This window comes from Lactuca serriola, chromosome 4 (genome assembly GCF_051521515.1).
Source record: "Lactuca serriola cultivar US96UC23 chromosome 4, Lser_US96UC23_V15, whole genome shotgun sequence".
Classification (NCBI taxonomy): Eukaryota; Viridiplantae; Streptophyta; class Magnoliopsida; order Asterales; family Asteraceae; genus Lactuca; species Lactuca serriola.
In genome coordinates this window covers 67765612-67909790 of record NC_136411.1, presented here as the reverse complement: position 1 = coordinate 67909790, position 144179 = coordinate 67765612, and the positions used below count along the sequence as shown (strand labels likewise).

At 36.0% G+C, this 144179-nt stretch overlaps 4 protein-coding genes and 5 long non-coding RNA genes across 33 annotated transcripts; 6 read left to right on the top strand and 3 right to left on the bottom strand.

The window, feature by feature from the left end:
- The first annotated feature begins 26443 nt into the window (after positions 1 to 26443).
- Positions 26444 to 31933, top strand: LOC145101808 (uncharacterized). Of its 10 annotated transcripts, none has more exons than XR_013705859.1 (6): positions 26444 to 26603; positions 27459 to 29457; positions 29648 to 29758; positions 29845 to 30529; positions 30613 to 30684; positions 31701 to 31933. It is a non-coding gene; the product is annotated as an uncharacterized LOC145101808 (long non-coding RNA). The 10 variants fall into 10 exon arrangements; XR_013705857.1 differs by lacking the exon at positions 31701 to 31933 and adding an exon at positions 30770 to 31080; XR_013705854.1 differs by lacking the exon at positions 31701 to 31933 and adding an exon at positions 30760 to 31080.
- A 972-nt stretch (positions 31934 to 32905) lies between these two features.
- Positions 32906 to 34841, top strand: LOC145101807 (uncharacterized). 2 transcript variants are annotated; one of them, XM_079039070.1, is made up of 2 exons: positions 32906 to 33089; positions 33607 to 34841. In XM_079039070.1, exon 2 carries the CDS (start codon positions 33609 to 33611, stop codon positions 34680 to 34682), a length of 1074 nt encoding a protein of 357 aa, XP_078895196.1. In that variant the 5' UTR covers positions 32906 to 33089; positions 33607 to 33608; the 3' UTR covers positions 34683 to 34841. The 2 variants fall into 2 exon arrangements, with proteins under 2 accessions (XP_078895196.1, XP_078895197.1); XM_079039071.1 differs by lacking the exon at positions 32906 to 33089 and adding an exon at positions 33120 to 33393.
- Positions 34842 to 35032: 191 nt separating this feature from the next.
- On the bottom strand, positions 35033 to 35960 carry LOC145098479 (uncharacterized). The gene is made up of 2 exons (XM_079036113.1): positions 35686 to 35960; positions 35033 to 35342 (listed from the first exon to the last, which is right to left on the bottom strand). Exons 1-2 carry the CDS (start codon positions 35958 to 35960, stop codon positions 35033 to 35035), a joined length of 585 nt encoding a protein of 194 aa, XP_078892239.1.
- A 21924-nt stretch (positions 35961 to 57884) lies between these two features.
- Positions 57885 to 73198, top strand: LOC145101805 (uncharacterized). Of its 5 annotated transcripts, none has more exons than XR_013705842.1 (7): positions 57885 to 58029; positions 58171 to 58272; positions 59106 to 59196; positions 70468 to 71405; positions 71496 to 71731; positions 71825 to 72557; positions 72902 to 73198. It is a non-coding gene; the product is annotated as an uncharacterized LOC145101805 (long non-coding RNA). The 5 variants fall into 5 exon arrangements; XR_013705844.1 differs by having other exon boundaries at positions 71496 to 72149; positions 72366 to 72557; XR_013705843.1 differs by having other exon boundaries at positions 71496 to 72149; positions 72211 to 72557.
- LOC145101806 (uncharacterized) lies at positions 59773 to 62580 on the bottom strand. 3 transcript variants are annotated; one of them, XR_013705848.1, is made up of 5 exons: positions 61832 to 62580; positions 61506 to 61741; positions 61088 to 61412; positions 60681 to 61026; positions 59773 to 60039 (listed from the first exon to the last, which is right to left on the bottom strand). It is a non-coding gene; the product is annotated as an uncharacterized LOC145101806 (long non-coding RNA). The 3 variants fall into 3 exon arrangements; XR_013705847.1 differs by having other exon boundaries at positions 59776 to 60039; positions 60681 to 60872; positions 60943 to 61026; positions 61088 to 61741; XR_013705846.1 differs by having other exon boundaries at positions 59774 to 60039; positions 61088 to 61741.
- Positions 73199 to 92146: 18948 nt separating the features above from the next.
- On the top strand, positions 92147 to 94367 carry LOC145100179 (uncharacterized). The gene is made up of 2 exons (XM_079037550.1): positions 92147 to 92426; positions 93191 to 94367. The coding sequence occupies exon 2, from the start codon at positions 93197 to 93199 to the stop codon at positions 94271 to 94273; it is 1077 nt and encodes a 358-aa protein (XP_078893676.1). The 5' UTR covers positions 92147 to 92426; positions 93191 to 93196; the 3' UTR covers positions 94274 to 94367.
- A 1653-nt stretch (positions 94368 to 96020) lies between these two features.
- On the top strand, positions 96021 to 98072 carry LOC145101804 (strychnine-10-hydroxylase-like). The gene is made up of 2 exons (XM_079039069.1): positions 96021 to 97046; positions 97146 to 98072. Exons 1-2 carry the CDS (start codon positions 96027 to 96029, stop codon positions 97764 to 97766), a joined length of 1641 nt encoding a protein of 546 aa, XP_078895195.1. The 5' UTR covers positions 96021 to 96026; the 3' UTR covers positions 97767 to 98072.
- Positions 98073 to 116701: 18629 nt separating this feature from the next.
- Positions 116702 to 120606, bottom strand: LOC145101803 (uncharacterized). 8 transcript variants are annotated; one of them, XR_013705834.1, is made up of 8 exons: positions 120071 to 120606; positions 119860 to 119951; positions 119671 to 119713; positions 119424 to 119549; positions 118794 to 119329; positions 118343 to 118412; positions 117967 to 118024; positions 116702 to 117876 (listed from the first exon to the last, which is right to left on the bottom strand). It is a non-coding gene; the product is annotated as an uncharacterized LOC145101803 (long non-coding RNA). The 8 variants fall into 8 exon arrangements; XR_013705832.1 differs by having other exon boundaries at positions 117967 to 118412; positions 118794 to 119154; positions 119267 to 119329; XR_013705837.1 differs by having other exon boundaries at positions 117967 to 118412; positions 118794 to 118989; positions 119267 to 119329.
- Positions 120607 to 136262: 15656 nt separating this feature from the next.
- Positions 136263 to 138220, top strand: LOC145101802 (uncharacterized). 2 transcript variants are annotated; one of them, XR_013705830.1, is made up of 2 exons: positions 136263 to 136512; positions 137904 to 138220. It is a non-coding gene; the product is annotated as an uncharacterized LOC145101802 (long non-coding RNA). The 2 variants fall into 2 exon arrangements; XR_013705829.1 differs by lacking the exon at positions 137904 to 138220 and adding an exon at positions 136943 to 137864.
- The last annotated feature ends 5959 nt before the right edge of the window (positions 138221 to 144179 follow it).

The following is a 144179-nucleotide window of genomic DNA, read 5'->3' as shown; positions in this document are numbered from 1 at the left end:
GGTTCGAGCTTATCATGAGTCTCGCGTCTCACGAAAGCCTCGCAACCCCAAATCTTGACGTGGTCTAGTTTGGGTACTTTACCAGTCCACATCTCGTGAGGAGTTTTGGCAACTTTCTTTGTAGGGACTAGATTAAGGATATGGGCGGTAGTCTCTAAGGCATACCCCCAGAATGAGATTGGTAGCGAAGCTCGACTCATCATGGAACGAACCATATCCAACAAGGTTCGATTACGCCTCTCAGCCACACCATTCAACTGTGGTGTCCTGGGAGGTGTCAATTGTGAGACAATCCCACATTCCCTAAGATAGTCGAGGAACTCTGAACTAAGATACTCACCACCTCGATCGGATCGAAGCATCTTAATGTTCCTGCCCAATTGATTCTCGACTTCCTGTTTAAATTCCTTAAACCTTTCGAAAGTCTTAGACTTATGCTTGATTAAGTAGACATATCCATATCTACTGTAATCATCAGTAAAAGTCAAATAATAACGATTAGCATCCCTTGTGGCATGTTTGAATGGTCCACACACATCCGTGTGTACAAGGTCCAACAAACCTTCACCCCTCTCACACGAGCCTGTGAAGGGTGACTTTGTTATTTTTCCAAGCAAGCATGATTCGCAACTATCATCTGACTTTAGGTCAAACGACTCCAAGACTCCATCCTTTTGGAGTTGGCCTATGCGTTTCTTGCTTATATGTCCAAGACGACAATGCCATAATGATGCTTTATCCAAGTTATTATTATTAAGTGAATCAATACACAAAACATTATTTCCTAGGTTATCTACAACAGATACAGCTTCATACACACCATCACAAGGTAATGCTTTAAAATAAAGAACATTATTAAAGAAAGCATCAATAGAACCAACTTCATTATTAAATGAAAAGGTAAACCCTTGTTTGTACAATGCATGAAAGGAAATAATATTTCTTGCCATTTCTGGCGAATAAAAACATTTATTCAAATCTAAATTTAACCCACTACTTAGCGACAAAGTATAAACTCCAATCTTGGTGACAGGTGTAACTTTCCTATTCCCCATGATTAAGTTTATTCTTCCTTGCTCCACATTCTCACTTTTTCTTAGTGTCACACCCCAAAACCGATAACGGCGGAATACGTTTCGGGGTGGAGGACGTCATGTACAGTATCATCACAATTGTATAATAGTAAACAAGAAACATACAACCGTTGCATTTACATAGTGAATTTTAATTACAAGCGTGTTTTATATTGTTCAACAAACACCAAAAGTAAATCAAAAATAAGAGATGGGTCTTGTATGCTCCACCTTCTCCAAAAATACTGCATCCGTACCTGTCTATCTTTGACCTGAGGATACAAGTCATTTTGAAAACGAATATCAGCATAAAGCTGGTGAGTTCATAAGAGTTTAGTGTGAGTTTTTGTATAGAAAGCATTAGAACTGATAGTGTGAAAAGCTGCAAATTACAGTCATATGTAGTAGTAAAACCTAGAAAATCCTATATTTTCCAGAAATGGGTTGTCAGTGAAAATCTTTAAGAAACATGTCATTCTCATCTTTGAAAATCATTTATCGTAAGAGTATAATAGTGACTCTCAACTGAGTAAATGCAATACAGTATGTTATGCCTGAGGTCAATAATAGTGGTACCAGCTTCCTTTAGTGTTAGATTCTTGGTTACTTCGGGATATTAACTTAACAATTGATTTGGCATTATAGTGTGATTATAGTGTATTTCTTGTATGTTACCAATAGCGTGAGTAATAGCGGACCCCATGACCTTCCCGGTCATGCACAGTATAGTGAAGTAGTGGCATCCCTGGGCCTGTACGGCGCGGACTGAAATTAACAGTCGGGATGAAATAGCGTCTGCCCCGTATAGATCTATACATGTAGTGTCGTCTTCCTGTCGGAAAACTCCGGGAGTAGTGGGTAGTGAATAGAGTATCTCGTAGTGGATTAGTGTGTTGCCGTCTGTTTAGTGCTTTCTCTTTTGTTATAGTGTAGTAGTCATTTAGTATAGTTCGTAGTGTATTCCCTTTACTAGTGTATTGTCTGGTAATAGTGTTAATTATAGTGTAGAGAGTAGTGACTATAATGAGTAGTGGTAGTAGTGGCATTAACTATACCTATTATAGTTAACTTAGTGTGCATGGTTCTTGTCATGTTAGTGATTTAGGTATCTAATGAAATGAGAAATATTCGTAACCCATAATAATATACAAGATGTATAACTAAGAAATCAACGACAGTCGGACGGATAACCACTACCCTAAGCCCACAATCAAACAAGAACAGGAAATAAGGCGAGCTATCGGTCCTAAGTCCTTCAAGTCTTACTTATATAAATATATCAGTGTGGTTACAATTTATAAGAAGATTTATTTAATAAAAGCATTGCTCAAAAGAAACATTTAAAAACTTGGTTGTTTATCCGAAACAGTTTTGAAAACGTAAAATCCATTTAATAGGCATAGTGATGAATCACATGTGATTTGAACTGCGGATAGTGAATCACATGTGATTAATCTCCGTAACATGAGTAATTATCTTGTATAACTTTCCATAAACATGTATAATGAACTTGTATCCCCCCCTAAAACATATAAAACATTTGAAAGGTTCATTAAAGGGGTATGAACTCACCTGAAATCGCGTAAATCGGGTAAATCGGGTAAAAGTGTCGGTTGAGCGTTTGGTACCAGATAACGACTTGAGCACCTTTCTAGGACCTTAATGTCATATGAAATATGCATTTCACAAGGAATAAGTCATTCTATGCTTTTCATTAAAGTATTTAGGCATTTTAGCGTCAATTCGGGGTTATAGGGCCTAGAAGGGGTTCTCGGGAGTGGTACAAGGCCAAGAGAGGTTTACGGGGGAGACCATGAGATCACTCCCTTGGAGTTTACGGCCCAAAGGCCACTCCTTGGGAGTTTACGGCCGTAAGCCCCCTAGGCTTGGCCGTAAACTCATGTGGTCCTCCCAAATCGCAAAATAAGGCCTTTAATCATTCCCCTAAATTACTAGCAAGTGTTGTGAACCAATTTGGAGGGTTTAAACCCTCATTTAGGGACATTTTGGGGAGTTTACGGCCAAGGCTTGTGCTTAGGCCGTAAACTCCATTTTGTTCCTCAAAATGTATGTTTAAATGGTACAACACACTTCCCTTCCCCTTAGATAAATACTAGAAGGCCTTAGATGGAGTTTTGGGGCATTTTGGCATAAAAATTGGGGAGTTTACGGCCCAAGTATAGTCTTGGCCGTAAACTCTTCTTTTGGCTTCAAAATGAGATGATTAATGGTACAACACACTTCCCTTCACCTTAGATAAACACTAGATGGCATTAGGTGAAGTTTTAGGGGCATTTTGGCATATTTATTGGGTGTTTACGGCCTAAGCATAAGCTTGGCCGTAAACTCCTCTTTTTGCCTCTAAATGGTGTTGTTTAATGTACTAAAACATGTCTAAAGGTCATAGCAAATTTACCCCATGCCCTAGGTGAGTTTTTGGGACTTAAATCCAATGTTTTTGGGTGTTTACGGCCTAAGCATAAGCTTGGGCCGTAAACTCCTTTTTAGGCATCAATTTCTTATGTTTTAATGTCCAAACTCCCCTAGGTAAGTCCCTTAATTAGTATATGAGCTTAAAGGAAGGAAAAATGAGGGTTTTGGCAAGATTTTAGGTGTTTACGGCCTAAGGGGCTTCCTAGGCAATAAACTCCACTTAATCCTCTAAATTCTATGATTTTTGGCCTCTAAATGCTATGGACTATGATTAGAACGAGATAGGGAAGAAATCCTTACGTTTGGAAACCGGAATGTGCGGTTTTGGAGTCGGGTTCGGGTCTAGAGAGAGAAAGTAGTGAGAGAGAGAGTGAATGTGTGGTAAAAGAGCTTAAATGTAGTGTCCATTTGTTTATATATGTCTCGGGTATTGCACCCGATACACGGCTACCCGATGCTAAAGTTTAACGGGGTTAAAACTTTTTACCCGGGTGAAGTGGTTGAAAAAGTAATATAACTCTATTTGGTTAAACGGGTTTAACACATACAGGTTATAATTACTTATGATAATATCGAGACATATAACAACTAGATATTTGTTTATTGATGACTCCAAATATTATAGAGAATAACATATAGCGACGCATTCCGTTAGTGAGGATGGGATTTGTAACGGTAATAGATTTGGGGGTTGTCACATCATCCCCCCGTTAGGGGAATTTCGTCCCGAAATTTAGAATTCAAACAGATAAGAATTACAATACTATTAAGCGAAGAGATGGGGATATTTGAGTTTCATTTGGTCCTCGCGCTCCCAAGTGAATTCCGGTCCTCGCTTGGCGTTCCACCGAACTTTCACAATTGGGATGCGTCTTTGTTTCGTTCGTTTTACTTCCTGATCCATAATATCCGCAGGCTCTTCCACGAAGTTGAGGCTCTCATTGACCTCGATCTCGTCGAGGGGGATCACGAGAGTCTCGTCAGACAGGCATTTCTTCAAGTTTGAGACGTGGAAGGTAGGATGTATGCTACTTAGCTCGTGGGGTAAGTTGAGTTTATAAGCTACGGGGCCGATTCTGGTGAGAATCTCGAAGGGCCCTATGTACCTTGGGTTCAGCTTTCCACGCTTTCCGAAGCGTATCGTGCCCTTCCAGGGCGAGACCTTCAAAAGGACTCGGTCTCCCACCTGGAATTCCAAGGGTTTTCTTCGTTTGTCGGCATAGCTTTTCTGTCGATCCCTAGCGGCCTTTAGTCGTTCACGTATTTGTACAATCTTCTCGGTTGTCTCTCGAATGATCTCCGGACCAGTGAGGGCGCTGTCAGGAACTCGTCCTTTAGTTAGCTGAGTGTCACCCACCTCAGCCCAATATAGAGGGGATCTGCACTTCCGGCCGTAGAGGGCTTCGAATGGAGCTGCCTTGATGCTCGTATGATAACTATTGTTGTAGGAAAACTCCACAAGAGGTAAGTGTGTATCCCACGATTTCCCGAAGTCAATCACACAAGCTCGCAGCATATCTTCTAAGGTTTGGATCGTCCTTTCACTTTGTCCGTCGGTCTGCGGATGGTAGGCTGTGCTCATGTCCAGCCTCGTCCCTAGTGCCTTTTGCAAAGATTGCCAAAACCTAGAGGTGAATCTACTATCTCTGTCTGAGATAATAGATATAGGGATGCCATGCAGTCGTACTATTTCTTTTAGGTATGTCCTCGTGAGTTTCTCCATCTTGTCCGTTTCTTTGATGGGTAGGAAGTGTGCAGACTTGGTCAACCTGTCGACGATGACCCAAATGGTATCTAATCCACCCGCTGTCTTGGGCAGTTTGGTGATAAAGTCCATTGTGATCCGCTCCCACTTCCATTCCGGTATCTCAGGTTGTTGGAGGAGTCCTGATGGCTTTTGATATTCGACCTTGACCTTCGCGCAAGTAAGGCACTTACTCACAAAGGTAGCGATCTCCGCTTTCATGTTCGACCACCAGTATAGCTTTTTGAGATCCAAATACATCTTATCTGAACCCGGTTGGACGGAGTAGCGAGTGTTGTGTGCTTCCTTCATGACCAAGTCTCTGAAACCTCCATGGCGTGGAGTCCAGATCCGGTCCATGAAGTAGTAGGCTCCGTCACCCTTAACCTCCAGATTTTTATCCATTCCGCGCAGGGATTCTCCCGTCACGTTCTCGGGCTTTAAGGCTTCCAGCTGAGCCTCTTTAATCTGTGTGGATAGATGTGAATGGATAGTCATCGTCAATGACTTGGTCCTTCGACCAGAATGTTCCTTTCTACTCAGGGAGTCCGCTACTACGTTGGCTTTCCCCGGGTGATATCTAATTTCACAGTCGTAATCGTTAAGTAGCTCGACCCATCGACGCTGTCTCATGTTGAGTTCTTTTTGGTTCAGTATATGTTGGAGGCTTTTATGATCAGTGTACACTACGCTCTTTGTCCCATACAAGTAGTGTCTCCAGATTTTTAGTGCGAGACGACCGCTCCTAACTAGAGGTTGTGAGTAGTGTAGTTCACTTCATGGGTCTTTAACTGCCTCGAGGCATAGGCGATAACCTTGCCTCATTGCATCAAGACACAACCCAGCCCCTGATTAGATGCATCACAGTATACAACAAAATCTTTTGTCCCTTTGGGAAGGGATAATACTGGTGCGGTGCATAGGGCTTGCTTCAGGGTCTGAAATGCCTTCTCCTGTTTCTCTTCCCAGTCGAATGATACACCCTTCTGTGTTAGCATAGTGAGAGGCTTCGCAATCCGAGAGAAATTTTGGATGAATCTGCGGTAGTAGCCAGCGAGGCCTAGAAATTGCCGAATTTATGTAGGCGTCTTCGGTGCTGACCAGTTCTCAATAGCTTTAATTTTGGAGGGATCCACGTGGATTCCGGCTTCATTGACCACGTGCCCTAAGAATTCGACTCTTCGGATCCAAAACTCGCACTTAGAGAACTTCGCATATAACTTCTCGGATCATAGTGTTTCCAGGACTCGTCGTAAATGATCCCCGTGTTCTTCCTCGCTCCTAGAATAGACGAGTATATCATCAATAAAGACGATGACGAACTGATCTAGATATGGACGACACACCCTATTCATCAAGTCCATGAATACTGCGGGGGCGTTAGTCAGTCCAAAGGGCATCACTACGAACTCAAAATGCCCGTAGCGGGTTCGGAAGGCTGTCTTCGGAACATCTTCCTCTAGCACCCGTAACTGATGATACCCGGATCTAAGATCAATCTTGGAGAAGTAACTTGCTCCTTGTAGTTGGTCGAATAAATCGTCGATACGAGGGAGAGGGTAGCGATTTTTGACCGTGAGTTTATTGAGCTCCCTATAATCAATGCACATCCGAAACGATCCATCCTTTTTCTTCACGAACAAGACCGGAGCTCCCCAAGGTGAGAAGCTCGGTCTTATGAAACCCTTGTTGAGCAGTTCGTTGAGTTGACCGGATTGTTCTTGCATTTCTGCGGGCGCTAGACGGTAGGGCAACTTAGGTACGGGGGTAGTTCCTGGGACTAGGTCGATTCTGAACTCGACCTGACGTTTGGGAGGTAGGCCTGGAAGATCCTCCGGAAAGACATCAGGGAAATCGCATACTACGAGAATGTCTTTTGGATCTTTCGATTTCTGGTTAGTGTCGACAATGTGAGCAAGAAAGGCGTGATATTCCTTGCGCAAGTATTTCTGAGCCTGAATGTTGGAGATGATACGAAGGCTCGTACTCGGCTTATCTCCATATATCAATAGGGTTTCGTGATTCGGAAGGTTCAGGCGAATGGCTTTATCAGAGCATAGGATATCGGCGCGATGAAGACTCAACCAATCCATACCAACAATGACATCAAAATTTTTGATTGAGACTGGTATAAGATCGATTGAAAATGGGTGATCATCTAACGTGAGAGTACAACCTATATAGATTTCATTAGAACTTTCTGTTTTCCCATTAGCCATTTCTACGACGAATGTTTCGATTAGTGGTTGAGGGGTTTGTTTGAGTAAGTGTTTAAAGTTTTGATTTATGAAGCTTCTTTCTGCACCACTATCGAATAAGACACAGGCATAAGAGTTGTTGAGAAGAAACATACCCGTGACCACCGTGGGATCAGCTACCGCTTCATTGTGACCGATAGCGAGTAGTCTTCCAGTTCCCCCAACATTTGTAGCCTTCGGACAGTTCTTCTTAAAATGACCCGCTTCACCGCAGCCATAACAAGTTGAGGTCACTCCCGCACCAGGAACCTGTGTGATGGGTTTGGGAGGGGCCTTGCAAAATCGGACAGTATGGCCCTTTCGGCCGCAGTTAGAACACTGCAACTCACGGCAGGGGCCGTTGTGGTGGAAAGGGCACTTGGGAAACTTGGGCAGATTCCCGCTATAAGCTTTTGGCGGGGCTGGTGCTATTGGAGTGGTGGCAGCATGGACCGCCACGATTTGCTGGTCCTTGGAGGAGGTTTGAGTTTTCTTGCCCTTCTTCTTATCCCATCGCTTCCTCTTTCTATCAGATGAATTGGGTGGTGCAGTGGTAGTGGAAGTTGTTGTTGTTGGAGTGGAGGAGATTTCGTGGTTGATCAGACTCTGGGCCAATTCCTTGGCGCTGTCAAAAGTGGTAGGGCGTGAGGCCAGAACATTTCCTCGATACGGGGGCACTAAACCCCAGATGTATCGTTCAATCTTCTTGCTTTCGGATGGGATCATGTTGGGACACATAGCCGCCAAGTCGCAAAACCTGGTTGTGTAAGCTGTTATGTCAGTCCCTTTCATCTTGAGGTTCCAGAGTTCTTCCTCAAGTTTCTGAACTTCGCCTCTAGGGCAGTACTCCGCTCTCATGAGGTCTTTTAGAGTGTCCCAGCCCATGGCATTGGCTGTGACCAAGGAAAGTGCACTGACATGGCCGTTCCACCATGTCAAGGCCCTGTTAGTGAGGGTAGCAGTAGCAAACTTGATTTTGCTCTCTTCGGGACAAGAGCACATCTCAAATACAGCTTCGGTTCTTTCGAACCATTGGGATAATGCCAGAATTCTCCGGTACCGTCGAAGAAGGTAGGTTTACAGTTCATGAAATCCTTATAAGTGCATCCCTGCACCCTATGATGGACTTCACCGAACCTGGAGTTACCACCGCTCGCATCCCCAGAGTTCATTTGGGCCATGGCTGCTGTCACAGCCGCGGTCACCGCTGTTTGGAACAACATTGGGTCGAACTGCGGAGGAGGAGGTGGTGCAGGAGGGGTTTGAGTTGCGGGTCTTCCTCTGCTATGACGCTTTCGTGGAGGCATCCTTCACTGGAAGATTATAGAAATGATAGCAATATTAAGAGCCTATTGCGAATATGAATAGAGTGCTTCGTGGATTAAATCAACATAATCCAAAATTAGAATGAGTATCATAGCAATAGAGTAGTTAACTGCCAATGCACTAGTATTAATGATGTAACACAAGTTCATGAAAATTGACCTAACAGTAGCTCTTACATCACACCATAGAGAAAATGTTGGCAGTTTAGAGGTTCAACTAGAGTACTTTTAAGCTAGGGATGTTTACAGACAAAAGGCCTACGGAACATAGAGAGAAGGAGGCTAGTCCTTTAAACAAAAGAGTGGAGTAGCTAGACGTCTTCTATTAGCGGCGGTTACTTGTTTGGCGAATCCTCAGATCCGCTAGCTGACGCATAACTTCTTGAAGGTGTCGATCATGAGTCCTTTGGCGTGCTCGGAGTTCCCTAACCTCAGATCGGGATGCAGCCAGCTGTTGCTGTAGAGCCTCGTTGGTCCTCCTTGTCCTGTCCATGGCTTCTTCGAGTTGGCGGATGCGAACCGTATTGAGATTTGAGTTGGCATCCACTTCTACAACTCGACCAATAGCAGCTTGACCTTGCTCAACATTCCTGGAAATCCTTCGGATCATGATGGGCAGAACCCGATCCGCTGATCCTCCTTCTCTTATGTTGTAAAAGTTTCGGTCTCCATTGTAAGGCAAGGGCTGACCCTGCTCCTCGCTCCATCGGTGTAAGGATATGGCCCACATAGGAGTGGGACCCTGAAATGTCGGACGGGGGTTAGGGTTCGGGGCTTCAAGAGGTTGGTTGTTAACTTCTGGTTCGGAGCTCGAGCTATCCGAGAAGCCTTCAGCATGATGATCATCCAAAGGGATCGGGTGATCATCGTCTGACTCCTCGTCGAGCCATCCTCCATTGCCCTGGTTCGGATAGTACGGATCGTCGGGATGGTGGAAACCAGCCATGCTATCTATGCGAGAAAGGGGAATGGAAAGGTTAATAAACGTACTATTCTAAGATACTTATAGGATGAATCGTTATTAGTCGACCCAATACTTGCATAGTGGATACCGATTACATGTAACCGAAGCAAGATAGTCCTTGGAATAAGCAACCCTAACTTCAGACCCCCAATCAAACAAGAACAGGGAATGAAGCAAAGGCTTCAGATTCTGAGTCTATAGCGCCCTAATCACATGTAACCGTGGTGTATCCACTTAGCAACTATTGTCCTACTAGTAACGACCCTTATTGTTATCACATACGTATGTTCTAGAGATACAGAATACTCCTATAGTATCCTTATGGTAACGTTATTGTGGTAGTGTTGGTAAGTTTTAGACATGTTGCAACATCACTACCAAACTTAGGCACATGCTAGTCACTCTCAGGAAAACGTAGTTGATCAGGCTACATCACCCCGAATGTGACTATATGTCTCTAAGCCCAATTGTGATGCCCAACAATCTTAATACTTTTGTTTTGTTCTAGGGTGATACTGACTTCTGAGTTTTATAGTGATGTGCATATATATATATATATATATATATATATATATATATATATATATATATATACTTAGTTAGATCTTTTAGATACTTAACAGTATATATTCTTGGTCAGAGTGTTTTAGTCCTGAAGTGTTTATAGTTCGTATATCTTTTATAGGTTGATATACTTGATTCACTATAAACAATGCTCTGATACCAATCTGTCACACCCCAAAACCGATAACGGCGGAATACGTTTCGGGGTGGAGGACGTCATGTACAGTATCATCACAATTGTATAATAGTAAACAAGAAACATACAACCATTGCATTTACATAGTGAATTTTAATTACAAGCGTGTTTTATATTGTTCAACAAACACCAAAAGTAAATCAAAAATAAGAGATGGGTCTTGTATGCTCCACCTTCTCCAAAAATATTGCATCTGTACCTGTCTATCTTTGACCTGAGGATACAAGTCATTTTGAAAACGAATATCAACATAAAGCTGGTGAGTTCATAAGAGTTTAGTGTGAGTTTTTGTATAGAAAGCATTAGAACTGATAGTGTGAAAAGCTGCAAATTACAGTCATATGTAGTAGTAAAACCTAGAAAATCCTATATTTTCCAGAAATGGGTTGTAAGTGAAAATCTTTAAGAAACATGTCATTCTCATCTTTGAAAATCATTTATCGTAAGAGTATAATAGTGACTCTCAACTGAGTAAATGCAATACAATATGTTATGCCTGAGGTCAATAATAGTGGTACCAGCTTCCTTTAGTGTTAGATTCTTGGTTACTTTGGGATATTAACTTAACATTTGATTTGGCATTATAGTGTGATTATAGTGTATTTCTTGTATGTTACCAATAGCGTCAGTAATAGTGTAACAACCCGAAGTTTTCTATCGCCAAAAACCCAATCTACCCGTATAACTCGTCGTATATCAAAACATCCCGATGTCGTTTTGGGTTAAATTAATTAAAGTTATATGTTTATTATCCTCCAATGAGTGTCCAAACCCTTTAGGAACTCATGTATTTAACCCAAAATATTTATTTCATAAGTTTTAAAAACGTCCCCGCCGGGTGACGGAAACTTAATCGGGTACGACCTAAAGCCTCGTTTAAGGCCGGTATCGGGTAGAATTCCACCGTGTCCAAGTTTTGGGATCTATATAAACAAGTTAAACCTTTCATTTGAAGCTTTTTCCTTCTCTCTCTACTCTCTCTCTAACCTCTCTCCTAAATTCAAAGTTTAAGGGTCCAAAACTCAATTTTAAGGCCTCAAATCCCTAAGGTACCTTCCTAACCTTGATCTATAGCATATTTGGCTTCCAAATTAGGGATTTAATCATGATTTAAAGCCTTGAATGTGAGTTTACGGCCATGGATTAAGCTTAGGCCGTAAACTCATAGTTAAGGGGTTTTTAAGCCCTAAAACCCTTCCTAAACACATTTGGACTTTAGATATGGCTTAATGGCTTCATGGAAAGGACTTATAACATTTAAAACATGGATTTTGATGAGTTTGAAGGAGTTTATGGCCAAGGCACAAGCTTGGGCCGTAAACTCATATTTATGGAGTTTTCTTGACCTTAAACCCTTCCAAATCACTAATAAGGCTTAGATATGAATTATAGAATATTGGTTTTAGCATTTGGACACTTGAAACATAAATTTTGAGGGGTTATTGTGAGTTTACGGCCAAGGCAAAAGCTTGGGCCGTAAACACCTTAAAATATTATATAAATTCATTTTAAAGTGTTATTTAGCCCCTATAACACCCCTAAAGCCTTGGAATGAATTTTAGAAGTCCTTACAAACAAGTTTTTGGCATTAAAACACATGGAAATACTCTCTAAGAGAGTTTACGGCCATGAGAGGGATCTCATAGGCCGTAAACTCCAAAAACCTCTTCAAAACATCAAGTAAATGCATGTAAAGCCTTGAAACAATTTTACCAATCACATGTGATTTGTTTGGAAACCAAAAACACAATTTTTCTTGAGTATTTAGGAGTTTACAGCCAGGAGCCTATGCTAGGCCGTAAACTCCCTTAAATGGGTCATTTTAATGATTTAAATCCATTCCAAGCCTTTAAATCCAAACCTAGAAAAATGTCCTTAAGTGTTACAAGCCATTTTGTGCCATATCTCACCCCACCATGAGTTTACGGCCGTAAACTCATGGGTAGAGGGTCTTGTGGCCGTAAACTCCCTATGGAGTGTTCCTTTGAAGTCCCAATTCATTATCCTAACTATATGTGTCCCTAAATGTCCCTCGGGTCCCTCCAAACACTTGTATCGGAGTGTTTTCGCGACTAGAAACAATTGTCCCTATCAAATAATCAATCTAAGTCCTAATTAGATACAAATGTGTATCTTTACATTATACTTAGGAACCTTGTGTATTTACAAGCCCCAGATCAACTCTTAGCATCCAAATCGTCACATTTCTCGTCCGGTGAGTTCATACCCCTACGCTTTTTCCGTGTTTTTTTAATGTTTTCAGGGGGGGGGGGGGAATACAAGCAAACTATAACTGTTTTCAAATTATAACATTGATGTGTTTCGAATAATATCTGGCAAACTTAAAAACACTTTTACTCCTTATGTATTACGCTGAGCATAAGGAATGATTTATCAATTTCAACTAAATGGATTTTAGTTAAGAAAATAACCAAACTAATCAAATTATTATGGGAATAATTTGGGGTTCTATATTTCTCTTTATATCATGTACTAATATCTGTATAAAGTTGTTAGATAAACTATGTCTGATTCAGTTTATCTCCGTATCATTTGAATGTATTGCCAGAAAATTTCATAGTATGTATCTATTTTCACTGTATCATGTTTCATAATCGTTGTATGTTTGATATCGTATAAGAATCCTGTGAATAGTTTAGTACTAGCTTGTGAGTAGTCACTACCCTTTATGGATGATCAGTAAATCCTCCCCGGAAGTGTAACCAGAGTCTCCTGGAGGGAGAGTGAGGAATTTGTGAATAGATCTATTCGGGACTGACAATCCCACACCTTAACTGCTAGCTACAGTTAGGCGGGCATTCCTGGGGTGACAAATTCTGTATATCGTCCGACATCTGACAAACGTCAAGGAGGTCTCGTTGTCGTATCAGCATGGTTACCCGACTCACAATATGTATTAATATAAGTTTATTCACAGCTTCTATTTTTGAATCTATATCTCGTTCGGGATGGTAATCCCATGGTTTTGAATCTATATCTCGTTCGGGATGGTAATCCCATGGTTTTGAATCTATATCTCGTTCGGGATGGTAATCCCATGGTTTTGAATCTATATCTTGTTTGGGATAGTAATCCCATGGTTTTGAATCTATATCTTGTTCGGGATAGTAATCCCATGGTTTTGAATCTATATCTTGTTCGGGATGGTAATCCCATGGTTTTGAACTATATCTTGTACGGGATGATAATCCCATGGTTTTATCCATTTATCTTATATCTAGTTTCGGGATAGTGATCCCATGGTTTTATCAAACTATCTTGTAACTATTTCGGGATGTTAATCCCAAGGTTATCAAACTACTTTCTATTTATAGTTCATGCATATTATGGTATTTCATATCTTATTCGGGATAGTAATCCAATGATTTTCAATATATAGTTTTGTGTATTAAACTATACTTTGTGTTATTCAATAAATCTTGCATTTAGGAAAATATGGGAGTTTCCTGGGGTTAACATGTAAAGCATAACTACACTGTAACGAAAGATAACTAAACTAATTTTACATAAGAAAATATGGGATTTTCTTGGATAACAAACCTTTTCGAAAAACTAAAGGAAACCGATACATTTTCACAACACAAAACCGCTTATGAACTCACCAGCTTTATGCTGATTTTCAAACTGCTTGTATTCTTAGGTCCAAGTTAGACAGGTACCCGGTGATATCTTTTGGTGAAGACGGAGTACTCAGAGGACTCGTCTCATTTTGTTCATATGATATATGTATAACTTTTGTACAATTTACTTTTGAACTAAATGTAAACTTTCATATATATATGTAATGTAATGGTTGTTTACTGTGATTACTATATACATTGGATTTGATACACAACTTGGAGTCAACCCCGGAAATGTTTCCGCCTTTGATTTTCGGGGTGTGACAAATAGCGGACCCCATGACCTTCCCAGTCATGCACAGTATAGTGAAGTAGTGGCATCCCTGGGCCTGTACGGCGCGGACTGAAATTAACAGTCGGGATGAAATAGCATCTGCCCCGTATAGATCTATACATGTAGTGTCGTCTTCCTGTCGGAAAACTCCGGGCGTAGTGGGTAGTGAATAGAGTATCTCGTAGTGGATTAGTGTGTTGCCGTCTGTTTAGTGCTTTCTCTTTTGTTATAGTGTAGTTTTCATTTAGTATAGTTCGTAGTGTATTCCCTTTACTAGTGTATTGTCTGGTAATAGTGTTAATTATAGTGTAGAGAGTAGTGACTATAGTGAGTAGTGGTAGTAGTGGCATTAACTAAACCTATTATAGTTAACTTAGTGTGCATGGTTCTTGTCATGTTAGTGATTTAGGTATCTAATGAAATGAGAAATATTCGTAACCCATACTAATATACAAGATGTATAACTAAGAAATCAACGACAGTCGGACGGATAACCACTACCCTAAGCCCACAATCAAACAAGAACAGGAAATAAGGCGAGCTATCGGTCCTAAGTCCTTCAAGTCTTACTTATATAAATATATCAGTGTGGTTACAATTTATAAGAAGATTTGTTTAATAAAAGAATTGCTCAAAAGAAACATTTAAAAACTTGGTTGTTTATCCGAAACAGTTTTGAAAACGTAAAATCCATTTAATAGGCATAGTGATGAATCACATGTGATTTGAACTGCGGATAGTGAATCACATGTGATTAATCTCCGTAACATGAGTAATTATCTTGTATAACTTTCCATAAACATGTATAATCAACTTGTATCCCCCCCTAAAACATATAAAACATTTGAAAGGTTCATTAAAGGGGTATGAACTCACCTGAAATCGCGTAAATCGGGTGAATCGGGTAAATCGGGTAAAAGTGTCGGTTGAGCGTTTGGTACCAGATAACGACTTGAGCACCTTTCTAGGACCCTAATGTCATATGAAATATGCATTTCACAAGGAATAAGTCATTCTATGCTTTTCATTAAAGTATTTAGGCATTTTAGCGTCAATTCGGGGTTTTAGGGCCTAGAAGGGGTTCCCAGGAGTGGTACAAGGCCAAGAGAGGTTTACGGGGGAGACCATGAGCTCACTCCCTTGGAGTTTACGGCCCAAAGGCCACTCCTTGGGAGTTTACGGCCGTAAGCCCCCTAGGCTTGGCCGTAAACTCATGTGGTCCTCCCAAATTGCAAAATAAGGCCTTTAATCATTCCCCTAAATTACTAGCAAGTGTTGTGAACCAATTTGGAGGGTTTAAACCCTCATTTAGGGACATTTTGGGGAGTTTACGGCCAAGGCTTGTGCTTAGGCCGTAAACTCCATTTTGTTCCTCAAAATGTATGTTTAAATGGTACAACACACTTCCCTTCCCCTTAGATAAATACTAGAAGGCCTTAGATGGAGTTTTGGGGCATTTTGGCATAAAAATTGGGGAGTTTACGGCCCAAGTATAGTCTTGGCCGTAAACTCTTCTTTTGGCTTCAAAATGAGATGATTAATGGTACAACACACTTCCCTTCACCTTAGATAAACACTAGATGGCATTAGGTGAAGTTTTAGGGGCATTTTGGCATATTTATTGGGTGTTTACGGCCTAAGCATAAGCTTGGCCGTAAACTCCTCTTTTTGCCTCTAAATGGTGTTGTTTAATGTACTAAAACATGTCTAAAGGTCATAGCAAATTTACCCCATGCCCTAGGTGAGTTTTTGGGACTTAAATCCAATGTTTTTGGTTGTTTACGGCCTAAGCATAAGCTTGGGCCATAAACTCCTTTTTAGGCATCAATTTCTTATGTTTTAATGTCCAAACTCCCCTAGGTAAGTCCCTTAATTAGTATATGAGCTTAAAGGAAGGAAAAATGAGGCTTTTGGCAAGATTTTAGGTGTTTATGGCCTAAGGGGCTTCCTAGGCCGTAAACTCCACTTAATCCTCTAAATTCTATGATTTTTGGCCTCTAAATGCTATGGACTATGATTAGAACAAGATAGGGAAGAAATCCTTACGTTTGGAAACCGGAATGTGCGGTTTTGGAGTCGGGTTCGGGTCTAGAGAGAGAAAGTAGTGAGAGAGAGAGTGAATGTGTGGTAAAAGAGCTTAAATGTAGTGTCCATTTGTTTATATATGTCTCGGGTATTGCACCCGATACACGGCTACCCGATGCTAAAGTTTAACGGGGTTAAAACTTTTTACCCGGGTGAAGTGGTTGAAAAAGTAATATAACTCTATTTGGTTAAACGGGGTTAACACATACAAGTTATAACTACTTATGATAATATCGAGACATATAACAACTAGATATTTGTTTATTGATGACTCCAAATATTATAGAGAATAACATATAGCGACGCATTCTGTTGGTGAGGATGGGATTTGTAACGGTAATAGATTTGGGGGTTGTCACGCTTAGTCTCTGCAAGTCACAACAAATATGAATACCACAACCGGTATCAAGGACCCAAGATTTAGAATGGGGTGAGTTATTAGAAATGATAGTGTAAATACCTGAATGGTTGGGTTTAACTTTCTCATCCTTCACATCTTGCTGGTATTTTGGGCAGTTCCGCTTCCAATGTGATTTTTCATGGCAATAGAAGCATTCAGCCTCTTTTGGGTCAGAAGAAGGAGTGACAAAACCTTTCTTGGTTCCACTTGAAGAAGAGCCATCAAGGGTCCGAGCCTTGGTACCCTTTGAAGTGCTCTTTCTCTTCTTCCCTCGACTTTTCCCGATTGCCAAAACCGGAGTGGAGTTTGGAGTAGGAGTGTTAAGAACCGACTTCCCCTTAAGACCTGTTTCTGCGGTCTTGAGAAGTCCCTAAAGTTTGCTGAGTGTGACCTCTTCCTTATTCATGTGATATGTCATGCGGAATTGATCATAGCACGATGGTAAGGAGTGCAAAATGATATCTATTGCAAGCTCCTTAGGGAAGTTCACATTAAGCTTCAGCAACCGATCCACATACCTTTGCATTTTCTGCATGTGGCTCGTGACGGATTCCATGTCCTTCATCATGGTTGTTATCATGGAGCAGATGATTTCATACCTCTCTTGTCGTGCACTTTGATGGTATCTTTCCATCAAATCTTGGTGTATTTCATAAGGGTAGAAATCCTCATAGGACTTTGGGAGTTCCGTTGTCATTGTGGCCATCATGATGCATGCCACTTTCGTAGCGTCCCTTTCATGTGCCTGAAAGTTAGCGATCTCATGGGGAGTTGCAGTGGTCTCATCAATCTCCTTAAGCTCCTTGTCAAGGACATATTCTTTGTCCTCGTAGCGGGTAATCATCCTGATGTTTCAGATCCACTCATTGAAGTTGGACCCATCAAAAGTGACTTTCCCACACAAGTTCATAAGGGTAAAGGAGCCATTAGGATTAGAGCCAGAAGTAGCATTGTTTGAAGACATCTGAAAGAAGAGGACAAGATTAGTTTAGATATTAAGAGAGCCCTTAATAAAACACCCAAATGTAATATTAAGGCTAGGATCCAATCACAATATATTATAACTTAGAAGAGGTATGTCGTAATCCAAGCTATAACATAATTGAAAGGTAGGTGAATGACGATTCACCAATTTCCACCACGAAAATCGAAATATTAAATATTAGGTTTTTGATTGGTTCTTAGAAATTCCTAGATTCTTTGAGATTCAATGAACTTTTTAAAGGCATGTTTCAATCTCGGGTGTGCCCTCCAAGTTTTGTGACTGGGATACCGAGGATCACAAAACGAGGTGTGAAGTAACCATGCAAATCACTTGGTACCCTTAAAGTTTATCACTCAATCGATGTGCTGGTAAACCACACACGCTCCATCGATACTATAATAAACCTTAAGTCACCCTTTACCTACCTTGTTAAGTCCAAGTTAGTGTGCCGGTTAACCACACACGCTCCACCAACGACTTAAACAAAGTGTAAAGTGTAATTTCATGGATTAGCACCTTATTCACATTTTTCCTAAAGTAACTAAGATTGGGAATTTAATAAAACATTTAGTTACTTTATAATATTCATCATACTTTTAATGAGAATTTATAAGTCCTTGTCTTACCCGTTCGGCTAACGACCCTCCACCGATTAAGCAAGCGGTGGGTGAGAGTGGACACCCATTAAGTTGCCATTTTATAGGCAACAACCTTATACCCACCTTATAGACCGGCTTCGTGAATGAGGCGTACTAGCGGTAAGACGACTTTGTTCTTATACATACATATATATATATATATATATATATATATATATATATATATATATATAATTATTAAATCATAATAATATAAGTATAAGGGTTGAATTTTAACTTTTAAAATTCTAAGGGTTGGAACTAAAGTTTTTAACGTGACTTTACTTGTTCCAAAACTTGAAGGGCAAGTTTTGTAAACTTTCAAAACTTTTCATTTCTTGTAACTTATGAGTTTAATAGAGTAATAAAATGAAGACACTTCATTTTTCTAACTTTTGTGTTCTTTTAATGGTTTTAATTCAAGTGACTTTTGGTTTTCCATAACTTGAGGACAAGTTATGGACTCCATTAAAACACATTATGATCAAGAATTAATCTACCACATAGGTTACAAATAATTCTTATGATCATCTAAACATCATAAGATCAAGAACATGAATATGAACACTTTCATGAATCAAAATTACACTTAAAACTTTGTAATTTTGATAACTAGTTGTTGTAAATGAATTAGCAAAGACATTACACCATCTAAAACAAGTTTTCAAGTACCAAAACAGTTTAGGGTAATGTTTCTAGTCCATTTCCAGCAACTAAAGTTGAAAATCTGCACTCTGTGGCTCCTACTCGCCGAGTGCATGAACCTACTCGGCGAGTAGGTTGAAGATTCAAGTGAACTCGGCGAGTCCCCCCATGGACTCAGCGAGTTCATCAGGCAGACAACAAGTTTTTCGACTTTTTTCAACTTTTAAGCACAAATAACAAACAAACAAGCCTAGGCTCTGATACCACTGATGGGTTTTGAGCATTCTAACACTTCCTAAGTGTACATGCAACCCTAATAACCTTGGATCTATGTTTGTCTAATTATCATGCAAAGTTGAATTCCAAGGTTATATTCCTATCTAGCATACATGGGGAACAATTTTTAACTTGAATGAAATATAGAATAACTTACCTTGTTGTTGCTTATGTTCCTTGAAACCTTGTGAGCCTAGCACCCAAAGTGTGATGCCTCAAATGCTTCACACAACACCAAATGCTCTTGGAAAGACTTTTGAGAGAATACACACTTCTTGAAATCGGCCTAGCCCTCTTGTTTCTTATGTGTAGCCGATTTTGGTGGAGAATGAGATTCTTATATAGTGTTGACACATCTAGGGTTACACCATGTAAACCCTAATGTGTCATGACTCTTCATTTCCATGACCCATGGGTTTGTAACTCCCATGGAGCATCCTATGGGTGGAACCCAAGTTGATAATCCATGGAGCCTCTTATCCCACTATACAAGATATGGATGATTTACATAATCAACCCATATATTTAATTAGTTATCTTTTGATCACTTAATTAATTCTAAATTAATTCTTGATCAAACTAATCAAATAATATTATTAATATATTAGAACTTATAATATATTAATAATCTCCAAGTGTTATTTCTCTCATTTAGTCTATCCAATTGCATGGTGCCATGCAACCCAAATGGACCATGCGGGGTCGGGTCAAGTACATACCAGAAATAGTTATGGACTTAGACACCTTATCCAACACCAGTAGCAATAAGTATATTCTCATAATAATTCCTTGATTTATGGAAACATGCTGCATACTATATAGTTTCAAGATATCTGGAGAACAATTCCCATGGATCATCATTATGTTCAAAATATAACATAATGTCGTTTTATTCAAGAAGGGTAGTTAAATCCTTATGAGGAGTCAAAATATAATCTGAGGAATCATCATTATCTTCCTATGTAACTATTTTTGAATAAGAAGGATTATTATTCTTTTGTTGTCTTAGAAATTCTTGGAAAGTTGAATATAAAGGATCTCCAGAATATTCGATGATGATGGCTGAGAAGCAATATTTTCTACTATTAGCATATGTTTCCCATGCTGTATGAGAGGATATGAACCTCTTCCTCTATCACCTCTATTAGGCTAGCCACCTCTTCCTCTATTAGGTATCATCCTACAAAATTTTAATTAAAAAGTAATATAAGTTTATTCTCTAGAAATCTAAGATGAGCTCTAAGACCTATTAGTCCGAATCTTAATAAGCTTATTATGGCAAATACAATCAAGGATATATGTGTCTATTGTTGGCATATGATCCAATAAGTTGGTTAATTCAACTTTAGTTTCTTTGATTGAGCTTCGTGTGTTAATAATATCATTAGATAATTGTTTTAAATGCATATTGCCCATTTAAAAACTCTCTAGTTAGAAAATCAGGAAGACTATTATCTTCACCTTTTCGATATATTACTGTAAAATCAAATGGTACCAAATGAGCTTACCATCTAGCAAACATTTTATTAGACACGTCATGTTTGAAATCTTTGTTAAACATAAATTTAGTTGATTGACAATCAGTAATTATAGTAAATCGGTGATTATAAAGATCATCTTGAAATTTTAAAACACATTGTACTATTGCCATAATTTCTTTGGTAGTAGTAGCATAATTCTTTTAAGAATCAGACCATTTTCCTGAATGAAATTTAACTAGATATAATTGTTTATTATTTGGATTAATTTGTTTTAAAATTCTGCCATAACCTATATCGGGGGCATCGGTTTCAATAATTTTTTCCCAATTTGGGTTTGCCAAAGATAAACAAGGTAAAAGTTTTACCTTATCTTTTATTCTTTGGACTGCTTGAGTATGACTACCAATCCATGGAATAGGTTTCTGTTTTAGTCTATCATATAAGATAGATGTATCGTTACCAAATCTTTATAAAAAGAAGAAATATAATTTAAGCTTTCTAATAGTCTCTGTAATTGAGTTTTGTCAATTAGTTTATCATGAAATTTAGAAGCAAACTCTATACTTCTATTTATAGGAATTATTTTCCCTTTTTCTATATTATGACCAAGAAATATGATTTTGGATTGAAATAAAACCATTTTGGGTTGGGATATAACTAAACCATTTTTTTCTATTTTTTGTTCAAATGACTAAAATGATCTTCAATGATTTTAGAAAAAACTAAGATATCATCGATATAAAGTATCATATAATTGCTATGAGGATAAAAAATATCATTCATGATATTCTGGAATTCAAAAGGTGCATTTTTCAAATCAAAAGGCACAACGTTCCATTCATATTGACCAAAAGGAACATTAAAAGCAATTTTATATCTGTCTTTTTCATCAATTTAAATTTGCCAATATCCTGATTTTAAATTAAACTTTGAAAATATAATCGCAATGTTTAATCTATCTATTAATTTTTTTTGTTAGGAATTGGATATCCATTATTCAGGGGTTTATAATTGATTACCAATCTTGGAATACTTCTTTCTTGTTCTGAATGTTTATTAACATAAAAAGCAATGCAAGATCAAGCCGATTTAGAATGTCTAACTAAAATTTTGCTTAATAAAGAAGATATTTCTTTTTTACAAAGATCTACATAATTACGATTCATTTGACAATGACGAGCCTTTGTTGGAATATATTTTTTCATTAAAGCCATCTTCATATGGAAGAGGAATTATATGGGGTAAATTGTTGGTGATTTTAGTGTCACCATGTCATTTTAAGTAACTGGAACTAACATGTGAGCTAAGGGGTTTCATGATTTGTACTCTAATACATGTACGAGTTTGTGCAGAGTGCACACATGTATAAGATCGAGTTAGAAGCCAGTTCGACGACTAGTCGGGGGTCTGGGGTTTCCAAAGGGGCAGCGCCCCTAGCGGGGTCAATTTTGCATGTAGGAACATAATGGAAAATTCAATTTCTTGAGGGTAATTATGGTAAAACTAACGAAACTCGTTAGTTTTTGGTAACCCTAATCCGGATTAATATTACTTGCTTTCTAAGCAAGTAATGACGACCCAACCCTAATGAAACCCTAATCGTGTTTAGTATATAAACAACTCTTCCTTTCCAAAAGACGGACATTTTTAGCTCTCGTTTTTCATCACACATTCACAGAACCTTTTAGCATAATAGCTTACGTTTTCTGTGCCTAGAAACGTAGGTGTCCGCTTGGATTATCCTAGGCTGAATTTCTTGTAACCTAGGCATAGGGTAGAAATATCAGTTCGGAAAGTGATATCACGATCCAAGCTGGTATCCAGATTTCCACCGCAAACCCTAATTTTCCTAACATAAATTACACCATTCGTCCCTCGTGGAGGTGCCAAAAATCACGTTCAGTCCTTATTTTCAAAAATTAACTCGAACCGTCCCTCATTTGGTTAAAAGTTGCATGCTTCATCCCTAACAAATGATTTTGTTGCAAGTTTAGTCCCTATCTAATCTGAAATGACTATAATACCCTTTGTGTATTTATTTTCCAATAAATTTAATGTTATTAATATTATTAATAATTTAAAAAAGAAAAAAAGCCACCTACTCTAACTTCCCACAGACCTTATCGTCCATATCTCTCTTCCTCTCATCTCTAACGTCTTCTAAGAACCCAAAACTTCCCTACTGAAACCATCATTGACAGTTACTCCCTCCGGCGACAACTCCCTCAGGTGGCTATTCTTATCACCGCCCCTAACCTCTGATTAACCTTCTCTCTACATCCATCGACCTCCGAAACCATTTCCAACATTGTCATCGCCCCTTGAAATGTCGATCGTTACCTGTAATCCATCATCACCACCTCTTCGGCTGAAACCCTATTACCTGAAAACCATCGTTGTCTTCGTAACATTGTAATGGAGAGAACCAAAGGACCGCCATCTTTGCACCAATGCCTCAAATCTACACCATCATCTTACAAATCGTACCTCTTAGTGTTTTGAGATGGAGCAGAATGAGAGGGAGGGGAACGACGACATCTAGTGAAAGAAGAACGAGGTTTGAATAAATCGAATCAACTCTCCTCATTAAAACAATTTCTAGTATTTTTTTTCAAATGAGTTTGGGGGAGAAACCAAACGGAGTCGCAGGTATCATGGAAGTGGTAGGATAAGGGGTTGAAGAGTTTGAGTCCGACCATGATCTTCCTCGTATCCTCTCATCTTTGTTCTTCGTTTAACTAATTTGTAGATCAAGTGTATGGATTTGGGTTTGATTTTAGGGTTTAATTCCAGTACTTTTTTTTGGAGATGAATGGTGATGTTTGCCGGTATTGGCTTGTGGCCGGAGGTGACAGGTGGCCGAAGGTGGCTGGTGGTTGGAAGTGACTGGTGGTAGGAGGTGGTTAACGATCGGAGGGGTTGGAACTGATTTAAAAGGAAATTTTATTTTCTAAAAGTTATAATTAAAAAAAATAGTAGATAAATTATAAACAAATAAAAATAAATGAAAAAGGAAAATAAAAGGGCAAGATAGTCATTTTATGTATGTGAGGGACGAAACATGCACCTTTTAACGATACGAGGGACGAACCGAGTTAATTTTTGAAAACAGAGACTAAATGTGTTTTTTGACACATGCATGAGGGACAATTGGTGTAATTTACCCAATTATATGTTTCTTTCTTTCCCAAAAAGCATTAGGGTGGTTGCAACATATATTTATAATTAATTTACTTTTTAAAATATTAAATTTTTTGTAATTGTTCCTCTATGTTTATTATTAAAACTTCTTCTCTTAGAAAATTTATTTAATTTGTTTTTAAATCTATAAGATTTATCCAACGAGTAAAAGGTTTTGCAATAAACTCAAAAAATACTTCATAATTTTGAAAGTTCCTAAGATTCCTTTTTCATTAATTCCGAATGGTAATATTTTTTTATGTAAAAACGGAGTACTCAAAATAATTTCATTGTGGGACATATTCTTAATTATTGTGAAACTTAGCAGAATACAAACTTTATTGTTACAAATCTTGACATTAGATAATTTATAATTGATATCTAATTTTTCTCTACTAACGGTACAAATAACATGGGTACTTTTTTCAAAATATTTGATAGGAATTAAGCCTTCTTGTATACAATTTATATCTGCTCTACTATCAACAAGAACAATAAATTCTTTTTCATAATATTCTCCAATTATTAATTTTATTTTGACGTACCATTTTTGGGATGTGACTAATTGCATAGCACTTAAGAATTCACTAGATTCATTAGTTGAAGTTGATGTTTTATCATTGGATTCTTTTTCAAGAATGATAACTCTATTTTCTAACCTATTATGATTATTTTTGAGAAAAGTAATCTTCTTTTTCAGGTTATTAATTTCCTGTGTGTAGTGTTTAATGAAATATTAATTTTCATTTTCAATCTTTGATCTATTTCTTTCATAGAATAAATTGGTTCGTTGACTTGAGGATTTCTTTGATCATTTATTATTTCTTTGATCATTTATTATTTGATCAATTATTTGTGATCTTAATTCAGAATCATTTATATTTTATAAAATAGATAAAATATCTTTATTTAAGACGTTTATTTGTAAATTATCCTGAAATTATAATTGAATATTATATTTCATCATCACATAAACAATTATTTTTGTCTCTACAAAAACAATTATTTTCTTCTTTATCAAAACTGTTTGAAGAGGTGTAAATTTCTTCATCAATATTTATATTGTTTATTTCATTATCAGAGGATGATTCTTTTGATGTATTTAAAAGGATTTCTGTTAATTTTTCTTTCATATTATCGTCTAGATTTAGATTATTAATTTTTTTCTTTATTTTACATTTATTGACATAATGACCAACTCTACCACATTTATAACAAGTTTGTGGATTATCTTTTTTCTTTTTATTATATTTTTCTTGTCTAAAATATTTTCTTTTAGCTCTATATTGTTTTTGATTTTCACTATATTTTTTATATTTTTTAGGGGTATATTCATTTATAGATTTCTTCCTATTTTAGAAGTATCAATACCAAATTACTCATAAAAATGACCTAATTGTTGTCTTTCAGTAAGAGGTTGTGTTTTAATTTGTTGCCTTACTTTTATTTCACTACATAAAGCTAAGCCTTCTTGAGTACACATTCCTATAAGTTTTCCATATGAATAATTTTTGTAAGGAACTCGAGTATGATTTACTTGTAATTGTTTCCTACCTCTTTTCGCAAAGAGTGTGGGAAGACTATCAATAAATTTTTGTTTCCAATAGTTTGAATTACAATTACCTAATTCTAATACTCTACTCATTAAGTATCTTTATATTAGGGATGAGCAGTTTTTCCCAAATTCTGATTCCGTACCAGTACTGGTACCGAACCGTACCGAATTTAAAAATATGGGACGGTACTTGATACTCAAAATACATGAAATTCGGGAATCGGTACCGCCGGTACCGGTACTAGTACCGAAAACCGATACCATTCCCGGTACTGGTACCGGTAATGTTAATTCGGTTCGGTACTCAGGATTGACGTTTGACCAAATTCGGTTTTCGGGAAATCGGAAACGGTACGGGTCGGTACCGGTTCCGCCTCATGCTCATCCCTACTTTATACCACCTAAACGAGGTTAAACTTTTACATTTCACACCGTGTAGTAAAGTTCTAGTATTACTAGAATTATTTGACCATTTATCAGAAAAGTTTGCAATTATACTCGAAAGAAATGTATAAACTACATCTTAGACTACTTTTTTGTACAAGAGTTGAATTACCATCTTTCATTTTTAATTTGGTTAGTAATTATTTTGGTAGAATTGTAAATTTGAATTTTATCAGACTCAGCTATCCCATCAGTCTTTTTAATTGGCCAATAATATTTCCTAATTGTTTTGCACAGTAGGATACAAAGTCATTTATTTTTGTTTGCTTTCTCCATACATCGTTTCTAAATAAAAAAAATTACTATCTAAACGTCCTACGAAACCTTATTCATCTCGCGATGTGTTTTTCAACGTAACGGATTTCCGCAGCATCCCGGAGAGTCCAAAACCTAGTTTATTCTTAAGCTTATAAACTCGAAGCCGACTCTTCTACAGAAATCGTCTACCGCCTCCAACAACAGGGTAACTTTTTAGTCTGATATCAATTTTTATTATTTCAATTTCACTTGGTTGATTATTTGATTATATAGGATAAGGTTTACTTAATTGTATATATCTACGCCGTGATTCAGTACTCGTTCGTAAATCAGAACACTTATTGAAATTTTCTGTTTTTGTAAATCAGAGCATAAATGTTTATTGATTTCTTGAAGTATGTTTGTTACTATACAAATTCATGGTTTTTGGTCTTCCAGGTTTATTCTATGCGTTTAATCTCACTTTTTTATTATTATTACTGATCATTTAATTTTGGGCAAATATGTTATTTTGATCATTTTGACATGTGGGTTATAGGTTTCTTGATTCTTGATTTTTAAGTATCATTTTGTTCTTGTTTTTTTCTTAAGTGATGCCGCCAGAAATATAATATAGTTTTTCTGAGATTAATTGATCCTTTTAGTTCTTCACAGCTATTCTTGCTTTTTTGAATGTGTAAATATTAATCAACTTAACCTATTGTATATTTGTAATGCAATTTTTGTAATACTGTCAGTAATATTGCTTTCATTCGTTTTTATCTTTTCATGAATGTCACAAAAAAGGTTTAATGGATTCCCTCCACCCTGTCATGTTTCCGTTAGTTTAGCTTTATTAGTTTCTGTTGTTTTTTCCTTTTCATTTTAGATTTTACCAGTTTCGGTAAGACATGTACTGATACACAAATCTATATTTGATTAATAATGAAATCATGATAGTTTGTCCTAATTGTCTCTTTATTACAACAGTTATGCTTTTGTACCTGGGTAATTGGTCACAATTAGACTGTATATCTTGTAGACATTTTTTGCTTTGTTTTTACTTGAGAATCCTTTTCAGGTGTAGAAACGGCTAAAACAAGGAGTATATATGACTAGAGACCAGATCAGTCATGATGAGACTTGTGAAAGCGGTGGTGTGCAATTGTGGTCAGATCTTAACCATGATGTGCTGCTTTTAGTTATGATGCGATTGGGAGTCATTGATTTTCTTTCGTTATGTGGAGTTTGCAAGTCATGGAGGTCATTCGCACTCTCGAACTGGAATAGGTTTATGGCATCCAAACCACCCATGTCCATGCGTATATCTACTAATGTTAATGAGAGAGAAGAGCGTTACCTCTATCTAGAGGACATTGATGGAAGAAATTTCAAAACCATTCTTCCCCGTTTGTTTGGAGTGGATTTTGTTGGGTTAAGTTGTGGTTACTTGGCGTTTTATGGGAAGGAAACGCGTGAATTTTGGCTTGTGAATCCTATCGCAAGGCATCAACTTCATTTCCCTCATGTCCCCTTTGATGTCGATGGTATTGTGTATGCAAGAGTCAGGCTTATTCTTATCTTTTCACCTTCTATACCAGGGTGGGTATTGGTTGTGGAAAATCTACTCTGTGATGAAATATGGTCCTCAATAGCGGGTAAAGGAGCATGGAATCTTGTCTCATCCCGTTTCCCTTTCCGCCTCTTTGATTTTCATGCTTTCATGGGGAAGGTGTATGCCATAAGCTACACAATAGGAAAAAAAAGATATAAATTTCGATTATGTAAAATGAGACTCGATCCACGTCCCAAATTGACTTTACTTGAAACCAAGAATTATCCGGACACAAATGATCTGCCGTTGTTTGTAAGTTCGGGAGAAAACCTTTATATGATGCACTATATTTCAGAAGACTGGTATGATTTTCACGAACTAGATTTTGGTGAAATGAAATGGGTGTCCCTCGAAAAGACAAGAGAAGAGTATGCATTTTTTTGAACTGCTGGAATATGCAAGTATGTGTTTTTAGACCAGAGTCGTGGACTGGCCCTTGGTTAAAGTACAAGAGATATGGTGGCACTAAGAACATTACCAAAGACAATTGTGGGTTCTATACCACAAAGATGTGGTACTTCCCCCATGAATGTTTGAATGTTAATCTCATACATGTGTGATGACTTGTTAACACTCCTTTCTCTGTTTTTATCTTTGCATATGTTGGAACATTTTCAAGATATTGAGAAGCACCATTCGTTGATTGGGATTTTTAAAGATGTGGTACTTCTCCCATGAATGTTTGAATGTTAATCTCATACACGTGTGATACTTTGATCCCTTTCTAAAGTAATGGGCTTGTTAATTACATGTACCATGTATAAAAACAATATTAAATTTTTGTACAGTTTATATTTATATATTTATAATAAACCAACCAAAAGCTACAAAAAGATAATCTACCTCTACCCTACCTAATAAAAGAGTAGCTCCTACCTAATACTACCTAATAAAAGAGTAGCTTTATGTACACATGTATTTTTTTCCTAATTTACACTTTTTTTCACACAAATTCTAAAAATTACACGTGTCATGTATTCCCGCTCAAAATATTGAAATCAATCTAATCCGTGTAATATCTCTCATAATCTTTTAGCTACAAATCAGGGATTACCTATCAAAAATTAATCGGAACAAATTTGAAGACACTATCTTCTCTCTCATCCACGGTTTTGTAGAAAGATGGAAACAATTGACGTTTTCCAAAGTCATGCCGAGAAATCAGGTTTCAAATAACCGGGATTTTCGTCTTGATTACCAAATCTCCCCATTGTCAATCTCTCAATTTATAGTTTTCCTTACCCATTGAACCTACAGTTTTTCTTCTTGTATTCACTGTTAACCTAGACGAATTGAAGACTTGCAATTTCAAGTTGTTAATCTCGATTTTAGCATTTACAATTCATTGTTTTGATTTAGGTTTCTTGAAGTAGAGAATCCAAAACGTGCCACTGCTTTGAAATCTTACCAAAGTGATTCATGTCATCTCCTACTATAGAGTCGCATCAGGACTTGTCGACTTTTGGTAATGACTTTGAACCTTTCTTGATAATTTGCTAGATTTCTTTTTCGATGAATTAAAGGCTAATGGGTTTTAATTTTGATTGATAATACGAGGTAAATAACCTAACACGTGTTTACTAAATTTCGTTCTTATTTTCCATCGGAGGTAAATCCATATGTGTTCGTTAATTTCGTTCTTATTTTCCATCTAGGAGGAAAGGGCAATATGGTCGACCACACAAAAAGCTTCAATTGAAGCCATCGAAAGAAAATCAAAGTCTTATAATGCTGAGATTGCTTTGTTAACAGATAAAATATCATAGGTAATATTCAAAACAAATTATCAAAATTAAAAATTTATATATAATAATAGAGAGATTTACTAATTTTTAATGTTTATTGCTTTAAGGTGAGGAATGAACCAGAGGCCTGCAGAGAAACATACAATATCATCAATGAAAAGCTGGCTATTGCAGAAGAAAAGTGGAAATGGAGAAATCATGCATATTTGCCCTTATATCATTCAGGGTTCTTCAAGTTTTAGGCCCAAGGGCATTTTTGTCTTTTGACACGTACAGTATAGAGAAATCACTTGAAATTGGACGACGAAAGAGTGATCTTATACTACTTGATGATCAGAAGAAAACATCAGAATATATAAGTTTTATATTTATTTTTTTAATTTACATATAACCTTATAAGGTTATATTTTTTTCTTTTTTTGTAAATTCACACATATGAAAAAAAAAGTTTTAGATATTGAAAAGAAAACCAAGAGTCAAATTTCTATTAGTAAAGTGACAAAGAATTCAGACGGTCAAATAGTCATCAGTTTTGTATCTCATACCCTGTAAGGGTATTTTCGTAATATTGTAAATTCAAAAAAAATGAAAGAAAATAAATTTAGAAACTAAAAAGTAAACCAAGAGTCGAATTTCTATTAGAAAAATGATATATTTCAGATGGTCAAATAGTCAACAATTCTGTATATCCACAGAACTTACTGAATCAAATTGTTAAGATGACAAAACAAAAAGAGAGGTGTTAGTGGTTCAGATTCAGGAAAAACAATTGCTCATGGAAACATGTAATAGGTAAAAAGTAGAAAACCAAAGTTAGTTGCTATTTTTGGATTTTTCATTTAACTTAATTTGTTTTTTATATGTATTTTTACCAGCTTTTGAATACAAAAGCTAAAGTTGAAGAGTTGAGAATGAAACTATCTGCCCTAGAAGCCAAAACCCACAGTGTAAGTTCCTTTTCTCTTAATAAATGTTTTTTGACTTTCCAATAAACATGTTTACTTTGACTTTGACTTTAAAAGGTTGATATAGAGAGGGTGAAATTGAGAAAGAGGTTAAATGTAGCACAAAAAAGGTTGGATGGAATGAGAATGAGAGGTGTAAAGAAGAAATGGAGGAGAAAGAATTCAGGAATAAAAAGTTTGAAGAGGCTGTTGCAAAACTGAAAACATGAACCCTAAATAGCACCTTCTTATGAAAGAGTAATAATCATCAATACAATATTTGTAAATCAAATAAAATACACACATCTTGTATCATTATTGTGTTGACTTGATCATCTCCTAGATTGTTAAAGTTAGAACTTTAGAAGAAGGATAATAAAGTCTTTTTCTATTTTATAATCCAAATAGTACTATTTTCGCTATGGATGGTATTTTCTGAAAGGAATTAAATGTGATGGAAAAAATGGACACATTTATATCACACCTATTGTTTTATTCTCATATTTCATCATGTAAAGTGTAACAGAGACGGAAAATATAATTTACAATTTGTAAATAATAAATTTATAATCAGAAGTATTTAATATATGCAATAATATTAAAACTACAACTCTTATTTACATAAACATAAAGCATTAATATGAAAAATTGATTTTATTCGTACAAGTCAAACAAACCTGATTATAGAATGCAGTAACTAATTCCATTACATTCATATTTTAGGATTTACCGTAGTAACCATTATAAGGTGACAATTGATTAAAAAATAAATAATTTCCTTTTTTTAGTTCTCATTTTAGGATTTATCGTGTTTACAATTATCAATTTGTCTTTGTTTTATATTATTATTATTATTATTATTATTATTATTATTATTTTAGTTCTTATTTTAGGCTATGTAATTTATTTTTGACCTAAAATGTACTTCATTTTGGGATGATATGCCTTATAAAGTTAAGATTTTTTTATTTGAGTAACTTCACAATCTTATCTAATCAATATGTTCTTGTAATCTACAGGGTTGCAAACACATGAACCACAAACTACATGAAATTTTTTTGTTAGTATGAGAGAGATCCTTCGGTTATAAAATAAATCAAAGTTTGAGTTCTTCACAAAAATGGATGATCGTCAGTTGAATGAGCATCAATTCAAAATATGCAACATAGCTAGGTCAAAACATTATTCCATGAGATAACGGTATCATTTGAGATTTGAGATTGAGAGGATGTAATTGTAAAGCAATAACATAGTTGACACTTTTTTTTATCTAAAATCATTTATTATCGTAATGTCATTACTATTTGCTTTCTATATTTCTAAGAGCAGTGTTAAGAAAAAGTTGAATGACTTAAATGCGGTGCTTCAAAACATAAATCACTCATATTTTTGAGCCTAATTGTAGAACAACCGAAGCATAATTGTGATTTACATGAAAATCACGATCTTTATATATTTATGATTAAAGTTCTTAAGTTTTATCAACCATTTTACTTCTAGGTTCGAGCTATCAATTTTTCAAAATATGACAATTTAATAGGTTCTTAAGTTTTTTTCCAACAAAATAGTATCTTGAACAATTCATGTCAATTATAGCAATGTACTTTCAAAGTACATTGCTATTTTGAGTTTTCTTGCAAGATATGACATTTTAATAAGTTCTTCAGACTTTTATTTTCTAGAAACAAAAATAGTATATCAACTATAGCAATATACTTTTGAAGTAATTGATTAATAATATAATTTTTTTACATTATAAATTTAATTATTTTTGTAACCGTGGTTCCCACGGGCTATAACCTAGTAACACATATAGAAATGTGTTAGATGTGGGGAACAAGGGTTTTATTATATGTTTAAGTATATTTATATGTTCGTATTTAGTTTTCAAAGTTTTATCCTCGATTCATAATTGTTGCCCTGATGACATCCTTAGTGTAATCTACATACAAAGTATTTAGAATCCCAAACCAATTATTATTCCATACTTAACAATGAAATTTCTACTATTTATAACAATGTATATTTTCCAATTTAATTTTCAACATGCTTACAACTAATCTATAGGAATTAAATTTCAATTTATATTAAATTGTATAATAGCCTACGAACCAGAGTCACCAAACGCTCATGTGTTAATTTTCAACATTACTTAGTTTTATATATTTTGGTTCGATGGGTTTCTCGGGTTTAAACCAAAACCAAAACCCAAGCCCAAACTAGTATTATTTATTCCATGCTGTTCAGAATTCGGTTTTCTTCAAAATCCTTTTCCGGTTTCGGTTTCGGTTTCTTGGATTTGATTTGATGAGAAGTTGGGCCCTCTTATGGATGCACATCAGAAATTCACAACGGTGAAGCGAACCACGAGAACTATCGTTGCCCCGAAATTGTCAGCAGCTGATCAGGTAATTTTTTGTATTTTTTTTAATTCCAGTTTTATGCTTTCAATTTCGCTTAATTAGTCCGTTACTTAATTATCTAGGGTTTAATTGTTTATATCTTCTCTTCTTGAAGTAATGGTTTTTCTGCTTTATGTAGTTGAGGAAATGAGAGTATAAATGTTCTTTGATTTCTTGAAGTATGTTAACTATACAAATTCACACCTTCATGTTTTGATTTCCTAGTTTTATTCTAAGCATTTATTCTCACTTTTTTGATCAATTGATGATTTAGTTTTGGGCAAATCTGGTTGTCCGATCCGCTTGACAGGTGGGTTATTAGTTTCTTTCATTCTTGTTTCTTTATGTAAGCATTTGATTTTTTTTCTCATGATAACAAATTTAGAATAGTTTGTCTGGTTCAATGGTTAACTAATCCTTTAGACTATTCAGCCAAATGTATATTTGGAGTGCATTTTTTCAAACTCAAAAATTTAGAATAGCAATGTGGAATTTGCATTTACTTTCCTTTTGCTAAGTATAGGAATGGCTAAGACAAGGAGTATGACTAAAAACCAGAATCATGATGATGCATCAACATCTAGCAGGAAGAAGAGGGTCAAGACTTGTGACAACAATGGTGCAACACCTTGGTCAGGGCTTAACCATGATGTGCTTTATTTGGTTATGATGCAACTTGGAGTCATTGATTTTGTTGCATTGAGTGGAGTTTGTAAGTCATGGAGATCAGCTGCACACTCTAACAGGAACAGGTTTATGGCATCCAGATCACCCATGTGGATACAGATCAAAGATCGTCCTTATAAGAAAGAATTATATCTACAGGACTTTGAAGGAAGAAAGTTCAAAACCCTCCTTCCTCATTCTGCTGACACGAGTTTTGTTGGATTAACTTGTGGTTACTTGATCTTGCGGAAGAACAAAACAAGAGACTTTTGGCTTGTGAATCCCATCACACGCCATCAACTTCATTTCCCTTCTTACCCCTGTTGGGCAAATATTGATCCAGTTAAGGCTATCCTTGTCTTTTCACCTTCAATATCTGATTGGGTGTTGGTGGCGTTTCATATAAATAGCTATTTATTATGGTTTTCTAGAGTGGATAAAGGATTCTGGAGTCCAGTCTCCCCCGTTTTCCCAATGCTTGATGCAATTGCTTTCAAGGGGAACATATATACCCTACACACTGGTAATCGTGTATGTGAAATGAGACTTGGTCTAAACCCCAAACTAACTTTACTTGAATTCAAGAATTCTCCAAAGCTGGGTTTAAGCTTAGTGCTTCAGCAGTTTGTAAGTTCAGATGAAAGCCTTTATGTGTTTGATTGGATTATACAATATGATAAGCGCTTCAGTGCTCACAAACTAGATTTTGGTGAAATGAAATGGGTGTCAGTGTCTCCAGAAGGAGAATCTGTTTTCTTTCTTGGTGATATGAAATATGGTGCTGTTATTAAACCAGAGTCATGGGCTGACTCTCAGTTATTACAATACAGGAGATATGCTGCCACTGATCAAAGTCCAAAAGGCATGTTCAATATGGACCACTTATGGTATTTCCCCCATGATTGTTTCAATGATAATTGTATACATGAGTGATATGATACACTTAATTGTTAGCTTTGCATATGTGGCAACATTTTCATAATATTGAGAAGCAACATTATATTAGTGGATTTGGATTTTGTAGTTGGTTGCATAATAGTTTTTGTTGTCTTTTATGTAATGAAGGCCCTCTTTTTGGTTTTTAGATGTAAATTGAAAAAAATATGTATATGATTTCTTTTTATGGAGTTCGTATAATCTTGGGTATTTTATTCTCAGCTTCTCCTTACCTGTCCATAAGTCATTCCGGAATTGAGTTTTTGTCCCCTGATTTGATAATTTGCTTGAAAATGTCATTGAAACCTAACCCCATCGCCTCAATGTCTTTTTTTGCCCCAGCAATGTTATTCCAAACTCCTGTTATTATTATTATTTTTTTTGGCTAAATAATCGATTGGCTTGTTTTTCAAGTTGTGGAGTCCAGTAATGACTCTAGCCCATAGTGAGGAGGGCTCATATTTGAGTCTCCACCACCATTTAACGATGAGAGCGACGGTTAATGCACGAATTGAGCCCACTCCCAAACCTCCAAGTTCCTTTGGAGCAATAATCTTCTCCCATGAAACCCATTTTATTTTGTTTTTCTCCTCGTGACCACCCCATAAGAACTTCTTTCGAATCTTCTCAAGTGTTTCTATAACACCAATAGGGGCTCTAAAAAGAGACATGTAGTATGGGGGTAGATTACCTAATACAGCCTTGATTAAAGTAAGTTGCCCACCAAATGAGAGGGTCTTAGATTTATATCGAGAGAGATTGGAGCAAAAAATTTCTATTATTGGTTTCCAATTTTTAACCAAATTCATATTTGTCTTGACCGAACCCCAAGATAGGTGAAGGGAAAAGCTCCAGCTCACACCTTAGAATATGTGCCCATTGTACGGTTTTATTTAGTGATGCCCCTACACCAAAGACCTTAGGTTTGTTGAAATTTACTATCACGCTTGATGAGACATGAAAACATTTGAGTATTCACGCCAGATTTCTCAGGTTATACCTTGACCATTCGCCCACAAATAGTGCATCGTCTGCATAGAAGAGATGAGATATTAGTAGTCCATCCCCCGACATTTTAATACTTCTGTAGATGTCTTTTTCCACAACCAATTTCATTGCCGCATTCGGCCCTTCCATTGCTATTATGAAAAGAAATGGCGATAGTGGGTCCTCTTGTCTCCCTCCTTTTGTGATGCTAAACTTACTGGTAGGGGATTCGTTGAAACCATAGGTGCACGAGAGGAAGCAAGGTTGCCACAAATTCATGTTCTCCATTTAGTACCAAATCTCATTTGAGACATCATCGAGTTTAAATATTCTCAGTTTATGGAATCAAAAGCTTTATCAAAATCTACTTTGAAAAGTAGGATTTTCTTCTTTATACTTTTTGCTAATCCACATATGTCGTTACGATTAATGGACCATCACGTATGCTCCTCCCCTCCATGCATGCAGATTGAATCTCACCCACAACTATTTTAATCCTAGTAGCAAGTAACTTGGATATAATCTTGTACATACATCCAATCAGGCTAATTGGTCTATAATCGCCTAGATTGGTTGGATCTTTAACCTTGGGGGCAAGAGTTATAAAAGGAGGAATTGCACCCACAACCTAAAGTGTCGAATTCATCGAAATGTTGTACGAACTTCATTTAATTGGTGTGGTTGTTTGCTCGGTTGAAATTTGATGAAATTGGTGAATTGATAATAACAAACTCATGTCTAAATCATGAAGGGGTGTGAAAATATTACTTAATTATTATTTTTATGAGAAATTAAATATCCTCTACATTTTATTTATACTCCTCTTCCTACCATATCAAATGTTGACATGTGTCATATTTAATGACACATTTAATGAAATTAATAATAATTTAACTCATTTGTCACCATTTAATATGAGTATAAGGATAGTACGAAGAAAATATAGAAGGATATTTAACATGTATTTATATTGTGTTACGAAAGTATTAGTGAGGCATTATTTCAATATATATATATATATATATATATATATATATATATATATATATATATATATATATATATATATATATATATATATATATATATATATATATATGGTGTTATGTATAAATAATCTATCAATCTAATGAGAAGGCATGAGGTTGATTTTCAATAATATACGACATGGGGAATATACTAAGAAAAAACTGAGAAAGCGTTTTTGCATCTATATGATGTCGTTTTTTTAGTAGTACAAAATTAGCTAAGCATATTGCGATTTCTTTTTTTGCGTAAAGCAGAATTGTTCTGCGTATTACAAAATTTGCCATAATATTATGTACATCGTGATTTTTTTTATAGAAAGCAATTATTGAAGTTTTTTTTCTTTGTAGTGGTCTTTAAATGACGTTTTCCCAACAAAATGAAACTTGATATTGTGTAAGTGAAATTTTATGTTCAGAAAGTTTTTACAAAGTCTGTAATTTAAAAAAAAAAAAGTTAAAATCTTAATTACAAAAGAAAAAAATATCTCATTTGTCATATTTAGTTTAAAATATAATAAATATTTTATAATAAAAGGATTATTCTTCCATACTTAATAAAAATTGCTTTATTTATAACTATTCCATATGGTTGGGAATTGGGGTTTCTTCAATTTTCCTTTTCCAATTTTGGTTTCTTGGCCCTGATTTGAGGAGAATTGGGCCCGAAGTGGCAGAAATATAGTTGCCCCGATTAGGTATAAAAATTATCAATCTTCTACCGAAATCATCAACAGCCTTCAATCAGGTACTTTTTTTTGTAAAATATTTCTATTTTCGGTTTTATTATTTCTATATCTATGCGATCAAGTACTCTCTTCTTGAAGTAATGAGTGAATCAGAGCATGAATGTTTATTGATTTCTTGAAGTATGTTAATGTTACTATACAAATTCACACCTTGATGGTTTTGGGTTTTCTAATCTTATTATATGCATTTAATCTCACTTTTTTGATCAATTGAAATCTGGTAGTCGGGTTATTGGTTTCTTCATTCTTAATTCTTTATGTAAGCATTTGATTTTTTTTTTTTTTTCTTTTGAGTTGGTAATGACAAAGAATTTAGATTCGTTTTTCTGGTTCAATGGTTAACTAATCCTGTAGATTATTCAGCCAATTGTATACTAGTAATGCATTTTTTTCAAGTCGATCAAAAGCAGCTTTCTTTACAGATTTTGTAATTGATCAGTAATCGTCTTCATGTTTTTGATTCCTAATATTGTCTAACAAAAAACAGTAACATTGCTTTCATTCATGGATGTCACAGAAAAGGTTGAATGCAGTAGTTGTAATCTTGTTGTGTAGGTGTGACCCTTTATTAAATTATAGAGAATAATTTTACAATTTCAAGTTACCTTTCATGTTCAGAGCATTCATCTCTTGTAGGAAGTGTTAATTTCCACTTTGTGTCGTCTAGGACTTTTAATGTGTCTAGGCACAATCAGATTGTATGTGATGTAGACATTTTGTGCTTGTTTTACTTCAAGATCCTTCTCATATATGTGCTTGTTTTCTCTTTATATGAGAAGAATAGTGTTACTTGAAACCAAGAATGTTCCGGATCCAAATGGTTATAAGACGTTTCTAAGTTCGGGTGAAAAACTTTATATGAGGCACTATTTTTCAAAAGATTCGTGTGACTTTTATGAACTAGATTTTGGTGAGATGAAATGGGTGTCCCATGAAAAGACAAGAAAGGAATATTATATTTTTTTTTTTCTATATCCAAGTTTATATGGCAAAAATGTGTTTTCAAACCAGAGTCGTGGACTGGCCCTTGTTTAAAGTACGCGGGATATGATGTTAGTAAAAACACAAATGGGGTTTTTTTTTGCAAACATGTGGTACTTTCCCATGATTGTTTGGATGTTAATGTGTGATACTCATGACTTTCTTTTTATCTTTGCATATGTTGGAATAATCTTGTTCAAGATATCGAGAAGCACAATTCGTTGATTGGGTTTTTTAAATTTATTCTTTAAAACTTTTTGTTGTCACTCACCATTAGGGATGTCAACGGGGGCAAAAGGGGCGGGGATTGCATCCCCCGCCCCCGCCCCCAAAATTTTCCCGTTCCCCCACTCCGGCCCTCGCCCCCGAAATATCCATCCTTTCCACCCTCGCCCCCGCCCCCGAATTCCCCTTCTGACCCCTGCCCCCGCCCCGGTTCCCCCGCCCCCGATTGATTTTGGGCTAACTTATTTGGGCTAAAATACGTTCTTGTTTGGACTAAAATAAACTATTTTTGGGTAACAAATAGATATTTATAACATAATTTTACATGTTACAAACAACTTTAAAACATGTTTTTTGTTGAATTTTTGTATGTAAAAATCATTTTATTGTTTATTATATTTATATAATTAATATATGTCAATTTATATAATTTATTAACGGGGCCCCCACAGGGGTTTCGGGACGGGACTACCAACCCCCGCCCCCGCCCCCGCCCCCGAAATGAAAACGGGGGTTAACCTTGCCCCCGCCCCCACCCCCGTCCCCGATTTTTTTCAACAAATCTCCCCATACGGGACGGGGCCCCCACGGGATCGGGGTCCCACGGGACTTTTTGACATCCCTACTCACCATTTGCTTCAAGTTGTAAATCTATCAATTATACCTCTCTCTTTTTTTTTTAATGAAGGACCTTTCTTTGTCGGTTGATGTAAATTGAAAATGATATCAAGTGAATTGTGTCACAAATAGGGACAATGGATGATTTTATTCTTACCTAATGACCTGTGATTATTTTTTGTATGTAGGTCCTTTTAATGGCTTACCATTTTTTAATATAGCATGACCTTTTTTTAAACAATAACAAATCAAAAGAAAGTGACAACGATAGGATGAGATTTTTATGGAACTTCGAATCACCTTTTTTGTTCATTGTATGTTTGTATAATGGCCAAATATTTTTTATATTTGCCATTCATCTTACACTGATTGACCTTATGATGGCTTTCCGTCATGGATTATTTTGTTTCATATTTGAGTTGATCCCTTTTTAAAGTAACGGGTTTGTTAAATATATAAGTACCATGTATAAAAACAATATTAAATTCTTTGTACAGCTTATAATAAACTAACCATAAGCTACAAAAAGATAATAACAAATATAGAAGTAGGTTAGATGTGTGGAATAAGGGTTTTATGGTACGTTTTGATATTGCTCAAATGTGAATTGATGTACGTATATTTGTATATTTATATGTTTAATTCGTATTTAGATTTCAAAGTTTTCCTCAACTCATGATTGTTGCCTTGATGACATCCTTAGCTTAATGACTTTAATCTACATACAAGTATTTTGGTTTACAGACATGGATGGTTTTTTTAAATCAAGAAGCCCCAAACCGGTCTGGCCCAACAACACGATCTCGATTAAGTCCCAGAGAAGTCGGTATAGCTCGGTTAACGAATGTGCATACATATGAAAATTGTCCCATTGAAGCTACTGATGTCAAATTGGGGAAATGTGACATGTATTTCTCTAACAGGATACTAACACATCACAACTAGGACAATTTTTTTTATGTAACATGATTGCGACAAACATTTGGGGGGGGGGGGGGGGGGGGGGGGGGGAATGGGAAATGTGACGTGTATTTCTCTAACATGATACTAACACATCACAACTAGGACAATTTTTTTTATGTAACATGATTGCGACAAGCATGGGGTAGCTGCGCAGGGTACAATTTTTTTATTATGTATATTTTTATTTAAAAACAAAAAACTTATAATAACAATAAGAGCCCATTTTTTCTGGCTTGTCATGGGCCTTTAAGGATATTTCATTCCTCATGACCGACCTTGATGTCAAGATGTGTTATATTGAGCTAACATAAAACGATTCAACGACCGACCCTGATGACAAGATGTGTTATATTGAGCTAACATAAAACGATTCAACGACCGACCCTGATGACAAGATGCGTTATATTGAGCTAACATAAAACGATTCAACTGGAACATGGCAAAATAGCAAAGATGACATAAAATAATCATATTACTTTATTTAGTTCATACTAAATCATACAAAAACATGACAATAAGAAGAAAAAAATTGACAAACACATAAACACATGTTATTATTGCGTAAATTTTGAAAAAGAATATGACACGACACTGTGTTTCTTACAACAGACACAGTAACATGAATTTAAATTTCAATTTCATCTAAATTTCGTTCGGTGTCATATATTTTTGTTATGCAACTTATTTGATTGACACCTTAGAGTCGACGATAGACTTGGCATGTTGACTAGTCAAAACCCACCCACCGGTCGGGGTTTACTTGACGCCCCCAACCAAATGTGCACCTCTAGTGGGTGGGGGAGGGGGGGGGGGGGTGTGACTAACAATATTATTAGAGAAAATTACATACAAAAAATCACGTCGTTGTTGTCCTTTTATTTTATAGAATTTCCACGACGTATGGTATATGACTAGTGAATAACGATTTTTAAATTGAAAAAGTAATGGTTTAATGACAAAAAATTAATGACTTTCCTAGTAAAGTACAAGAGCCGATAGACCCATATAGATTGAGTTATGGTTGATGGCAGAATGACCAAAGTATGGGAGCCTATAGACCTGCATAGATTTAGTTAGGGTTGATGGCGGAACGACCAAAGTATGGGAGCCTATAGACTCGCATAGATTGAGTTAGGGTTGACGGCGGAACGACCAAAGTACGGGAACCTATAGATCTGCGTAGATTTAGTTAGGATTGATGGCAGAAGACAAAAGTACGACAGTCATTGTCTGTATGCATGTATATGTATTGTGGTATATTGTATTTTGGGGAACTCACTAAGCCAAGCGCTTACCCATTTGTTATAAATTTTTTTCAGGTACTTCGTGAGAAGGGCAAGGTTCGACTGTACACGTACACACTCGCAACATGTTTCCACATGATGTCATTATACTCTGGTATATTTTAATAAATAAAAATGAAAATTTTTGGGTTGAAAATCAGGACGTTATAGGTGATTTTATCACCTCCCAAGGTTTTATGTCGGAGATCTAAAAGGATAAAGGTTCTCCTTGTATATCACTATGTTCTTACATTTTCTTTTACTTATTTATTGTTTGATCGCTTACAACATTTTTTTTCATATTTCCTTGATTATTTATTTGATTTCATCATTAAAACTACCATGATATTTTGTGGTATCTTTGTTCTTTTTTGATTATCTTAAGGTTAATAGTCTAAATTCATTCATTATATGACTTTAACAATATTTTTGTCCTAAATACTTCAAATACACTTTTTTGTACTTTAAATCAAATCAATCTTATTAAACAGTTTTTTGAATATTATTGTTTTCTTCTCATGATCTTGGGAACAACCAAGATCTTCGACATATTTCAAAATCTTAAGCACTTCAGTTTTAAACATTATATTTTAATAATCACACCACACTTACTAATTTAGTTATGAAATTAGTTTAACAAATTTTGACCAAAGCAAGTTGATGCCATCCATGGGACAAGTGGTGTTATTTTAATTTTTTTTAACATTACTCAAAAATCTTTTTCTTGGATTTTTAATCACTTACATATTTTTCAATAAGAATGTCTTCTTTACCAAAATCCACTCATAACACTATTACATCCATCTCTGGTGGTTAGATCCTATCCCCACCTCCTGCTGTCGACCCAAAAGGAAATAATGTTGAAATCTCCAAAAGTATTGTCCCACCATCTTCACGAGTCCAATATCCAGGAGGTGCAGTCCAGGAAATGCCAGTTATGGTCTTAAACAACGAGATCATATCCATGCTGACCATAATGGACCGACATATTATTGAACAAAGTGAAACCAACAAAATGTTATTTGAAAGAATGGATAGATTAATCTCAAATTCAAGAAGGCTTGTGGAGACGACATGTAACATTCATTTCCCAGTACATAATTTTTTTTGGATTAATTTGTTCAATTTGTTGAAATTTGAAAAACTGAAAAACGAGGATTTATTTGGTTTGCGCAGCGCACCTCTTTAGTAAGTGTGGCGCACCTGGTCCATGGTATGAATGATTTATTAGGGTTTTCGTGGTATTTAAAAGGACATTAACCCCTAAAGTTTGATCATTCTCAACCCCCATGACCCTTTGAGTGACTTTTCAAAAGCTCTAACCCTCCCCCCTCTCATTTTGAGCTTGAAAACTATTTTGGGAGCTTATTTCTCTTGACTTGGTGTGAAGCTTGAAGAAAAAGGTGTTTGCAAAGTGTTTTGGTGAAGGGATCAAGTATAGATCCATCAAGGTTGCTTCATTTCTGGGTCATTGTGAGTATAAATCTTCTAACTTGCTCATTAGTTTCATAGATCTTGTTGTTTTTCATATTTTTCACTTTTTAGTCCCTTTGAGCTTGTGTTTTGTGTTTCAGAGAACTCCAATACCTTTTGAGCACTACGGATCCCTCTTTGGATTTGTTGGACTAGGAAAGTTGTGTTTTGGTGCTTGTCCTTTAAGCTATGCAAGTTGTGGTAGCATTTTAGGTTATTTTTTGGACAAAATTCTAGATCTTGGTTGTTGTGGTATGTCTTAATGGATAAAGTTGGAAACTTTATCCATTTAGACTTTGTTAGAGTTCAGATATGGAAGATGGGGTTGTGATGAAACATCCCAAAAATACAGTCCAAAAATTTTGTTTTAAAACTTATAATAAAACCATCAACCATCCATCGTCATAAAGAAAATCAGGAATCATGTATCTCAAAACATCATGTCAAATACTGTATCAAAATCATATGAGAAAAATATCAAAGTCTAAACATCCCAAGCTAAAACTATGGTGTGTGACATGCAATCATCTCGATTTCTTCCCCTTGCTAGTGGAAGTACCTAAAACCAAAACTGAAAATTGTAAGCACGAAGCTTAGTGAGTCTCCCCAAACTACCACATACCATACACATAACATGCAACTAAGAGATACGAGCCCCGCCCACACTCCGCTGTATAACATACATACAAGTATCACACAGACAAAAAGTATATTTACTCTTATCAAACAGTCACATAACTATACTCAAATAATACTACGAGATTCGGGCCATGTACACACTCGGCTGCTATAAGATTCGGGCCCCGCCCACACTCAGCTACTATCATATCACATATACGGGACTGCCTTGGTGTCGTAGACCCATTCCTACTGAAGGAAACTAACCTCGTAAGGCTGACTGCTGAAAACTCGAGTGAAGAATCTCTAACTGCTGCTCCGACAACTCCCCGACTATCAATTTCATAATAACACTTAATCAAAAACTAATAATTCTTCCTAGGGTAAAATGACCATTTTACCCCTGGTCAAAGTCAACGCTTGGGTCAAAGTCAAAGTCAAGGTTGACTCCTAGTCAACCCAACTCGGCGAGTTCCTAAACTACTTAGACTCGTGGTTAACCAAGTCAACTCGACAAGTCCCTTCACAAACTCGTCGAGTTCTGTCTGTCATAAAATCGGGACACACCGATTCAACTTGTCGAGTCCCTCCATGGAATCTTCAAGTTCTTCAAACCCTAAGTCCAAAACTATGTCCAGCTCACTGAGTCATCTCCTAGACTCAACGAGTTCACTCATTAACAGAAGAGTTGGGGGACCACGACCCGACTCGCCGAGTTGCATGAACAACTCGTCGACTCCCCTAAGATCTTAATCTATTCATTCGGTTTCAGTTGGGTTCATTGCCTCCAAAACATATATATGAAACCCTAAAGTCCTTATGTCACGTAAAGTTTCCAACTTTACGTGCATACATGGGGTTTTTAGCTCACAAGGTCCAAAAAAGTGTCTCATAAGGTGCATGAGACTCCCATGGCCATAAATTTGGCACATTTATTCAATGGAGTCCCTCAAAGACTCTAGATCTGTAGTTGATACACCAAATCACGCTTGCATCCATAAATGGTTCCAAAATGCACTCCAAAAGCCCTAAACTACTGATGGGTATTAGTATACTACAACATCTTATGGTGCACATACAACCCTAAATGCTTTGGATCTATGTTTTCTCTAATTATACATGCAATATTGTTTCCAAAGCATTAAGCCTACAACTAGCATACAAATGACATAAACAACATAGAATGAGTTGTAGAATTACCTCTTTGTAGTAGCTTGTAGTTTTGGCCTTTAAGAACTTAGCACCAATAATGTGAATGCCTCAAATGGAATCACAACACACCTTGGATAAAGGGTGACTTTTGAGAGAGAATTCCTTGTTCTAAAAATGCCTCATATGAACTCTAAGAACATAGGTCACGATTTTAGTTATGGAGCAACATCTATATATATATATATATATATATATATATATATATATATATATATATATATATATATATATATATTGTAGGATTCCAAGGGTCATGGGTAAACCCTAATCCATACCCATGGGTTTATGATTCATGGTTCATGTGGCCCAACTCTTTATGTATCCATACATAAACTTAGTCCAACATGGATCATAAGCCCAAACATATATATATATATATATATATATATATATATATATATATATATATATAACTAATTTACACAATTAGTCCCTTTTAATTTAATTAGTCTCTTTTGATTACAAAATTAATTCCAAATTAATTCTTGATCAATACTAATTAAATCATATGATTTCATATTAATATATTAAATCTTATAATATATTAATAAGTCATAAATAACCTCTTCTCAAAAGTCCATCCTATCAATTGTCCAGATGATATGCAACCCAAATGGATGCTACTCTCGGGTCAAGTAAATATCAATTATAGTTATGGGCTTAGACACCTAATCCAACAGTCTTCCACTTGGATAAGTCTAATAACTATTATTGCAAGTACGACTCCATAACCCGACTAGTAATCGTAGCTCTTAAAAGTCGTTGTCAAACTCTGACCTAGTCAAGGATGTGTCCATTAGATAAGATATCATATATTCCTCCATTCTAGATATCATATGGACCGAGACATGGATTATAATCATTCTCCCTGTCCATCTGTTGTTTCCCAATTTCCGATTTATGACGACCGACTGATTGAACAAATCAAATCAGTCCAGGCTTGGCCAAGCACTTAGGGGTGTCATCACTAAATCATCAAGGGGCCCACAGATATCGCTTTTAACCACATGGGGTAAAGGAACGAATAAACTTCGACCCAAATGCGTGCTTGTACTTACTCATCAAATTACACACAACAATATGTTTTATTACACCAAGTTACTGGTGCATTTTCATACGTCAATGTGCAACTGACTCGCAACTACAAATCAAATGTCTCCGTTTCAAGAATATAAGATACTATACTCTCACAATCACTCATGATAAAATCCATGAAGTGATTCAGATGAGCGTGGGTTGAATCCAATACTCGAATCTTATTCTAGGAGTACTCATGAACATTGTAGTTAACTTGTGCTATGACTAAAATACCTCTACAGACTCATTCATGATAGTCTTGCCTCAATAGTTACTTCTAAAGTATGATAAACTATGGATGGTTTAAATAACCTAGTTATTCGGGAAGTCAAAACATGAAAAGTGAAACACAAGAATAATACTAATCCAATATGGCCCCAAAAATTTTGAGTGCCATATTGATTACCCATTATTCATTGTATAATGTTTCGATTTATCAACTTAATGCTTGAATCAAAAAAATAGTTATGTCATGCTTCAAGCATGCACACTATGTTTGTCTATGGTCATGACTTTGTGAAATAGATCAACTGAAAAACATTTCAATGATGCTCATTTCATAATTCCAAATCTTTATCGTAAATGTAAGAATATCAAATTCTTGCAATTTACTGTAATCTGTTAGATTCTAAACTTATATGCAATGATCCTCTTGTAATGACTATGCACAAAAGTCATAGAGACTTGGCAACAAACATTACAAAGTATTCCAATGGAGAGCAATTCCATAGAAATGAAGTCTCAAATCTAAAGTACATTCCTTTGAACATCCTTCTTGCATTAAGTTTTCTAACCTTACATAGATTTAAAGAATAACTTCCACTTATGGAAACATTTCCATCTTCCCATTTTGAACAAGAGTTACCTCTTCTCAGAGTATGTCAACATGGTCCTTTCCAAAATTTAAAATATACTTCCAATTGTCCATGAGCAACCAATCTTTGGTAAACCTTAGATTGTCCTCGACAATTGCTTAACCATTTTAGTCATATCCGGTTCTAGTCCTTTTTCCCTTTTAATTCCCAAGGCATTTGGAAAAATTAGAACATGCGAATATTATAGCATATGCAATCGATCCTATACCCGAAGCATATGGGATGTGATTCATAATGTCAAACATAAAGACATGATACTTGATAAGCCTTTTGCTATAATATTTCTATTTGTCATTTTCTCACAATTCGAATTATGAAGAGGGATGCCGTAATCATAATCAAATTTTGAGAACGCAATTAACATTTCCATATATAGAATTTCCTTATGTTGAACCATTCCAACATAACATTCATATATATTTGACTAAATTTGATTAAAAAACCAATCTAAGCTTTTAGATTTGAAATGAAGTATAAATTCCTCTCCCTTAATTATAGCAAAACAACTTTTCAAACCCACAACTTTGCGAATTGGAACTTTTGTTTTCTATAATTAACATTGCTAACTTGCAACACTTTCCATAATAATTATGCTCGCAATAGCATCATAATTATTATATTACTTGCATAGCACTTATGCTCCCACTAGCTTTGACATGTATTCAGAAATCAGCTGGACTTATAGAAATAAATACTTATTGACTTTCATTACCAAAGATCATATTTCGGATACGAGATGCTTCAATAAGACTTTATCTAGGCTTCTCAAACTCACACACCTTTCCTTAGATAGCCCACATGTGTGTCTTAACAATTTTAGAACTTATAGCAATAAGTCTTAAATGTATAGACCTTTGCCATTTCTCACAATTCGAATTATGAAGAGGGATGCCGTAATCATAATCCATTTTGAGAATGCAAATATCACAATTGCTATCTCATTAAAATCTACTTAGTGAAAGTGTTTCCTCACAATCATTTTCATGAATTGGAGATAAACCTTATGAAACTTAGATTTTATGGTGTATGTGTTCCTATCCATGTGAATTTGTCATAACCATAATCACAAGACAAGGTTAGTGACAAATCCAAGCTCATATGGACTGAACTTGTTTAATCTTAACTTCTTGCCACCTTGCAGCACAATGGTCTAACATTGCTTCCAAGTTGTTATGCAAACAATTAAGAACTCATAAAACTCACATACATAGTCAGCTTAACTGGATTGGGCACAGAAACAAGAACATGCCAACACGATAGGTTATAAACCTCAAGTCGTGTGCTAGTGATTAACAATAGGTTTAATCTTGATTAGTTCTTGAAGTTTTCAAGATCTTTAAGACTCCCACTGACCTCTTGACATATAAGTTTCTTTTTTTCAAGAGACATCACTTGACAAACAAATATTCAAGAGTTAGTGTGGTTTCTTATCAAGACAAACACTTCACACCATTGGTCTTAGTTGGTCTTTGTTTTATCCAAAACATCACAACTTACCAATTTCAAATGTACAAGAGTAGAAAAAAATTTACTCTACATTTGACAAGTGTTATAAACCTTTCTTAAGATTATGCCACCCAAGTTACAATCTTGGAGTATGACTCTAAGACTTGTTCTTGGAACGAAGTATGATTCACCTTTTGATTTAACCATTTCAACAATTCACGATTTCTCTTCTTAGCCATACAAGTGCACTAAGGTGTCCTTAGAGGATCAATTGTGATATGATCTTTCATAATCATTAAGATGATCATAAAACACGATACTAAAGTACTATCCTATCCTTTCGGATTGGAGAAACTTTTATCTTTCTGCCTAATTTGATTCTTCTTATTCGTTCTGCTATACATTGAAACTTTTTCAATGGTTCAGAATTATACTTAATCTTGTAAGTATAACCATATTTACTGAACTTTAGTAAATCATGAAGAATAGTCTTATCGCTCTTTGTGGTGGACTTGACCAGCGCACAACCAAGTGTACCTGATCCCCTAGTTCTTCACTTGAATCACATATACATGTGGACAAGGAATTAGTCTTAATTTCCCAAAGATGAAGTTTCTCATTCATCACACAATACAACTTGCATGATTCCGAGTTTCTATCCAACTGAAACTTGGGTGATGAGAATTTTTCCATATTTGGTAAATTTTGACTCTACCATAAATGAAAGAATCAAATCCATTTTCCAATATTGCTATCAATGGAAACATATTAACAATAATTTTTCACAAATGCCATTGTAAGGAGACTTAAAATAAGATAAAAATAAAAAAAAATCTTTATTTATAAAAGTGCGGAAAACTTGTCCTTACAATGCAAATACAAATGAAAACTATGTTGTTATCTATTCCTAAGCAATCTATCATAACTCGTAAGCAGCAGCTCAAAATTCTGATCATCGAACCATGCGATTGAAATCCATCTTCACGACTAGATTCAACATACTCTTCCTTTAAGCTTCCTTCCTTTTGCATGGTCCTACAAAACATCAAAATGCAACCTTGTCACATCATGTATTAAGAATCATCAATTAGGAACTTAATATAATTAGACAATGGACTTTACCTGATATAGAGTCAAAAATTTTTGACTTTACCATTCTTGCGATCTTCCAGGTAAATCTGGCAGCATCGCAACCAGTCCCCATTCACTTGGCAATAGAAACATATGAACTCTTTGGAAATGGTACACAAGACTATCTCAGACTTAGCCTTTCTCTTTACCATTTGGTCAAATGACTTGACTATGGCTTATCCCTTTCCATTGGGAAGAGAAACCTTTTCTGGACTTCCAATGTTCCAATTGTCAATGTCCATGGAAGTTTGAGGAGTAGATCTTCCAATAAAATTTGCTTTACCAGTGCGCCAAATCATTGTTGATTCAGCAGCATTAAGCAAACATGTTAGATTAATAAGGGTTATGTCATAATCTCCCATATAGTAGTCCTCAAAGAACCTGCTATATGACTTAGGAAGTGATTGAAGAATCCAGTCAACAACCAACTTCCTCGAGACTTTGACACCCAACTCTCCCAACATGTCAATATGTAACTTCATCTCCAAGACGTGAGCACATAAACACTTTCCTTCCTGCCAATAGGGCTTTGAGTGACCTTGAACTTGTGGGTTAGGGAGAATTATTGTTGGAGGTGGAGGAAGTGAAGTTCCACTATAGCACGAAGAAGGGATTAACCTTTCACCTTGATTGCCTGGTGGAAAATCATCTTTATAAAGAAAGCTTTTTCCATAAGATTCGGGAAGACCATAGTTGTCTGAACTTAGACATTTATGAGGGAGAAATTCAAGTTAGTTGATTTTAGTCCTTAATATAACACCCAACATGAAATATTAAGGCTAGGACCCAACACAATACTTTACAATTCGGAAGAGGGATGCCATAATCCGAATGCAAAAATATTTGAAGGTAGGTAAATGACGATTTACCAATTTCCACCATGAAAAACGAAATTGATTATTAAGTTTTAAATGGATTGAAATTCCTAGATCCTTTAAGATTCATTGAAATTTCAATGGCATGTTTAAATCCCGATTGTGCCCTTCAAGTTTGTGACTGGGATGCCGAGGATCACAAACAAGGTGTGAATAACCATGCAAATTAGCTTGGTACACCCAATATTACAACCACCTAATCAATGTGTCGGTTAACCACACACGCTCCATTGATCTATGATTAACATCAAGCTACCATTTGTCATGCACTGTCATTCCCAGATTAGTGTGTTGGTTAACCACACACGCTCCACTAACGACTTAACAAGGTGCAAAGTGCAATTTCATGGGTTAGCACCAAATTCACTTTTTTCCTAAGTAACTAAGATTGGGAATTTATAAGTGTTTAGTTACTTAGTATTTCATTATACTTTTAATGAGAATTTAAATGTCTTGTCAAACCCGTTCGACTAACTACCCTCCACCAGTCAAGGAAACGATGGGTGAGAGTGGACACCCATTAAACTACCATTTTATAGGCAGTAATCTTATACCCCCCTTATAGATCGGCTTCGTGAATGAGACCTACTAACGGTAAGACTAATTTTATTATAATAAATATATAACTATTAAACCTATAATATTATAATAGTATAAGGATTGAATTTTACACTTTTAAAATTCTAGGGTTTGGAACTAAATGTTTCAAAGTGAGACTTTGCATTTACAAATTCCAAAACTTGAGGGCAAGTTTTGAATTATTAAAAAACTTTTGGAATCCATAACTTATCAGTTTAATAAAGGTTTTATGAAAAGACTCTTGACATTTTATAACTTGAGGACAAGTTATGGAGTTCACAAAAATATTTATGTAAAAGACTCTTCAAGTTCTATAAGTTGTGGACAAGTTATGGAGGACTTAAAACCATTTAATGATGGCATTTAAAAATGAGACTTTTAACTTTCCATAACTTGAGGACAAGTTATGGATTTCATCAAAAATATTTAGATCAAAAATTGTAACTGACACAATCAAACAATTTGTCTATGATCTAATTAAACTCATAAATTAAGATAATTCATATCAAACAAATTTCAAGAAATTAGACTAATCACATAAACCAATACAAATCATGAAACTTTGACAATTATATTTTATTTTGGATGAGGATCATCATTACCATATCAACAAAATCAGATTTTATGAACTAAAACATTTTATGGTAATGATTCTAATCCAAAACAGGCCAAAAAAAACTCGAAAAAACTGCTCACTGGAGCACCAACTCGGTGAGTACATGAACTGGACTCGTCGAGTTGGACCTTTTCTGAGTGGACTCGACGAGTTCACTGTCCAAAATGCAGAAAATTTGATTTTTTGCTTTGAAAACCAATAAAACATCAAGTATAGTGGAAAACAATCCTAGGATCTTGTTGAGCATGTCAAAACCAACAAATAAAGAGGTACGATATACTCCAAAAGAATCCCACTATATTCCACTAAAAGGTAGTACACGACAAGTAGGGTCGATCTACAGAGACACGGGATAATCAGTATATACCTCTTTGCATAAGGTACTATGGTCACCAACAGTAAAAGGGGGGTTTAGAATGCAATGATTAAAACAAACAATTAAAAACACAAGTAGTTAGCTAAATGAGTGAATTAAATTCAGAAATTGTAAGGACTCCAACTCTATGTATGACAACTTAGCAATGCGATTCCAAGATAACATGATATTTGCTCAATTCTATCTAAGTTGGTACTTGAAAGTGTTAACAAGCTCTAACACTTCCCATTCACCACATTAATTAACCAAAACAAGCTCTTTGATTAACCCTAACCTTACTAACCTAATCTAAACAAACTCTTAGAATTAGAATTAGATTAAAAGATTGCATTAAGCTTTATGTGAATTTTCCCAACAACACCCAATACTCCTCACAAGCTCGGGAGTGTAAAAGTGTGTGAAAAGATTTACACTAAATTCATTCAATGGAAATCAATTTAATGCTTGTTACTTAGTCCAATTCACAAAACAATTAGGGATTTTGCAAAATGAATAACTTGAATGACCTAACCCTAATTCAAATGGCCAATAAGAATCACAATTAAAATCAAACATTCAATTGAAGCAAAATCAATTTCACTAGATAGAAATTAAAAGCAAACATCAAGTCATATGATTGAAATCACAACCAAGAAGTCAAAACATGAAGTAGGAGAAACTAGGGTTCTAGCCACACATGGTTAGAACAAAATCACAAGTTGTAAAGATGGAAATGATGTGCAATTACAACTTACAAATAAGAGTAATAATGTTTCCAAATGCTAAACGATATAATCCTTGCAAAAACCTTCGAAATTCCCTTACCAATAGTGCTCTGATATGTTGTGTGTGTGTAAAAATGACCCAATTTCCGTGATATGAAAAATAGGAAAAACTGCCAAAAGGCAGTTTTTGGGTCAAACACGGCCCGTGTCAAAATAGAGTAAATCAACACGGGTCATGTTGAGTGAAAAATGGTCTTCAATCCTCAATTACAAATCCAAAGTTTGATGCTAAAAACTGCTCAGTTGGGCCAACACGACCCGTGTCAAAATAGGCTAAAATGACACGGGTCGTGTTCATCAGGGTCAAACTCTTATTTTATGGTCAACACGACCCATGCCCATTCTGCAGTATAAAACCAACACGCCCCGTGTACCCCTCTGACTCCAATTCTAAACTTCAAATTTTCAACTTTTCTGCTTTGCGTCCGATCAACCCGAAAATCTTCACCAATGTTTTCCGGCACCTCCAAAATCACAATCCAACCTCCGTTTTACCTGAAAAAGACATGAAAGTGTGAAAATAAGGTTGTCCTAGATACTAAAGTGAATATGATAAAATGCAAGAAGAATGAAGTATAAATAAGCTAAATAAATGCATAAAAAGGGAATGAAAAGTGTGCAAAAAGGTGCACAAAATGCTCCTAACAACTCTGATACCACTGATGAGTTTTAGTATACTAGAACATCCTATGGTGCACATACAACCCTAAATGCTTTGGATCTATGTTTTCTCTAATTATACATGCAATATTGTTTCCAAAGCATTAAGCCTACAACTAGCATACAAATGACATAAAAGACATAGAAATGAGTTGTAGAATTACCTCTTTGTTGTAGCTTGTAGTTTTGACCTTTAAAAACTTAGCACTAGTAATGTGAATGCCTCAAATGGAATCACAACACACCTTGGACAAAGGGTGAATTTTGAGAAAGAATTCCTTGCTCTAAAAACGCATCATATGAACTACAAGAACATAGGTCACGATTTTAGTTATGGAGCAACATATATATATTGTAGGATTCCAAGGGTCATGGGTAAACCCTAATCCATACCCATGGGTTCATGGGTTTATGATTCATGGTTCATGTGGCCAAACTCTTTATGTATCCATATATAAACTTAGTCCAACATGGATCATAAGCCCATATATATATATATATATATATATATATATATATATATATATATATATATATATATATATATATATATAACTAATTTACACAATTAGTCCCCATTAATTTAATCAGTCTCTTTTGATTACAAAATTAATTCCAAATTAACTCTTGATCAATACTAATTAAATCACATGATTTCATATTAATATATTATAACTTATAATATATTAATAAGTCATCCATAACCTCTTCTCAGAAGTCCATCCTATCAAATTATCCAGGTGATATGCAACCCAAATGGACTATGCTACTCTCGGGTCAAGTACATACCAATTATAGTTATGGGCTTAGACACCTAATCCGACAACTACCCCATAAGAAGATCTAGAAAACAAATGGTCAAGGTATAGACTTGATTACCAGAAAGTGAAGGAAAAGTGATGTTGCTTATGGATCTACAACCTTCTCTTGGAGTCCTTATAGCTTCTTCTTCTTCTTCTTCTTGCAAGCTTCAAATCACACTAAAACACTCAAAAATGGTTCACACACTCACATAAAGCTCAATCTCACTGATTAGGGTTTTTTGGACAATGAAGGACGATGAGGGTGGCCACAAGGGGTGTTATGTTCTTTAAATAGGGGGGGACAAACGCTTAAAATTAGGGTTTCATTCTGGCAGACCTACTCGTCGAGTAGACACCAAAACCCACGTACCTCTCAATCTATACTCGACGAGTTTGGGGCTACCAACTCGTCGAGTTGCCTTGTAAAATGAATGAATAACTATTTAAATGCATACTAGGGATCTGGGTGTTACAATTCTCCCTAACTTGTCTTAAACTTCGTCCTTAAAGTCTACTGTCTCAAACAACCCAGGGTAGTGCTCCCTTATTTCCTCCTCGGGCTCCCAAGTCCATTATGATCCCTTGCGGTGCTGCCACTGCACCTTTACTAACTGAACAACCTTGTTCCTCAAGGTTTTCGTCTCGTGATCCAGAATTGCCACCGACCTCTCTATATAATTCAGGCTGTCGTGAACTTGAATATCCTCCAAGGGCACAATCGCTGAATCATCCACCAAGCACTTCCGCAACTGGGAAACATGGAAAGTGTTGTGGATCTGGCTGAGCTCTGCTGGTAGATCCAATCGATATGCCACCTTGCCCACCCAAGCTATAACCCTGAAAGGGCCAATGTACCTGGGGCCCAGTTTTCCCCGCTTTCGGAACCGGATGACACCTTTCCAAGGTGACATCTTTAAGATGACCATATCGCCCACCTGAAACTCTAAGTCTCAACGTCGCTTGTCAAAGTAGCTCTTCTGTCGACTCTGAGCAGTCTGGAGCCTGCTCCGGACCTGTTGGATTCACTCTGTAGTCTTGAGTACTACCTCAGTACTCCCTATGACTCTCTGGCCGACCTCACCCCAACAGATTGTGGTCTTACACTTCCTCCCGTAGAGCATCTCAAAGGGAGGTCGTTCTATGTTGGCATGGTAACTATTGTTATACAAAAATTCTGCTAACGGAAGATACGTATCCCAACTGCCACCGAAATCCAAAACGCTTGCGTGTAGCATGTCCTCAAGAGTCTGTATCGTCCTCTCGCTCTGTCCGTTAGTGTGAGGGTGGAAAACGGTGTTGAAGTGGAGACGAGTGCCCATCTCCTCGTGAAATCGCTTCCAAAGTCTGGAAGTGAAACAAACATCTCGGTCTGACACCACCGAGACAAGCACTCCATGTCGTGCCACTATCTCACGCACATATATCTCGACCAGCTTCTCAGCCGATATGCTCTCATGGATTAGGATAAAATGAACGCTCTTGGTTAACCGATCCACGATGACCCATATCGAATCTACTCCACGTGCAGTACTAGGAAGCTTGGTAATGAAATCCATAGTGATATCTTCCCATTTCCATACGGTAATGTCCAATGGATGCATCTTGCCGTGGGGACGCTGATGTTCGGCCTTGACCTTCCTGCAGGTCAAGCACCTCTCCACATACCACGCTACGTCCCGCTTCATGCAGGGCCACCGGTAATCAGGGGCGAAGATCTCAATACATCTTCGTCGCCCCAAGATGGATGGAGAACCTTGACTTATGAGCATCATCCATCAGAACCTGTCGTACTCCGCCCCAGTACAGAACCCATACCTTCCCATTCCGGGTCAACAACCCTCGGCTATCATAATCAAACGAGGTAACCCGACCTACAATCCTCTCGCGCTTTTGGCGCTCTTCCTTCAGGCCCTCAACATGTGTCTCCCTAATCTGCTCCAGTAGTGGAGTGATCACTGTCATCCTCAAACATATATCTCTGATCGGAGCCGCCACCGCCTTGTGGCTCAGGGCATCGAACACTACATTGGCCTTGCCCGTGTGGTAAAAGATCTCACAGTCATAATCCTTTACCACATCTAACCACCGACTAAGCCTCATGTTCAGATTTGGCTGATCCATGATGTACCTCAAACTCACGTGGTCCATGTATATGGTACAATGGACCCCATAGAGGTAATGCCACAAAATCTTGAGGGCGAACACCACAAACCCCAACTCTAAATCATGTGTCGGATAGTTAGCCTCGTGAGGCTTCAACTGCCTCGACGCGTAAGCTATCACATGACCCATCTGCATCAGGACTGCACCCATGCCCGTAATCGACGCGTCTCAATAAACTACGAAGTCATCAATTCCCTCGGGTAGAGTTAAAATCGGTGCCTCGCATAATCGTTGTCGAAGTGTCTCAAAGGCTGCCTGCTGCTCAGGCCCCCAACGGAATGTCACTGACTTCTTGGTCAGTCGAGTCAAAGGAACAAGAATCTTGGAGAAATCCTGGATGAATCTCCTGTAATAACCCGCTAGACCAAGAAAACTTCAAATCTCAGTTGGAGACCTCGGAACCTCCCACTGCATCACGGCCTCTATCTTGGCCGGATCGACCAGAATGCCCTTCTGGTTGACAAGATGCCCCAAAAACTGCACCTCGCGCAACCAGAACTCACACTTGGAGAACTTTGCAAAAAGTCTCTCTCTTTAATGTCTCCAACACCTCCCTCAGGTGCTCCTCATGCTACTCCTGAGTCTTGGAATAAACCAATATATCATAAATGAAAACTATCACAGACCGATCCAGCATCGGTCTGCACACCCGGTTCATAAGGTCCATGAACACAGCTGGAGCATTGGTGAGCCCAAACGACATCACCACAAACTCATAATGACCATAGCGAGTCCTAAAATCTATTTAATATTCCATATGTTCTTAAAGTAGATTATTATTTACATTACTTCAGATTTTGCATACAAACCTCCCTTTTGTGACCAAAGTACCTTGTGCAAAGATTTATATACTTTTGTCTCGTGTCTCTAAAAATCGATACTGCTTGCCTTGTACTACTTTTTAATACATTATAACAGTGTTTTTAGAGTTTGTTGCACCCCTATTACTTGTTGGGTTTGACACACCTAACAAGGTTAATGCAATGCCATTAACGTCCTCCAAAGATATTTTTTTATGATGTCTTGGCAGGTTAAGCACCAAAGGTGAGTTACACTGTGAATGATTGACAAAATAACATGGCTTATTATCTCATTGATGACATACATCCTTCATGGACTGCCTTTGTCAAGTCAATAAGTTATTCACAACTTCGAAAACACAAGTTGTTTGCTGAACATCAAGAGATTGTTAGAAAAGATGTTGAACGAGCATTTAGAGTTTTACAAGCTCGTTTTGTATATCTTCACTGCCCTTGTCTTATGTGGGATAAAGATATGATAAGGAAAATTATGATTCCATTTACCATCATTCATAATATGATTGTTGAGGATACTCTACTCAAGGAATTACAAATATATCAAATTATATGATCAATAGGGCACAAGTTCACAATAAAGAAATACATAACACTCTAAAAACGATTTGATTGAGTATATATGGAGAGAATTTTGAAGAATAATTAAATAGTTTGCATCATCTTTCGTGTTTGAAACTTATTTTATCTATTTTATTAAATATGTTTGATGAATGTAAAATAACTTTTTATATATTTTTATTTAAATTTATGCTTAAAATAAATAATTTATTTGTTTCAAAATAAAATATTTATTTTTAGTATTTCTAAGTTTTTAGTAAATATAAATGAAAATAAATTATATATTTTTTTAAATAAAAGTGGATTGGGCTGGGTTAGGTCGGGTAGTCTAAGGATTTACATTGCAGTATGTTTTTCCTCTTCCTTCGATCCTTTGCATTCGTAGAACACAAGCCATATGTGAGATTCCTTGTTAGAGAACTGAAACCCTAATCGTAAAAACTTTGGGTTGTGTTTTTCGGTTCTTCAGGTATTTACTAATTCCTTCTCTAAACGCTTGCGTAATTTTCTTTTTCAATTCTGTTTGTGAGCGTTAATGACTTGCAACAAATTTGATTCTCTAATTTAGAAAGTTAGGAATTCTGATTATATATGCGTTCTTGTTCTTCAGTCATTCAATGAGACCCAAACACCCCCGGACCCATGTCTATCTCTCTAACTACGGTCCCCCGATACCCAAATCTACCTACGGCATGTCTGCAATCGAAGATCTGTAAGTTTCATTATTTTTATTCTTTTCTTTATTTTACGTTTATAGGGTTTTTCTGTAATTGAGAATGATGACGTGATTTTATTTTGTCAATTAGGGTTTTGATTTTACTCTTTCTAATTTAGGATTCTACTATCACCCTGTCTTCTTCATCTTCTTTTAGTTGATTTTTTTTTTCTGTAAAATCTGATTTTTTAGGTTTGTTTCTGTCGTATTGTGTTGTTGATCATTTGATAGATAAAGTCTGGTGTGTTTGGTTAGTTTTGTTGTTCGTTTGAGAACTGTCTTGTAGATTCAATGTTAGGAAAAAATAATTTTATGAGATCACCAGATTTTATTCAAATTTATGTGATCGTGTAAGACTCCATAAGTTAAAACTATATTTAATTTGTTTCTTGTATCTCTTCCTTTGATCTGCATATTACTAATATTACTAATAATAGAATTCTGTCAAACTCTTGGATCTACTCATAATTTTATATTTAACATGAAAATATATTTCTATATTTAACATGTAAATTTTCATGGCCATAACTTGATAACCTCATTTTCTTGTATCTTTAATGGACTCGTGGCTTTAAAGGCAATGTAGTTGTAGTTCACTCCTATTGTTATCTAGTTATGTTGACCATTCCTGATGATCTGCTTATTACTTTTAAATGTCTTTTATTTGGTACTAAGAAACATCATGAAGTGGTTTTTCTTATGGAATTATGGTTTACAACAGTCATAAAGCATTATTTTTCTTTTTTCCTTTTCCTGCTTTTATCTAATAATATGTGATCTTTATTGTGATTCTACTTGTTACTTGGTGTCTGAAGTTTGCATACTTACAGAATTAGGTGAGATGAACTCCATCAGTGTTGTGGAATGAAATCATTGTTTAATAAAAAAAGCAACAAAGTGGATTCTGATGGGTCATCACCTGTAAGTTTTGATCCCTTTTGTTTTTTATTTAAAATCTTGCTTTGATTTCTTTCAATTTCATTAGGGTATTTCCATTTTATTTGTAATTTTCTATGTGATGCTAGGTTAAAGTGGTAGGTGTAAGGCAATATCCTTATACTAAATGTGAAACAATTTACTTATCATTACATAACACTACAAGGAAAACGATCATTAGCCGCGACAAAAGTCGTCGGTAATAAGTCAAGTTGTCGCCGATAATAGTAATAGCGGCGATGCGTCGCTGGTAGTAAGTTGCTGCTACTATTTCGTCACTATTGATGAACTTGTCGCCGCTAATGATAGATGTCGCGAATAATGACCGTGTCACCGCTAATGATAGATTTCGCCGCTAATGACCATGTCGTCGGTAATAACTCTGTCGCCGGTAATAGTGTCACCGGTAATTACAATTTTCATTTTTTTTAATTTTTTTTGTAATTATTGATTTTGTTTGCCGGTAATAATGTACTCGGTCATTACATAACAACATTTGATTAAATATCAAAAATAATAGTGTCGACGTTAATTACAAAACAAACATCTGATTATAATTAATTAAATATCAAAAGTCATAATATCCGATTAAATATAAAAAGTATTAATATCGTCCGGTATTAGTGTCGCCGGTAATTACAAAAAACAACCAAAGTTTTACAATCTACCAAGTAGCAAAGCATGACAACGTATGCAAATAAAACTCATCCTGACCTACATACCATCATCTTCGTTCCCATTGTTTCCTCGATTATTTTGGGAATGAAAAAACGAATGCAGCTCATCCCTATATGTCGGGTCGTTCAGCATGGCACGAAGATTTTCCAACTACATAATTAATAACAACATATATAAACTTATAAGTTCAATTATCAAACATAAACAAAAACTATCAAAATACATTGTTATTTTTAAACTAAGACAAAAAACCAAAGTACGTTGTTATTTCTGCACTTGGGACAAAAATCTAATTACCAAAGTTTTTAGCAAATAATCACCACAAAACCAAAATTACCAAATCAACATGCATTTTACGATGCTAAAGTAGATTGCTATTTTTAAACTAAGACAAAAAACCAATGTACGTTGTTATTTTTTGCATTTGGGACAAAAACCTAATTACCAAAGTTTTTAGCAAATAATCACTACAAAACCAAAATTACCAAATCAATATACATTTTACGATGCTAAAGTAGATTGTTATTTTTAAACTAAAACAAAAAACCAAAGTACGTTGTTATTTTTTGCACCTGGGACAAAAACCTAATTACAAAACTTTTTAGCAAATAATCACCACAAAATCAAAATTACCAAATCAACATGCATTTTACGATGCTAAAGTAGATTGTTATTTTTAAACTAAGACAAAAAACCAAAGTACATTGTTTTTTTTTTGCACTTTGGACAAAAACCTAATTACCAAACTTTTTAGCAAATAATCACCACAAAACCAAAGTAGATTGTTTTACCTGTGATGGTTGTGGTGATGGTTGCGAAGGCTGTGGAATCGGCGGGAGAGTAGAAGGTTTACGGCCGATGCCTCTAATATGGCTACGTCGCTCTCCTAATACTTTCTCAAACACAGTTCTTTCTTGAGTGGGTGTTAACTGACTTTCACCTTGAGTTTGTTCTAACTATTCAACTAACCGATTCTATAACTTCTAAAAGTGAGTAGCAATTAAGTATAAATAAACATTTAATTATATGATAAAATTATAATTAAATACTTACATATTGTTGTTCCGCCTCAGCTGTAACAAATACATCATTCTTATCGGTATGAGTTTTGCGAAACGTTTCCACTCTCTTAAGGTTCTGTTTAACTTTAAAAATTAGATTATATTTTAAATAAATAATTACATATATCGTTCGTTACCTTCTTATAGCAAGTACCGCTATACAAGCTCGACCCCCACGATTCACATTTGTTTGCATTTCATGGATTTTTTTGTTCTTTTCTGAAGCAATTATGTGTTCGTTTGTTTGGAAATACTCAACTGCTTTTTTCCACTTATCAACTTCCATACCCTCTGGAGGGTTGGCTATTGCTCCCGGGATATCTTCATACCCTCCGAGTAACATAAAACATTCTTTTGCGTCAGCTTTACGTTCTCGATAACCTTTTAACAAAGCTGCTTGGAAACTCTCTGTCAACATATTAACTTGTCATCTCGGTACATCTAATCCAAATCAAACTTTGTCTACAAATAAAAAAGTTAACCAAGTAAAAAACAATTATAGTTAACCATATAAAATATATTTAAATAAATAACTGCCGCTAAATGTTGTAATACGGTGTCCTGTATTGCAGGGGAAACTTTTTTCCAAGTGCATTTATGTAAAGGGACCATCTGCCACATTGTTTTTCCAACTTCTCGGGAAAACATGTCTTTCGGCTCTCCTACGGGATCAAATGTGATATCCCTATCATATTCCATGCTAATCGGTTTGCCCTGGTTCTGTAAGATCGCTTTTTCAAGCTTTATATTTTTCGATTTGCCTCGAACTTTCCTTCGTGCAAGTTGCTCAACTACAAATGTAATTAAAAATTATTAGAAACGGTATTTAATTTATAATAGCTGAACAAAAATAATAAACAACAATTCATAACAAGACTTACCGTCCTGCTCGTGATGACCAACACCTCTACCACCTGGGAGAGGTGCGTCCTCAGCTCCATCACCCCTTGTGTCCACGACCCATAACAGCAGCCATGGTATACATAAACAAAAGCCATATTGTCATCATTTCTTGAAAAACTTATAAGATATACAAATATAATTTTTATTACAAATACACATTACATATAAATAAACATTTACATAGGTATAAACATTTCTATTTAAACAAGAAGTATTCTAATCAGAATATTCCTCATATCCTTCGGTGTCTTCTTCTGTATCATAATCAGAATCGGTCTCATCGTAATCAGTTTCGCAATCAGAAACATCATTGACTATACCAGTATAGCATCCTACTTATACCAAAACCACATACTTTTTCACATAATACACAAGAGAATGAAATTCACATACTTTCACACACATATACCACATATACACCAAATACAAATACATTCACATACACACAAAATAACATCCTACTTAAATTAAATACACATATTTTCACATATATAGCTAATAAAATCCTAGTGATACCAAATACAAAAATTTCACAATCATATACCACATTTACAACAAACATACATATATTCAGATACACACAATAACATCCTACTTATAACAAATACATATAATTTCACATATATATAGATAATAACATTATGTATATACTTCTACCAAATACTCATATACCACATATACATCAAACACACATACATTGGCATATATACACCAAATTCACATGTATTTATACAAATACCAAATATACAATCTAGTTTTCACATATGACAATTTTCACATTATTTTCACATACGAATACCAAATTCACAAAAAATGAAATAATAGAACCTGTAGCGGCGGAAATCAATGGATATGTAGGCGGAAAAATTGGTCTTCACCCGAAAATACCCTCACCAGTAAACCCAAAGACAACACCACCAAAAACACTGCAATTGAACAATTTATTGCAATTTAATCATCAAATTCGGCTCTTAATAATTACCCAATGTCCCTAAAGGCTAAACTAAAAGTGGAAGTAATACAACAATCAAATTCATTTTTTTTTCTAATCCAAAGACAACACTACATAAAACAAGAAATTGAACAACTTATGGCCATTTAATCATCAAATGCAGCTACAAATCGAAATTAACATACAAATTAAAAAAGAAACAACAAAATCAGCTAACATTTCTTAAAGAAATAAAGCTAGAAATCGGTCCTAAAAGCCCTAACCACCCCTTGATCCTTAATCTCACACAATGTGGGGAGATATATAGTTGGAACAACCTAATTGAAGACAAACTCGGTAAAAGCTGAAAGAGGCGAAGTGTGGGATGCAACAAACAGAAAGCAAAATGGGAGAAATAAACTGCGTGTTTTTTTTTATCTGCGAGAGCCTTTAGCTGCGATACTTTTAGCGGCGACAATTAGGGCTTTACCGGCGACAAAGGTCAATAGCGGCGACAATCTGGAGGGAAGGGTACCGCGTCATTTTTTAACTAACTATTAGCGACGACATTTTTACCTTTTAGCGGCGACACATGTCACCGGTATTAGGTTAGTGCGGATAAGGGGTACCCCAACCATTGGATTGAATATTTGATCGAACGGCTTAGATGTAACGGAGGGGGAAAACGCGGATTCGGGTGATGACCCTTTAGCGGCGATGCTATTACCAACGACGTGAACTTTTAGAGGCGACTGTAGCATTTGTTGCCGCTAAAAGTCCACGTCGCCGGTAATAGTGTCGCCGCTAAAGTGTGATATTCTTGTAGTGAATCTAATACCTGCCTTTCTTAAGATACACAACCAATGATTTTGTTTTTGCTAGTACTAGACCATGTAACCATCTCCGTGCGTCATAATTAACATATCACCATATTAGTCTTTGAGGTTGTCACTTTTATTATTTTCTCACTAAGAAACTAAATTTGTTTGTTTTTCGTTACCTATTAAAGAATTATACTCTTAATTTTTGTACTTATAAATTCCAGGCATGGTAACTGCAGGACATTCATCTTTTTACCGCTTATACCCAAAGGTTTAAAAGTATGGAATCGTTCATTTGGCACACCCTGCATACTATGCATACTTTTTTCTCGTAAAATACCACAAGGACCATGCATCATGTAACGTTTGACCAAATCGTGCATTTTCGAAAACCTTATTAGGTTTGGAATTTGGTACACACCATTTTGTCATAATTGTCTGGATTGGTCATTTTATATCCAAACTCTCGCCATTTATATCCAACTCTTATTATTAAGAGGAAATATGCATGTGGCACTCCACGTTTTGAAAGTCTACAAAATAAACATATGACTGACCACATCGATTGTGTGCTTCTTGAATAATTACCTAGAAATCCTCTAACTTAGCACAAAAAGCTCTCATAATTCTGGTCGATCTTAATGCCTATCAACAGTTCATCATCAATTTCTTTCAATATTGGGTCGCATGTCATTGTAAAGAATATCAGGCCTCTCTCCATCTTAAACTAAAGTCATGGCATCTAGATATCTTCTTTGCATGTCTCGTGGACTTCCGATGAAGCAATCATGAATGATTAATTGAGTTTTTAGTAAAATTTGTTAATCGTAATTTCAGTTATAAATAATAAAATACAATTAGCATGTTAGCAAATATGAAACAGAAAAAAAAATCAACATAAAAAAAATCACAATTGAAGTTGAAAGATATAAATTAGTAAACATGTTGACATCAATATATTAATAAACTTATCAATATGTAAAACATCTGTAAATCAAGAAGAATTCAACATACAAAAATTATGTATAGATAAAACATTCACCAAAAAAATATAAGATATTGATATAGATCAAGTCTCAAACAAACACACACCAAAAATATCAAACATTCACCACTAAGTGCTTGACAATAAAATAGACCAAGTCTGAAACTAACAAACATTGAAAATATAAAAATCTTACCACTAATTTAATTCTTCTAGGAATAATTATGATGTTAGTTGTTTCTTGTATCCTTGGTTCGAACTCTATGTTGGTTAATTTTGAAATCAAAATGTTAACTGAAAATATGATAATAATTAATAAAATGGATTTTCTTAGTTATTTTGATATCAATAAAAATATATAAATTTTCTAAAACAAAAGAAACTTATTTGAATTTAAATGAACCAGTTTTACCCGAGAATCGTATATTATATGTTTTTTTTAGCACGTATTAGGTTTTTACAATTTGATTCCGTATCCGTGGTGTTACATGCAACTTCATCTTTATTTGATTCCCTTATTTATAACAAAATATTGTCAATAGTTGTTTAAATTATTGTTAGTTCAATATATTTACGTACTATATATATATATATATATATATATATATATATATATATATATATATATATAATCTATCTTGGAAGAAACAAATTGAATGAATATAATGCCTTTGAAAAGCCAAACATGAAGGAGTAGTTTATTTGCCACCAATGATTTTTCCAACAACATTTAAAAATCGTGACATGTAACATTATTCATTTTCATTTTTAAATATAAAAATGATATAAAAAATAAATCAAAAGTAAAACATATCGATTATTTGGCTTGAAGTCCTATCCTTTTCTTGGAGAGTTGCGACTGAGGAAACCAATAGATAAACAGAAACCATCAATCAATAGTATCGCCCTAGCCGATTTTACCATGTTATGTGTTATGCTGATGTGAATCCTCTAATAGCACTGATAAAATTGTATCCTTGATGCCTCGTATATCGGTGTTATTGATAGCGATAGCGATAGCGTGGTACTAGCAACCACCTACCTATATGATATGTAGCGATAGCTATGAAATAACGACTATTTCATTTTTTAGAGAATGCTTATTAAAAATTAATACTATTTTTACCTTCGCCTAATTAGCAATTATAACAAATAAATAAGTTAAAAACCAAGAATAATAGTTCAAATCAGTTCTAAAACATGTATATTACAAAAAAAAAAAAAACAAGTGTTAGTTTTAGATATTCGATGCACTCTTTGACTTAGTCAACTGAAAACCCTAAAATGGGACTATTTATACCAGATTTATAAAAAAATGAACAGGTCGCCATGTCGCTATTCGATATTTGCTATTCGCTATTCAATTGCTATGAACCCCATACCGACACACTTCATTGCCTTGCCTTACTATTCGCTTTAGTGATCGCGATGATGATATTGACAATATTGTTGTATACACACAATAGGTTGGTTTAATTTGGAAATAGTTCAAGGAGAAACCCCTCTCAATAGATTCTCTAAATTAAAGAAAGCCATCAATTGTAGAGGAGCAACTCTTACCATTTTTTCTCTCTAATAGACAACATAATACTTTTAAACAAAGTACTTTAAATAAATATATAACCATGTAAATAAAATATAAATGGTTTTTCAAACTTACATTTAGATCACTGTGGACAATGAACAGTTTGTACGAGCTAACATCTTTCCAAATGAAACCCACTAGGACCGATTGTTAAAATATACCACAAATGAGGGTTTAGTAGCACTGAAAATGTGTCAACATACGTGTGTCCATCCATGATTCTACAAAAAAAATTCACCATCCATAATTCTACAAAAAAAAATCAATGCTAACTTTATTTATTGGGTGTAAGTAATTATAATAATTATTATTTAAATAAGTTTGAGATCTACTATAAGGGTGAGAGAAAGGGAGATGTGGGATATGATACGTGTGGGTTATTGAAAATAACTATTCATCAAACTTTTTATGTAAATCTACTTAAAATTCTATTATGACACAAGCTGTGTATCCGGATTGACGACTCATAGTCGAATTTCATGCAAACTTACATAAAAATGTTTGATGAATAGTTGTTCTCAATACTCCACCTGTGTGCCATAATACTCCACATCTTTCTTTCTTTCACCCTTGTAGTCGATCTCAAACTTATTTAAATAATATTTATTATTATTATTTATACCCAATAAATAAAGTTAGCATTGAATTTTTTTGTAGAATCATGGATGGACACACATATGTTAACATCTTTTCATTGCTACTAAATCCTTATTTATTGTATATTTTGACAATTGGTCATAGTGGATTTCATTTTGAGAGATGTTAGCACGTACAAACTCTTCGTTGTCCACATTGATTGAAATGTAAGTTTGAAAAACCGTTTATATTTATTTACATGGTTATATATTATTTAAAGTACTTTGTTTAAAAGTATTACGCTGTCTGTTAGAGAGAAAAAATGGAAGAAGTTGTTCCTTTACAATTGATGTCTTTTTTTAATTTAGAGAATCTTATGATCGAACCATTTCCAAATTGAACCGACTTTCTGTGAGTATCCGAGGTATCAAGGATACAGTTTTATCAGTGATGATTGGATGATTTGCATCAGCAATAACACATGGTTAAATCGGTTAGACGATGCTATTGATCTATGGTTTCGGTTAATCCACGGGTTCACTTCGTCAAAACGCTCCAAGAGGATAGGACTTCAGGAAAAAAGGAAAAATGATCGGTATCTTCATTTTCCGATTTATTTTTATATTTAAAAATATAAGTGAATAATTTACATGAAAAATGATCGGTATCTTTATTTTCCGATTTATTTTTATATTTAAAAATATAAATGAATAATTTACATGGCCATAATTTATAAATGTTGTTGGAAAAATCGCCGGTGACAAACAAACTACTCCCTTATGTTTGTTTTTTTAAAGACATTATATTCGTTCAATTTGTTTTTTTAAAGACATTATATTCATATTTTCACTGAACATTTTGATTTTAACTGAATTAACCAATATAGAGTTCGAACTAAAGATACTAGAAACCTATCACGAATGGAAACGACAGTTAGGGCGCCGTACCCGTATCAGATACTCGGGGGGAAACGAATATGTAGGGGAAACGGTAGTGAAACGTTTCTTGGACATATCAACAAATCCAGAAACGTTTCGGGTAAGTTTCCACAAAGTTTTCTGATTCTTTTTTATTTTGCGTGGGCTTTTCAAGTCCAAATAGGCTAATGGAGTAATGGGCTGTAATTACCCTACAACTTTCACTGATCGCTGTCTCCCTGGATAATTATAGTCGAAGTCGTTTACTGTCTTGCGCACCTTCCTGTCGACGATCAAGCATAACTGAACAAGAAAAAATTCAGTAATTCAACACTCACCAATTCAGAAATCGATTATTATGGCCTCACAGGAACAAGAAACACAAGGATCAAGTACATCAATATATATATATATATATATATATATATATATATATATAATATTTTTATATTGCCGTATCTTTGCTCTATCCGTATCTTGAATTTTTGAGTTTTGCCGTTTCCCATTTCCGTTCTGTTTCCCATTGCCGTATCCGTTTCCGTGCAACTTAACTAGAAACAACTAACATCGGAATTATTCCTAGAAGAAGTTTTAATTCTTTATGATACATTTGTTGTGAGATTTTTATGTTTTTAGTGTTTGTTTCAGAGTAGAAAAATAAACATAAATATATACAGAAAAATTAGAAATATGATCACATCTCTCTCATTCCTCAAATACGAATACAAGTATTAGATACTCACCCAAAATTAAGTAATATTTGATCTTTCTTTAAGAAAATTAGCAAACTTTTTGAAATAACAGATTAATATAATACAAATGTAATATGTTTATTTGAACTAATTAATAAAATTCCAAATCTAGTTTTTTATATTATGTTAAATATTCAACAATGCTTAAGGATCCACATATTTTGATTAACCAATTAAATCCGTCAATCCCATGACTGTATACTTTAAAAATCTGACTATACTTTAAAAATCTCAACTTTGATTTGGTTTTGATTTATAGCTTTTTACTTAGATTTATTTCCCTTTAAAACATTATGCTTCTACTTTTTTCATATTAAGGTATTGTATTTTGAAAAACTAATCAAGCTTACTACTTTAATTTAATGCATTATGCTATTATGCTTTCAATGGTGATTGGCTCTTCCAGGTAAATGGCATATCATTACCGGTTAGAAAAAGTAAAGAGTTACAATGTAATACATTCAATATGTGATTTATTCTGACATTGTATATAATTTCTTATTAAGATATTGCACTTCAAAATCCAACATATTAATACATTTTACCATTAACATTTAAACTTGTTTCTTCATCCAACTATTGGATAATCGAAATAGCTTCATTTTTAGCGTTGTACTTTCATGATATTATATCGTTATATTTTTATCTATTATAACATCATTCTTTCATTTATAGCATCACACTTTCAACTTTCTTCTTATTATCACATTATCATATGAAAATGCAACCCATTTTTATCGGTGAAGATTAATTTGTTTTTGGATGACATTGTAATAGTTGGGTAGGATTTCCAAAGCACATTGCTATAATAGTAAGAAATAAAAGTAAACAAATAAATACAAGTACACTGCTAGTTCTTACATTTAACTTGTTTAGGAAATTATGTAGTTCATTTCTTGCTCACAACATACTTCCATTTATTTGTTACTATATATATCCTTTACTTTAATATCTTTCTGTTACAAAATTGTGCTTTCAGTCTTTTCTTATTAAGGCACTTAAGAATCTACCCAATTATAGCATTTTTAGCTGCTTTCTGTAATAAACAAAGAATACTTTTAGACACCATTTAAGATTTCTGAGAAAACAAAAAAAAAAGTTTTTACCATATCATAGCAGTCTGCCTCCTATGTTGTTAAATTTACACTTCAGTACTCATACTTTGATTGTTTCCACCAACTAAGGCGTAATATACTATAAATAAAAGTCTGCATTCCCACAAATATATTAACAAATGATACACTACAAGAATATCACCCTTTAGTGGCGACACTATTACCTGCGACGTGGACTTTTAGCGGCAATAAATGCTAGAGTCGCCGCTAAAATTACACGTCGCCGCTAAAGGGTTATCACCCGAATCCGTGTTTTCCCCCTCCGTTACATCTAAGTCGTTCGATCAAATATCCAATCCAACGGTTGGGGTCCCTTATCCGCACTAACCTAATACCGGCGACATATGTGTCGCCGCTAAAAGGTAAAAATGTCGACGTTAATAGTTAGCTAAAAAATGACGCGGTACCCTTCCCTTCAGATTGTCTCTGCTATTAACCGTTGTCGCCGGTAAATCCCTAATTGTCGCCGCTAAAGGCTCTCGCAGATAAAAAAATGCACGCAGTTTCTTCATTTCTCCCATTTTGCTTTCTGTTTGTTGCATCCCACACTACGCCTCTTTCAGCTTCTACCGAGTTTGTCTTCAATTAGGTTGTTCCAACTACATATCTCCCCACATTGTGTGAGATTAAGGATCAAGGGGTGGTTAGGGCTTTTATGACCGATTTCTAGCTTTATTTCTTGAAGAAATGTTAGTTGATTTTGTTGTTTCCTTTTTAATTTGTATGTTAATTTCGATTTGTAGCTGCATTTGATGATTAAATGGCCATAAGTTGTTCAATTTCTTGTTTTTTGTGGTGTTGTCTTTGGATTAGAAAAAAAAATGAATTTGATTCTTGTATTACTTCCATTTGTAGTTTAGTCTTTAGGGACATTTGGTGATTATTAAGAGCCGAATTTGATGATTAAATTGCAATAAATTGTTCAATTTCAGTATTTTTGGTGGTGTTGTCTTTGGGTTTACCGGTGAGGGTATTTTCGGGTGAAGACCAAATTTTCCGGCTACATATCCGTTGATTTCCGCCACTACAGGTTCTATTATTTCATTTTTTTGTGAATTTGGTATTTGTATGTGAAAATTGCCATATGTGAAAATTAGATTGTATATTTGGTATTTGTATAAATATATGTGAATTTGCTGTATATATGCCAATGTATGTGTGTTTGATGTATATGTGGTATATGAGTATTTGGTAGAAGTATATACATAATGTTATTATCTATATATATGTGAAATTATATGTATTTGTTATAAGTAGGATGTTATTGTGTGTATCTGAATATATGTATGTTTGTTGTAAATGTGGTATATGATTGTGAAATTTTTGTATTTGGTATCACTAGGATTTTATTAGCTATATATGTGAAAATATGTGTATTTAATTTAAGTAGGATGTTATTTTGTGTGTATGTGAATGTATTTGTATTTGGTGTATATGTGGTATATGTGTGTGAAAGTATGTGAATTTCATTCTCTTGTGTATTATGTGAAAAAGTATGTGGTTTTGGTATAAGTAGGATGCTATACTGGTATAGTCAATGATGTTTCTGATTGCGAAACTGATTACGATGAGACCGATTCTGATTATGATACAGAAGAAGACACCGAAGGATATGAGGAATATTCTGATTAGAATACTTCTTGTTTAAATAGAAATGTTTATACCTATGTAAATGTTTATTTATATGTAATGTGTATTTGTAATAAAAATTATATTTGTATATCTTATAAGTTTTTCAAGAAATGATGACAATATGGCTTTTGTTTATGTATACCATGGCTGCTGTTATGGGTCGTGGACACAAGGGGTGATGGAGCTGAGGACGCACCTCTCCCAGGTGGTAGAGGTGTTGGTCATCACGAGCAGGACGGTAAGTCTTGTTATGAATTGTTGTTTATTATTTTTGTTCAGCTATTATAAATTAAATACCGTTTCTAATAATTTTTAATTACATTTGTAGTTGAGCAACTTGCACGAAGGAAAGTTCGAGGCAAATCGAAAAATATAAAGCTTGAAAAAGCGATCTTACAGAACCAGGGCAAACCGATTAGCATGGAATATGATAGGGATATCACATTTGATCCCGTAGGAGAGCCGAAAGACATGTTTTCCCGAGAAGTTGGAAAAACAATGTGGCAGATGGTCCCTTTTCATAAATGCACTTGGAAAAAAGTTTCCCCTGCAATACAGGACACCGTATTACAACATTTAGCGGCAGTTATTTATTTAAATATATTTTATATGGTTAACTATAATTGTTTTTTACTTGGTTAACTTTTTTATTTGTAGACAAAGTTTGATTTGGATTAGATGTACCGAGATGACAAGTTAATATGTTGACAGAGAGTTTCCAAGCAGCTTTGTTAAAAGGTTATCGAGAACGTAAAGCTGACGCAAAAGAATATTTTATGTTACTTGGAGGGTATGAAGATATCCCGGGAGCAATAGCCAACCCTCCAGAGGGTATGGAAGTTGATAAGTGGAAAAAAGCAGTTGAGTATTTCCAAACAAACGAACACATAATTGCTTCAGAAAAGAACAAAAAAATCCGTGAAATGCAAACAAATGCGAATCGTGGGGGTCGAGCTCGTATAGCAGTACTTGCTATAAGAAGGTAACGTACGATATATGTAATTATTTATTTAAAATATAATCTAATTTTTAAAGTTAAATAGAACCTTAAGAGAGTGGAAACGTTTCGCAAAGCTCATATCGATAAGATTGTTGTATTTGTTACAGCTGAGGCGGAACAACAATATATAAGTATTTAATTATAATTTTATCATATAATTAAATGTTTATTTATACTTTAATTGCTACTCACTTTTAGAAGTTATAGAATCGGTTAGTTGAATAGTTAGAACAAACTCAAGGTGAAAGTCAGTTAACACCCACTCAAGAAAGAACTGTGTTTGAGAAAGTATTAGGAGAGCGACGTAGCCATATTAGAGGCATCGGCCGTAAACCTTCTACTCTCCCGCCAATTCCACAGCCTTCGCAACCATCACCACAACCATCACAGGTAAAACAATCTACTTTGGTTTTGTGGTGATTATTTGCTAAAAAGTTTGGTAATTAGGTTTTTGTCCAAAGTGCAAAAAAAAACAATGTACTTTGGTTTTTTGTCTTTGTTTAAAAATAACAATCTACTTTAGCATCGTAAAATGCATGTTGATTTGGTAATTTTGGTTTTGTGGTGATTATTTGCTAAAAAGTTTGGTAATTAGGTTTTTGTCCCAAGTGCAAAAAATAACAATGTACTTTGGTTTTTTGTTTTAGTTTAAAAATAACAATGTATTTTGATAGTTTTGTTTATGTTTGATTATTTAACTTATAAGTTTATATATGTTGTTATTAATTATGTAGTTGGAAAATCTTCGTGCAATGTTGAACGACCTGACATGTAGGGATAAGCTGTATTCGTTTTTTAAATCTCAATAATCGAGGAAACGATGGGAATGACGATGATGATGGTATGTAGGCCAGATGATTTTTTTTTTGTATATGTTGTCACGCTTTGCTACTTGGTAGATTCTAAACTTTTGGTTGTTTTTTGTAATTACCGGCGACACTAATACCGGACGTCATTATTACTTTTTATTTTTAATCTGATATTATGACTTTTGATATTTAATTAATTATAATCGGATGTTTGTTTTGTAATTAGCGTCGACACTATTATTTTTGATATTTAATTGAATGTTGTTATTTTTTATATTTAATTGAATATTATTACCGGCAACCAAAATCGTTAATTACAAAAAAAAATTAACAAAAAAATGAAAATTGTAATTACCGGCGACATGGTCATTAACGGCGACATCTATTATTATCGGCGACACAGTCATTAACGGCGACATCTATCATTAGCGGTGACAAGTTCATCAATAGCGATGAAGTAGTAGCGACGACTTATTACCGGCCGCTATTACTATTACCGGCAACAACTTGACTTATTACTGGCGATTTTTGTCGCCGCTAATGATCGTTTTCCTTGTAGTGTTATGTAATGATAAGTAAATTGTTTCACATTTAGTATAAGGATATTGCCTTACACCGACCACTTTTGCCTAGCATCACATAGAAAATTACAAATAAAATGGAAATACACTAATGAAACAAGCAAGATTTAAAAAAAAAACAAAAGGGATCAAAACTTACAGGTGACCCATGGCCATCGGAATCCACTTTGTTGTTTTTTTTATTAAACAATGATTTCATTCCACAACACTGATGGAGTTCATCTCACCTAATTCTGTAAGTATGCAAACTTTAGACACCAAGTAACAAGTAGAATCACAATAAAGATCGCATATTATTGGATATGCATTCTTTGTTAAAAATGCATAGAGGAAAAAGCAGGAAAAGGAAAAAAGAAAAATAATGCCTTATGACTGTTGTAGACCATAATTCCATAAGAAAAACCACTTCATGATGTTTCTTAGTACCAAATAAAAGACATTTAAAAGTAATAAACAAATCATCTAGTCAACATAACTAGATAACAATAGGAGTGAACTACAACTACACTGCCTGCCAATTCATGAAGCCACGTGTCCATTAAAGATACAAGAAAAAGAGGTTATCATGTTATGGCCAAGAAAATTTACATATTAAATATAGAAATATGAGTAGATCCAAGAGTTTGACATAATTCTATTATTAGTAATATGCAGATCAAAGAAAGAGATACAGGAAACAAATTAAATATAGTTTAACTTATGGAGTCCTATATGATCACATAAATTTGAATAAAACCTGGTGATCTCATAAAATTATTTTTTCATAACATTGAATCTACAAAACGTTCTCAAACGAGCAACAAAACTAACCAAACACACCAGACTTTATCTATCAAATGATCAACAACACACTACCACAGAAACAAAACTAAAAAAATCAGATTTTACAGAAAAAAAAAATCAACGAAAAGAAGATGAAGAAGACAGGGTGATAGTAGAATCCTAAACTAGAAAGAGTAAAATCAAAACCCTAATTGACAGAAGAAAATCACATCATCATTCTCAATTACAGAAAAACCCTATAAACGTAAAATAAAGAAAAGAATAAAAATAATGAAACTTCCAGAGAGTTCTTCGATTGCAGACATGCAATGGATAGATTTGGGTCTTGGGCGAACGTAGTTAGAGAGATATACATGGGTCCAGGGGTGTTTGTATTTTCTAAGGGAAATTTCCGATAAAGTCCCAATATTTTGGCCTAATTTATGGTTTAATCTCAACTTTTATTTTTTAAATAGAAAAGTCCTAATTATTTTATATTTTGCCCAAATTAACAAAATAGTCTTTAATTTTTTTTAATAGAAAATGACAGATTATCAAATAAAATTATAGATATTTTGGACTTTTCTGTTCAAAATATAAATGTTGGGATTAAACGGTATAGTGACTCAAAATATTGAGACTTTATCAGAGATATCAATTTCTTTAATCCTTTTTACGTCTATTTTTTACATATAATTTATGGATGTGCAGATATAACTTATAAGATGTCGGATATGTAAATATTATGAGTTTGAATTCTTCTATCTTTTGAGACCAAATCTTTAATTTTGTTAAATTCATGCGTTGAACTACCAAATAACAAATAATAGAGATCAAGCGATTACCCAATGTTTCATCAAGACATTTTTTTCTTTTTTCAAATTGTAAATTATTATGACATTTAAGCAATATAATAATTTAATTGGTTATACTTATAAATAAATGATATTGATTTATAGGCTCACTTGCATTTTTTTATATAACTATGTTCTTATAGAACACAATGTTTACTTGTATATTTATAAGGGATAGTGGCAAAAATAACAACATCAATTAAAGAATTTGACCCACTTTTTTTTCTTTATATCGAAACGACCCTTCAGTATGGAATGGACATTTTGGATTTAGGACATTATATAATTCAGGTTTAGTTTTTTATTTGCACCATCCATTCCAATTTAGTTTCTTTCAAAACGGTGTATAATCTTCAACATTGATATATTTTGCTTTTATTTGGATTGAGCGCCCAAAGTGGCCTATATGTCAGTTTTAAACGTTAAAATAACATCTTTTCGTTTCTATGCTTGATATGTTGCATTGCATTTTATCACATAAGCCCCTGCTTAGTAGTATGTGCCCGAAATAGGACATTCCTAACAGACGTGAAAAGATGTTATTATATTGACACCCACGATCGAAAAAGACATGAGGCTTTAGCGATATTAGAAAAATATGATTGTTTCACCGATCTAGGTTTAACTCCTCTCCCTGTTTAAATTTCATCTCCTTCTAATTTCGATCTAAGTTTGGATCTTGATTGAACGCCACTTGTGATCCCCTTCATCTCTCCGTCGCCTTCAGACAAATATTAAGCCAATATCGCCGACATACACACCCCCATGCATAGATAGGGCTCAAATCAAGAAAAAAAGGGAAGGACATATGATTAAGCTTTAGATGAAGGGGGAAGTGATGCTATTAACCCACTACAATCTGATTTCAAATAAGCCCATAAAGATTTGTTTTATTATTTTTCATATAAAAGCATTCTCACAAAAATTTATTCTTAAATAATTTGATTTTGATGATAGTTATTCTTAAAGAATGCATGAAGGGAACACGATGATCAAGAGGGACTGAATGTTAGATGATAGTGTGCGGGATGGAGATGAAAAATAGTCATTGATCTTCCAAAAAGAATGCATTTTTCATTGTTTGTTTGTTATTAGTGAGTGTTACATTATCATAGAATAGTATATAGAGCTTTTTATTTTGTAAGAATGTGATGAAAATATATATTCTATCATAATATGTATTCTTTCATAAACATATTCTATTATAATGTTCGAATTAAGAGAATTATTATCCATAAAATCAAATTTCTAAAATTAATAGATCTGGTACAATGAGATTTATGTGATTATTCTATTTTCTTCAATTTAATAATATAGGTAAATCACTTTCTTAAAACAACTAAAACCATTGGCCAACATTCATCCTTACATCTACACAATAACATATATATATATATATATATATATATATATATATATATATATATACACACACACACACACACACACACACACACACACCCCTTCAGCGTCACTACGTATCATAATACCTCATGTCATGGTAAACCTCCCATTCTTCTCGATAACATGTACAAATAATGTCAAAAATATTAGAAGTCAATATACTTAAACATGTAACACCCGTTTTCCAGATTAGATCAGTTGAGGGCTCTAAGGGATCAAATGCAAGGTTTTTGGGAAAAACCTTGTGCCACGACGTGGGAAGCCAATTTCAGGAACGCACATTTGGATGGCAGCCACGACGTGGCAAGAGGTAGGCCACGACGTAGCAGTTGCTGCAGCCCAAGCCCACGATTTCTAGGGTTTTCTCCATATTTAAACGCCTTGACTCTAGGGTTAGGTCATTTCCTTCAGCCTCCACCCTCCTATCTCGAAACCCTAGCCTCTCATCTTGCATCTTGCACTCCTTGTTGGTGTTTTGGCCATTTGAAGGTTATAGGAAGGCTTTGTTGAGCAAATTATCAACTAACAGTTTGTCTTCATGTCTGCATTTTCTAGACTTGGGTAAGTCTCCAAGTTCCCACCTTCATGGTTCATTCTTTGTAGATCTAGGTGTTGAACTCATTTTCTTCTTGATATGCTGGCATAAATGGTTGTGTAATACCCTGTTTATTTATTAGATAAATAAATAAATTAATGAATAAATGGTAGCCCTAAAATAAATAATTACATATCAAAGGATGGTCTCGAGGAGCTAATTGTCACAAGTTTAGAAGATGGAGGTTAAAAGTGTAAAATATGGATTTAATTTGTAAGTATTAATGAAGTCAGGGACTAAATTGTAACTTCTGGACTTCATTTGAAGGGATTTTAGAGGCTTAGGGGTTGTATTGTAAATTAGGGGCTTTATTTTGTAAGGAATTATGGAAAGGAAGGTTAAAATGCAAGTTTTGGGTTTCATTTGAAAGAGAATTGAAGGGCAGGGACTATTATTGTCGTTATGGGAAACTTGTAGATGGAGGCGGGTATTTAAAGGGTGTGTAACCCTAACCCTAGGAGATACCAGTCGCCGCTCCCTCCTGATGCCTCCTCACCGGCCGCCGCTCCCACTTCTTCACCTCCGATCGCCACCTCTCTCCTCTCCTTCTTGTTGTCGGCGACAACGAGGACTACCCGCTCCCGAGACCGTTCCACAGCAGCCAACCTCTCTTCGCCGCCGTTGTTGAAGCTGAAACCACCGTGTTCGCTGTCGCTGTGTGTAACATCCAAAAATTCAAGACCAAAAATTTCTTTTTGATAAAACATTACTTTAAACAAGACGTCATTCCAAAACATAATCTGAGTATAAGCTTTCAAAACACATGTTTATTATCAGAGTAAACATTCCCAGGCTGACTAGTCTATGGTGTGTGCCATGCGATCACCCCGAGCTCCTCCCTCCGCTACCGGAAGTACCTGAAAACAAAACTGAAAACCATAAGCACGAAGCTTAGTGAGTTCCCCACCTTACCACATACCATGCATAACCACATACTGGGCCACGCCCGCTATCCGGGGCCTCGCCCCCTACTTCGGGCCTCGCCTGCTACAACGGCCCCGCTGCTCCAGGCCCCGCCTGGCTTCGAGCCTCGCTCGGATACAGATCTGTTTCACTTAGGCCTCACCTATCACAGGGCCTCGCCCACTAACATATAATAGCACATAAACAAATCACATATCATCACATAAACTAAACATATACTAACAACTCTTTCTCTAAGGCCTCGCCTATCTCTGGGCCCCGCCCGTGTCCTACTACTGATGAGTCATGGAACCTCGTCCATACTCCTACTGTTAGTGAGATACGGGCCCAGCCCACCCTCACTCCTTTCCTAACTTGGGCCTCGCCCCTGCTCTGCTGCTACTGAGATGTGGAACACCATCCACACTCTGCTATTGGTGAGATACGGGACCTCGCCCACACTCGCCTCCCTACCAGGCACATACAAGTATCACACAGACAACAAGTATAAACTATCACATAAACCGCTCCTTGGGCACCCGCCCTCTATCATTGGACCTCGTCCGAATATCATACTAGCACACTGTGCCTAAGGCTAACCCCCAGGTCTTCCACTCATAACTACATGGGCCGGCGTTGTGGCCGTAGACCCATTCATACAAAGGGAAACTCACCTGATACTGCTGAACTGCTGTTGCTAACCCCTTTGACCGCTACCTGACCACTGACTTCGAACTGCTGCTCCGCTAGCTCCCCGAGCTACCAATATCAACATAACACTTAGTCTAGCTGACCTTCAAAGGTCAACAAAGTCAACTCTAGTCAAGGTCAATGTCCTGGTTAAAGTCAACCTTCCAGGTCAACCCTACTCGTCGAGTCGCCCTACTGACTCGCCGAGTTCATAATTCCAGAGTCCTTCCACTCGCAACTCTACTCGCCGAGTCAGCCCCTGACTCGCCGAGTCTACTGATTCCCGATTCCTGTCCTGTCCAGCTCACTGAGTCCTGGCTCGAATCGCTGACTCGAGACTCAACTCGAAGGGTTTGGGACCACGCGATCTGACTCGCCGAGTCTAAGAACAGACTCGCCGAGCACACGGCAATCTTCATCCAACTCGCCGAGTTGTTCATCCAACTCGCCGAGTTCATGCCTATCTTCATTCGACTCGACGAGTTGTTCATCCCACTCGTCGAGTTCCCCCTCATCTTCAAGCTACTCGTCGAGTCCACTCGAAGGACTCGCCGAGTTCAATAAGATCCACTTACATGCAGAGGACTTCTGAGTCATGCATGAACTCCAAACTGTAGATCTACCCTTCCCAAGCCTATTCCCCACGTAAAGTTGCAAACTTTACGTGTAAAGAGGGAGATCTAGGCAAGATACACCCATAGCTAGGGTTTAGGACCAAGAGGCTCCATAACCCACTCAATGACTGATACTTTACGGGATTCTAAACCAAAACAAGCATGGATCTGAGGTAGCAACCTCAGATCTGGACCTCAAGCTCAAGATTGATCTTAACCATGGCGTAAAAGCCCCAAAACTCATAACCAAGGAATATCTAAAGGAGGGAAACGAATTGATACCTTCTAATGCTCTGAAATGCTCCCCAAACTTCAGATCCAAAGCCACCCCTTGATGCTTCAAAGATTCCCACTTCTTCTTCCTCTTCTAAATCACTCAAAAATGGCTAAAAGCTTGAATGAACACAATGGGGGCTTAGGGTGCGGCGTTCAGGGTGTGAGAGGCTGTAAAGGAGCCCTAGGAAGAAGATTGAGACGTTTAAATAGGCTCCAAACCCCGGATTTAGGGTTTTCCTCGCACAGACCAGACTCGCCGAGTCCACTTGACGGACTCGCCGAGTTGGTCACTAACTCCTCGACCCAGATCCCGCTCCGACTCGCCGAGTCCTTCCTTGGACTCGCCGAGTCCCTCCAAAAATTAGGGTTTCCTTTACTTTCTTGGCTTCCAAAATCTTGGGTGTTACAACTCTCCCCCACTTAAACTAAACTTCGTCCTTGAAGTTTGCTATGGCCCACCGTTGCGGTCTACTTCCAATACCCCCACTAATTAATCCAACACCAACTGCCTACCTTCGCTGGTCTTCCTCCTGGTTACTAGCATCAATCCTTGGGGATATTCATCTCGGGTCAACCCTAACCCTGAACATTCTGGAAACACATCTTACTCCACCGACAATCATTCTGGTACTTTCCGAGTACCGCACTGAACCCGCAGAGGTTCTCCACTTCTTTCCTAGCGCAATCTCCTTGCCTTCCCAAGGCAAAGCCTCATAACCGACTTTTCCTCTGACACTGTGAAGGTCCTATCCTTCGCTAACTCCATCGCCCCCGCTTTTTCCAGAACGGGTCATCACCGTCAGTACTCCCTGACACTCCTTTCTGCCAACACTGGGTGTCGAGCACCCCTCGACCCAACTAACTGAATTCCACCATATGCTACATACTCGCACTGCCACCGACTGGCAATTCTGCTATACCTCGTCTGACTCTCTGATGAACTGTGACCACCCTGGTCCCTTCCAACCTATTAATGACTGGATTACCGGCTCCCACCGGTAGCTAGTCCCAACACCATCACTGGCCGCTCTCAGCGACTTCCAAAGAAACCTCGACCACCTATAACTGCTCAATCAATCCTGCCATCCAGGCACTATAAACCTGGGATCCCCAATCCCCTAACTTGACACTAAGGTCCCTACCAGGCCCCACCTGCGCTGCTAAAACTCACGGGCCTCGCCCACGGGTCCCACCCGCCTCTATCCTTCTAGTCTCACTAGTCTAGTCACTCACGCTCGGGCCTCGCCCACGGGTCTCACCCAGCCACACTACTAAGCAACCCTGCTCCCAGGTCTCACCTGCACTGCTAATCTCATACGGGCCTCGCCCACGGGTCTCACCCAACTATATCCTGGAGCGGCCTCTCCCAAGGTCTCACCTCTCAAGAGCTATACAGGCAACTCCCTATCATTCTCAACCACTACTCAATCTTGATCCCTACCTGATCACTAGGAGATAAGGGCCTCGCCCCAACTCCACTAACGGAACTACTAAGGAATGCTACGGCTTACCCATAGGCTTACATCACCATCCAATGCTTACCTCTAGTGAACGCTACAGCTGCCCTGTAGTCTTACAACACTTCCACTGCTGACTGCTAATACGAAGGCACCCACGTGCCATCAGCTTCTCAAGATCCTTATTCCGACTCCCGCGAGTCCTTCGGGCCATCCACAACCTGAATTCTCAACCATAACTAACCATTACCATCACACATACTAGCTGATGTGGAGTTTCTCAAACTCCCCGCCTTGAAATCCTCACTCCATCAAACGCTGAACTACCTCTCTCCCCTCTCGGAGGTCACACACTCATTCTGGGTCTGTGTGCTACTCCCTGGGCACACCCGGAGGATTCTCCCCCACTTCGATCCTGCCTACCCCTTGCTGCTCAATACCCAAAGAGATCCCGATCTTTGCTACCATTCCATAACCCATATACTGAGGAACCCAAGCCCGCCATAGCTAGGGATTTAGCCAATCCATCACAATCGTTGCACCACTCCGAACTGGCGAAACGTACCAAATCCATCCCAAGCATGCTACAGTTACTGCATCCCTCGAAACCTTCTTTAATAGGGCACACCCCCTAACTACCATACAAATATCCAAGGTATGCAGATGGCATATAACTCGATCACAATCAACCAATCAAAATAAAATGCTCATACCGATAATGATGCAGAACCATAACAATGAAATCATGCACAATATAAAAGAACGGAGAATGGAAATTGCATACCTGCAACGTCCGGCGTTGCTCGCGTCTCCAAGGTCGTCATCTGAAAAGCCCTGCTCCCTGCTGCAGGTGCCTCAACCCGGCCCAGACGACCATCTGTGATCCTCAAAGTCGTAGGGGCGGGTGCCATCACCCGTCCTGCCGAAGACAAACTGGGGCACTGAGCCTTCTTATGGCCCCGCTGATTGCAATGAAAACATATCAAGTCTGATCCCTGCGCGGCGGTAACAGTACAATCCCTGCTAAAATGACCAGTCCGACCGTACTTGAAGCAGCCAGACTCACCACCGCTACCACTCCTGCACGCGCCCCCGTGCGCCCTGCCACACTTTCCGCATCGACTGCGGTCCTGATGATCCCTCGATCTCGAATCCGATCCCTTGGGCCTTTTGCCCGAACCCGTAGCTACCTGAACCTCATCCGGCTTCCTCTTCCGGATCTGCTCCAAATCAATTTCCCTCTCCCTGGCCCGAGAAATCATATCTTCCAGCATCTTACAGTTGGACCTGCTCACGAACTCCCTGATGTCATCCCTCAACATCTCATGGTACCGAGTCTTCTTCATTTCCTCGTCCGCGACATACTGCGGTACAAGAAGAGCCCTCTCCCTGAACTTGGCGGTGATCTCCGCCACAGTCTTAGTAGTCTGCGTCAAATCCTGAAACTCTCGTGTCAGCTGCTGCACCTCGATCATTGGCGAAAACTCCGCCCTGAACCTGGCCGAGAAATCGCTCCAAGTCATCGCGTCCAACGCGACATCATCCCCCAAAGCATGACCAATCTCCTCCCACCAATCCCTCGCTCTGTCCTTCAGAAGACAGGAGGCGAGTCTAACCTTGTCCCCCTCGGGACACTTGCTCGTACGAAAAGCGTTGGCAACATCAGCCAACCATCTGCTGCTAGCAATGGGGTCCCTAGCCCCATGATAATCTGGTGCCCCGCAGGCTCTGAACTCTCGAAACGTCAAGGTACGCGCTCCCATCAATGCCATCATCTCAGTACGGAAGGCTCCCAGCCTCTCATCCAAGATCTCCAGTATACCCTCCTTGACCGTGCCAAAGATCACAGGAGTCTAAGCTAAAATGTTGCGCGTAACCTCAGCTGATATCAACTCTCTCATCCGCTCCTCGAGCTGCTCGGCCCCTGAACCCGAGCCTGATCCTTCTCCGGCGCCTGATCCGCCCGCTGGCCTCTCTCGCAATGTCACCATGCTGAAAATATACCACAACACTATCAGAAACTCATCACTGATGCGAGACCAAACATGCACTACCAGGTTCCCGGTCTTGTCTCGGCCTTTCCTGAATCGAGTACGGATCCTCTGCTTTCAGTAGTACAGGCCCATACTACCTTCCACATCTATCCGTACTTTCCTCAGGAATTGCTTTGACTCCACCAGGTCCCTTATCCACTAATACTGCTCCCAACACTATCTCATCCTAGGCTTACCCTAGGGAAACCTCTGACTCAACTCAAACCAGTCCTCAGCTGCTGAAGGTCTCCTTGTGATGCCAATTAGCCATCACCTGGATACCATCACATGCGACGAGGCTCAGATAATCCTTCAAGTAAAAGACTCGTCCCTACAACGGTTGGACTCAAACGAAAGCTGCACAATAGGGCCAAATCCGACACTCTGAGATTATTCAACCCTGATCACATGTGACGTGACGTATCCACCTAATGGCCAACTCCCATCACTCAAAATCCCACAATGCACAAAGCAAGCAGCATTCGGACAAGGGGAAAATCTAACCACCACATACTCAAGCAATCATATCCAAATAGCAAGAATCTGAACTAGCATGCAACACAACTCATAAACTCAGGCATAACCTAAACATGCTATCCTACTACTGTCTAATCAGCACTATCATGCAGCTCGAAAGCACAAATATCAGGCACATAAGGCATCATCCCTAGATCCTTAGTTCTATTCTAGCATGCTGTTCTATCAACTGATAATCATAACATAAACTTGTATGGGTATTTTGGGGTACTTACTTGAGCTCGGCTGATTGCATGCACCACACCCCTTTTCTCTTTCAAAATTCTTCTCTTTCTGGATTCTTTTTGCTTTTCTAAAACTGTTTTTCGTTCTCAAAATTCTTTTTACAAAACTGTCTTTTCACTTTTGAAAACTTTTATCCGACCCCTCAGTTTGAGTTCAGGCACACCCGAGAGTATGCCCGAATCCCTCAAACCAAGGCTCTGATACCAACTTGTAACATCCCAAAATTCAAGACCAAAAATTTCTTTTTGATAAAACATTACTTTAAACAAGACGTCATTCCAAAACATAATCTGAGTATAAGCTTTCAAAACACATGTTTATTATCAGAGTAAACATTCCCAGGCTGACTAGTCTATGGTGTGTGCCATGCGATCACCCCGAGCTCCTCCCTCCGCTACCGGAAGTACCTGAAAACAAAACTGAAAACCATAAGCACGAAGCTTAGTGAGTTCCCCACCTTACCACATACCATGCATAACCACATACTGGGCCACGCCCGCTATCCGGGGCCTCGCCCCCTACTTCGGGCCTCGCCTGCTACAACGGCCCCGCCGCTCCAGGCCCCGCCTGGCTTCGAGCCCCGCTCGGATACAGATCTGTTTCACTTAGGCCTCGCCTGTCACAGGGCCTCGCCCACTAACATATAATAGCACATAAACAAATCACATATCATCACATAAACTAAACATATACTAACAACTCTTTCTCTAAGGCCTCGCCTATCTCTGGGCCCCGCCCGTGTCCTACTACTGATGAGTCATGGAACCTCGTCCATACTCCTACTGTTAGTGAGATACGGGCCCAGCCCACCCTCACTCCTTTCCTAACTTGGGCCTCGCCCCTGCTCTGCTGCTACTGAGATGTGGAACACCATCCACACTCTGATATTGGTGAGATACGGGACCTCGCCCACACTCGCCTCCCTACCAGGCACATACAAGTATCACACAGACAACAAGTATAAACTATCACATAAACCGCTCCTTGGGCACCCGCCCTCTATCATTGGACCTCGTCCGAATATCATACTAGCACACTGTGCCTAAGGCTAACCCCCAGGTCTTCCACTCATAACTACATGGGCCGGCGTTGTGGCCGTAGACCCATTCATACAAAGGGAAACTCACCTGATACTGCTGAACTGCTGTTGCTAACCCCTTTGACCGCTACCTGACCACTGACTTCGAACTGCTGCTCCGCTAGCTCCCCGAGCTACCAATATCAACATAACACTTAGTCTAGCTGACCTTCAAAGGTCAACAAAGTCAACTCTAGTCAAGGTCAATGTCCTGGTTAAAGTCAACCTTCCAGGTCAACCCTACTCGTCGAGTCGCCCTACTGACTCGCCGAGTTCATAATTCTAGAGTCCTTCCACTCGCAACTCTACTCGCCGAGTCAGCCCCTGACTCGCCGAGTCTACTGATTCTCGATTCCTGTCCTGTCCAACTCACTGAGTCCTGGCTCGACTCGCTGACTCGAGACTCAACTCGAAGGGTTTGGGACCACGCGATCTGACTCGCCGAGTCTAAGAACAGACTCGCCGAGCACACGGCAATCTTCATCCAACTCGCCGAGTTGTTCATCCAACTCGCCGAGTTCATGCCTATCTTCATTCGACTCGACGAGTTGTTCATCCCACTCGTCGAGTTCCCCCTCATCTTCAAGCTACTCGTCGAGTCCACTCGAAGGACTCGCCGAGTTCAATAAGATCCACTTACATGCAGAGGACTTCTGAGTCATGCATGAACTCCAAACTGTAGATCTACCCTTCCCAAGCCTATTCCCCACGTAAAGTTGCAAACTTTACGTGTAAAGAGGGAGATCTAGGCAAGATACACCCATAGCTAGGGTTTAGGACCAAGAGGCTCCATAACCCACTCAATGACTGATACTTTACGGGATTCTAAACCAAAACAAGCATGGATCTGAGGTAGCAACCTCAGATCTGGACCTCAAGCTCAAGATTGATCTTAACCATGGCGTAAAAGCCCCAAAACTCATAACCAAGGAATATCTAAAGGAGGGAAACGAATTGATACCTTCTAATGCTCTGAAATGCTCCCCAAACTTCAGATCCAAAGCCACCCCTTGATGCTTCAAAGATTCCCACTTCTTCTTCCTCTTCTAAATCACTCAAAAATGGCTAAAAGCTTGAATGAACACAATGGGGGCTTAGGGTGCGGCGTTCAGGGTGTGAGAGGCTGTAAAGGAGCCCTAGGAAGAAGATTGAGACGTTTAAATAGGCTCCAAACCCCGGATTTAGGGTTTTCCTCGCACAGACCAGTCTTGCCGAGTCCACTTGACTGACTCGCCGAGTTGGTCACTAACTCCTCGACCCAGATCCCGCTCCGACTCGCCGAGTCCTTCCTTGGACTCGCCGAGTCCCTCCAAAAATTAGGGTTTCCTTTACTTTCTTGGCTTCCAAAATCTTGGGTGTTACACTGTGGTTGCTGCTGATGGAATACGCGTCCATCGTCGGGCGCCATGACCTTCTCATCGGAGGAACGAACTGGGGAGGAGCCCCTGCTGTTGGTCGAAGTCCGCCGCCGCCGTTCTCCTTCTTTTCTGCTGTGTTTTGGGTGTCGCCGCCATTGTTAGTTGCCGTCTCAAGGGTTCCAGTCGTCGCCTGCCACCTGTAGCGGCTAAGTGGGAGATGTCTCGGTCTTCAGATCATGTTTTTAAGTGTGCACATATGTTTTCTTGATTGGGAATCAAGAGGACCACCGGCTGTCATCGTGAACCACCACCACTGCTGCCTCTCCGAGGCTTCTGCCGCCGCCGTACGCCGCTAGATCGACGGAAGGATCCGTTTTCAAGAAAGTATGTGTGTGTGGGTGTTTATTTGGTCGGAAAACACATCACCACCACCGCAAGGTGGTGGCTGCCACCATACACCGCCATGTATGTGTGTTTACATTAGTTAGGGTGTGTGTGTGTGTGCTTTGGTATTTCATTGTAAATTGTAAAAGGAAATAGAATAATGAGAAAGAAACCATAACCACCATCGGCCGCTGTGTCGGGTGGTGGTGCGTTTTGCCTCTTTTGATTGATTCGTTTGGGGTGCTAGAAACCCTAATGGGCTTAGTGAAACCCTAATGGTCTCAAAGGAGCTCTAATGGGCCCAATGAAGCTTAATGGACTCTAATAGGCCCAATAAAGCCCTAATTGACATAAAAGGCCAACAAATTGATTAATGGGCTAATAATTGGATTGGAAAACCCTAATGTCAATGAAAACCTAACTTTAAGAATTAATTGGGTCACACACACAAGAATTATTTAATAACTTGGAATATTTAATAATAATCATTGGCGGAAATTAATCTAAGCAATATTGGACTTAATGGGTTAAGTCCTTAATGGATTAAGTCTTTAATGGGTTAAGTAGGAAACTTAACCCTAATCATCATTTTATGTGAAACCCTAATTTTACTTGGGTTTATTGTTGGGCCTTTCTATTGGGCCTTGATGGTTGGGTTATTAAATGGACTATCCAAGATCAAGCAAATGGTCTAGAGTAATTTAATGGGCCTATGGTAAGGCCCATGTGAGGGGCTTGGGCCCAATTTGGAAAATTGGGCCCTAGATGGGCCATAGTTTGGGCCTTAATGATTATATGATGTTGGGCCTCAGAATGAGACCATGTATAGGCCTAGGCCCAATTTGGAAAATTGGGCCATGTATTGGGCTTTGATTCCTAATTGACTTTGGGTCTACGGATTGGGCCTTGGGCTTGAATAAGCCAAGCGAGGGGTAATGTAGTAATTACCCAAAGAACGTACGTATGGTTATGTATTGGGACCCAATTATTAATTGGGTGTTATTTTGGTGTTGACAGTTCGGGAATCTGTCAGCCAGCAGCTGGGGTCGAGTCTGCAGGACTTCAGCAAGCGTGGGATTGTGTCTTCAGGACTTCAGCAGTGTGAGGTGAGTTACCTTCCAATAGTGGTGGGTCTATGGCCACAATGTCGGCCCACCAGTAGGAGTTGTATGTTAGATGATTCTCTTTGTGATGTCATCTAGGTTTGCTACTACCTGATATGTTATATGCTAGCATGGTACGTTGTATGTGATAGTAGTAGAGTTCGGTTGTTAGGACCAAAGGGTAGGTCAGACACCCCAGATACGTCTGACAGTATGTGATGTTTTGTTTATATGCTAGCATGATCTGTTATATGAGTTAGAGGTAGTAGGAGGGGAGCAGTCCCCGAGTTCGGTTGTTAGGACCGAAGGGTAGTTCAGACACCCCAGATATGTCTGATAATCTGTTACGTTATGATATGTGATAGTAGTAGTAGTATGGGGTGAAATAATCCTCGGTAGTCGGGTGAAATAGACCGACGGGTACGTCAAGCACCCCAGAATGGCTTGACCTGGGTAAGTCAGACACCCCAGAATTTTCTGACAGTACATTATGTTATGCTATGTGGTAGTAGTAGGGGGTGAAATAGTCCCCGATAGTCGGGTGAAATAGACCAACGGGTACGTCAAGCACCCCATAATGGCTTGACCTGGGTATGTCAAACACCCCAGAATGGTTTGACCTGGGTAAGGCAGGCGCCCCGGAATTGCTTGACAGTATATTATATGGTATGTGGTATGATGGGGGAACTCACTAAGCTTTGTGCTTACGGTTTTCATTTTTGGTTTCAGGTACTTCGTTTTTAAAGGAGAGGAGCCAGCTCGATTGCAGTGCATCACACTATGTTTTCCGCACATGAGATCCTTGGGGATTACGCTCTGATATGGTTTTATGATACTATGTTTTGGATTACTGACACTTGGGTTTTGACATGAGACGTTATTATCAATGTTTTTATACTGATGGTTTTATGTAATAACATAATTAAAATGAAATTTTTTGGCCTGTATTTTTGGGATGTTACAGGTAGGCTATGATAAAGTTGGCAACTTATCACTTCTTGAGATCTCTTGGTTATCCTATGTTCCAGATCTAGACTTTCATGTTGTTTGGTGCAATGCTTGGAGTTTTAACTCCATTTCTTACCCTTTTTGACCTATTTGTGGGAGTAACATGCATTGGACATGCATGTCCATAAAGTAACGATTTTTATGGTTCATTTAAGGGCAAGGAAGCCCTTTGGAAAGTTGGAGCAAAGGCAACTTAATGGATTAAGTCCTTAATGTGAGAAAAATGATTTCTAGCAGTGGCTACGATGTGACCAAAGAATGACCACGACATGGTGGAGTCTCATTTCATGATTTTTTTGGTCCTGCCATTCCACGATGTGGCCAAGGAAGGCCTACGACATGGCAACGTCTTGCGTGTCGCTTATTTTGTCTGGACATGCCTACGACGTGGCCAAGAGATCACCACAGCGTGGTAGATATTGACCTGGTTGACCTTTGAATTTTGACCAGTTTGACCTTGGGTCAAACTTGGAGGATTTGGATTGTTGATCAAGGATTTATCTCTTTTGGTGTTAGTTGGTTCACAAGATTGAGCAGTGCAAGGTGTGAGAGTGTTGTTGTACTTCTTCGATTCTTCAGTTCAAGTGAGTTTCTCATTATGCCATGTATCATATATATATATATATATATATATATATATATATATATATATATATATATATATATATATATATATCCTTTGCATGGTATGATACATGGTACTGTTAGAGTACAAGTATGCTAGTTAAGTAGGTTGGCTCCTTGTTATGCTTATGCAATATGGGACCTTTGTTGTCTTGGTATGCTAGACTGGTAAGGCCTTGCTTGTTGATTGTATGATACTGCTAGGTGTCATGATTGGTTAGGGTAATGATAGTATTGACTGTTGTTGAATGTTTACCCTAAGGGATTGTATGCAGTTAAGTGGGATAACCTGAGAACTCGTGGTCTAATGCTCGACTACATGATTCTTGTTTGATTTATTGCTTTTGGGTGGATCATTTGTTCGAATGTTTATCTGATTTCGACTATGTATAGCTTTGAAATTGTATGGGAGGTCAGGATTTTGTCCTTAACAATAGTACAGAAGACCAAGATGTAGCTCTTGCCAATGGAGTTTGGGCTAGGCTCGTTGTGTATGGTTGGATAGGGCCCGTATGTATGTTTGGGCGGGGTCTGTTATCAGGGGCGAAGTATTTAAGGGGCCAGGAGGGGCAGTGCCCCCCCCCCCTGATTTTTGGGCTAGAGATAGAAATTATACTTCAAAAAATTTAATTACAGGCCTGTTATCTTCAAACTTGGGCTTTGGCCCCTCCCGAATCCAGATTCCAAGAAGCAATCCAAAATCTCCAAGAAATAGAAATCAAAATCGGTTCTTCCCCAATTCCGTTCGCTGAATCGTTGTTGCCTGCTGTCGTTGTTGGTATGTTGAGTCACTCGCTTCAGTTGCTTGGTCTCACACTATCATTCTCGCAATCGCCCATCACTAAGCGCCATTCACCAAAAATCAGGTATGGAATCCCGAATCTTGTTCTTTCTTTCCAGTTCACTTGTTGCTGCCTGATGTGCTGCACTGTTGGCTGTTGCTACTGTTTGCAAGTTTCTCCTAAGTTCTAACTCCTCTTTTCTCTCGGTCCAAACTCCAAATTAGGGGTTAGAGTTTCTTATGTCAATTTGTAAGTTTCTCCTGAGGCCCCTGAATGAAAAGCTATATAAACAAACTTGGATATTCTATTGTGACAATTGTAAGTTGTGTGGTGATATTTCGACTGTGCAAAACCTGCTGACCTGTTGAATCCAGATTGTAAGATATCTCTGTTCTTGTGGAGTTGTTTCAGGTGTTATATTCCTTTAAACAAAGTTTTGATCTTGCTAATGTAGAGTTTGGATCGCAAGTCACTTAATTAGGGCTTAATTTATTTGCAAATAAGTTATATGAAGTTTTTGTTTTGAGCTACAAAATTGATAGGAGATTTCTTTGTTGATTTAACACCTACAATTTTTCACATAAATCACCTTTGACACATAATCAAGCCTTCATTGATATGTGCACAGCTGTAGTTTAAGCAGCTCATAAGATTCCCACAAGGTAAAACTTCTGCCTAGCAAAATTCTCCTTGCAAAAAGTGATAATATCTACCTTAAGATGTGATTAGAGTTCATGGGCTCATCACTTTTATAGCCTCTTCATTTAAATGTTGGAATAGAAAGTATGTGAGAAACCGACCTCGTGGTGCTCTAAAATGACTAAAATCAGAGAAACACGGGAAAAAGAGAAACAGGGGAAACCTTTGGGGCAAATTTTCTACTGTGTTTATTTGAGATTCTCAATCTAATCTGAATAGGAACAAAACTACATAAAACAAAGGAAATTCCTACAGATTAGCAACGGACTCTCGGCCCCCCCTAGATAATTGTTCAAGCTCCGCCACTGTCTGTTATGAGAGTTGGGTTGGGCCTATTATGTATGATATATGTATGTGGATAGGAGTTTTGGTTGCTCGACTCTATAGTCGAGGATTGTATGTGGATGCGTTGTATATATGGTGGAATATGTAGTATACTAGATAACTCACTAAGCTTTATGCTTACAATTGCGGTTAAAATATTTTGTAGGTTGTTCGTGAGAAGAGAACTCGATGGGGTTGTACACACGCATCGAGAATATTCGTTTACGTGGTTTTGTAATTTAACTATGATAATGTGCGATTTTACCAAATGAATGTTACTTAATGATTTCCGAGATAAAGGTTTTAATTGATTAATTTATTTTGAAAATGAAAAATCTATTTGAAATTTTCACGATGTTACAAAGCATATATTTGGAGCTTTGCCCATTTATCATGACCAATAATTTCCAATCAGTTATATTACCATGAAAATGAATGTTGAAGCCTAGCTAAACTCTCTTTGAAACCTGATATTATATGCGTTTTATATGTCTACCAGAGTAAAGCTGTGGAAACTACAACTGCTTGATTTATTGTAAACCTAATTCGCAGACTCATATTCAAACTTTGACAACAAACCTTGTGATATGTATTTGGGAAGACATGCCTATGTTAAGTGGAATTGATTTCACACTCTCTTACTCCCAATTGTTGGATTATGTAGAATCTATAAATGGTTATAGAAATGGATTTATATTTTAAAACAATTCAATTTTAATGTATTTCGTTTCTGGTTTTTATATATAGAAAACCGTAGCCGAAACACGATAACTTTCTTATGCACAACAATTTAGGTTTTAGAGGTTATATAATATACAAATTGTACAATTTTTTAAAACATGAATAGTTACGTAAGAAAAAACACTTCCCAAAAAACCATACCCTGTAACAAAAAAAAAAAAAAAGAGTTTTGGAACCAAACGGTTTGTTTTTAATTTAGCTTTGGGTTTTGTTCAATCTTGTTTGTTCGATTTCAGTTTTTCTTGCCCAGCCCTATAACCCTATTTCCGGAGAAATGAAGCGAACTAGCAGAATTATCGTTCCTGGATTGCTATAATTGTGGAAGCAATGTCTCGCAATTCCATTTCTGCCGATTAAAATTCTTAATCCTAGAAACTCAAACATATTCTTCTAACCAAATCGTCTACCACGGTGAAAGGTACCTTTCTTGTCAAATATTTTTACTTTCAGTTTCATCTTTTCAGTTTCGCTTAGTTGATTGCTTGATTATCTAGGGTCTAATTTTTTATATCAATGCGATTTATTACTCATTCATAAGTTTCTTGAAGTAATGATTTAAATCTGTTTCTGTAGTTGAGTAAGTCACAGCATAAATGTTTATTGATTTCTTGACAATTAAAAAAAAAAAATTTATAGACCTGGAATTTGTCGATCGTTGAACTATACCTGGAATTTGTCGATCGTTGAACTATGTTAATTCACACCTTGATGGTTTATGGTCTCCTAATTTTATTATCACAATTTGATTAAATGATCATTTACTTTTGGGGAAATCTAGCAGTTTGATCCATTTGACGCGTGACTTACAGCCTTTTCGGTTTCTTGATTCTTGATTCTTTAAGTAGCATTTGTTCTTTTTATTTATTTATTTATTTATTCTGTTGATGCTAAATTTTCGAATAGTTTTTTCTTGTTCAATGGTCAATTAATCGTTCAGATCATTCACAGCTTTTTCTGCCTCTATAAATGAGTAATAGACTTAGCCAATTGTATATTAGGAATGCAATTCTTGTTAAGACTTTTTACCTTCTCTAGAACTGCTAATTTCCACTTTGCGTCATCTAAGACTTCTTTAACATGTCTACGCACAATTAGATTGTCTATCTTTTTGTTTTTCTTTTTTACCTCATGATCCTTTTCATATTTGTGCTTATTTTCTCTTTTTCCTTTTGCTAAGTATAGGAATTAATGGCTAATACAAGGAGTAGGAATAGAAACCAGAATCATGATGATGCATCTTGTAGGAAGAAGAGGTTCAAAACTCGTGACAAAAGTGGTGTTATACCCTGGTCAGATCTGAACCATGATGTGCTTCTTTTAGTTCTAATGAAACTGGGAGCGGTTGATTTTATTGCATTCAGTGGAGTTTGCAAGTCATGGAGATCACTCGCACTCCCTAACAAGAAGATGTTTATGCAATCCAGACCACCAATGTCGATATGGATCAAAGATTGTTCTTATAAGAAAGAATGCTATTTACAAGACTTTGAAGGAATAAAGTTCAAAATCCGCATTCCTAATTCTATTGGCAGGAGATGTGTTGGATTAACTTGTGGCTTCTTGATCTTGTTTGGGAGTAAAGTCCCTGACTTTTGGCTTGTGAATCCCATCACAAGGCATCAACTTTATTTCCCTCCGTTCCCTTGTTTAGCAAAGTGTGATTCGATTAAATCTATCCTTGTCTTTTCACCTTCAATATCTGGGTGGGTGTTGGTGGCGTTTCTGAAATATAGTCATTCAATTTGGTTTTGTATATTGGGTAAAGGAGAATGGATTCATGTCTACTCTGCTTACACCCTCCTTGATTTACTTGCTTTCAAGGGGAAGATATATACCCTATCATCCATCAGTAGTTATTTATGTGAAGAACTTAAACTCTATCCAAATCCCAAATTGACATTACTTAAAACCAATAATTTTCCAAAACCGGCTTGGAGCTTCTTACATCGGGAGTTTGTAAATGCAGGTGAAAAGCTTTATCTCTTGGATCGCGATCCAAAAAAAGATCTCTTTAGGGTTCAGGAACTAGATTTTGGTGAAATGAAATGGGTGTTGTTAGAAGGAAAGGAAATAGAGGAATATGGTTTCTTTCTTAGTGTCTTGAATATTTCTGTTGCTATTAAACCGAAGTCGTTGACTAACTCTCAGTTATTACATTACAGGAGATATGCTATCACTAAGAAAAGTCGAAAAGGTAGGTTCAATATTGAACACATGTGGTATTTCCCTCATGAATGTTTGAATGTTAATATCATACATGAGTGACACTTTTTACCACTCTGTGTCTTTGTTTGTATCTTTGCATATATTTGATATTCTCAAAACATGATTGTTTTAAACAGTTTCCTCACTTGTTCCATTTGGTGGGCACAACTTTCATTTATATCATCTGTTACTTGTTTATCTATTATATTTTATAGAACAGGTCATTCAATCTATGGGGTTGAAGATAAATATTCATCTGGAACTACATTGTTTGATTTTTTTTAATAATAGGACCCATCTAAATGTTATGGAATATGTCTCAAAACAGAAATAGACGATTTCTTATCCAATAACTACATCTCTTTCAACCGATCCTGGAATTGATAGAGTTCAATTCCAATATCAATAAAAAATACACATGAATAAAATGCAAGAGGATGGTTTTTAGCATTTTTACTTAAAGATGTTTGCTTTCACTTTAGTTGTGTTTTTTTGAGCAATGTGGGATAAGAAGCATACAAAGCCCAATAGAAATGGTTTTAGTCTCTTTACATATTACATGTTTGTTTTCCCCAGTTATTGTTAACAATTTGATTATTTCATTTTCTTTCGACAAAATTGCATAAATGATTCATGTGGTTTTGGAAAAGTTCCAACTTCAAGATTGTTATTGTGTCCCAAGAAATATATCCTTCTCATTAATATCAATATATAAGAGGAGTGTACCAAGGTAAAAGCGTAAAAATCTAAAACCAAATAATAATAATAATAATAATAATAATAATAATATATAAGAGGAGTGAACGGGAGGAAGATTCGGGACGTCTAGATGGGACGGGTGCGCCTAGTTATGATATTAATGCTAATATAAAACAATTATTTGATCATATAAATATGATTTTAAATGCGAAACTCAAATCAAAATATCAAATGAATTTAACAATGTTTAAAATAGCTAAAAAGGTTTAAATGTTTAAAAATATGAAACCAAAACGACATATCAAATTAATTAAAAAGGCAAAAACAATTTTTTGTAATAGTCGAAAGTATTCCAAATAAATGGTTTTTAAATTAATCAACAATAATAATAGACGAAAATAACAGACAATTATAAATTATATTACGTTATTTCACAACGATGGTTGGAATTTTAAATATTAACCATCGTGATCAAAGACTAAAAACGTCAAATAAGTCATTTCTAAATTATTAACTACGCTAAAGATAATATTAAATTAAAAAGCATATTTAGTTTTACCGATACGAACAATAATATTGATGAAGACATTATATTAATATAATAACAATGATTATGACAACGACAAGGACGTCATTGCCAACAACAGTGAGTAGACATCAAGGACGGCAGCAACCGTAAAAATAACAATAAGAATACCAACATTCCCTTGTCATTTGGTACCCTGTTACAGGTTTTGGTATCATAAAGAAACGGAAAAGACGAAAGCAATAGACTTCAATTCATCAGGGAGATAATTAATTATTTTTTGTTTCACATGAAATAGCTTCTTTGATTCTTTCCTTTTATAACTATTATATTGAAAGGTAAAACCTAGAGCATACAAACAGGCCGAGGATACTTCATTTTCTAAAATATAAAATACAATAATTTTTTTATTATGGAAGCAAAATACCCTATATATTTTATTCAAGATATTTTAGGAACACATGTTAAAGATCATTGGTCAGATATGTTTATATTTGGCACGGTTCCCAAAAACTTGTTTATGATTTTTATATTTATACTTGGATTCCAAAAAGCTACACACGCCTACTTATACCCTTATATGTACCCATGCAACAATATATGAGCTTAATTACTCCACTCTTTATTCATAAAGAAGCCATGGAGTTCCATCTCTCATATTCATCCATTGTACTCACAAGCTTTTCTCTTATCATACTACCTTTCCTAATCTACATCCTCAACAGAAACAGAAAAAGGGCAACGAGAGGAAAGAACCGAAGACCACCACAAGCAAAAGGAGCATGGCCTATAATCGGACACCTACACCTTTTGGGTGGACCTCAGCTACCTCACCATGTTTTAGGTGACATGGCAGATAAATATGGCCCTATATTTAGCATTAAGCTTGGTGTTCACGATGCTCTGGTGGTGACTAGTGGGACGATAGCTAAGGCTTGTTTTACTACAAATGACAAGGCCTTTGCAAATCGACCAAAATTAGAGGCAACAAAACTCATGGCTTATGATAATGCCATGTTTGGTCTCGGTCCATATGGGGAGTATTGGAGACAAATGCGCAAGATGGTCATGCTTGAAGCTCTATCTCAAAGGCGAGTTGATATGTTTGGACATATTCGAGCTTCAGAGCTTAGAGCATCCATCAAAGATTTATATGTTGGTTGTATAAGGGACACAACGAGTGAAAATTCAGAGATGGTGATTAAGGTGGAGATGAATCAATGGTTTGGGAAGTTGGTTGCAAATGTTATGGTTAGGATTATTACAGGGAAGAGGTTTTTGCCACATGAGGAGGAAGGGGTTCGATTTCAGACCATAGTAAGAAAATTCTTTGAGTTACTTGGGGCATTTGTGGTTTCTGATTTTATCCCTTACCTCAAGTGTTTCGATGTGGGTGGATACATAAAAGTAATGAAGAAGACAGCCAATGATTTGGACAACATCTTTGAGGGTTGGTTAAAAGAACACAAAAAAGAAAGCAAATCTCCCCAACAAGACCATGAAGGCAACCGAGTCTTCATAAATGTGTTGAATTCCATTCTTCAAGATGCTTCTCAAGAGGAATTCCCCGGTTTTGACCATGATACAATTATCAAAGCCACATGTCAAGTAATTAAACTCATACTTTTTCATCTCATTATTTCGTGATTCATTTCCAATTAATGTTTTGTAGTTTTCCGAAACCCTAATTCAAGATCCATTTGGCAGCAACTCCTAGTAGCAGGCTTGGACACGACATCTGGGACATTAACATGGGCTTTAGCATTACTGATCAATAACCCAAAAACACTAAAAACTGCACAAGACGAAATTGATGAACATGTTGGAAGAGACAGATTGGTCGAGGAGTCAGACATGAAGAACTTAATCTACCTTGATGCGATCATCAAAGAAACATTACGTTTATACCCAGCTGCACCTCTCTCAGCTCCTCATGAGTCAACGGAGGACTGCATTGTGAGTGGCTACAACATTCCAAAAGGCACTCGCCTGTTGGTCAATCTTTATAAGATGCATCGCGACCCAAACATCTGGCAAGATCCCCTCGAATTTAGGCCGGAGAGATTCTTGACAACTCAGAAGGATATTGATTTCAAAGGGAAACATTATGATTTACTTCCTTTTGGTAGTGGTAGAAGAATGTGCCCTGGTATTAACTTTTCCCTCCAGGCTGTGGGTTTAACACTCGCTACTTTGATTCAACAGTTTGAGATAAAAAATCCATCAGATGAACCTATTGATATGACTGAAAGCTCCGGAATGACTATCTGCAAATCAACTCCACTAGATGTCCTTTTGGCCCCGCGGTTATCCTCTAATATGTATTAGGTTGGTTGATGATGATATATCAAGTTCAAATGGCCTACAAATCCCTAAGAGCCACCATGCAGTTCCAGTAACAGTCATAAAGTAACCGAATCTTGACCCTAAAAACATGATCCATTTTCATTCTGGTTTGAGAATGTGTATGTACTTGGTGATCAAGTTAATATAAGCTTAAATATTGTTGTGTAATGAAGTAAGTATATATTGTGGTTAAATTCGTTTACCCCTTGTATGATATCATCTTCATGCCATGAGTTTAAATCCATATAATTTGTTCCTCGTGTCATCAAGAACAATAATAGTGTAATATATATCAAGTCTGATTATAGTGTCTTAATTAACATTTATGTTTGAAGTAATGTGTAGTGTAACATCCGCATCTTCATCATATCTAACTATTTGCATTAATGTGCGTAGAAGAGGAATAAGTGATTGTTGTTGTGAAGATGAGGCTCGGTTGTGTCCGATTACACATCAAAGAAGCAAGAGAAAACCTGAGGGGACAATTAGTTAGCCCATTTTTTTTGTTTTTTGTATTTTTTTCCAAAAAGTAGTATTTAGAGTATTTTTCGTTCCCAAGAAATAAATCACATTTTTTGCCGACTTGAAGAATGATTGAATAAGTATTTAGAGTTGAATTTTCCATTATTGGAGGGAAAATGATTTTATAAGATTGGTGGGAGCGGGCAACGCCATTAGGCGTTATTCCGACGTGGACGACAAAAAACGGTGTTATAACGTCTTGTACACCCCCCCTCTCTTGCGTTTTTTGGTGTTATGATAAAAGATGTTATTATGGTAACGGTAGGAAAGGAGACATTTTATTGGAATGGTCACATTTTCGATCGTTTGCAAACGGTCACGAAAATCTAAAAAAAATCCCTATTAATATAAATACACAATATTTTTATCTCTATTTTACCTACAAAACTCAACAAATTCTTTTAAGAATTCCTATTTTTTTCAATTTCATTTTCTTTTCTAGTACTCTATTTAATTAAAAAAACTGGATCTTTTTGATTCGTTACATCCATACAATCATGATATCGACGAGGATGATATATTCGTGTGTATGATGTATCGATATGTTACCGACATGCTACCCCAAGAGTCAACTCCACTAATGACCAGGCGTGCGGCGTTGAACAGAGATCATGAAGAATGACATAGACGTCTATTACACGATTATTTTACGGATAATGTGTCTACCAACCTAGCGATTTTAAAAGAAGGTTTCATTTGTGGAAAAATGTATTTCAACGAATAACCAATGCAATGGAAAACGTGTACTGTAATTACAGTTTTAAAATTTAAATATATGTTTCTTAGATTATTAAATAATTGTTTTAAAAATTAAGTATATGTTCTTTAGATTATTAAATAATTTTTTTAAAAATTAAATTTATGTTTAGATATGAATATTTCCAAATGTGGTATGATGCGAGAGGTAAACGAGGTTTTACAGGGTTGCAAAAATGTGTTGTTACAATCAAGAATATGACTTTGGGAGGGTGGGGGGGTCGTCTGATTCTATTGATGACTATATGAGAATATCAAAGCGAACTGCACGAGAAATGTTATATAGATTGGCGAGAGGTGTTATTGAAACCTTCGCTGACAAATACTTGCGCAAACCTTCATTGAATGACATGCAACAACTATATGTGGCACATGAAGAACGTCATGGTTTTCTGGATATGCTTGGAAGCATTGATTGCACAAAGTGGATTGGAGATATTGTCCTATGGCGTGGAAAGGTCAATACACAAGTGGTCATCTTGGATCACCTTCGTTAGTATTACAGGTTGTTGCATCACAAGACTTATGGATTTGACATGTTTTTTCGGAGTTGCGGGTTCTAACAACAATGTAAACGTTCTTGATCAGTCATCAATATTTCAACACTTTTTGACAGGAAAGGCATCGGATGCTCCTTTCACAGTAAATGACCATGAGTATAAGTTCGGGTATTACCTCACGGATGGAATATACCCACCATATTCCACGTTTGTGAAGGCGTTTCGACACCCGATAGAACCAAGAGACAAATTTTTCAAAAGAAGACAAGAAGGAGCACGTAAGGACGTGTGACGTGCTTTCGGAGTTCTGAAAGCAAAATGGCACATAGTTAAACATGTGGCACGACCTTATGAGTTAGACACTCTACGAGATATTATGTATGCATGTATCATATTGCATAACATGGTGATTGAAGATAAAGGACGAAACATTGCGGAGTATTCGCCTACGGAACCTGGACACATTCAATTTCAACCAAGGACAACAGAATACTTACATAGAGTCGTTGATATTCAAGACCAACGAAAACACAAATAACTTCGAAAAGACTTGGCACATAATATCTACGATGACACTGAAGATGAATAATTTAGATCAAAAATGTAATTTCTTTTATATTTTTTTTTTTGGATTTTAGGTTTTAAATGTTTTTATCCTTAGTTGTAATTTTTTATGTTGTTTTTAATTTAGGATTTAAAATTTTATTTTTACTTTTAAAAAATTATTTTTAATTTATGATTTAATTTATATGATAATTATAAATATTATGACATGAATAAAAAAGAAATTGGAAATATAGAAACTAAAAACATCAAAAAAAATAAATAAAAAATAAATAGTGTTATTACATGTTATTTGGTGTTGCTCATTTCCACGTTGGGTATTATAACATCCATGTATGATTAGGATGATGATGTGACACCTTTTAGGTGTGGTGACATGCAATAACATGTTGTCCACACCCAACAGCCTAAGATAATGAAATATCATTTCTACAAACATTTAATCGTTCTTTTTTACACGATTTATCATAAAACTGATTCGAACTGTTCAAAACCTACAATTTCGACTGGATTCTGCAGGTTAATGTGTTTTTTGTACACAAAACTTTTGTGCATACATTTTACCATTACATTATGTCTTTGTCATCTTCCATTAATACAAAAAGTACCTATGGCATTGGTTATTAAAAAAAGGGTTGCCATGGATTTGTTTATTTGCGTCACTAAAAGTCATTAATCAAATCTCAATAATATTTTAGTCACATGTTAACTTAAAGTCATCACAAAATGTCATCAACTATGACGGTTTTTTGTTTGATATATGGTTTTATGTTGTGATGACTATTAACCGAGACGTAAAAGCATATAAGGTGACACAAATTTAAATTTTATGTGAACAAATCATAATCACGGTTTAATTCATTGATAAAACATGTGACTAAATATTTTTATTGACTAATTAAAAAAAACAAAACATGCAAGTAAAATTATTTTATAATCACGTTTTTTCATCTTTATTAAAATTTCAACATTTTGGTTCCTTACTTATAAAATTTTCCTCTCTTTAATCCTAAAATTTCAACGATTTTGTTTCCATCCTTACCACAAATTTTCCCTCTCTACCCTGAAGTTTCAACATTTTCATCCAAGCAAGAAAGGACTGTGTTAGACTTAAATAGTCATGTTCCATGTTTGTAGCTGCCATCTCCCAATCCCACCTTTGGATCGAAAACAACTCACCATACGCACCTGCTCTTCATATTTCTCCTTCTTATTTCTCTTCCTCTCTAACCCTAATGCACCTTACTGCACTTCTTCTCTCAACTTCCAGATACCTGTTTGGATTCCCCACACAGATACACACACTCATGATTGAAGGCAGAAACGATTGAAGGCAAGAATTGGCGACAAGGGCATGATTGAAGGTAGAAACGTGAAAATAAGTGAATGTTATTCTCGATTAGCTAAAAAATTACACCTCTCAATGAAGAAAACGAGGAGACTGAAAACTATGAGGAGTCCTTTTAGGTTTTTCTGACTCGAGGTTTTATAGAATTTTGTTTTTCTCTTTGATCTTTCATACCGAGTTGGTAGGGACGAGGACGAGGTGTAGAGGTTCGAGAACTTAGGCAGGGTACCGAAGTTCAATCCTTAGCAGGGAATCACCCTGAGTCGCAATCGATATGAGATTTGGTCCCAAGTAATGGTAAAAAATAATGTGTGCCTGCGTTTTGCTTTCAATTTCAGTTTTAGTCAAATGTTTCATCTCCCCTCCTATCTAAACTCAAAAATACAGCTTTCAGTTTGTTCTTTGTGACTTTGCAAGTTTAGATTGGAGGTTGATTTTTAATTTTGATGCTCTTCACGACTTGATGCTTAACCTGATTTATGATTGTCATGAAAAAGCCCCCAATTTTACATAAAATAGTTATGTCTCAGGTCCATTTTTTGATACATTAAAACCCTAAGATAACTTAAAAATTGGTTCAGTTTTACCTGGTGGCCGAATTTGACCTTCTAAACCAAGGTTTTGAAAACTGAACCGGAGACCGAACCAGTCGTCTTACTGGTTCGAGGGTTCAAGTGGTCCAACCAGTCGGACCGGTCTCAAAAACCGGAAAAACCGGTTGATGTCTTAATTATATTTAATTATATAAAAATAAAAAAAATAATAATAAATATTTTTTAAAATTTCCGGTTTTGACCGGTTCAACCGAACCGGTTTTTACCGGTTCACACGAATACCGGTTTTTTGGCCTTAAAGAATCGGACCCGGTCACCTTAGTTGAATGGGATGGAATTTGAGGAGTTGGAAGCTGACGTGGCTCCAAGTCAGCACTACTTCCATCAAAGAAAAGAAAAAGGCGACGACCTTGAAAAGGTAGCGAGGGAGATTCGAACTCGAGTCTTCCACAAAGCAAGGAGCGTTTCAACCACCAAGCTGAAGGAGTTTTGGTGTTTTTACTTCACAACATGTTATATTTATTATGTAACTAGTTTATAACCCATGAAAATCACGGTTACAAAATTAATTAAACTTTAATAGTAAAAACTTAAAACCATTAATCATTTATTTTAATAAATATATAAAATTATAATCATTGATTTAAATAAATATATAAAATTATAATAATTGATTTAAATAAATATATAAAATTATATCACTTTATAATTTGTGTTACTTTTATTTTATTTTTTATTCTAATGTTATTTAATTTAATATAATTAGAGTGGAAAATTTAAAATTTTGAAATTTAAAATGAAGAATAAATAGGTTGACAAGTGGCATGTATTAATTAGTAGATATAATAGAGTGACGCATGGCAAAAGAAAAATAAAATATGCATTAATTATAAGGCCTGATATGGTGACACATGTCAAAAGAAGAATAAAACTATTCTTTTATTAGAATACAAGATTTTCTGTAAAAACTAAATAATAATAATAATAATAATAATAATTATTATTATTATTATTATTATTATTATTATTAATTCTTATTTTATGAATTTATACATACATTTTTAAATATATTTTAATATGTATTTTATACATTTTAAAACATATTTATATATAAATAATGTTTTATACATATAAGTAACGTATGGAATTATTTTTACACAAAAACATGTATAAAAGACATATTTATATAAATACATAAAAAACATCTTCATATGTAAAAAAAACTTTATTTTTATATATACATATGTTTTTAAAATGTATAAATACATAAAAAGATATATCTTTTATACGTATAAATAAGTATGTATAAATTCGTAAAAGGATATGTTTATATATATATATATATATATATATATATATATATATATATATATATATATATATATATATATATATACAAACTTATTTATACATTATAAAATGTTTTTATACATTTTTAAAGGTATATATAAAATAATAATAAGAACGCATTTATATATAAATGCCTCAAATAAGATCTAGCAAAAATAGAAATTAAAAAACATTTATACCTTTAAAATATATTTATATCCTTATAATAATAATAATAATAATAATAATAATAATAATAATAATAATAATATGATTTTAGAAGTATAAATATCATTTTAAATATATATATATAAATACAGTTGAAAACAAATTTATGTTTATATATTTATATTTATTTAAAAATATATTCGAAATTATATGTATATGTCACACCCCAAAACCGAGAACGGCGGAATACGTTCTGAGGTGAAGGACGTACAGTATCATAACAATTGCATAATAGTAAAAACAAGCGATAACAACCATTGTATTAATATAATGATTTTAAATACAAGCGTATTCTATATAGTTCTGATAGACACCAAAAGTATAAACAAAACAAATGATGGGTCTTGTATACGCTTCATCTTCTCAAAAGCTGCACCAGTACTGTCTATCTTTGACTTGAGGATACAAGTTATTTTGAAAACTAGTATCAGCATAAAGCTGGTGAGTTCATAAGATTTTAGTGTCGTTGCTCGTATAATAACAGTAAAGAAGAATATGATTTTGAATTTCTCTGTATCTTATTTCATCTGTTTACATGTATTTATATATAAATAGAAATTGAGCTGTCACTCAACGATATCTCCACATAATCTGGTACTATCTACACGTGTATAACAAAGACTAAAGACTAGGGCTATTTGACCAAGTTACAAAGACTAATTCATGATTTGTTTATTAGTTGTTATCACCCCCCTGCAAGCTCAAGTGGAGGTTGAACTTGAAGCTTGGACCTTAGCTGAGAAACTCGATCTTTTCCTAATGGTTTAGTAAAAATGTCAGCTAACTGATCCAGAGAGGATACTTGACAGATTTGAAGGGCATCAGCATCAACTTGTTCTCTGACAAAGTGAAAGTCAAGAGCAATGTGTTTGGAGCGTGTACTAATAACTGGATTTTTGCACATGAAAGTGGCGCCAACATTGTCACAGAGTAGTATAGGTGGTTTTGGAAGATGAACATGAAGATCACGAAGAAGATGCTGAATCCATAATAATTCAGCAGTGGTGTACGCAAGAGCACGATACTCAGCTTCGGTACTGGACCGGGCCACAACTTTTTGCTTACGGGAAGTCCAACTAATAAAATTTGGACCATGAAATATGGCAAAGCCATATTGAGATCTGCTGTCATCTTTGTCGGACAGCCATCCTGAATCTGAGTAAGCTAAGAGTGAGGTGGCAGAGTGTGGTTTGAAATGAAGACAGTGATGTAAGGTTCCTTTCAGATACCGTAAAATACGCTTAACAGCTTGCCAATGGATAGTAGTCGGAGCATGCATGAACTGACAGACCCGGTTGACTGCATAAGTGATGTCCGGTCTTGTAATTGTGGCATATTGAAGAGACCCAACTGTTTGTCTGTAGAGTTTTGGATCAGGAAATGGGTCACCACAAGTCACGAGTGGAACCGATGGATCAGCTGGTGTTGATACAGGCTTGGATTCAAGCATTTTATTTTTTGTGAGCAGATCTTGAATGTATTTCTGCTGGGAAAGTTGTAAACCTTCAGCTGATTTGAAAATCTGTACGCCAAGAAAGTAAGTGAGAGTACCCAGATCTTTGAGTGCAAAAGTTTGATGTAGTTGATGAATAAGCTTTTGAATGATATGTGGATTTGTGCCTGTTATTATCAGATCATCAACATAGACTAAAATATATATTGTGGCAGTAGATGATGAGTGAACAAATAAAGATGTACCTGAATGGCAGGCTCGAAAACCATGTCGGATCAGATGTTGTTTTAATTGATTGAACCAGGCCCTAGGAGCTTGTTTTAAGCCATAAATGGCCTTGTGTAATTTGCAAACAGCATTTGGACGAGACGGATCTTCGAAGCCATGAGGTTGATCCATATATACTTCTTCTGATAAGACACCATTTAAGAAGGCATTGTTTATATCCAGTTGTCGTATCGTCCAACCTTGAGAAAGAGCAATAGAGATAACCAATCTAATTGTTGTGGGTTTAATAACAGGGCTGAAAGTTTCAAAAAAATCAACGCCTGCTTCTTGACTAAACCCTTTAGCAACTAGGCGGGCTTTATAGCGTTCAATGGTGCCATCAGAATGTCTCTTGATTCTGAAAATCCACTTGCTGCTAGCAACATTAGTGTTAGTGGGATGGGGGAAAAGAGTCCAAGTCTTATTTCTCATCAAAGCATTAAATTCATGTGTCATTGCATTTAACCAATACGGATTTTTAAGTGCTTGCGGGATGTTTTTAGGTTCGGTAATTGGTGGTGAGTTTGTGGAGGTTATGAAGGTCTTGGGTTTTAGAGAATTCGTTTGGGCACGGGTGATCATTTTATGTTGAGTATGAGGACCTGGGCGTAGAAAACGCAGAGAAGATTGTTTTGCGTGAGAACTGATGGTGGGACGCTGATGGGATGGACAGGAAGGTGGTGAAGATAGAAGGGTGGTAGAGGGAGTGGATGGGGATGTAGTGGAAGAGGTTTCAGTTGAGGAATTATTATAGCTGGTAGGGACAGATAAAGAATGCGCATGATTAAGAAGGGATGTTGAAGAGAGTGAGGGAGCGGGGGTAGGTAAGGAGAGGGAAGATTGATTTTGAGGAGTTGCAAAAGTATACTCATCTTCATTGAAGACAACATGGCGGGAGATATAAATACAGGATGACGGGCGATGAAGACACAGGTAACCTTTGTGAGAGGCGCTATAGCCTAAGAAGACACAAGGGAGAGACCGAAAATCCATCTTATGAGGCTGATAGGGACGTAAGAAAGGGTAGCAAAGGCACCCAAAAGTACGCATGAATGCATAGTCGGGTGTCTTGTTGTAGAGAATAGAATAGGGGGATTGATATTTGAGGGTAGGTGTTATAGTACGATTGTGAATGTAGGTTGCAGTTTTGAATGCATGTTCCCAGTATTCGTGTGGAAGAGAGGACTGAGCAAGAAGAGATAAGCCTTTTTCAACAATGACACGATGTCGGCGTTCTACAGCACCGTTTTGTGCGGAGGTGTGGGGACATGTAACACGATGGTTGATGCCATGTTTGTGAAGATAAGTTGAGACATTTCGATATTCTCCGCCCCAATCCGATTGAAATTTTTTTATATCACAAGCAAATTGAGTTTTGATCATTGTGTGAAAATGTATAAAGGTTTGAAGTACTTGGGATTTGTTTGACAAGAAATAAATCCACACAAATTTGGAGAAATCATCAATAAATAACACAAAATATCTACTTCCATTTATTGAGAACATAGGGGATGGCCCCCAAACATCAGAATACATGAGCTCAAAAGGCTTAGAACAAGAAACATGATGAGATGGTAGATGGAATCGATGACTTTTGCCTAATTGGCATGGTCCACAAACATGAGACAAATTACTAGAAGAAACTGGTAATTGAAAAGTAGAAACTAAGCGTCGAAGAATGCCTTCATGTGGGTGACCAAGTCTATTGTGCCAACCAGATAAAGAGGTGCGCACAGTGGAGAGAGCCATGGTAGATGATGCTTTATTAGATGGAAGATTCAAGCGATAAAGACCCTTTTCAACGTGGCCTTGTAGAATTGGTTTGCCCTATAAGGTCTTAACAAAACAACGATCAGGCCAAAATTCCATAAAAACATTGTTATCCTGTGTAAGTTGGGAAACACTCAGAAGATTTTTAGTTAAACGAGGGACAATAAAGACTTTTGGTAAATGCAATGAAGATAATGAAGATGAGCCCAAATGAGTAATAAGTAACTGATTACCGTTTCCAACTTGCAATTTGTCTTCCCCGGTGTATGGTTCAGTGATCTGCAGTTTGGTTAAGTCAGGAGTAACGTGATCAGTAGCTCCGGTATCAAAATACCAAGAAGGGTCCATGACAGTGGATGGACTGGGATGATGGGCAAGGTTAGCTTGACGTGGTTGATCACGATTAGGGGGCGTCGAGAGGGATAATCAGTTTGGTTCCCACGTTGCCAGCAATTTATAGCTTCATGGCCAGGCTTGTTGCATAATTGGCAGTGAAGACAGCGACGTCGACTGGTGCCATCGGAACCCCGGTAGTTAGAGCTTTGGCCGGGAGAGTACGGAGGTGGTCGAGAAGTGTTGTGGTTGCGGTTGACTTGATTTGCCAGAGGGAAGGATGAGACAGGTGGAGTAGAGGCTGGAACAGGAAGCTGTGTGACAGCCTGCCTTGCAAGATCGTGTTCAAGACGTGCCTCCTCTTGAAGAAGCAATCCAACGAGGTCATCAACAGTGGTTGTGTCGGATGTCATCAGAAACACGGAGGCAAAGGGGCTATAGGAGGAATCGAGCCCTTGAAGAATGTACGTAATTAGGTCATCATCATGGACTGGAGTGAGGTTTTCAGCTAAAGAATCAGCGATCTGACGTTTTTTCTCCAGATAATCGATCATTGAAAGAGAGCCTTTGGTTATGGTTTGTAATTGGGTTTTGAGGGCCAAGCGTTGGGCTCTTGTTTGGGCTTGAAAGGTGCGTTCAAGAATGTGCCAGGCCTGTTGTGAAGAGGTTGACCTAGCGACTAGAGCAAGTGATTTGTCAGAGAGGGTGGACTTTATCCAAAGCAAAACAAAACGATGCTTCTTTTTCCAAGTTACAAAATCGGGATTCGGAATAGGAACAGGGTTCAGTGATGATGCCCCATTTTCTCCAACAGTAGGAGGGAGGCTCTCAGCAGGAGGAGAGGGATTTAAGACGAAAGAATCAAGGTCAAAGCATTCAAGGGCTGAGACAATTGTTGTGCGCCAGAGAGCGTAGTTGTGTCGATCAAGTTTTATGCTGAGGGAGGGATATTGGAAATTGAGATTAGTTGAGGCAATTTGGGCGGCAGCAAGGAGTTGTTGGTTTGTAGGTTGCGACATGGTGGAATTGCACAACTCGGATGAAGAAGAAGAGAAAAAAAAATGTTATAGCTCTGATACCATAACAGTAAAGAAGAATATGATTTTGAATTTCTCTGTATCTTATTTCATCTATTTACATGTATTTATATACAAATAGAAATTGAGTTGTCACTCAACGATATCTCCACATAATCTGGTACTATCTACACGTGTATAACAAAGACTAAAGACTAGGGCTATTTGACCAAGTTACAAAGACTAATTCATGATTTGTTTATTAGTTGTTGTCATATAAAAGTGTTGACAATCATGTAGTATAAAAGCTGAAATTAGTGTTTGAAAGTAGTAGAAATCCCTAGAAAATCCCATATTTTCCAGAATTGTGCATTTGTAAGTTAAATCCTTCGAGTGTGTACAAGTATTTTTCATTGAAACTTTCAGTTACAAAAATAAGGTAATAAGTTTCATTCAAGTAACATGGATGAGGAAAAGTATTGTCGACTGGCTGTAGTAGTGTCGCAAACTTCAATTAGTAATATATATTTATTTACTTCGGGAAGTTAATTTGGACTTTAATTCTTAGTGAGCTAATTCGGATATGGATGTAATCTCTCATGTAACCAATATGAGTGATGATAGAGAGAGCCCGATGACCTTCCCGGTCATACGTGGTGTAATGATGTAGTTCCACCCTTGGGCCTAGTCGGTTCGGACTGTAGTTAACAATCGGGATGTAATAGCGTCTGTCATGTATAGATCTATACATGTAGTGTTGCTTTCCTTCCAGGAAGCTCTGGTTACATGGAATTTGCGCAGTAGAGTGTCGTATAGAGGGATAGTGTGTCATGTTCTGGATTAGTGTATTCTCTTGTATTATAGTATAGTAACTTTTAGTATAGTATAGAGAGTATTCTCTTTAACGTGCCTTAACTCGTAATATTAGTAATTATAGTGAGTATCATAGTGATAGAGGTAACGAGCAGTAGTCTTAACTATACCTATTATTGTTAAATAGAGTGTAGGGTTTCATGCCTTTGATTTACAAAGGTGTTGAATAAGATGAAGACTTTCATATCTAACACAAATATATATATATATATATATATATATATATATATATATATATGATATATAACTAAGAGATCAACGACAGTCAGACGAATAACAATGTACCCTAAGACCACAATCAAACAAGAACAGGAAATAAGCCGAGCTATCAGTCCTAAGTCCTTCAAGTCTTATTTATATAAATATATTGGTGTAGACATAGTTTAAAAGAAAAGTAGTTTAAACACAGTTTGAAAATAGTTTAACAACAAATTAACATAGAAAATGCGTTTTGATAATTATCTAAAACAGTTTTATTGACAAGTAGCTAAAAGTATAGAAATTCCTTTTTGGTTGCAAGTTATAAATCACATATGATTTGATGCTAAAACTTGTTGCGCTTAACTTGTATCCCCCCCCCCCTAAAACATGTAAAAAACATTTTGAAAAGGTTAATTAAGGGGTATGAACTCACCAGTTGCGAGTAGATCAGGTGGAAGTGTCGGGTGAGTTTTTGGTGTCAAGTAAGGACTTGAACACACTCTATGACCCTAGTAGCATGTGAAGACATATTTTTACAAGTAATTAGTGATTAGGACAGTAATTAAACACATATAGACATCCTAATGCGAAGAAAAACTCTTTGGTCAAGGGCTAGAAGGTTATTGGGTTGTAAGGAAGGAGTGTTAGGCCTCAATATGGAGTTTACTCCTCAAACACTCACCTTAGGTGAGTTTACGGCTGAGGGACCATTTCCCCCCATGAGTTTACGGCCGTAAACTCATGGGAGTAGTGTATTTGTGAGCTTTCAAGTCTCTTGTATCACTAGGAAGGGTTCCAAGGTAAATTCCAAGGCTTGAGGGGTGTTTAGGGTTCAAAAGGGGCACTCCCTTGGAGTTTGCGGTCTTTGGACCACTCCTTAGGAGTTCACGGTCGTAAACCCTAGGGTTTACTGCCGTAAACCCTTTAGCACACTATTCGTTTCGTGTTTTGTGATCCTAAGCTCAATCATACAAGTTTCTAGCCCATTTAACATGCTAAGGAGGGAGTTAGGGACACTAAAACACCCTTTTTGGTGTTTACGGTTTTGGTGTTTACGGTTCATGAATATTCATGGACCGTAAACTCATGTTTACACTCCTAAAGGCCCGATTTTGGGTTTCCAACTTCATGCATGTATGTTTATAAGTCAAGGATGAGTATTAAAAGAGTTTTGGAGGGATTTTGGGCTTCAAAAACCCCCTTAAGGGTGTTTACGGTTTTGGGAGGTATTCCCAAACCGTAAACTCGAGTTTTTAAGGTGTTTGGGTGATTAAATATCGAGTTTGTATGAATGCAAAGCTAGACAACAAGTTAGGGAGTATTACTTACGATTTTGGAGCTTGAATGAGGTGATTCTTGAACAAACCAACTTGTAGAGAGAGAAAGTATAGAGAGAGCTTTGAGAGTGAGAAAAGTTCATGGGAAAGAGCTACTCATCCCTTATATAGGGCTTGAGTTGCTGGCCTGGTGGGGATCCACCCCATACCGACGTTAAACGGAGTTTAAAATTTTACCCGTTTAAATGGTCGTAATTAAAAACTTTTTCCAAATAAATTGGAGGGTATTTCACGTGTTCTTATTTGTTTTATTATAACACTAATAAAATAAAATAAAACATTTATTGATTTGTCTAACCCAAATGTTAACGAAAATACTAATAAAATTATTTTATTAGCGGCAATGGGTTACAGTGACGAAATAAAATTTCAGGTTGTCACAGTATAAGTTCAAATAAATTTTTTAATAATAACTAGAAAGGTTACCTCCGCTACACGGGGGCCAGAAGCTTTCAATGTTATTTCTGAATTGATAAATATGTCAGACGTAGAAAGTGCACGGATGAAAAGTCCGGACTTTGTCCCGGACCGTTTTTTCATGTTTTTATGAAAAAAATGTAAAAGTTTTTACAACAAGGACCAAAAGTGTCAAAATGGCTAAAGAATTAAAAGGGTAGGAATTAGCAACTTTTTAGAAAAGGGATCAAAGTTGTCAAACCGTTAAAGTTTTATGGCCAAACTTTAAATATTAAAAGGTTCCTGAAAAGTGTAAAAATAAATTGATTGCAAGCACCAAAAGTGTCAAAATGGATAAGGAATGAGGAGCAAAGTTGCCAAAAAACATCGAAATTTACTATTCCTAACTTTGAAGCCCAACAATAGTATAGGGACCACTTCTGCCAAAAAAATAGCAAGTTCACTATTTCTTTTCTTGAGAACTATAATAATAACTAGATGCTAACCCCCGCGTTGCGGGGTTGGAAGGTATTGTTTTTGTGTACATGTATAGTAGATTGTCTTAATTGGTAGACACAGTTAAGTATGTTGTTAATCTCTGCAATCCGCCCTTTTACAATTTTGATGCTTAAAATAATAAAAAGAAAGGACATTGCCCTTTGCAGAAAAAAGGATCCAAATTATATAAAGCCAAACATTAAAATGAAAATACATTGCTCTATTTTAGTTTTTCTTTCTAAGATATGAAAAAAAAAAAAAAAAAAAAAAAAAAAAAAAAAAAATCCACTTAACATCAGTCTTGCTGATGTGCACTTGGCAGACTCATTAGTTCTTGACGCATCCCACTAAATGTGGAAGAGCTACTGCCATTCAAGTCTGTTCCCATCACTGATTTCTTAACACCTCATGAATAAAACCAATTGTCTGAATTTTTAATGTTTATATTAAAAAAAATTACTTGAGCTGTAGCAGTCTTGTCCATTTAAAGCTTCTTTCAAGTCCGGGTTGATCGATTCAATATTTAGCGGGGTCTCTAGCTGCCTTAGAAATAGCTTTCTCCAATTCATCCACCTTCCTATCAACAAAATAGATTTTCAGCCTACATTCTTAAATCTTTTATGGAATAACAAATTCTATGTTCAGATGCATACCTGCCATTCAATATATGAATATATGTGAATAGGCTTAAACTCAACTGAAAGTTTACCTACCAACGTTAAACCTTGTGCATGCATCCTATAGTGGGAAACAAATACATATAAAATAACCACAAAGATAAATATAAATTTTTTAAATGCTTCAATATAAATTACATGTCTAACGTCAGGCTTAAATGCAGCTCTCTTAGCACTTGTGCAAACCATTGATGTAGTAACTGATGTTGCCCAAATTGTGCCTACATATACATTTTTATCAAGACTCCATTATATTTTGTCGGTTTGATTATTCAAAAATCAAATCTATTATTATATTGAATAAAAGTTAAAGTTTATAAATTAAACTAAAGAATGCTGGTAAGCTTGTAGTTTAAGATCCCAGATTGCAAGCCTTCCATTTGACTTGCACCATACTTCCAATTTTTTGCTTCATAATATATAATATGAATAAACAAAAAATAGAATGTCATTAAAATTTTTTAACAGTTAGCAGGATGGACAGGGAGCAAATAGACCAACTGTTATGAAAGAGAAAATGGTCGACCAACCATTTTATGACAAAATAAAAGTTTTGAATCATGTAATTTAGCCAATGAACTATTTTTTTAGATTTTCATCATAATAGTTTTGTGGCAATATCGTCAAAAACTAAGAGATTAATGACTAAATCAATAAAAAAAATATTAGTGTAGCAGCTTAATTAGTAAATAAAGTTTTTAGACGAGGAAAAAAGTATAATGGTAAAAATAAGTTGTTTTTTTTATAATTTTTATAATATCAACATAGGTCAATTTTTAGACAGTAAAAGAAAGTATAATGGTTTAATGACTAAATAAAACAGGTAAATGGCAAAATCGATAAGATTATGAAAGTACATGTGGTTTTTTTTTTTAATTTCCCCAAAAATATAACAATACCACTATGAACAGTCCTATTCGATTAGTATAAATTAGAAGGTAGAAGATAATATGTTTTCAAAAGCATACCTTTAAACCCCTTACTCCAATTCCGTTTTTTGGCATTACAAGAACACCTGTCTGGTAGAAAAAGAAAAAACTCATAAATGTATGATTTTGAGTATTGATTTAAATATTTAATGGTAAAATGTTGAGTTTGCATGTGTTATGATTTTGTAGTGGGTATGATCAAATACACCATTCTGAAACCCCATTGTTACGCTAACTATTCAGCGGTGAACACCTGATCTGCAGTCAGACACCTACAGTCATACATAACATTTCTTTTTTGAATTCTAATTGGTACTTCAAATAGAATTCAGTATAATGGAACTTGTATATACACAAAGCTTAGGGTAGTGAACACTCATGACAAAGCCCTAGAAATATAGGAGTCAAACAAAAGAAATTGAAATTCAAAATAAAAATACAATCAGGGATGGTAAAAAAGCGAGTGAAAATATAGAAAATGAAAGAATAAAATTTTTATTCCTGATGGAGTAACCTTTCACTTCACATTGGTGTAACAACTCTTCTGTTTGTTAATTTGTTCCATTTGACAAAGCCCTAGAAATATGGGAGTCAAACAAAAAAAATTGAATTTCAAAATAAAAATACAATCAAGGATGGTAAAAAAGCGAGTGAAAATATAGAAAATGAAAGAATAAAATTTTTATTCCTGATGGAGTAACCTTTCGCTTGACATTGATGATCCCACACCTCTATCTGTTTATGTTCCTTTCATCTACACCTGATAAAAGCCAAACATGGGAGTTTTAGACAATCTCAAAAAAGAAAAGGAAGACCATATATTAATATATCAGCAATCATCAGTCCATAACAAAGATTATGCTTTCTAAAACCCGAAATTGAAAAGAAATTAAGGCTTACATCAAGAAATTGATCAGCATCCTGCTACATCAGATCGAACCTAGCTACATCACCACGCGAAGCATAACTGTAGTTGCACCGGTAAAGGAAGTTTTGAAGAAAACATTGTCTGCTATTTGAAGAAGGATCGACATCTCTGATTTTGGCATGTTAAATCAGTGGTGCTCTACAGAGAGGTTCTGGAGAGCGAGGTGGAAACTGAAATAGGGAAACGGGCGGCGAAACGACACTGTTCGCACATCACACCTCAAATCTCGCAGTCATTAACTTCAGTTACAACAGCAGCTAACGGCGTCGCACCATCACTAACAAAAGCACAGGTGTGTATTGTTGCTTAGCAGAATCGATAGATGAAGGAAGTTGATTCCATAGGAATAGAAAACGGTGGTTCAGGAGGAAGCGGTGGGAAGCAGGTGGAACAGGGAGGGCATGAACAAATCCACATAGACCAAGCGTTTACTTGACAAACAAAGTTTACTCCCCATCTTCAAGGACCGACACAACAGTGAACATGACATAAACCCTAGAAGAAGAATACGTGCGAACTGCAGTGAAGTCTTTCCCTGTTGGCTACCAATTTACTTGTGCCTCTCTTCCTGGGTCACGATCGCGCACACACACACAATGGGTTGTATGTGTGTTTCCCCTTGCTGCTGAATCCCTAAGCTGGATACGAACATATACACATTTTTTGTCTTTAATCATTCATCTGGGTAGAAGTTGAAAGATTGAATCCCTAAGCTGGATACGAACATATACACCTTTTTTGTCTTTAATCATTCATCTGGGTAGAAGTTGAAAGATTGAATCCCTAAGCTGGATACGAACATATACACCTTTTTTGTCTTTAATCATTCATCTGGGTAGAAGTTGAAAGATTGAATCCCTAAGCTGGATACGAACATATACACCTTTTTTGTCTTTAATCATTCATCTGGGTAGAAGTTGAAAGATTGAATCCCTAAGCTGGATACGAACATATACACCTTTTTTGTCTTTAATCATTCATCTGGGTAGAAGTTGAAAGATTGAATCCCTAAGCTGGATACGAACATATACACCTTTTTTGTCTTTAATCATTCATCTGGGTAGAAGTTGAAAGATTGAATCCCTAAGCTGGATACGAACATATACACCTTTTTTGTCTTTAATCATTCATCTGGGTAGAAGTTGAAAGATTGAATCCCTAAGCTGGATACGAACATATACACCTTTTTTGTCTTTAATCATTCATCTGGGTAGAAGTTGAAAGATTGAATCCCTAAGCTGGATACGAACATATACACCTTTTTTGTCTTTAATCATTCATCTGGGTAGAAGTTGAAAGATTGAATCCCTAAGCTGGATACGAACATATACACCTTTTTTGTCTTTAATCATTCATCTGGGTAGAAGTTGAAAGATTGAATCCCTAAGCTGGATACGAACATATACACCTTTTTTGTCTTTAATCATTCATCTGGGTAGAAGTTGAAAGATTGAATCCCTAAGCTGGATACGAACATATACACCTTTTTTGTCTTTAATCATTCATCTGGGTAGAAGTTGAAAGATTGAATCCCTAAGCTGGATACGAACATATACACCTTTTTTGTCTTTAATCATTCATCTGGGTAGAAGTTGAAAGATTGAATCCCTAAGCTGGATACAAACATATACACCTTTTTTGTCTTTAATCATTCATCTGGGTAGAAGTTGAAAGATTGAGAACGGGATTGACAATGAAGAGGGTCTGATTTGTTGTCGGCGACGGAAATTGAAGATGGAGATGGAGCGAAAACTACGAACGAATCCGAGAAAAGCCCTCCATCAGACGGAGTGGTGAGAATAAGAAAGAGATGAGGTGGTTTTTGTTGAATCAAGAATACGTCGAATAGAAAATAGGTAAAGAATAAAATTGGATTTGAAGTGTTGTAAGGTAATTGGACGGGGGAGGCGGTGAAAAGATGAGGATGCATAGAAGAGGAACACGTAGCTTGCATCCTGATGAGTCGTGTTCCTTGAACAGTTGACCTTGACCAGAGATATTGACCATACTTTTATCAAAAGATTAAAAGTGATAAAATTCACAAATATAAAAAGTCCAGGGGGAGAAAAGGGAAAACAATACCAAAATGGACAATAAAGAAAATAAGTGGACCAAAATTCACAAAAGAGGGGCAAGTATACTGTTCCTTTTCTTCATAAACTTAATATATATATATATATATATATATATATAGATGGGTTACCCGCGCGTTGCGCGGGGCGGAATGTGTTCGTTTTGTGAGACAAATAAGGAAGTGCATTGTATAAATTGGTATCGACATTAAAGTATGCTGCTATTATGTGTAATTTGCCATCAATTGGATGAATGGAAATGTAAGCAGAAATTGATTACTTAATTCGTCCTTGTGGTAGAATTATTTTATATAATGGTCAGTTTTCATAAAAAGATTACAGAGTTGGTTCTATGACAGAAAAACATTACCAAAATGGTCCCTTTGTTGAAGAATATTACAAAAATGGTCCGAATACACAGAAATATTACATAAATAGTACATGTACAGAAAAAGATCACACAAATGACAACTGTGGCAAAGAAAGATTACCGAATTTCTCCCTGTGGCATAAAAACATTAAAAAATGATCTTTGCTACAGAAAATGTTTATATAATTGGTCCTTCTGTAGCAAAACATTAGAAAATTGGTCCATATACATGAAAACATCAGAGATTTATATTGTTATATCTTGCAGTTAGCTCATTACTGGAGATTACCTTTTCATTTGGTGGGGAATTAGGTTTTGAAACATCTCTTTCATCAGGTGAAAACACCTAATAGCATGTGGGGTTCCAAGGGTCATTTCCTGTTTTCTATATGTGTCTATTGAAGGCTGAATTTGTCCCCCATTTTGATATTGGTACATTTGTTGTTGTTGCAATTGACTTTGGATTTTATCTTATCTTTCTTGCTACTAATTTTCCATAACATACTTATAATCACATGAATAATATAATTGCATTAAGATATAGTGAAGTTTGGATTTGATTTAATGAACAGAGTAGATTAAAGTGTAGTTATATGATATTTTCTTTATTATGTTTTGGTAGACACAATAAAGTATCTTGCTATTCTGAATGTATAATATTTTTAAAACAATGTTACCTTGAATGTAAACAAATCACAACGGAGGGGCAAATTGGTCACGGTTAAAGGAATCACAATAGATTTGGTCAATCTTGAGTGTTGATTGTTAAAAAATCACACATTGATACTGGAATCAGAACAGAGAGTTTGGTCACAATAAACGGGAATTTTTCGTAAAAATTTGTTAAGATCACTAAATTTTACCAAAAAACTGTATATAGGGGTAGTTTGGTCAAAAACTATTAAATCATTAATTTTTTACCGAAAAAACTCTTAAAATAACTATTTTTTTTATCAAAAAAAAAACAGTATGTAGGGGTAGTTTGATGTTGTTAATAATACCAACAAAAAAATATGAACTATTTCTTGACTCCTTATTTATATACCTCTTATATCTTCAAAGCCATAGACAATCAATTCCATGGTTGAGTGTTGTATAGAACATGACTACTTGTTCATCATGACGGGTCATTTTAAAGTACCTCAAATCCTTAAGGTCCTACAGTAGATCCCTGTACAATGAGAACCATAATACATATCAACACATCATTAACTCAAACCTAATTAGATAAATTCTTAAGGCCAAAAAAATTCAAATTTACCATATTAACTTGCAGATTTTGTGGTTGCATTAGCTTTCCTGTGATGACCATCTTAAAACTAATAAGATGTAGTTAGAATCTCACATATACAAAGGAAAAACATATAAAATGTAGAAAAAATAAACCCTCTTTTGAAAAATAAACAACCCAAGAACATGATAACTTGTCAGATTGGACCAACTGATTTCTATCTCATTAATCCAATTGGACCAAATATCAGAGTACAGATTTAGGGTTTTTTTTTTTTTTGGAAAGGGAACTTCCCTAACGAGGGTTTCCGGGCCAGCCAGATTTAGGGTTTGATTGCTTGGGTGAAGGAGTAGCACATATAAAAAAATACATATTAAAAGAAAATTATTTTTGTATAAAAACTCACCTGATCATCAGCAACAGGATATAAACTTGCAATAATACATGGTAAACAGCAGCCATCTGCATCGTCCTGTCTGTAGATTGGATAAGAAAAACAAAAGCAACGATCAACAGAAGTTTTTAGTTGATGATCATCTGATAAATATAGAGAAAACGATAAAAAACTTTAATGATCATCTGATACATATACAGAAAAACGATAAAAAAAAAAAAAAAAAAAAAAAAGAACAAATGCCACCGCGTATGGTGCTTCATCTGTTGAAAAAACGTAAAGTTTACAACATACATGCATATGAGGGAAGTAGGAATAATAGAGAATACTTTCACTTAGGAATCAAGAAAAAAGTATTCAGATGACAACACTAATAAAAGATCGTTATAAATGTTTATTATTCGAGGAAAATCACCAAATAACTGTAAGCTATAGAATTTAGCCAAAGAAACTAAATCGGTACCTTATTAACAGTCGGGTTGTGAATAATTTTGTTAATGATCCAAATCTTCTGATGAGGGAATTGTTTTCTAGCTTCATAAGCAATCTGATAGCACGCCCAACACCCCAGCAAAAGCCATAAGCTTCTGCAAGCTTTACAGTAACATTTCCACATGTATATTCATAGTTATTTTTCTTTAAAGTTCTTATTATGTCACCTATAAAAATTCAATATAAACAAAATACATATCAATCATTAGAATTTTAGGCTATAAGTCAGGTTACACCGTGTTGAAAGCATTATTTAACATAAACATCGGTGTTGGAAACCCCGTTGACCAGAAAACGATCTCAATCAGTTTTCAGATTGTAGACGAATTAGCCTATGAGATAAGTAAATTAGAACAACATCATCACTTACTCAAAACCTCATAAAGAGATAAAAAAAATAGTAAATAAACTTAATCAAGAAGAAAGATATGATGTAGATAGTACCTTGGAGGCAATCCAGAAGCTGTGAAGGAACACACAGGGGTTTATATAACCCCAACTTTTCTACTTCAAAAATGACATCAACCCACCACAAATACAAAGCAATTAGAGGCAGCTAAAATTTAGGGCATGAAAAGAACAACAAAAGAGATAAACTCACATAAGGATCTACACTCCCAATTGCAATACAATAACACTCAAACCATTTTTCAGTTTAGGAAGCAGGTGCCAACCATAAACTGATAACCAATTCATTCGCATTTGCAGGGACCTTAAATTCTTGTCCCTATAAAAGGCATTAACCTTGTTAAGTACGTAACTGACATTTTTAATGCTAAAGAATAGTGGTATGTTGAAAAAAACACAATATTCTCTTAAACATTTCATCGAGCAGGTGACAGACAAACCTTGAAGTACAAATTCTGATAAAAAAGATCAGCTACATGTAATCTGTGTACAACAACATTACATAAAGATATAAATGAAGCAAAGGAATTAGTATTATGGCTCAATTAGGTAAAGAAAACTTATACAAACAGACAGATATGATGAAAAGTGAAAAAAATTAAAGAAATAAACTTATTAAGGTAGCTTACCAAGGGTTTGTGTTTGTCATCGGGGATGGAAAGAGAAGTGTGGTGGTACTGTGGAAGCTCTCCCGTTCCGAACCATACATTCTTTGTTCTTTCTGTGAATTCACATGAATGTAACGATATTGCAACAATTTCCAATCCAAACACCAAAACAAATTGAAGAAGTGCTGAAATTGGAAGACTAAATGAAACCAAAATTGAAAGATAATCGGACCTATATGGGTGAAATTGAAACGCAATTAGGATTTATGGAGTTGAAGTCTCTTGTAACAGGAGACGATCGAGCGAGTCGTTTCCTAACTGAATGAGGCGGTGTTGCAGTCCCTTGTAACAGGAGACGATCACACATAGCAATTAATGTCAGGAAGTCGATGACTCATTAGGGCACCACCGGTGACCGCTCGTTTCGTCGTTTTTCACCAACAGTGTGGAGCCGGTAAATGGGGTGACGGTGGTTCGTTGTAAGGAAGAGGAGCCGGCTTTTTCTTAAATAGAGAAGGGTAATGAAGAGAAGTCGAAGGATTGTCTCCAAGATTTCCAACACAAAGTTTCAAAACTGGAATATAAAGCAGATAAGAAAAAATCGATAAATCGTCGGTAGGGAAAACGGAATACACCCAAGAAGGATTAAGGCGGTCGGTTGGGAAGCATCTAGTTAAACTGTATATGAAGATGCAGTGTAGTGTATCTATTGGAGGATAAAGGCGGTGGAGAACTAGCAGTAAAAGCGAATGCGTTACCGGATTAAAAAAAAAAAAAAGCTTATGTAGACAAAAATACCCTGAAAATTTGGTCCAATCACAGCCAAATACTGTTAAAAAATTTCACATCTTTAAAATATATATATATATATATATATATATATATATATATATATATATATATATATTAATAATAATAATAATAATAATATTGGCGTTTTAGTCTTTTAGATTATAAATATAATGTTTTAGAAAGCTTTTCAAAGAAACCACCCTAGTCTAGTGGTAAAAGGCTTTGTAACTTGGTGGAGGTTGCTCGAGTTCAGCTACATTTTCTTATTTAATATCAAAATATTTAATTATGGAAGCTGATATGGCATCCATGTCAGCATTCATGAATCCAGTCAGCTTCTCTTTAATTGGGTTAACTGCTATAGCCGGGTAATGGGTATTTGTCGATCCTCCCCTAGTCAACAATGAGTAAGACATCAACTAAAGATTCAAGGTAATTGACTTTTTACTTTGTTTTATTATAATTTCTAGCCAATTTTCCTTATCATAACATCCTATTTTGTAGCTTTCTTTATGGTTATCTTTAAGTTCTTTTATCACATATCAATATGGTACATGAAGCTAAAGTAAGAGTCACCTATGCATATCCCATTAGCTTGTTTTCTATTAATAATTTAGCATATTTTGATTTGAAGATACATAAAATTTAGCAAGCAAAGACCCTATTATCATGGACTAGGGTGAAAGTTCTTTGTATGATTATGGTCAAGATAATAATATATGGATAAAGTTCTTTTGTAAGGACCTAAAAATCACGCCATAAAAAAATTGTTTTTAGATTTATAAATCGTTAATACATATTTTTCCCAAAAAACCAAGGTAACAAAACATTTAACATAACATTATCAAATCAGAGTAGTTCGCAGAATACGAAAACATATGGTGTGTACTCTGCAGTTATCCAGAGCTCTCCAAATTGAAAACCGAAGTACCTAAAACATAAACTGAAAACTATAAGCACAAAGCTTAATGAGTTCTCCAAAATACCATACAACATACAACCATATATTATCATACAACATACATCTTGTTGACATGGGCTCCCCCATGGTCTTTATCTAATATGTCATGGGATCCCCCATGGTCTTTACCTGGAATGCCATGCGCTTCCCCCATGGTCTGACATCCAATTGCCACGGGCTCCCCCGAGGTCGTCCATGCAAGTATCACAGAGACAAATAGCATACCACATAACATGCAATGGGCCTGTATTAGTGTCTTCGACCCATGGATATAGTGAGAAAACTCACCTCGTACTACTGAATCATACAGAAAACTCTTGGTTGATGGCTGACAAATCCTCAACTACCAATAACAAAACAATACCCAATTATCAATTGGGTTCCAACCCATAACCACAACTTCGTACATGGGGTAAAAGATCATTTTACCCCTAACCTAGCCTTGTCCAAAACTATGGCCCAAACTACAATCTAAAAGGCCCAAAGGACAACTAATCAACCAATGGCCCAATTTTCCAAATTGGGCCCAAACCCATTACATGGGCCTTACCTAGAGGCCCAACCATTCTTTCTAGTCCAAAACACTATGCATTTCGATGGCCCATTAATACTTAAACACTCAAGCCCAAAACACCAATAACTACTCATGACCTCCATGGCCTAATTTTCCAAATTGGGCCCAAACCCCTTTATGGGCCTTCCCAAAATCACTATCAGACCAAAACCTGATGGCCTAATAGGGCCCAAGACAGTTAAGCCCAACAGATGACCCACATCAAAGCCCAATAAGCAAAACTTCTCCTAACTAAGTACGTGAGGCGTACTCAGCTGTACGCTAAGCGTACATGCTGTTTGGCTTGTACGCTGCGTGTACAGACTTGTACGCCCAATGTACTCCTCCGTTGAGCAAAAACCTTCATTAAACTCTTAATGTTTGATCCGATAAGTCCAAATCACAAATCCACTTCTAAATTAATGTTTAGAACCATAAAGTCACTGACTTGGTGACTTTGCATGCCCCAAAAAGACCCAATCTCAAAGAGTATCATTCTTCTTTCATAAAAATGTAACACTCTAATCCAGGTAATTACCCTTTATGCCCTTGAAATGATTTTGCGTTGCAATGTTGCCTTTCGTACGATGGGTGTACTTATAGGTGCGGTTAGCGTACCGAGGTGGAATGATCGCGAAGGTGCACCACGTACGTGGGGCGTACAAGTTGGTATACGGGGCATACATGGCAGATGGACAAAACCCTAATATCCAAGATTGAGACCTATATAAATGTCCTTTGGTCTTTTGGACCAAACCCTAATCAACCTCCATAGCCTCATTTCGTCCCTTAACCTAGATTTCCTTGTGAGTGTAATTTTTGAGCTTAGAAAGTGTGTAGTTGGCCATTTTAGAGAGCATTCAAGAAGGAGAAAGTTGTGAACAAGCTTTGGGTGTCATTGAGCTTCTAGATCCTGCATCAAGTTCATCTTGAGGAACTTCTGAAGGTATAAAGTCGTAACCTTGTCATCTCTTTTGTTAGTTTAAGCTAAGGTTTTGCCATGGAGTCCCTTTTTGGTTCTTAGACTTTTTCTTGTGAGTTGAGCAAATTCAGAGAATAATATGGATATATATGTTCTTTGTGAGCCTACTAGATGCATAAAGGTGCCATCTTGAGGGTTTTCTAGTTTCCATGCATAAGCTTGAGGTCTTACATGAAGTCTAAATGTAAAGAATGAACTTTTGGGGTCCCTTATGGCATACAAGTGCATAAAGTTGCCAACTTTATGCCTTAGGATGTCTTAATGAGTCCAGATCCAAAATTGGATGTTGAAATGCCAAGTATTAAGCACTTAATGGTCGTGGTGCTTAATCTGCTTATACGTCGTGCATAGTGTACTGTACGCAGCGCGTACTACTTAACAGACTAGTACGTTAAGCGTACTGAAGTGGTATGCAGGGGGTACGCACCCAATTGGGTTTGGGCTTGTAAGCTTGTTAGGCCTTATTCAGTTTTCAACCTGGTCCCATATAGAGTTTTAGGCTGATATTATATTTTGGGCCATAACTATTTTGGTTGGGCCTTATTGGGCTATGCGGACCATTAATGACTTTTATCTTGGATCTTAGGCCCATTAGCAAAGGGAAGAATTTTGGGTTAATATGGAAGGAATTAGGCTTAGATGATTGGACTCTTTAATTGTGTATAATCCTAATTTAGGGTTAATTATATCATTGTTCAGTGTGTGGGTTCAGACTGTTAGGCGAGCAACTTTTGTGTCAGCAGATTGAGGTGAGTTTTCTTACTACACTCATGGGTTGAAGGCACCAAGGCTGGCCCATTAATTGATATGAAATAATTAATAATGGAGTATGTAAATGTTGTTATTTGATCTATATGTGGATTTATGTGAAGACCGTGGGAAGAGCCCATGACACATGATAAGACCATAGGAGGAGCCCATAGCTCGGGGATACAAGACCATGGGGGTAGCCCATGGCATTCCAAATGAAGACCATGGAGGGAGTCCGTAGCAAACATATATGTATATATGTGTGCATGGTATTATGTGATTATATGATTCGTGTGTTTTGGGAAACTTACTAAGCTTGTGCTTACAGTTACATTGAATGTTTCAGGTACTTCTAAAGGGCTCGTCTTGATGGCGTGGTGTGCATTCTTCAGTGTTTTCATATTTAGTTTTCATACTCTGAATTTTAAAATACTATAGCTATGTAATGGGATTTTTAGACACCTTGTGGTTTAAATTTATGAAATTAGAAGTTAAAATTTTCTATAAAAATTTGGGTTGTTGAAGAAAAGGACCCAAAATCAAACATGTATGGTTTTAAACTCTAAAGGTGCCAACTTTATGGACCTTGAACCTCAGAAACACTAAGAGGGACAACTCAAAGCTCCTGAGTGTAATCAAGACCACTAGATCTCATTCTAGGGACCAAAATGAACCAAAACTCATAAATGATAGATCTAAGATATCAATGATCAAGTTCAAAGCTTTTTACCTCTAACAATCTGAAAATGAGACACATAAGCTCTTCCTTGATTCCCATCCTTGCACCAAGCTCCATCTTCTTAGAAATGGACCAAACACACCAAAAATGGAGTCCATAAGCTCAAAATGCCACCATGAAGGCCTAAGGACAATTTCTAGGGTTTTAGAGGGTGGGGGATGACTTAGAAAATAAAGAAAGAGGCTAACATTACGCTTATATAAAGTACAACCCTAAAATTAGGGTTTTCAACCTGCCCCTCGTACGCCCATCGTACCACCTCGTACGCCCAACGTTCGAGGTCTCACACCGACCAAACCTCGCACCTATGTTGCGCATTCCTCTAGATATGCCTTGCGTAACTCCCTTTGCCTTGGTACGCCCTACGTACCACCTTGGTATGCTCTGCATACTAGGGTTTTCCCCAAATCCTAATTCATGCGAAGACCATAACTTTCTCAATACAATTATGCATCCGGCCATCCTTATATCTATGAAAAGGTATCAAGATGCTTAACACTATTATCAATTCATAATTTCCATAAGATATCCCGAACGAGAATCCACTTTCCATAAAGCCCGAGCTGACAAATTACCAAAATGCCATTTGATTCCAAAACACAAACCGAATACCCAAACCATCCGAAATACCTTATTGAACCCCAACTGAGTCTGAATCTCAATTACCCAAGGGTTCAAAGCCTGCTAATACCCAAACCCTAATCACCATGCCCAACATGGGATCAACTCGAAACATGGCGTTACAACTCTCCCCCACTTAAACTAGATTTTGTCCTTGAAATCCGTCCTTACATTTCTCATTGCGCCAAACAATCTGAACACAACCATGACCCGAGAATAATACAGTCTTCCTAAGAAAACTAAAACCAACCCTAGTAGAACTTACCAAACATGAAAAAGAACAAACCTTAAACCCTTTTGGGGAAAACCACCACTATCTTTCCCGAAACCCGAAACCTCAAATTGATCTGACTTCTAGACAAACCGCCCACACTGAGTTGGAGCTCCCCAAATAGATCCCTACACGATGATTTAGAGCTCCCCAACTCGTCGATTTCCCGCCCAGAACCCCAAAATGTTAGATAAATAAATATTACCTGGACCAAGCGTTACAAAAGACTTCATTGGGATGAGGCGGTGTCGAAGATGGCCCCTAACTATGAACATCGGTCGAGTTCACCCCATCAAATAGTTGGGTACAAATATCAGGGCAAAGGAGGTGTAACGTCTGGTTCTTTAGGTAAATTTCTTACCCTTTAAGTATCAAATTATGTTGCATAAGGACCTAGTACGTGTAACGCCCGCAGATTCGAGCTAGTCAATTTAGAGACAATGAGCATCAAAAATGAGTTTTATATGGAAGATTATTTAGAAGGAGTAATCTTAACCAAGTTGTAGAATATTTCACAAAGGTTCCGTACATATAAAGAATGCCGAAATCCGAGTTATAACGAAGAAGTTATGGCTCGTCGAAGTTTCGCGACAAAATCGGCACGACGTTGTGTGATGTAAATAGTGAATTTACGATAAAGGACTTTTTAGCCTTATAAATACAAACAAAAGTCATAGTATACATTAAACCGAGAGCGTACATAAAAAGAACGCCCAAATCTGACTTCGTATGAGGAAGTTATGATTTTTCTAAGATTTGGCATAGCAGTGTACAACCCGGAATTCAAATTTTAGATCGATCCATTTTTGGCCAATGCAACCTAAATGAGAATCGGAGATCTTATTAATAGGAGCTCAGTGATAAAAAGACAGACAAAAACGGAGTCCGTATGTAGAAGTTATGAATTTTACGCAGTCATTTAACAGTATAATCTTCTCATAGTATTAAATTTAAAATCGGTCGAGAATTAGCCGATTGATTCAAAAGTAAAGTTGTATATCTTGTCTTCACCTACGCGTGTATATAAAGAACGCCAAAAACGGAGTTTGTATGCGAAAGTTATGAATTTTTAAAGATTGGATGTTTTACGTGCGTCCGACGCCACGTGTCAGCGCCAGACTTCGCCTTGGAGCCTACGCAAGCTCATGACGTGAGCACCCTTTTTCACGATGTGAATCGGCCCAGACAGCATATAAATAGAGGCGTAAATCACCCCCAAAACTCACACATTTCATACTCTTTCTCTCCCATTACCCCCAAACCCTCTTCCCCCTTCCTTAGTACCTCCTAGGTGTTAAAGGCGAGTCCCGGAGCGCCGGAAGGCTCCAAGAAGAAGAGCTTTTGGCTCAGAAGTTCTGCCCCCACAGAGCCCGACTCCTAACCAAACCCCCCTAGTAAGTGAGTTATGCCTACTTTAAGTATAACTTATGTTTAAGTTCATTATCTTTATTATGAACCTATAAACAAGATTTATCAGTGATTCCAAGTCATTATACTGATTGATCTACTTACGGGGATGATGTCTAGACTGTGATTTAGTGAGGTGTTTAAAGTGGGATTTCCAAACAGTATACTTCGTATACCAAACGGACCCTACCTCCGATATGATCCTGCCTGGTTGTTCCTTACTTGATAGATCATGAAAGTAGACTTCGAGTTAATGATGAATCTATACTAATAATTAGTCGCAATAAAGATTAGAATAAAACTTAGCAATAATAATGCTAGGTTTCGTCGAAGGAAAATAGAATCGTTAGAAGCAAAGCGCTGCCCCGAGTTTGGAATCATCACTTTAACGAGTGCATAGTTATCTTACACATATATATGAAGTATTTTATATAAATTACATGCTATGTGTGCATATTATCTGTTTATTTGAGATCTATATTGGATGAACAATTTTATACATGTTTTAAGTTATTTAAACTATATAAGTATTTTATATCTACGTATATGTTGGGTAAAACATAGGTAAATGAACGAGGAGGGATGAAAGAGGATATAAGTAAACAATGACGACTATGAGACTTAGTGCCTAGACCCTGGTGACTATGAGACTTAGTGCCTAAACCCTGGCGACTATGAGACATAGCGTCTGTTGTATAAACTCTAGCGACTATGAGACTTAGTGCCTAAACCTTGGCGACTATGCGACTTAGTGCCTATTGTGTAAACCCTGGCGACAATGAGACTTAGTGCCTAAACCCTAGCGACTATGTGACTTAGTACCTATTGAGTAAACCTTGGCAACAATGGATTTCATGCTGATTCCTTAAGATGATCCTTAGGAATAAATGAACGAGGAATAGATAATTCTTAGGGTAGATCCTTAAGAGTAAAGAAGATAATGGGGATGGATAATCGGGTTGATTGTTTGATGTTTAAACATAATAATTATATTATGGGTTGAAAACCCTATGTATTCACCAGGTTTCCCAACCTGACCCACTCAAGCTTATTTGAATCACAAGTGCCGATATGAAGTTACATTACACCAAGATATTAAAGAGGTGTAGATCACTAGTATAAATGAATGTAAGTTATGTTTATGCTTATGTTTCTGTATTGACAATGACATCCCAAATGTTTTAAAATAAATAATAATACATTTATTCGGAAATGCTTTGATAACGTATTTATCATGTTTTACTGGGAACAAATTCCGCAACATTTTTATTAAAAGAAGTACTCTGATTTTTATAAAGCATAAACAAAATCGGTCTTTTTCTGGCCGTGAAAATGGGGATGTCACAGTACAATGGGCGTAAATGAGGTACGTTGGGCATACCTCGAAGAACATTGGACATGGGGTAGCCCCAGGTACACTGGGCTTACCAATTGTATGTTGGACGTACATCAGCCAGGGGTTATTGAGATGTAACAACATTTAAAGGAATTTGACCCATTATTTTAATCCGAGATATAAGAGATTTTCCATATATATTGGAACTTAATTTAGGTGTATAAAAGAAAATTACCAATATAGCCTTATATAGGTTTTTAAATTGATTGATCCACAATCATCCCTACATCCACACAATATATAGTTAGTACATATGAACCTAACTCTCTCTCTCTCTCTCTCTCTCTCTATATATATATATATATATATATATATATATATATATATATATATATATATATATACACGCACACCTTCGCTTTGGCTTCCCATTCTTCATTATTCATGTTGAAAGAATTCGTTATAGGATTATAAAGATTTTTGGTTTTATTTTTAAGTTTTAACCACATTGCATACTTTGCTCTTAAATAGTTGTATCGGTTTTTCATTTGTTTTCTGTCGACAAGAAAATTATGATCGTTTTTTCAATTTCTCTGTGACTACAGTCCATGAACTTGCTTTTAGGCCACTACCCTCCCGACCATTACTTGTTAATTCGTGTATACATACTTCCAAAAAAGTTTTGTCTACAATCTCTTACTTCCAACTAATTCTAGTCATTTTATCTGGCATGTCTATTATAAAAAGAAAGATAAATCATCCACATAACACACATTTACAACATAAATCAAACATAAATCTGATTTCATCACATTTTTAGCAACATATACGACATAAATTTTGATTTCATACAAATAAATTATGATTTCATAAGCATATAACATTTTCTGAGTTCTAATTTCATACAAACATGTACAACATATTCAACATTTTCTGATTTCAGACCAACATGTATAACATTTACTGATTTCACATACCTAAAATCTGATTTTATACACACATTAGTTCATATTAAAATCACCCATTAGTTTATATAGAGAAAATCATATTTTATACATAAATATCAACAAATTTTATGCACGCCCTTTAAACCATTTCAATCCAAATAGAATGAAATCAGTAATTTCATTAGACATTAACTTTTTTGTGATTTAAAAAAAAAAAAAGCAAAAAAAAAAGGTAGAATTCATTACCTGCTGTGGTGGTCGTCGCCGACGCTGTGGAGGTTGTTGCTGGTCGGAGATGCTAGGAGCAAAACTCGCCGGTGGGAGATGTTGAGGAAGAGCCGACTGATCAATGGAACTATTTGTTCGAGCGTGTTTCTTTTTAGGTCTCCAGGGGAAGACGAGGGCAAATAAGGAAAAAAGGGTTGTGAGCTTTTTCTTTTCCAGTCAGCCAATATTTTTAGGCTTACCGAGTAAGTCGTTTGGGTCAGCATGACTGGCCGAATCAACTACAATATGCATCTATCAAACAACCAGACTGTTGACCGAGTCAACAGTAAGCACTGACCAGACCCGATAAATTCAAATCAAACAACCCCTTAGTTATATTCTTTTATTCTCTATTCACATAAAGTACTCAACCCTTGTAACCCTTAAATATTATTTTATTGAGATTAATATAGTATTCTTCAAAATGTGTTTTTTATTTTTCGATTTTAGGTGTTCCACTATAAGTCGGGTGTTTGTATGATTTTTTTGTTTGTTTTTTGAATATTAGAATTTCTTTCTAAATTGCTTAAAATTTGGAATTGCTTGAAAATAAATGGTTTTATTCTAATATCGATGATACTATATTATTGTATTACATCTATATCCAAACACATCATTTCACTAAGCCGTTTGGCTTACATACGTATCTTCATATATTGAAAATCATAAATTTCAAATATAAACTAAATGGCTTTTTGTCTACCCGTATTAAGGTGTTGAAAAATTATCTATTTTCTAGTTGAAGGATTAAGTTCTGTGATAAAAATTAATAATTTAGAAATAAGATTTAGAGGCACGTTAACGACTTTAACGTTCAAAAAAAATAATAAATTAAACATCATCATAATTTCATTACTTCGGCTACACTATGAATTATATAGGCCCCAAATTATTTTACTTTCCGGTGGAAGTTGGGGGGCTTTTGGCGGGAGAGTGTTAGTGAAGCTACGTAGCCACTAGCTAACTAGCCTTACACGAAGTGATAAACTTTACCAAAATCACTTGCAGAGATTGCAAAATGTGGAACCATCCGTAATTTTTTCGATAAATTCTTAGTAAGCTTATTAAACTCAAGCCGATTCTTCTCACCGAAATCGTTTACAGCCCCTCAATCAGGTAATTCTTTTGGTAAATAATTTTACTTTCAGTTTATTATTTCAATCTCGCTTGCCTGCTTGATTACTTGATTATACAGAGTGTTTAATTGTTTATATTTATGCCACGATTCAGTACCCGTTCATAACTTTTCTTCAAGTAATGATATTTCTGCGTCTGTAATTGAGTAAGTAATTCAGAGTTGAAATGTTGATTGATTTCTTGAAGTATGTTACTATACAAATTCATGGTTTTGGTTTTCTAATTTTATTTTATTTTTTTAAATTGTTGGGCAAAATTGGGTATTTTGATCCTTCTGACACGTGGGCTATTGGCTATTGGCTAAGTGTAGGAATGACTAAGACAACGAGTGTGACTACAAAATGGAGCCATGATAATGCATCTAGCAGTAACACGTTCAAGACTCGTGACAAAACTAGTGTGGCACCATGGTCAGAGCTTAACCTTGATGTGTTGTTTTTAGTTATGATGCGACTGGGAGTCATTGATTTTATTGCATTTAGTGGAGTTTGCAAGTCATGGAGGTCATTTGCACTTTGTAACAAAAAGAGGTTTATGTCATCCAGACGACCCATGTTGGTATGGATCCCTAAGTATCCTTATACGAAAGTGCTACTTAGAGGATTTTGAGGGGAACTATTTCAAAACCCTCCTTCCCCATTGTGTTGACATTGGTATGAACTTGTGGTTACATGGTCTTTTACGGGGAGAAAACCGTGACTTTTGGCTTATAAATCCTTTCACAAGAAATGAACTTCACTTCCCGGCTTTCCCAGGTTCACCGGGTAAGGCTATTCTTGTCTTTTCACCTTCGATACCTGGGTCTGGGTTGGTGCTTGTTGTGTTAAATCGATCCAGCTATAGAATATGGTTTTCACTAGAGGGTAAAGGAGCATGGAATCATGTCTCTTCTGTTAACCACTTTCTTGATCTACACGCTTTCAAGGGGAAGATATATACCCTAAACTCCGATGGGAGTTTATATGAACTGAGGTTCAATCCAAAGCCCAAATTGACTCTACTAGAAATCAAGAATTTGGGGGAGTCGTGTATCTTTCATCGGGAGTTTGTAAGTTCGGGTGAAAATCTTTATGTTATACAATACATTTCCGAAGATTTGTTCCAAGTTCAGGAACTAGATTTTGGCGAAATGAAATGGGTGTCGACAGAAGAAAAGACAACAGGAGAATATGCTTTCTTTCTAAGCGTATGGAATCATCATGGTGTTGCAATTAAACCAGGGTCATGGGCTGTTGACCCTGGGTCAGAATTCAAGAGTTATGATTGCTTCTGTGACTCTACCCATGAAACTCAGAAAGGGAGGTTTTTTAAAACACGCATGTGGTACTTCCCCCCATCTTTGTTTGGATGTTGATCTTGTTAACGAGTGATCATACACTTGTTAATTACCACACTCTCATCTTTTCGTATGTTGAATATTTTCAAGACTTGTATCTTGCAACTATCTTTTCTTTTGCTTCATTATCATCTACATGCATCTCCCTTTTATGTTTTTTGTGTGGATTAAGAACTTGCAAAATTCATATATCCGAGGAGGTTAATCCACATGACATATTTCACCCTCCATTTTGTGAAGATCTAATAATGAATGTAATTAAATATGTGTGGTACACTTGATGCAACATGATGTGTCATTCTGCCTTGCTCGAGTCTGAGTGGGCTTAAAGATTGCCAACCCTTTATATATTTTGAAAATATTGAGCAAGGTAAGCATGAAATATGTCCAATAATTTTACAGACATAAGTATAACATGGTTATGGTCAATCAAGTGCTGATAAAGGTCATTACTAAACATGCAAATATTTAATATTTTAACGTTACTCATTGTAGATGTCGCATTAATTTATTTGTGCCTTTGATTTAATACAACAATTAGCCAATAATAAGTTAGAAGAATGGTCCCTTAGTCTTACCAAATACTACAATATTGGTCCCTCAGAATGAAAGTTTCTCAAAGAAGTGGCTAAGTTTGATTTCTGTTTCAGAAATGGTCCCTCCATAAACAATGTTTCAGTCTTTCTGTTAAACACCCACATGTGTAATGCTCATGAGGGTATTGTTTTTTTTTTTGGGTAAATTACACCATTAGTCCCTCGTGTGCATGCCAAAAAGCGTGTTTAGTCCCTATTTTCAAAAATTAACTCGGACCGTCCCTCGTATCGTTAAAAGGTGCACGTTACGTCCCTCGCAGACGTAAAATGACTATCTTGCCCTTTTTTTTTCTTTTTCATTTATTTTTTAATTGTTTATAACTTATCTATTATTTTTTTATAATCATTATTTTTAGAAAAGGAAACATCCCTTAAAAAGGAGTTCAAACCCTTTTGGCCATCAACCACCTCGAACTGCAGTCACTTCCGGCTACCATCCACCTCCGGCCACCCTTGACCTCCGACCACCATCCACCGCCACCGGTAACCACCGCTTCTCTCTCTCTCTCTCTCTCTCTCTCTCTCTCTCTCTCTCTCTCTCTCTCTTATCCCATCCTTAAACTCCGACACCTACCCTCCCCGTTCATTATTGCCATTCACAATCACCAACATCCATCATAATCGACCATCAGGACCATCACCTACCCTACCATATCTACTAATCTTCAACTGATCAGACTTGTAACCCAAAAGAAAGAAAAAAAAAGAAATTTGAAGAGGAATCTATGATTGAGAGATATAGGGTCGAAGGTTGGGGGACATAAAACCATACTCCTATGATCAATTAAGAGGAGGTGCAGGTGAAACCTACACTGTTCATCGCCTTCTCCACCTTACACCTGAAATCATCCAACCACCACGCTTACATTGACATCAACTTCAAATGTGGAGCTCGCTGGTCTCTATATCACAGTCACGATGGAGGCAGAGATCGATCTCTATAAATATGTCGAAATGCATAGAGCTTTATGACATCTATCGAAACCCTAGCCGACGCCGATGGCAGGGTACATGTGACGAAGCCCTAGCTGAGGGATATCGGAGATCGAAGACTGAATCACAGATGGAGGCATCGATTTTAGACAATTCAAAACCACTTATGTCGGAAAAGATGGTGGCTGGAGTGTGATGTGTGTAAAACGGCGATGCATTCCATGAATGTGGTCGGAGTGTAAAACGACGGTGGTATCCACTGACGGTGGCTTAAAGGGCATTAGGGTTTTTGAAGAGTTTGGAGAAGAGAGACAATAAAGGGAAGGTACGGTGGGTGGAGAGATGTGATTGGGTATGAAGTGGGACCACATGTTTTTTTTTCTTTCTTAATTAATAATAATGATAATAACATAAAATTAATTGGAAAATATAAACATAAAGGGCATTATGGTCATTTCAGATATGGAAAGGACTAATATTGCAACAAAAATGTGTATAAGGGACGAAGCGTGCAAGTTTTAGACAAATGAGGGACGATCCGAGTTAATTTTTGAAAATAGGGACTAAACGCGCTTTTCAGCACCTGCACGAGGGACGATTGGTGTAATTTACCCTTTTTTTTTCTCTCGTCTCTCTCTAATTAATTATCTGTAACCGTTTTCAATTCTAATTGTGGATTTTATCTTTAGATAACAAAGTAGCCTCATGTACATTGCACATGGGAGTGTTTAACAAGTGGTTGAAATGCTGTTGTGGACAACTTTGAAACAAAAACTAAATTTAGGAAATCTCTAGGAAACTTTTATTTTTGAGGACCATTCTTGCAATTTTTTTGTAACGCTTAGGGACCATTTTTGTAATTTACTTAGACTAATTACGTTTGTATTATAATACAACAATTTTTGGTTTTTATTGCGTATACAGATTGCGGTCGATGTAGAATCTTTCTTGCTTTTACATAATATATTTTAGAATCAAAAGGTTTGTAGCTTGGCGGTATTGGGTATTGGTGAAAAGGTATTCATTAGCAATATGCTTAGGCTCAACTCCCCCATTTGGGACAAACCGAAAGATATAGTCTATGAGTATAATAGAGGGTGTGTTGGACATTTTATATAAACATAATATATTTACTAAATTGCCTAAAATGGTCTCTATAATTGTCATCATTGTGATGTGTACATTGAAAATTAAGTATTTGTTGATATTGTGAAAAGCCTTTCATGTGATTTGTCCCCTTGATGATAATTCACTTCGAGAGCATATCTATTTAAGAAATCGTTGAACAATGTACATTGATTTAATATATTAATGTCATTGTTCAATTTGACAATCAAAAAACGCACGTCAAGTCCTTTACTTGAGAAGCAAAAGCTTCCAACATGATTGTTGACACACAGCACTATGATCACCTTAAGTGAATTGCCATTGCCAATCAATGGGACAACTTTTCCGAGCACAATCAATATTAAAACTCAAATGTGTCAAACTTAATTTAGATAACAAAATAAACCCGTCAAAAAAATTTGATTAACCAAATTCAAACAAGCTACAAACAAAAATATTTAGGTCTTATGATAAAAAAATTTTAAATGAATTAATAATCATATTTAAACTATCAGAATATCTTTAACACAAATATCAAAACTTCTCTTTTTGTTATTTTTAGGGTTTTTGCTTTTTTACATCTATTTTCTCCTACTTCCACATTATATAATCTTATTATTAGACAATTTAAAGATTATAGTTATTGTAGTTACAAGACCTTATAAAGTAAGATAATTACATGTATAATAGAACTTACTATGATTATGCTTGAATTTTATTGGCAAACACTAACCCTCGTGCCCTTGGATATTTGTCGTGGAGTTTGAACTTGTTAGGTAGTTTCCATTAACTGTTTTCCCTACATATATGAAAGGAAGTGTGTTTAATTTATGCAGGATTGTAAGCAGCTCCACTCATCACTGTTTAGGGTGTCCACTCAAAAATAATAAGGATGTCCATTTAAACAATTGAATATAACCTCTAATTCTTCATTTAAATCAAGGAGTTGACACCCTTGATAAAAGAGTGAGATCTCCTTGAGCACAATGCATACAATAAATACTACGTAGCATATGTGAAGACCCACAATGTTCTTTATATGCAAATAAACTAATAAATTATACGCTTAATGTCCTCAACATTTTGGTATTATCGTGCACATGGTGCTAAATATTTCAAACTGCTCCCTACCTATGGTAATTGTCAAACATCAACAATGTTTTTTTTTTCTAGTTATGGTGAAAGACAATTATTTCCAGCGACATCTTCCTTTGTGTTGAAATAATCAACATGGTTGGGTAACGAGCCCACAATTCTGATGAATAGTTTGTGTTTAATTAATTAAAAACATACGTCTAAGGATGTTCGGTGGGAAGGCATGTTGGTCGGAAAAGTAATCTGAAACAAAACGGTTGTGTCCCTCTTGACGACCTCAAGAAATTATATCTATTTCCCTTGATCGCTTATTAGAACTTTATGAATCATCTCGAGCTTTTTTATCCGCGAGCATCTAAAAAACTTTTAACGAGTGTCATCTTCATTGATGATAAACTTATTTATTTGTACTCGATGGCGTCGTTGTACATAGTTTGAAGAAAAAAACCGAAAACGATAAAATATCATATCATCATTTTAAATTTAATGTATAAAATATTCTGAATTAAAATGAAACGTAAAAATAAATGATTCTTATTAATCCAAAAACCAAAAACTCACTGATGTCCGCTCCGAAGCCAAGTTAACGTGAAAATTAAATAGGGTGGGGTCCAATTCCATATATGTTGGGCCCATTGGGGCCTATTATGGAATATGGATACTGGATTCATATTACCAAATTATCAGGCTGCAGAAGATATTGTCGTATGATTCAACAAAATTACTCACAAGATTGCCATAATTACAGAAGCAACAGTATTCTTGGAGTCTACTTCTACCAATTTCTTAAACTTTTAAACTCAAGTCGATCCTTCTATCAAAGTCCTCTACCGCCGTTAATCAGGTAATTCTTTTGTCAAAACAATTTTAGTTTCGGTTTCGTTATTTCAGTTTTGGTTAGTCGATTACCTGATTATCTAGGTTTTAATGTTTTTATCTTCTCCGATTCATTACTCGTATAACTCTTCTTGAAGTAATGGATTTTTCTGCTTTTGTAATTGGGTTATAACTCATATGATGATATGGAAGATTATCTTTATCATAATATGCACATATACAGTGATTTTTCAATAAGTTTTTGGATTATCTAGGGTTTGTTTGAGTTTGGTATTTTTGTTTTCATATAAGGTTTTGATTTCAAGAAACATGGCCATAGGCAAAAGTATGACTAGAAACCAGAGCCATGTTGATGCATCATATTGGTCAGAACTTAACCATGATGTGTTGCTTTTAGTTATGATGCAACTGAGAGTTGTTGATTTTATTGCATTCAGTGAAGTTTGTAAGTCATGGAGGTCATTTGCACACTCTAACAAGAAGATGTTTATGGCATCTAAATTGCCTCTGTTGGTGTGGATCCCTGATGATCGTTATACGAAAGAGTGTTACCTAGAGGACTTTAAAGGAAGAAGATTCAAAACCCTCCTTCCCAATTTTGGTGGTAGGAAGTGTGTTGGATTAACTTGTGGTTACTTGATCTTTTATGGGTAGAAACCCCATGACTTTTGGCTTCTGAATCCTATCACAAAGCATGGATTTAAGGCTATTCTTGTCTTTTCACCTTCAATAATCAATAACCGGGTCTGGGTTGGTGTTTGTTGTTATAAATAGATACCAAATCCAAAATAATGGTATATGGTTTTCCATAGCGGGTATAGGAGCATGGGGTCATGTCTCCTCTGCTTTCCGTATCATTGATTTACATGCTTTCAAGGGGAAAATATATGCCCTAAGGCCTGGTGGGTGTTTATATGAAATGAGACTCAGTCCAAAACCCAAGTTGACTAAACTAGAAGTCAAGAATTTTTGGATTCCACAGATCTTTCATCAGGAGTTTATAAGTTCGGGTGAAAACCTTTATGTGATTGACAGCTGTCACTATCCGTACATGGTTTATGAAGTAGATTTTGGCGAAATGAAATGGGTTTCGAGAGAAGAAAAGACAATAGGAGAATATGCTTTTATAATTCTAAGCGTATGTAATCGTCATGGTGTTGCAATTAAACCAGAGTCAGAGTCAGATATCATGGCCTGTTGACCCTCGGTCAGAATTCAAGAGTTATGGTTGCTTCCGTGACTCTGCCGATGAAACTCAAAAAGACAGGTTTTTTAAAACACGCATGTGGTACTTCCCCCATCTTTGTTTGGATGTTGATCTTGTTAATGAGTGATCATACACTCTTGTTAATTACCACACTCTTAAGTCTTATCTTTTCGTATGTTGAATATTTTCAGGACTTATATCTTGCAACTATCGAGTCATGATCAAAGTAAAGGGGTATCTTGAAAAAAAAATCATTTAAGGTTTTGGAAAAAAAAAACAAAGCAAACTATGGTTAAGTTCTCTCATGTGCTTACATGTTAGGGTATTTTGGTCTTTTTACGTAGCCGTTAATACATGTCTGTAACTGCAACATATAAGTAGTTAGATTACCTTAACATGCAAACTCTTTCGTAACCTGCAAGAAGTTCATGACTTAACATGCAAATATATGTAGTTAGATTACCTTCGGTTTTCAGTTTAATAAGAGTTGAATATAAGATGCAAATAAGTGTAAGGTTTTGAGACCATATATTGTCTCAGTTCAAATATACCAAGACTGTTGTGATACTAATTAACCAAGGATAAGTAGTTGTTACATCGGATGGAGGAAAGAGGGAGGGACTTAATGGGGGAAAATACCAAATTAGTCCTCATGTGCAGGGCAGATGAGGGCTCTTGACAGTATCAACCAAATGGAGTGAAGAGAGAAGGACCAAAGCTGCTAATTTAGATTGAAATAGGTAACATTTTGCAACAATCGCCTCTGCATCAAATGTGTTATATTCAACAAACCCAGGGACCAAACATTTAATTTACCTATTTTATCTAATATATCCTCTAACACTTTAAAAATAACATGATAAACGTTTTCTCATTGACGTATCAGTTATGTGATTTCCCTAAACCTCTTACAATAACGTAATTTATATAACTATCGTCATGACATATTTAACCCTCCATTCTGTGAAGATTTAAAAATGAATCCAATTAAATATGTCAATCTGCCTTGATCGGGTCTAAGTGAGCTTAAATGTTGCCAATCCCTGAGTTAGAAAGTAGAAACTTCAATATTATATATTTCCAAAAATTTAAGCATCGTAAATGTAACCAGGTCTTAACAAGAAATATTTTCATTAACTTTGACTTAAGTATAACATGATAATGAAGAGTTGCACATTGAGCCCAAGTTCCTTTTTTTTTTCTACTGGTCTCAAACCGGTACTAGACCGATGAATCCCAAGTCGGTCCAGATCAAATTTTTCTCTTCTTTAACCAGTCTCATTTAAAGTTGTTAGCCGTGACCATGAGTTCCGACCGAGCTTTAAAAGGAAAAGACCAAATCATTGTGTTCTTGCCAAAAAGTTGAAGACACCATCGAGATATTAATATAATTTTGGATAATAATATCATATTACTATTAATAATTTTGAGGATTTATATATATATAAAAAAAATACTAAATATATGTATATGAGATTAGCCACATAGGACAGATGGTTCACTTATCCATTTGTTTGCTGTAAAGTCGCACAAAAAAAGTTTATTACCCAATATAACAAGTCATTTACAAGTTTAAGTACCTAGAGTCCTAGACTACTAAAATAAAGATAAATAACCATTTAAAACAAAATCAAATAATTTTTTGAGCCTGAATGACATTAACATTTAATCAGTTAATTTATAATTTGTTATTTTTAATTTAAATTATAAATAGTTTAGTTTAATTTATGATTATTTTAGTTTAATTAGTTCACTTTACTTAGCATTAGTCATTTGCATAATTGAATTATTAGCTCCAATTGTAATGCTAGTAACGGATAACCAAGAGAGTCGTATGTAGAATAGTTACTACTATTAGTTTAGTTGTTGGATATTTAAACTAGTAGGTGCGGACAACTAGTTAAGGGGTGTTATTACAACTAAAAATTGTCACCTCACATGTCATGTCGTTGTGGTGTTATAACATCAAATGGAGGAAATTGACAACTAGTTATAACATCTTTAACTTTCTATGTCATCATTTCTTTTTTTCTTTTTTTCGATTTAATTTTTATTTTTTAAACAAAATTAATTAATTAATTAAAACATGTTATTTTAATAAAACCTATTTTTTTAATTAGAGATAACATTTAAAAAACATTCCGAAAACATAACATTTAAAAAAAATTACATTTTGCCCTTAATTTATTCGTTTTCATTTCCATCATACATAAAATCAACCAAATCCTTTCGAAGTTGTCTGTCTTTTTGTGCGCCTTGAATATCTACGACCCTATGAAAATATTTTGCTGTCTCGGGTTGAAATTGTATGTTTGGGCTCCGAAGCCGAATACTCCGCAATGTTTTGTCATTTATCTTCAACCATCATGCTATTCATTATGATACATGCATACATGCATAGTGGGTGTTTGAGATAGCTTTTAAAAAAAGCTTATTAGCTTTTTAGTTTTTTAAAAAGCTAATAAGCTAAAAAAGTGTTTGTCTATTTAAAAAACGTTTTTTAAAACAACTTTTTGGATAGGAAAAGTAAAGCTTTCAAAAAGCTGGAAAATCCTAGCTTTTTAGCTTTTTAACCATTTTACTCCTGAAAAAGTAGCTTTTCGCATGCAAACACTTTTTAAAACCAGTTTTTCCTAAAAGTCATAAGCTAATAAGCACTTTTCTTAAAAATCATTTTTGCCATAAAAAAGCTAACCCAAACATACTTATAATATCTTGTAGAACGTCTAACTGATATGGTCGTACTGCATGTTCAACTATGTGTCATTTCGACTTCAGAACTCCAAGCACGTTCCACATCCTTACATGCTCTTTTTTATTTTCTCTTGGTGTTACTAGGTGTCGAAACACCTTCATGAATGTGGAATATGTTGGATATATTCCATCCGGGTAATACCCAAACTTATACTCATTTTCATTCACTGTGAAAGGAGCATATTGTGCCTTTCCTAACAAAATATCGTCGAAAATTGGTGACTGATCAAGAACGTTCACGTCGTTATTCGAACGCGCAACGCTGAAAAAAGCATGCCAAATCCATAAATCTTAGGACGCAACAGCCTCTAATACCAACGAAGGCGTTCCATGATGACCACTTACATACTGACCTTTCCACGCCACGTGACAATTTCTCCAGTTCCATTGTGTGCAATCAATGCTTCCTAGCATAGCCGGAAAACCATGTTTTTCTTTGTGCGCCGCATATAGTTGTTGTATATCATTCAATGAAGGTTTGCGTAAATAAACGTCACCGAAGGTTTCGACAACACCTTTCGCCAATCTATACAAACTTTCTCATGCAGTTCTATCAGACATTCTCATATAGTCGTCAATCGAATCAGGCGACTCTCTCATTGCCATAAGCTTAATTGCAGCAACTCATTTTTGCGACCCTGTGAATCCTCGTTTACATCTAGCGTCATATCTCATTTGGAAAAAATTCATACCTAAATGATTGTGCCATTCTTCACGATCTTTATTTAACGTTGCATGCCTGATTATTAAAGGAGTTGTATCTGGTTGTATTAGCATGTTTGTGCAATAATCGTACATCATAGTGACAAACATATCATCATCATCATCACTATCATCGAACCGATTCATTTTTTTGTGGAATGTTTTGAAAGTATAGGTAAGGATATTTTTTTGGAATGTTTTGAGAGAAAAGTGGTGATTTATATGAAATAGAGAGGAAAGTGGTGATTTTATAGATAAAGTTTTTTTTAAAGAATATTACCGTTTGTCAACGGTAAAATGAATAAATTGAAAAAATCGAAACGTGTTATCGTCTGTTGCCACCATAACAAAGCACCACATAACCCCCCCCCCCCCAGGGGGGGGGGAGGGGGGTGTTCCCCCCGTGGTAACGTCGTTGAGGTGCTGCCATGTCGGCAATGACGCCCCTCCACGGGCCCATACCGACTAGTCTTAAAGGATCATATCTTCTGGATGTTTTGTCTCACCGCCCTGTGTAAGTGATTAAGCTAATACAATTTACTAATTATAAATTAAACTAAACCATTAAAAAGAATAGTTGCAAGTCAAACTAAACTAATTTAGGTTTAGTTGATTAATAATAATTTAGTTTACTTTAAAATTATTATGTTTCATGTAAAAAATATCAATGTTAAGCCTACTCAAATACAAGTAGGTAATGATGGACAAATTTGGTGTTAAGATAATATTACGGTACACTAATTATCTATGATAATAATATAGTACACTAATTATTTATGTAACCAATCAATTATGCAAGGTCTTTTCATGGACATAGATAGAATTAGATGTTAGTTTATGAGTAGATTAGATTTGTCGGTTTAAAAAAAACTAAAATTTGATATAATGAAAAATGACTAATATTATAAAAGCCCTAAATTTCTAACGCGTAATTGGAAAAAGCCATAATATTTTTTTATTGCTATGACTACAACTTTCTCGTAAAATTATCGTTCTATCACACTTAATGAGTTTCATGGTTAACTTGGTTAATTTTTTTGCAAAATCAGCCCTAAAAAGTTCAAATTTGGTCCCTGAGGTTTGCAAAAAATTACACCACATGGGTTTTTAACATTCTTTTTCATTTTTTGTATATTTTATTTATTTTCGGGTTTTCTTATAAATACATATATACATTTTTTATTTTCTTTTTTATATATATTTTATTTAATTTCATTTTTTTAACTTTATTTTTCAACAATTTGATTTTTTTTACCTTTTGTTTTCTATTTTTTTAGTGTATATATAGAGTATATTAGATTTTTTTTTAGTTTTTTTCATTTTTCTTTTCATATTATATTTTTAACATTTTTATCTTTTTATTTATTTATTATTTTTTTTTTTTTTGTATTTTTAACTTTTTATTGACCTTTTTTAAAAAATGTAAAATGTATTAATATATTAGAGTATATTAAAATTTTGATAATTTATTGTTTTTGTAATTTTTTTATTTTTATTTAAGTAAATAAAATAGTTGTGTTTATATTTGTAGTTTCGGCCCAACTTATTTTCTTTTTATTCTTTTTTTCTTTAATGCTATTATATTTATGTTACGAAAAAAAAATTAGAAAAAAAAAATTGTTTATTGAGAATTTGTTTTGCAATGTGTTATATAACTTGCAAACTAAATCATATTTTTATATATGATATCAATAATTTAAATTCAAAATAATATTTTACAATTTGATAATAGATTAAAAGAAAGAAAAAAAATAAATAATAGTCGGTCTCTATAAAAAAACTTGTTATAGTAATTTAAATTGAATTCAAGTTTTTGAATCTAAATAAATAAAAACATTAGAAAAAACATAAATAACTAATATATATATATATATATATATATATATATATATATATATATATATATATATATATATATATATATATATATATATATATAGAAAACAAAAGGTATAAAGATAAAAAAAAAAGTTCAAATTGTTGAAAATAAAGATAAAAAAATGAAAATATATAAAATATATATAAAAAAGAAATAAAAAATGGATATATATTTATTAAAAAAACCTAAAAATAAATAAAATATACAAAAAACGAAAAATAATGTTAAAAAAACCATGTTGTGTGATTTTTGCAAACCTCAGGGACCAAATTTGAACTTTTTAAGACTGATTTTGCAAAAAAGTTAACCAAGTTAACCTTAAAACTCGTTAAGTAAGCTAGAATGATGATTCTGCGAGAAAGTTGTGGCCATAACAATAATAAAAAAAAATATTATGGTTTTTTCCACTTACTAGTTAAAAATTTAGGGATTTTATAATATTAGTCCAATAAAAAAAATTAAGCGAATTCATAGTGATTTAAAAAAGTTTTTTTCTAGCTTTTTGGGTAGAGTCTCGTTAACCGTTAATATTGAGACCGCTTCAAATGACAACGCTCAATCATTTATTTGCACAAAAGTTCATTGGATTGGTCACACAATATGGTTAATGCAAAAATGAGTTCTTGTATTTGAAAATTTTGCTCACCCTCACTACACAGGGACCATTTAGCCGTTAAGTAAGGGGCAATTTTGTCATTTCATTACACAGGGACCATTTATGAGGTTTTTAATTACTTTTTTTTTAAAATAAATAAATATATAATATTTAATATGCAAGCGGTCTCTCTCTCTCTCTCCCTCTCTCTCTCTCCCCTATAACCGATGGAACAAAAAAACCCAACACCCTCCTGTGCCTTCACCCTTTTACATGTTGACTAGCCAAAGACCAAGCCTTCTCTTCTTCATCTCGGTGGTACCAACTCGAGCATAAACAACACCACCACAACTCTCCCTCCCTCTAACTTCTTCCCTCCTGAGGACAACCCAAACCTCCAACACCACCGGGCACCTTCATCACCTTCATCTATATTGTGTTCATCTTCTTTATATTCATGTTTTAAAGCTTATGGTACATCTAGGAAACAATATACAGATGGTCAAGATCCAAACAGTAGTGAGACTCCACTTTACC

Excerpts from the sequence above, each read along its gene's own strand:
- LOC145098479 (XM_079036113.1), bottom strand. The coding sequence starts at position 35,960 with ATGGAGAACATGAATTTGTGGCAACCTTGCTTCCTCTCGTGCACCTAT. Across the intron at positions 35,343-35,685 it reads TTTGTGGGCGAATGGTCAAG|AGCCCCTATTGGTGTTATAG; the intron begins GTATAACCTGAG and ends GTCTCTTTTTAG.
- LOC145100179 (XM_079037550.1), top strand. The coding sequence starts at position 93,197 with ATGGCTAATACAAGGAGTAGGAATAGAAACCAGAATCATGATGATGCA.
- LOC145101804 (XM_079039069.1), top strand. The coding sequence starts at position 96,027 with ATGCAACAATATATGAGCTTAATTACTCCACTCTTTATTCATAAAGAA. Across the intron at positions 97,047-97,145 it reads TTATCAAAGCCACATGTCAA|CAACTCCTAGTAGCAGGCTT; the intron begins GTAATTAAACTC and ends TCCATTTGGCAG.
- LOC145101807 (XM_079039070.1), top strand. The coding sequence starts at position 33,609 with ATGGCTAAGACAAGGAGTATGACTAAAAACCAGAATCATGATGATGCA.